At 41.9% G+C, this 126,959-nt stretch overlaps 2 protein-coding genes across 5 annotated transcripts; one reads left to right on the top strand and one right to left on the bottom strand.

Annotated features, from left to right (window-relative positions):
• Positions 1-53,676: 53,676 nt before the first annotated feature.
• Positions 53,677-118,484, bottom strand: LOC137439853 (runt-related transcription factor 3). Of its 4 annotated transcripts, none has more exons than XM_068136009.2 (8): positions 118,112-118,484; positions 89,026-89,273; positions 85,645-85,801; positions 85,452-85,556; positions 68,822-68,962; positions 67,412-67,501; positions 66,902-67,119; positions 53,677-54,996 (listed from the first exon to the last, which is right to left on the bottom strand). In XM_068136009.2, exons 1-8 carry the CDS (start codon positions 118,395-118,397, stop codon positions 54,535-54,537), a joined length of 1,707 nt encoding a protein of 568 aa, XP_067992110.2. In that variant the 5' UTR covers positions 118,398-118,484; the 3' UTR covers positions 53,677-54,534. The 4 variants fall into 4 exon arrangements, with proteins under 4 accessions (XP_067992110.2, XP_067992116.2, XP_067992111.2 ...); XM_068136015.2 differs by having other exon boundaries at positions 118,050-118,253; XM_068136010.2 differs by lacking the exon at positions 67,412-67,501.
• On the top strand, positions 107,014-118,034 carry LOC144888852 (uncharacterized; the record flags this gene model as incomplete). The annotated part of the gene is made up of 3 exons (XM_078768370.1): positions 107,014-107,504; positions 117,551-117,658; positions 118,013-118,034. Coding segments are annotated over 3 exons (621 nt in total), but the record flags the coding sequence as incomplete, so codon positions are not given.
• Positions 118,485-126,959: the final 8,475 nt, after the last annotated feature.

The following is a 126,959-nucleotide window of genomic DNA, read 5'->3' as shown; positions in this document are numbered from 1 at the left end:
CTGGGAAAACTGATCCTAAATAGCAAATTCCTCCCCAATTATCAGGTAAATACGGGTAAGCTTTATTCCCGCATACAAACATGGTCCCGTGCGGGGCCACTAAATGGGTGGTCATGCAAGTGAGAAGACCTGGGATAGTGTTTGTCCCGTTTTCCCCTTTCCATGCCAACTGGAGGTGTGTGAGGTTATGCAAGGGCGAGCTTGTAACGTTCACTAGGAGCGTGTGTTTCCCTTTTCTCGGGTCCGCGGGAAGGGTATCTCTACACACGGATTTGCCTACCATTACTTGGCCCTTTCCTTCTAAGCAGAGGGCCCCCCATGCCGGCTTGACCCAAACCGGCGCCGGACGTTCCTCAAAGTGTCGGGACAGGATGGGAGGGGAGTACTGGAAAACTCGTTTACACGCGGTTTCATCAGAACCTTGGCTTGTCAGAGTTGTACTAATGCATTTGGTATCTAGTGGCTTCGAGCACAAATCATTGAGTGATAGGGGTAACACTACCATTGGTATGCCTGCTGTGCTGGTGCGGGGAAGGTGCATACACATCCAACACTGTGTCCTATTCTGTACTGTGGCCATATGCCGTGCGACCTTCCAGTATGTGTTCTCCTCTGGCTTCCTTCTTACTTCCTGGGCAGGAGGGGGTTTAATGACGTAGGCGGCACAACTAGGCCGGAATTGGTGTTGGGTCTCTCCCCTCTTTTTGTTCCTTCTAATCAGCGTGCGCGGGGGCCATATTCCACATTCAAGTATTATCGTGGTGTGTGGGCCGACGAGGGCATGCGACAGTAGGAGAGTAGTATTGTCGATGCCCGTGCCCCATTGATATCCTGCGGCGGCGTGACTATTCACGGTCCCAGTAAACCTTCCATTTTCCACCTGTCTAACTTTAGTTAAGACTATGCGTGGGGTTGTCATGCGTGCCTGTGGTGTCCCATTGTGTACCACCATGGCTTCCATCCATCTTACAGATAACCACTTGAAATGTGTCTCCAACTCACAGCAATGTACTACTATCCCCTGTCCCCGGGGAGCCGTTATGTATTTGACGGAGTAAAGTTTAAATAACGTGTAGTTGTCGTGTCCTGGGTATTTGGGGAGATCCTCTCTCAGTGGGTTAAACTGCAGAAGCCTATCCTTGGCGGGGTTTGTTAGGCAGCTGCCCAGAATTCCCATCATCATGACCGTCATCGCCGCCCTTAGGAGACTGTGGTGCCCTAGACGGTGCATTGTCTTCAGCGGTGTGAGGTGTGGTGTCTGCAGCAATGTGAGGTGCGGTGTCTTGTGTGGCTTGTGGTGCGGGGAAGGACAACTTACAATGGGTGGCGTGGATCCACGAAGGTTTACCCTCGCAGAAGACTGCCGTCGGTGTGACCAGTAGCACCTGGAATGGTCCCTTCCACCGTGGCTCCAAAGCAGCCTTGCGGGTGAAGTGCTTCACGAGCACCCAGTCGCCGGCCTGAAAGTTGTGGATGGCGTGGCCTATTGGTTCAGGCAGCGCCTCTCGTACTCGAGCATGGATGCTGCGTGCCACATTCGACAAGCCTATGCAAAATCTCAAAAGCATGTCATCCATTACTGGCAAAGCAAGGGTGGACATGTCTGTTGGTGCTGAAACGGGCAAGCTCATAGGTCGTCCCATTAATATTTCGTGGGGGGAAAGGCCCGTAGTGCGACCCGGGGTGGAACGAATGCTCATCAATGCAAGCGGAAGAGCCTCTGGCCACCTCAAGCCTGTGTCTGCGCAAAGTTTCGCTAGTTTATTCTTTAAAGTCTTGTTCGTTCGTTCCACAAGTCCTGAGGACTGTGGGTGGTAGACGCAATGGAAGGATTGTTTAACGCCCAACGCCTTCAGGATGCCCTTAACCACCTGCGCCGTGAAATGGCCTCCTTGATCTGACGAAATTATCTGGGGAATGCCAAATCTGCACATAAAATCCCGCACGAGGCGCTTCACTACTGTCGGAGCATCGGATTTGACGCATGGGTATGCTTCGACCCATTTGGTGAACGTATCTACGATTACCAACACATAGCGAAACGACAAGCTTGGTTCCAATTCTGTAAAATCGAACTCAATAGTTGCGAACGGCCCACTAGGCGGGGGTCGTCCCCCATCATGTGCATGTCTCGGCGGCGCCCCTCTATTGTGTTGCTGGCAGACCACACACGATCGGCACACTTCGGATACAATCCGTGACAGTCCTGGCGCTGCCCAAGTGTAGTCTATCTGTCCCATCACCCCCCTCTGGCACACATGACCATTCTGATGAGCCATGCGTGCCAGCCAAGGCAATAAAGCCTGGGGTGCTATAGGTTTTTCATCAAGGGTCCACATTTCCCCTGGCCCAGGGCGTATCGCTCCTCGTTTGAGCCAGACCTCGTGTTCGGCCGTCGGTGCAGCATTTTGCAAATTTATGATATCGTCCTTAGTTGGTGTGGCGGGTGGTCCCGCAGTCGGTATGTCAGCAATCTGTGCGGCTGTCTTCTGTGCTCGTGTCACCATCGGCATGTTGCGTTCTATCTGTTGGTTGGCGGCCTTTCCTGCCGCCTCGTCCGCCCTTGCGTTGCCCCGGGCAACGTCAGTGTCCGCCCTTTGGTGGCCACGACACTTAATTACCGCGATAGCGCGGGGAAGTAAAATGCTTCGGAGGAGCCCTTCTACCAGCGCGCCGTTCTTTATCACTGAACCGGCAGATGTGAGAAAACCTCTCATCTTCCAGATGGCTCCTTTATCGTGGACTACGCCGTGAGCGTAGGCCGAATCTGTGTAAATGTTGACGGCAAGGCCTTCCGCCAAGCTGCACGCTCTGGTCAAGGCGCACAGCTCCGCCTGCTGTGCAGAAAATGTAGGTGGAAGACGCCCGCTCTCTACCGTTTCGCTATCCGAGCACACGGCGTACCCGGACAACAGAGACCCGTCCCATGCGCGCCTAGCTGATCCATCGACATAATATATACAGTCGGGGTATTCTAAGGGATTGTCCTTTAAATCCGATCGCACCGTGGAGACTAGCTGCACAACGTCGGAGCACACATGAGGTTCGCCCTCCTCAGGAGTGGGCATCAGTGAGGCTGGGTTGAGCGTCGTGCAACGTTCGATCGTGATGTTGGCTGCAGTGATCAGTGCGGATTCGTATTGCATTAATCTAGTGTTAGACAAATGCTGTGTGCTTCGCTGTAACAACAGCGAAGTGACGCAATGCGGTACTCGTAGCGTTACTGGGTGTCCCATAACAATGTCCGCTGTTCTTTCTACTGCGTACCTGGCCGCTGCCACGGCTTGCAAGCACACCGGAAACCCTTGTTCGACCGGGTCTAACTTTTTACTAAAGTAGGCCACCGGCCGCTCCTTATCCCCATGGGTCTGTGTCAAAACTGACTGGGCGAAACCTCCCACGGCGTGAGTGTAAAGGGTAAATGGTTTCGCATAATCCGGGAGTCCTAATGACGGTGCCGTAACCAGCGCCTGTTTCAGCCCGTCAAAACATCGCCTCAATTCATCCGTCCATATCAATAGGTCCGGGGCATTTGATTTGGTCGCCTCGTACAATGGTTTAGCCAGCAGCGCAAAATCAAGTATCCAAGTGCGGCAATATCCCGTCATACCTAGGAAGCGCAGCATTTGTCGTTGCCAGCGAGGGCGAGGCAGCTCCATGATAGCGGTCACCCGTCCAGCATCCAATTCTCGTTTTCCATGCGAAATGGCGTGTCCCAAGTAAGTTACAACCTGCCGCACAAACTGAAGTTTTGGTCTGCCTACTTTGTGGCCTTTGGCCGCCAAGGCCTTTAATAGGGCCAAAGAATCCATTTCGCACGCCTCCTTTGAAGGGGAGCAAATCAACAAATCGTCAACGTATTGCAGCAACACTGACCCTCCCTTCAATTCCACATCCGCCAGGTCGCGGTGCAGCGCCCGGGAAAACAGAGTGGGGCTATCTGAAAACCCCTGAGGTAGTACTGTCCAAGTATACTGGCGCCCCCTATGGGTGAAAGCGAATAAGTATTGTGACTCAGGCGCGATGGGCACAGAGAAAAACGCAGAACAAAGGTCGATGACCGTGAAGTATGTTGCGTCCGGTGGAATTGACATCATGAGGGTTTCTCCGTTTGGAACTAGTGGGTGTATGCCCTGTATCACCTTGTTCACCTCCCTTAAATCCTGTACAAACCTCCATTTGTCCTTTGACGGCTTTTTAACTGGCAAAATTGGTGTATTACATGGGCTGTTAGTTTCCACGATAATCTTCTGTTCCACTAGGGATTGAATCACTGGTGCTATGCCTACGTCGGCCTCAGGTCGTAGCTTATACTGTTTTACATTTGGCAAGCGCATCCCCGGCTGCACTGCTATCACTAGAGGTTCGGCGTCTCGCATCCGTCCAACCTCACCGTCGCTTTTGGGCCATAAATTGTCTGGCACCTCCGCTAGGAGGTAATCTGACTCACCCGGGTCCGTCAGCACTGCCCTCATGGCATAGGTGCCCTTAGGAGGCAACTCTGTTGCTTCGAACGTTCCATCCCTCCGTTGTGTCTTGAAGTCAATTGAGAACCCTTCGCCATTTTGGAGCCGTTTCAAAGTCCAACGGCCCTTCTTACTCCGATAACCTTGTAGGGGAACTTCACGTAACCTCCCTACCATCCAACCTACACTTTCCGGCGGCCACCCCTTGGCAGTAGTGAGGGTAACATGGGCGGCCGCTCCTTCGGGGTATCGGGTCAATGCACGCTGACTCGAGGTTAGGACTGCCTCGATTCCTATTCCCTCGCGGCCGATCCACATCCGTGACAAGTGTAGAGGCGTGCGCTCGCCCAGCTTTTCCTTAACCTTTTCTCGATAATTCTCGTCGTCGCCCGTTGCATCATAGTACGCAGTGCAATGGGGTGGACTATCCTTTAAGGTTTTTATCGAAATTTCGTGCAGTTGTAGCCAATCTCGCAGAACTGCGTTGTCCAAACACACATTATCTATGATATGCGTCCAGGTAGCCAGAGCCCCTTCATCCATGCGCCACCAATACACGGTGGGGCCGGGCCGAGACAATGCCGTCATTACCAAGTCGCGTTTAGATTCCGCGACGTCTACGAAAACTCCCTCCTCGGTACATGAGATCTGACAGCCCAAACGGCACAATAAATCCCGTCCCAGCAAATTCGTCGGGGCGGTAGTGGTCATCAAAAAAGCATGTTTAGCCTCCAGCGGGCCGCATGTTACTCGCACTTCCTCCGAAATAGGAAGCGCTTGGGGTAAACCCGAAACACCCAGTATTTGAACGTTCCTGGCCGTAGGGCGCAAAGAGGGCAATTGCCCCTTGTTAATTGTGCTGCGAGTCGCGCCCGTATCTACGAGAAATTCTAATTGTCTTCCCTCCACGTCCAACATCATGGTTGGTTCCTCTGCCGGTGTCATGGTCAAGAGAGGACACTCCTTGGGCGACTCGCCAGCGTCCCGTCAATAGGCCCCTCTATTGTATTGGGGCTGAAACCCCTTACGAGCCTTTGGGCAATCACGTATCCAGTGTCCCATCTGCTTGCAATAATGGCACGGTTCCTGCGGAACCGGTGGTGCGGAGGGCATAGGTCGTCCCTCTACAGCGCCCCTTCCGCCCTGCCGGCGTTCTGGCGGCCCCCAATGTGATTGGTTCACTGGTTGCCACTGCGGCGGACCCCGAGGCGGGGCCCAGTTCCCCCTTGGTCCGTTCTGCATCCCACTATTGGGGGGTGGTCCGGGGTTTTGGAGAAGGGGTCTTGGTGGATACCAATTTTGGGGAGGGGGCCCTTGCACAGTCCAAGTTTGAGGGTTTTGAGGAGGAGGGGGAAGAGGGGGTGGTATTGTCCATTGTTGTTTCACCTCGTTCATATTAATTAGTCCAAAATCTTCCTCAGTACAACCGTCGCAGTTCTCATTTTCGTTGTGGATCCACTCTCCGTTGGGGAATTGGCCCTTATAGAAAAGAGGATAACAACTCCTCCTATGTTCCTCTGGACCTCGAACAGGTCCCCACTTCTGGCACTGTTCGTGTATGTAGTTCTGACTCTGATCCCCCTTTTTATTCTGATTAAATTGAGCCCGTTTCTCTTGGACAAACATTTGCAATATTTCCTCCTTAATATCCTTCTTCTCCTCTAGGGAGGAGCCCGGGCATTGTTCCAGTTTGTCACATAATTCGTTGGTTGTCATTCCCTTCCAGCCGAAGAGGACGGTCTGTACCTGTTTCTTTAACACCGGCCGAAGCCCCTCGATTAGATATTGATTTACCAATGGTTGGGGTAGCCCTCCCAACTGCATCGGACCCAGTCCTCCCCAGCGCGCAATGGCCTTTTCCAACCTTTCTCGGTACTCTCCAATTGGTTCTCCTGCCTTTTGTTTTATGGCCCCGATCTTTCCCCAATCCGGACCTCCTGCTGGCAACAGCGCCTGCTCAATAGAATCTAGCAGCAGGACCTTTAGAGCATCCCATTGCGCTTGTGTTAACAGGGGGTTTGCACCAGCCCTTGGGTCTGCCACCGGCCAGTGTGCTCTTTGTCTAGCCCTTTCCCATACCTTGGGTGGGAGCACGGACACTCCCATATGGGTTATGTCTCGATAGTCGCACTCGCCATCCAAAACCCAATTCGACATGGTCGGCACTATCTGCCGTGGATCCTCAATAAGCAAATGTTGAATCCTTGCCCGCATTACAGTTAAAGAGGATTCTTTCCATGGTACTCTTTCCCGAACCCCATGACCTGCTGCGTCAACCCCGATAACTTGTACAGGGCACAATGTTTTCCTTTCCTCTATTTCCTGACATTCCGAGGGGGTAGTTTGTGAGGTCCTTTTCCCCTTACAACCTACCAGTGAGGGGTATAACCCATCCGGTCCTATCGGTGGCGGGAACCCTGCGATGTCGGTCCCGTCATCTATTCCGTTAGCCCCGAGTTGTGCAAACGGCCTTCCCTGGCTCGGGTGGTTCTGGGGTATCTGGGGCGCGATGGTAGCGGGGTTATAGGGAGGTGGTAGCGGGGGCGCAGAAAGGATAGGTGGTGCCTGAAACCCCGGGACAGAGCTTAGGACTGGGGCTGGGGAGGGTAGATTGGTCACTGCCTCCCCTCTCGCGGGGTCTGGGTTTTCAACGAGCGGCATCAGTCGCGCGTTGGCCTGCCTCTCTATTTCCTTAAGCGCTTCATCCTGCTCTTTATTCGCCTGTTTCCTCAGACCCTTGAGTTTTGTTACCTCACCGGCCAAGCTGGCCTGTTTCGACTTTGCGTGTCGCTTCATCGCTTCTTCCTTCCACCAGCCAAAGACTTTCCAATAGTCAGGCGGAAAGTGTTTCGTGGCCTGTTCGAACTTTTCTAATGTCTCATACAATACGTCCAATTTTTCCAGCGCAAAAGACCCTCCTTCGGGCCACGGTTCTCCTAAATCCTTCGTCAATGCAACCCATGACTTCCCTGGTCTCACAGCAGCATAGCCATACCTCTTAAACATAAAAAATGCTGGGGTATGTCTAAGCGGTTCACCTGCCTTTACTGTCTTATTACCCATACTGTTACCCATCCTAGGAAAATTTAGTTTACCGACGTAGCCTTGTACTCGTGAGGATCGCCCGCCTCGCGTTTACAGCCGTCTACCTAACTCTGAGAGGCTCGCAGTCTTGTACTCGTGAGGTTCGCCCGCCTCGCGTGGTACGGCCGCGCTACCTACTCTCCTGAGAGGCTCGCCCGCCTACACAGCCGTCTATCCTACCCTTACTGCACTTTCCTGGCGTCCTACGCCCGTATAATAGTTCTGATCTTACTTAAAATCCCAACGTCTCCCGGGTAGGCCTCGGATCGGGACGCCGCCCTTATCCTTACCCTTACAACCCAGAGATCTATTACCCCTTAACCTCAGGCGCCCAACGTGGGGCACTTCTCCTTACGTAACGTTACCCTAACGAGTCCATAAACAATCAGTTGCTCCAGGACCCAAGCGGTCCGTAATTAAATTTAGGTTCGTGGAACAGGTATGAGCAGGGAACGGAACGTACGGCGACCGAGCAAGAGAGAGTGGGTTACAATTTGGACTGACCCCCGGGCTAAAAAGGAAAAAACAAAAGAAAACCACAGCTCACCTGACCCGGATCAATTGCCAGCTGGTCTCTCACCACTCCCTTGCCTGGGACCGCGTCCCGGACTGCCCAGACTGATCCCACCGCTGCCACCAGTTGTCGGATTGGGACTTAGGACTTGGGACTCAGAAGAACTCAGAAGAAAGGAGCAACGGATATATTTATTGGAACTCGAGTACTCAAGCTTGAGGACAGCAAAGTTGCATTGAAACTCACAAGGAATGACCAACAGTACAACAAGATGCTCTGAAATAATTCAATTAACATTGCTTTATATAAAGGAAAGTCAGGGGTGGAGTTAGCTCACAAGACACAGAGACAGAATGGGCTCATTGGGTCCCCCACCATAGTCCCATCCTGTTGTTCAGTTAATTAAAGGAAGTTCATCCAAGGCCAGTCATGGGTTAGCTTCTGATAAGGAGATGGTCAGCATTATGTGACAACATGTTTACAACTTTCTGTATAGCAGCTGGCTTGGGAAAGTACAAAGGGGAGTGGACACTCGTAAAACTGTCAACTTGCAAGATAATGGCAAAATCAGGAAAAAGGCAAGAGAGATAAGAGTTGCCTCCAAGGCTTGGAAAGGGGAACTAGAGATTGTGCCCACGCAGGCCAAAGCAAAAGGCAGAGAACTCCTTATTAGGATATTACACATCCTCAATGCAGTAGAAAGAACTCAGTATCATAAAAGAGTACAGTAGCAAGTCAAAACAAAACATATAATTGGTTATACTTGGTAATTGGTAAAGCAGCAAGGATATACAAAGGGGGAGGGGCATTACAGCTCCCTACATATATATATATATATATATATATATATATATATATTGTATATATATATATATATATATATATATTGTATATATATATATATTATACTGTATCTATATATATATACATATATATATACTGTATCTATATATATAAAACACAGTTTGTGTGTGTGTGTGTGTGTGTAATGTTACCGATAGACTCCTAAACAGAGAGGCTCACGTGCTTGATATTTGGCATAGACACGGCCATTGAGCCTTGGAAGAACATGGCTGACCTAAAAAAAAATATTTCATAATATTTTTTTTACCATATTTTTACCTCAGCGCATTTCAGCGAGGAATATTATGCACGGAATCGAACCGGTGGCAGAGCAGCGCGCTGATTCACTTAGAGCGATCACGTGATGTTCCTTGCTGCCATAACTCAGTTACGCGTTCGCACGTATTTCAGAGCGAAAAGCGATTGCGTTTTTTCACATTTCAGCGAGGAACATTGCCATTCACACCACATAGGTTTTTTTTTCTTTCATCTTTCGATCCATTTTTTTTTCTTTCATCTTTCGATCCATTTTTTTTTTCAGCGAGCAATATTATACACAGAATCTGAATCGGTGGCAGAGCAACGCGCTGATTCGCTCATTCGCGCTCGTTGATGACGATCACGTGATGACGTGATCACGAATGATGTTCGTGACGCGATCACGTGATGTTCCGTGCTGCCATAAACTCACAGCAAGTAGCATAGATTTTAGCATGATTAGCATTTAGCATGATTTAGCATGATTAGCATAGATAGTAGCATGTTTCACATATATTTTTTTTCAGCGAGGAATATTATACACGGATTCTGACCGGTGGCAGAGCAGCGCGCTGATTCGCTCAGACCGATCACGTGATGTTCCATCCCCACCGCCAGTTGGCTTCACTTTTCACAGAGTATGAGCGTTCTATATATTTTCAATTCAGTGCGCCCGACTCACTCACGTACTTGATTTGTGGCATAGACATGGCCATTGGGCCTTCACGGTGTAATTTGTGCGAGGCTTTTGTCCGAGTGAGCTTGAGTCGAGAGGGCGAATGTACGGGTTGGGAATGTACGGGTCTCCCTTCCCCCACCCGGCAACGCCGGTACTGGAGGGCGTCACAGGATCGGTGAGTCTCCAAAAGCCGCTTCGTGCTGTTGCGAAGATTCAGGACGATGTCGCGATTGTTGTGCTGCTCTCCGACCATGAGAACTGCAACATCATTGTTGACTAGCCCTCCCCTTCCCTCCCCCTTCCCCCTCCACCCTACCCCCCCCCCCCCTTCTCCCCTCCCCCCCCCCCCCCTTCTCCCCTCCCCCTCCATTTTCCCCCTCCCCCTCCACTCCTCCCCCTCCCCCTTCCCCTCCCCCCCTCCCCCCTCCCCCTCTTTCCCTCCCCCCTCCCCTCCCCCTCCCCTCCCCCCTCCCCCCTCTCCCCTCTCTCCCCCCTCCCCCCCTCTCCGGATGTAAAGGAAAGAAAGGCAAGGTAGGAAGAACAAATATAATTTATTACTCACGATTATTTACACAATCAAAAGAACCAAGGAGAAGGAAAGAAAAGAAAATAAAGACAGAAAGGATGGAAGGACCAGAAGACACAGTGCAATTTCTAGCTTACCTATTCAGTCTTACTTAACCCCAGGACAACATAAAAGACGGACGACAATCAGACTTACACGGGGGATGATGACAGGAATGGCAGGAAGGAGAGGAAGGTTCAGCTGGAGGTGGATGGCTGGATGGACGAGGAAGGTGGGATCACAAGGCGGGAAGGATGCGGGTGGTTGGTGTGATCCCGGCTCGAGTTGAGCAGCCGCCGACTCTCCTCAAAAGCAACGCTGCCGTCAACGCTCAAGCTGCGGTGGTCAAAGCTGCGGTGGTTCAAGCTGCGGGGGTTCAAAGTTCATCTCCCGTCTCTGCCGCATCTGACGCATCTCTCCTCGCAATCCTTTCCCACCCTCTTTTATAAGGCGCGTCGCGATCAAGCCGCGCCACGCCCGGGATCGTATCTCACCAGCCCTGATTGGCTGGTGGGGGCTCGCTGGCTCCACCTTCTCATGACGAGGGGCGGGCAACGCCCTTCTTCCCCGAGCTGACCATGCCGTAATGGCGGCAAATGCAGTTGGAAAGGAAGGCTGGCAATAATGCAGTTGGAAAGGAAGGCTGGCAATAATGCAGTTGGAAAGGAAGGCTGGCAATAATGCAGTTGGAAAGGAAGGCTGGCAATAATGCAGTTGGAAAGGAAGGCTGGCAATAATGCAGTTGGAAAGGAAGGCTGGCAATTGAAAGGGGAACTATCTTATTTCATTCGATGCAATGCAGAGTCAATTAATGGAAGACAGAGCCTTAAACTAAAACACATAATAAGGAGATAACTACTTAAAAGGGTATATGATTGGCTACGTGTATGCGATGGATTAACTAGGAGGACGACCTTTGACCTTTACACTACGGAGGGTGATATTTACAACAAGATTCATTACACTACAGAGGGTGATATTTACAACAAGATTCATTACACTTACAACAATAAAAAAAAACACAGGATTCTCAAATCTGCAACTATATATATATATATATATATATATATATATATATATATATATATATATATATATATATATATATATATATATATATATATAATCGTTAGATTAAATAAGACGCGGACGTAGCTTCAGGACGTCGATCTTTAATTGTCGACAAGCTTTCGACCAACAAAGGTCTTCTTCTGAGTCTACAAAAACAGCAGGCATGTATATCAGTCAAGTATGTATTGTGATATGTGTGTAAGATGTGTGATATGTGTAGAAAATGCATACAAAAGGAAGAGCCACGCCAAAGTTCACTCACCGGCCCCAAGTTCAACGGAAGTGAAGCGCACCTTCCAGTTACCGTTTGCGTTACAGTTCTGGTGCACGTGCATATACAAATGGCAATTCCTTTTGTATGCATTTTCTACACATATCACACATCTTACACACATATCACTATACATACTTGACTGATATAGATGCCTGCTGTTTTTGTAGACTCAGAAGAAGACCTTTGTTGGTCGAAAGCTTGTCGACAATTAAAGATCGACGTCCTGAAGCTACGTCCGCGTCTTATTTAATCTAACGATTATTTATTCAATGCAAATGAGACGCCCTGCTCGTACTGTGGAGTTTCTACTATTTCTTACAGTTATATATATATATATATATATATATATATATATATATATATATATATATATATATATATATATATATATATATATATATATATATAAATAAATAATCTCTTCCTCCCAGGACATTGTAACCACCATTTTCAATATTCAAGATTGCTTGAATCTTTTCAAGATTTCAAATCTCTTCAAGATTACTTGAAGAGGATTTTGAAATTGGAGACAATGATCCATTGTCCATTGTCTCAAATTTCAAAATCCTCTTCAAGCAATCTTTCAACATGGATGGCAGTGCACGCAGCGTTTAACCAGAATGAGGAGGTAGGAATTTTAGAGATTAACCAGGGTATCTGTCCGAATGTAATAATCACCTACAGGTCCTGGACATACTGTACATCAGTAATTGTTCTCACCATCAATTTCCCCAAGAGTTTCTGTTGAGGAGGCAGCCATGCCCTTATGATTGGTCGATTGTAAAAAGCACATGATGTAAACAAGTAAATGTCAGCCAATCAGGAATCACGAAGGAAAGATGGGGCTACCTCGACGAAAATTGCTGGAAACCTCACAGGGCTCATTGAATTGTTTCTTGTAAGGATGTAAAGTGAAAGTTTCAATCGTGCTCAGATCGAATAATTACCCTACGCCCGCGGAGCGAAAATCAGGGTTCGGCATTCGGATGCGTATGTACGGAGTGCGTGTCTGCATTTTTAAAATTCATTTTCTCGGCAACTGTTGGTCCGATTGACACGAAATTTACCATAGAAGCGACTCCTCCTGTATAATTTTTATTCATAATTATGACGTCATAGGTCACGTGGTACAGGCGCCATCTTGGAAAAACCGAAAAACGTTCGTTGCACCTCCATATCTCCAAAACCGCTCCATGGAAAAAATTGAAACGCGGCTCATTGTAAAAAAATTCACATGGGGAATAAGTGTTGTTTAGATGTGCCTTAATTATGGTGCCTTAATTATGATGTAATCATGACGTATGACGTCATTTGTTTACCTTAATGACGTCATTTGTGCCTTAATTATGATGTCATCATTCGAAAGGGAAATTGCTCAGGCTGATCAGTTTGAAATTTATTGAGCGTGATCTACACAACAATTATATTAGAGAATATAAATTTATGATGTCATCGCTCATATGGTCTGGCAGCCATATTGGATCAAAAAAAAAACTTCTAAAACAGAAGAGTTGGCTCGCACCAAGTTGACTGTGCAGGGTAAGTATCCTATGAATACCATCTAGTTCGTTTTGTTCCCGTTTACTTTTATGTCTTTATTCACTCCTTTGGTATAAAATATCGCTCAAGTTTCAAATTTCATGACTGAAAACAGGCAATTGGGAAAGCAGCAGAGGGAATCGCGTAAACCGTAATGTCCTGCAGCCCCATAGCATAGATCACGGTGTCATGTGTCCAATCATGGTATTGTGCATCCTATAGCGTAAACCGTGGTGGCCTGTCTCTCATAGCATAGATCGCGGTGCCATGTGTCCAATGATGGTGTCAAGCGTCCCATCATGGTGTTGTGCATCGCATAACATAAACCGTGGTGTCCTGTCTCTCATAGCATACTCCAAGGTGTCGTATGTCCAATCGTGATGGTGTGCATCCCATAACGTAAACCGTGGTGTCCTGTTTCTCGTAGCATAGACCTCGGTGCAGTGCCTCCTGATGCATGTGCAGTACACTTGTGCAAGCAAGTGTTTCGACGAGATAGAGGGGCAATTTATCAAAGTCGACACTAATGTGGTCGACTCAATTTATCGGAGTCGACTTTGTTTCCATTCGGGTTTAAAGCTGAATGTTACAGCAGCATCTACCTTGGCATTAAGGAAGAACTGCATTACAAAACGGAAAAGTACTTATTATTTAACACCTTTATCTGCATGCTCATCTGCGCATTCAATCAATTCCTCGTTTCAATGCAACACAAATCAGGTATCACTCACTTTTTTTTAATGGAAATGGCCCCAAACAAGGCATAAAGCCACTCTAGGTAAGGGGCTAAGGGAACATTAGAAAAATATAAGGATAAAGCAAAACAAAATAAAAATAGACAAACAAACAAGAAATATGTCGTGCATACCACGATACTTGCGAAATCCCTCAAATAAGTTGTTGGCCTATGATGACCTCAAAAATAATTGGTGGTTGAATTCAGTCACCTGGTATGCAAATCCTCTTCAAATTTCAAGTCAATCAGATGAAAATTGAGGATTTTAGAAACTTTGTGTGTGTTGACCGTTTGGCCTATGTTGACCTCAAAAATACTCGTGGTTCAATTCAGTGACCACATATGCAAATCCTCTTAAAATTTCAAGTCAATCAGATGAAAATTAAGGATTTTAGAAATCTGGCCTATGTTGACCTTTTGGCTTATGTTGACCGAACCTGTACTTGGTGATTGAATTCAGTGACCTGGTATGCAAATCCTCTTCAAATTTCAAGTCAATCGGATGAAAATTGAGCATTTAAAAAATTTGACAAAGTGACCTTTGGCCTATGTTGACCTATTGACCTTTTGACACGAAAAACTATTGTATTGGGGTCAAATGTCAATAGGCTTCTTGCTTATGGCCAACTCTATCGTTTGGTGAAATTTTGTGAAGATCGGTTGAAAATTGTGACCTGTGGGCGACTGACATACAGACAGACAGACAGACAGAACTAGTACGGCACTCAGTAGAGAGCATACCTCCGCCTGGTTGGCCATATCGCTCAATGGTGAAGAATTACTTTAAAAATTATACTAGCTGGATCCGGATCTTCACCAAAATCGAATCGATTCTTCCTTGTCACACACACAACCTGTCCAACAAGATTTGTCCAAATCCATCCATAACTTTTTGAGATATCCTGCTGTGTTTCGTTTTTGGCCCTATCTCCAAATGGTGAAGAATCACTTAGAAATTTAAGTAGCCGGACCGAATCCGGATCTTCACCAAAATCTAATCTTTTCGTCCATGTCACTTATCCTATCTCTCTGCCAAATTTCGTCCCAATCCGTCCACAACTTTTCGAGATATTTTGTTCACAAACAAACAAATGGACAGACAAACGGACAGGCAGGGGTGAAAACATTACCTCCAACCACCTTTGGTAGTGGAGGTAATAATGCACAAGAGCAACCAATATACTTGAAAAATCTTCGATCTTTGCAAGTAATAACTAGACCGCCACTCAGTAGAGCGCATACTCCCGCCGTGAGTCAAGTTGGAATAGTACGATTTCACAAAAGTTTGAGGGAGTAGTTCCCAAGACAACACAAGACAAGACAACACAAGACAGACACTGCACAGATATATATATATATATACATATAGAATATATAGAAGATAATGTTAAAAAAAAAACAAGGCAATTTCACTTACATTTTCGGATTCAGCGTTCAATTCTATATAAGTGAGTGTATTTTGAGGCATGTGTGACTTCAAATAAAATTGTAAGCCAGGAAAACGTTCGTTTCATTCCTTAGGGATACACCATGTAAAACTGGCCCAAACGTGAAAACAAAACTCGCTCATTTTAAGTCGTACAAGCTAATGCGATCACTCATTCTTCTGGGAAGAATCCCGTGCACATGCGTGGCACACTTATAGATCACCTAAGTCTTTAAGGTCATCAAATACTGACACCGCGATTGACATTCGCTGAGGTAAATGTTGATATCTCTTCTGAGGTAACAAAAAAAAAAAAAAAACTTTAAAAGCATTATACGTATCAAACGATACATTTTATGAAACGGGGAAACCTAATACACACTTTGGTGGTTTTAAAATGACAGAATATGTCTTTATTAGAAAAAAAAAAATTAACATTGAAGACGACGCTGCTAAAAAGAAAATACACCAATCTAACGCATAACCACGAGTTTAAACTACATTTACAACAAATATGAAAACTATTTTCATATCACAATGTTAAATATAGAATATATAGAAGATAATGTCAAAAAAAAAAAGAGCCCTGTCTTCCAATGGTAAAAAAAATCCTTCAAAAAATTCCTGGATCGGGAATAATATCCTGAGCTTCACCAAAAACGAATCAATTCTTCCTTATCCCAAGGGCAATCATCCCACCAACTTTCATCCAAATCCGTTCAGAACTTTTCCAGACATCTTGTTCACAAACACACACACACACACACGGACACACACGGACACGAGCGAATGCATTACTCCCTGGCGGGAGTAATAAGAAAACATCCAAGACCAAATCGCGAGATCTCGGAGACGGTGGGAGGGATTTTCGAAGCTCCACACGGTCTCCACGTTTTTCGAAGTTAAGTCTGTTCACAATTGTATTTTGTCGAAACTGTATTTATCTTTCGGTGTGTGAAGTTATTGTGTGCAACTTTGGTTGTTTCTCGGTGTTTATCTTTCATAAATTGATCGTCTGTTTGCCGTGTCGTGTCTTGAGGCCTTGTACAGTGTGCACTGTACAACCTTGAGGCTTTGTTTTTCTCTCAGCGGTCCGTCGTTTGTGATCCAATAACTTTCGTTCTCTGTATTCCCAGGCTTTTCACCCATAGCCTACTTCCTTGTGTAAATCTCAACTCAAAAAAAAAAAAAAAAAAAAAAAAAAAAAAAAACATTTCCTTCTCTGTTCTCATTCGTTTATTCATTCTTATTCGTTCGTTCGTTCTTCGACCACGTGTTTCTCCCCCATTTCCCCAGATAGTTTTCACTCATTAACCTTCAATGTTTACACTTTCCCCTCAAGTTATGTATTCCGTCATATTTTATAACACCTTTTTCTTCTTCTTTAAAAGGCTGCTTTCGACTTGCTCACCAAATCAATTCATCCCAAAAAAAATATCCATCTCCTATAGTGCCTTTTTTCTACATTCCCTAAACTCTCCTGCACTCCATCCTCCATCCAGCGTCCTTAAACGTATTTTTAACTCGAAGGTCACAAGAAACTCATTTTGCAATAAATGTTCGTTTCCCATAAATCGTACACTTTCAAAAATCCAATCTCACCCCTCCCCTCCAAATCTTCCCCATAACCCCTCCCCTCCAAATCTTCCCCATCACCCCTCCCCTCCAAATCTTCCCCATCACCCATCCCTTTCAAATCTCCCCCCTTGCCCCCTCCCTCCTAAACTACCCCCTCACCCCTCCCCGCCAAGACGCCCCCTCGCCCCTCCCCTCCTAGACTCCTGCCTCACCCCTCCCCTCCAAATCTCCCCCATATCCTATCCCTTTCAAATCCCTCCCCTTGTCCCTTCCCTCCCAAACTCCCCCCTCACCCCTCCCCTTCAAATCTCCCCACCCTCATTGCTTCTCAATTTCCCCCCTCTCACTCCCCCTCCTCAAAGCGTCCTCCCCGCTTCTTCCCCCTTCAAACTCTCACCTCCATCTCCCCCAACCTTCTGCCTCGCTCTTCCCCCTCCTCAAATAACACCTCATTGTGGCTCACCCAATCACCATCAAACCTTTTGTCCGCCCCATCCTTCCCTTTCTCCGAGCTATTCTGAAATCTCTGACACACCTTCAACAGCTCTCCCTATCTCTTCCACCTCTTCCACATCTTACCCTACCCCTCCTCCCCCCTGTTCTGTATCTGATGCTCCCCCTTCCTCTTCATTAACGGTATGGACCTCAAACATCCGGGGCCTTCGTTCAAACTTAACTGATCTCTCCATACAGGTTGCTTCTGTCAAACCAGACGTGATCTGCTTAACAGAAACTTTCCTCCTTTATGATGTCTCTGATTCCATAGTATCTCTCCCGGGCTACTCCCTCCTCCGGTATGATAGACCTGAGCCTCGTCCTGGAGGCGGGGTTGCTATCTTTATCAAAAACTCTCTTCCTCACTCGCCCTGCACTGCACTCTCTCCACCTCACCCCCAGGAATACCTCTGGCTACGGCTTCCCCTTCGCTCCCACCTCTTGTTCATATGTGTGTTGTACCGTCCACCAAACAGTGATGACTCCATCTACATCTCGCTGTCTGATGATATGGACCAACTTCTATCTACTCATCCCAACTCTCTCTTCCTCATATGTGGTGATTTCAATTGTCACCATGCCAGTTGGCTGGGTGTGGGTACCTCTCTCACCAGCCATGGCTCTTCAGCAAAGGACTTCTGCGACTCACTGGGACTGACACAATCTGTCAATTTCCCGACCCGGATCTCAGTCAACGGAACATCTTCTCTTCTGGACTTGGTTATGACTAACTTCCCTGAAAATGTCTGCTGCTCTTCTTCTGCTCCGATCGGATCATCTGATCATGTCCTTGTTAAAGTGGACATCTCTCTGACCATCCTCAGGGAGCCTGCTCAGCGTCGACGAGTCTGGCATTTCACTCAGGCCAACTGGCACGGTCTTCAAGCAGCCATCAATCATCTGGACTGGTCTCCCATCTCTACCACCTCTGACATCAACTCATCCTGGGAATTCTTCCAAAGTAAATTGCTCTCTCTCATGCACAGATTTATCCCATCTCGTCTTCAGTTGTCATACCCTTCCTCCCGTCCATGGTACACGGAATCTTGTGGTGAGGCTGTTGCCCAGAAACAACTTGCCTTCGTCTCCTGGAAAGCAAATCCAACGAAAGGAAATCTCATTTCCTTTCACAAAGCCCGAAACAAGTGTGTGTCCACCCTCAGGAGAGCCAGGAAACAATATCTCTCCGTTCTCAAGACCGAACTCTCTTATCTGTCTCCCTCTTCCAAATCCTGGTGGCGTCTGGTCAAATCCGTTTCTGGTGTTTGTTCCCCCTCCATCCCCTTCCTTACCTCAAACGGCTACACAGCTGACTCCGCACGTGAAAAAGCTGAATGCCTCAACTCTGTGTTTGCCTCTAAATCTTGTGTCCCAAACCCATCCCTCTCTGTACCCACCATACCCAGTCGTACCCTGCTGCTCCTGGACTCCGTGTCCTTTCCTCCTGACAAGGTGGAAAAGTTTCTGTCAACCCTCGACTCTGATTCTGCAACTGGACCCGACGGCATCAGCCCACGGGTCCTAAAATCCTGCTCTGCCGCTCTATCTCACCCTCTCTCTGTTCTCTTCACCCTCTCTTTTGCTCAAGGTCAACTGCCATCTGCTTGGAAATCAGCCAACATCACCGCTTTGCACAAAAAAGGTGCAAAAACAGATCCTAGCAACTACAGACCAATCAGCCTTCTCCCAATTATCAGCAAAGTCATGGAATCCATCATTGCTTCGGATATGAAATCTTTCCTCTTCTCCAATGGCTTGATCTCTGATCATCAATTTGGTTTCAGATCAGGTCACTCTACTCTGGACATGCTGCTTCTGCTGTCTCAACAATGGATGGAGGTCCTCAATGCCAAACAGGAAATTAGAGCTGTCTCCCTCGACATATCACGTGCCTTCGACACGGTCTGGCACCCCGCTCTGCTCACCAAACTCTCCTCCTTTGGTATCCATGGAAATCTCCACGCATGGCTGGCGGACTTCCTCTCTCGTCGTCGTCAACGTGTGGCCCTGAATGGGTTTCTCTCATCTCCTCTTCCTGTTCAGGCTGGAGTTCCCCAAGGCAGTGTTCTGGGCCCCGTGCTTTTTCTGGTCTTCATCAATGATCTCTCTGACTCTCTCGAAAATCCTCTCTATCTCTTTGCTGATGACTCCACTCTCTGCCGCTCCATTCCTCTTCCCTCAGATCGGCAGTCTGCTACCTCCTCACTCTCTGAAGACCTGGACAAAATCACAGACTGGTCAAACAAGTGGAACATGTCTTTCAATCCTGACAAATCTCACACTCTTACTATGTCTCTCCGAAAAGATCGACTGGACAACCCTCCCATCTACTTTCTCAACAATCCTCTCCAAGAAGTTCTGTCGCTCAAGATTTTGGGTCTCACTATCTGCCATGATCTTTCTTGGGAAAACCACATTTCCAAGCTGGCCTCCAAAGCCAGTCGCCGACTGGGCATCCTCCGTCGTGCGAAGTCCTTCCTCGGCACACCTGAGCTCCTCACCACATACAAGGCTTTCATCCGCAGCTCAATGGAATACTGTTCTCCCCTATGGGCCGGTGCTCCTGCCTCACACCTAGCTCGGCTTCACGCTGTTGAAACCAAAGCTTTCAGAATTATTGGAATCTCCCGCGATGAAGCTATCTCTGAGGGCCTTTCACTCACTCACCGCAGGCAGGTAGGTGGTCTTTCTGTCTTCTACCGACTCCTCTCCGGCCTTGCACCCCCAGCTCTCTCTGTGCTCTGTCCCCCAAATATTCCTACAGGTCGCACAAGATCTGCCAGCAACCCTCTGATGGTTAAACTGCCGAAATCTCGGCTCTCTGCTCACCTTCACTCTTTCATTCCTCTTTTCTCCCGCCTCTGGAACAAACTCCCTCACTCCCTTCAATCCCACTCCTCCCTCCAGGTCTTTAAAACAGCTGTTCACCACCATCTCTTATCTTCCCCCATCCAAAACCTTGATCTTTTCTACCCCCGCTAATTCACCCCAGATCCACCTTGTTTGAAATTCCAACTTCTTTCCTGGAAGTCCTGGCAGTGTCCATATGTTTTATACCTCTCCCACCGCCCCCTTCCCATGCCCCCCCCCCCCAAAGCCCTCGCCCTCTCTCAGATCTCTCGATGTCTCCATGTCTCTCGGTCCCTGCTCTCAAATGTTGTGTTTGTGTCCTTCCCCCTCTCTCCCCATCTTGTCTACCGCTCCCGATGTTATATGTTTTATGTGTCGGTTTGTCTTTCTGTGTGATTAATGTTCGCTCTTTCACGAGCCTCGATCTTGTATACAAAAAAAAAAAAAAAAATGACACACTGGACGTAACATGGAAGTCAGGTAAAATGTGATCAAACCTCAAAGATGTAGGAAGTAGGAATTGACATTCCTCTTGAAGCGGAGTGGATCGTAGGATAATGGGAAGCACGTTACAGGTAGTGAATTCAAGAGCGATACAGCACGACGGAGAAAACGATCTGCATAATTTTTCATTCTGCACTTTGGATCAGCTATAGTGTATGGATGAGCGGAGATGGCAAACCGAGTCTTACGTCCAAACACTCGTATGGGAGGAACAAAGTTAGAAAGTCCAACAGAACATTCGCCATGAAAATATCTGTAGAACAAACCAAGAGTGGCGCCTGACCTACGGTGAGAAAGTGGTTGAAGAGTTGACCCCATCTCCACACCAACCAGGTTGACAATGCGTTTCTGGAGCATATCAAGTAAAGATAAGTGGCAAGCTGGTGCTCCGTCCCAAAAGTGGAAACTACTACATGAGGGGATGTATAGTTGCCTTATACAGGTGCAAAACAGCCTCAGGAGGTAAATACCTCTGCGCTTGATAAAGATAACCAACTCGTTTGGAAACACTCTTATCAAAACCAGAAATGTACTTAACCCAACGGAGGTTAGAAGACATGTCCAGACCAAGAAGCTGAGGCTCCGATGATTCTGTTAAAGTTGAAGACCCCATGTGCACAGAAGGGAAAGACCTGTTTCTAGAACGACATATGGACAACCGTTTAGTTTTCGTTGCATTGAAGGTTACCAGCCAGTCGTTCCCCCACTTCAACACATTCTCCAAATCATTGTCCCGAGAAACTCCAACCTCATTACGAGTGGTGTTGAGTGAATCAGCAGATGGACAATAGAGTGAGGAATCATCAGCATACATGGCTAGCTGAGACAGAACAATATCAGGAAGATCATTGATATAAACAAGGAACAATGTGGGACCAAGGACAGAACTCTGTGGAACACCAGAATTGATGGAGCAAGTAGGAGAACATCGAACCTCAAGTACCACCTTCATCTTACGATTTGTAAGGAAAGCTGAGATTATTGAATGCATCACTCCAGATACACCATGTCACTGTAGCTTGTGGAGCAGACCCCTGTGCCAAACTTTATCAAAGGCTTTTGAGATATCCAAAGCAACTAATCGAGCTTCACCCTTGAGCTCCAATGCCCTGTTGAAATGATCCGTAATTAAGGATATCAGATCACCAGTAAAGCGAGAATAGCGAAGGCCGTACTGGCAGTCAGTGAGAAGTTCATTGTCCTCCAGATGGCAGAGACGTTGTTCATTGATGAAGCATTACTTACTACAGGAAGCAGGCTGATGGGGCGATACTTATTTGGCTCAGAATGCTCACCGGCACCCTTGAAAATAGGGACAACAGAAGCCACTTTCCATGATGAAGGAAACACTGAAGCAGACAAGCACAGGTTGAATGGCTTGGCAAGAATCGGTGACAGTTCAGGACAACACATCGTCAATACAATCACAGGGATTCTATCAGGACCAGTCGCTTTTGAGACATCTAAAGTATGAATAATTCTGGCAACCTTCTTAGGAGTGATAAATGTAACAAGAATATCAGAGTCTGTACGAGATGGAAAATCGGGAAGAGGGTGTCTCTGATCATTGAGAGTAGAATTAGAAACAAAGCGGTTTGAAAAGAGGTTAGCCTCATCCACTCATCCAGAGGTGAAGTGACAACCTCTGGTCCATGAAGCAGAAGATTTTTTGTGGTTGAGTACACTGTTGGCAATCCGCCAAAAGCCCCGAGGGCCAAGCCGCTGAGTTGCAATGGAATCGGCTACAGAAGCAGCATATTGCTGCTTGGCATCCTCAAGAACTCCTTTACAGTGGTTACTTGCTTTGCGGAAGAGACATTTGGACTCCAGAGACCCTTGCACATGGTATTGCTCGAAATAGTGGTTGCGATGAGCAATTGCTGATGCACAAGCCGGAGTGAACCATGGATGGGAATGTACCTTCACTTGATAGGTACGTGAGGGAATATAAATGTCCATACCAGTGCCAATCCATTGGGATATTTCCTCGGCAGCCATATCAGAACCAAGACTAAAAGCTGAGGTCCATGGCACATCAGCAAGTAATGAACAGGATCCATCCCAATGAGCTTTCCAAAACTAAAATACAGAGTGGGATGAACTGGAGTTGAGAATGAGGAGTGAGAGACACAAACAGAAACAGTGGAATGATCGGAGTTAGCGATTGGAGGCAGAACATCGGCAACACAATCACCGAGGTTACAACACAGAAAGGGATCAAGCAGGTATCTTCCATCAGAAGCACGGTCAGGAATATGAGTAGGAGAGGAAACAATTTGGGTGAGGTTTTGAGAGATCGAGAAATTATAGGCATTGATACCAGGAAGGTCAGTATTGCGAGAGTGTACCAACCACTCCTTGTGGTGAACGGTGAAGTCACAAAATACCATGATGTGTGCAGAAGGGTGGAGTAAAATAGACATGTCAATGCTGTCTGAGATTGCATCCAGCACAGCACAAGAGGGAAAGGAAGGTGAGCGATACAGAAAGAAGAGATATGTTGTTGAATGCAGGAGAGCAAGGCGGAAACACATGAACTCATGAGAGCGACTTTCAAGATAATTTTCATGAGCTAAAGGTAGAGAGTCCTTAACGTAGATACCAAGACCATGAGAAGAAGGGTGATCAAGTCGGTGAAAAATGTAACCAGGTATCTTGAAATAAACGGAGGAGATACCACTGTCCAACCGACACTCAGATAGAGCCAGCAGGTCAGGTGAGTTAATCTGAACAAAAGATTGTACAGAAGAAAAGTTGTAGCGAAAGCCTCTGACATTGGAAAAGCAAATATTAAAAAGATAATAGCGTAAGGACTCGACTTTGTTATCCCTTTTACGCCGCACCCAGTGACCCGATGCCCACGGCACTAATGGATTTACGATCTACGAACCGTGCTCTTTGTTTATCACGTACAGCCATACTCGAAAAATCTGAATTAGCCGACGTTGGGGCCCAAAAGCATCCGATTAACTGCCGATACGACGCCATCTTACGACGCCATCGTATTGGCGTCTGCTGGGCGAAGGCGAAGCAAGCCGTCCGCTGATTGGACAGGCGAAGGCGACAGCAAGCCGTCCACTGAGTGGACAATCCCAGAGTGGTGCTATGCCGATTCCTATTACGAATCCATTCCTTTTTCAAAAGTATATCGTAGCGTTGTCATTTAAGTAGATTGCAATAAATACGTTGTTCATATACGCACTCTTCATTCTCATCTTTCTTCCTAACTCTTACTCGGACAAGCAAATCCCCTATGCCATCCATAATGGTACACTCTATCCATACACCACATCCTCCCTTCCGTGGATGTTCCACGGGTTTCGGCTAGTTAAAAAGATTTGAGCATCGCTGCACACGGGCTGGTTGATTGGCATGTGCAGGTAGAAATCTGTTATTCTTAGATTGTAGAACCATATTCATAATGATTTTTAAAAAAACATAAAACATTGAAAGGTAGTGGACAGGTCGGACAACGAAGAAGAAAAAGAAGAAGAAGAATAAGTCATCTGTCAAAGTTGCCTAAACAAATTTACAAACTAGTCTAAGACGCTCAACAGGGTCCCACGAACTCATGTGAACACATTGTCTGGTGGCCTCAGGAACACAACCAAAAATGGCTGCACAGACCACCCCTATGCATGTCCATGGCAGTTCAACCATTTCGCCATTTTGTACCTGTTGATAGATCAGCCTCTCAAAGCATTAGCAAAGCGTTTGGGATCCTGTACTACCAGGCGGCCACGACCTGCGACATGTTTATTTCCGGGATCCTTCAGAAAGACAGAATTCATGAGATCCCACAGGGAGTTCCAGACAAGAACGATGCTAAATAACTGACACTAGAAGTGACAGAATGGAAGAAAAGAAAGGCGACTAGGACGAGAAAAAAAGACAAAGAAGAAGACAAGAATGAAGAAGACAAGGACAAAGAAGAAAACGAAGAAAAAGAGGACGAAGAAGAAGAAGAAGAGTATTACTGTAAGTATCACTCTCTGTCAAGGCTGGAGTATCCCAAAGCAGTGTTCTTGGCCCCCATCATATTCCTAATCTTCATCAATGATCCCTCTGAATCTCTGGAAAATGCTCTTTATCCATTTGATGATGACTCCACCCTCTGCCCTGACATCCGTCATCCTTCAGACAGGCAGGTTGCAGCCTTTTCACTCTCTTCAGACCTTGATAAAACCACAAACTGGTTAAACACTTGGAATATGTCTTTCAATCCTGACAAATCTCACACTCTCAATATCTCTCTCCGAAAGGACCGTCTGGCACAAACACCCCATTTCTTTTCTCAACAACCCTCTTGAAGAACTGCAGTCACTCAAGCTCTTGGGTTTCACTCTCAGCCATGATCTTTCTTTGGCATACCACATTTCAGAGTTGGCCTCCAAAGCCAGCCGCTGACTGGACATCCTTCATCATGCACAAGTCCTTTCTTGGTACACCTGAACTCATCCACCGACAAGGCCAGTCCACAGGTTGTTGGAACACTGCTATCCCCTCCGGGCTGGCTCCCCTGCCTCACACCGTGCTCAGCTTGACACCACGGAAACAAAGGCCTTCAATATCATTGGAATCTCCTGCGATTAAGCTGTCTATTACTTCCCCATCACAGCCGGGTCGGTGGTCTCTCTGTCTCCTTCCACCTAATTTCTGGTCTTGCACCCTCTGTCCTCTCTGTGCTTTGACCCCGTACCCCCTAGGTTTCTGCAGGGCACACATGGTCCACCAGCAACCTCCTTCAAGTGAAACTACCAAAATCCCGAATTATTGTCCACCTCCACTCATTTGTTCCTCTTTTTCTCACCTGTGGAACCAACTTTCACATTCTCTTCAATCTCATTCTTCCCTCCAGGTCTTTAAGACAGCTGTTCACCTCCATCTCAGATCATCCCCAATCCAAAAACATGATTTTTGTTCCAGCTCCATCCCCCCCCCCCCCACCCCCCACCCCAACCAAATTTCCAGTTTTTCCTTTCTGAGAGTTTGCTTCTGTATCCATCTTATCCACCCGTGCATTCTCCCCTAACTTTCACCATTACCTGCATCCCTTGTTGTCAGTCTCCGTCTATTTTGTCCCTCGGCCCTGCTTTTGGCATTTCCCCCTCCTCTCTCTGTTACTTTTGTTCTGTTGAGTCCTGATCCGTTCCGTGCTCTAGCTCTTCCACGAGCCTCGACTCTGTACACTAAAAGGTAAATGAAAACCGATTCCCGCAACAGTAAATCTAGCCCCATTTGACGTTTGTTCGATGAATGGTAAAGATGGAAAGATAAAAGAGAAGGATGGAGATGAAGAAGGGAAGAGGGATGGTTAGAATTGGGTAATGGAATAAGAGAGAGGGAGTGGTTAGGGGTTTGGAGGGGGGAGGGAGATTAAGGAGCAAAAGGCCACACTAAAAGCATTAACAAGCAGAGCGACAATGACTCGTTAAAATGCAAACATATTTGTAAATCCAAATTAAGATTTCCATTTTAACAATAAATATTGATAACGAAGATACCGAGTTGTTCTCTCGTAAAGGTTTCCCCATTTTTGGAGATCTTTATGGATGATCAATACCATAGAAGAGCAATCCAACAATGGCATATTAATTACACTGAGTACACTGCACAGCAGCCTGTTAATTGTAATTAGTGTTTCCATTCATTGGGATTCATTTACCATCATTGTTGCATGCCATAAACCTGGTGGAACATACAAGCAACAAGTCATCCAACCATACACATATATACGAATCTTTATCATGATCAGTTGTGGACGATACTGTAGTACCAGGTAGGTTTATTAGTAATCTTATAAAATGCGAGTTTAATTGTAACGAAGCGATGTGAAATGGTGAGTTTATAACACTCATTGAGATCCAATAAAACCGGTGATGACTTTGCAATCGGTGCACACATCACCTGAATCAGCAAAATATAAAGGTAGTGTTAATCGTGAAGGCATTAAAAAAAAAGAAGAAGAAGAAAAAGACAAAGAGTCATAGGCCCCACCGTGGTTTTAGTAAATTTGCTGTAGGAAGTTAAAGACTGTCAGTCTTGCCATCTTTCGTCAGATGAGAAAACAAAATCGTCTGCATATGCATGCTCTCATGTATTGTCTTTGTGTCAAGTTTGAAAAAAAATCGGTCCATGCATGTCCGAAAAATGGATGGGGACACTTTTAAGTAACAAAATGGCCGCCAGTCGGCCATCTTGGATCTCATCTTGAAATAAATGATGTGCATATGTACCTCATCATTCATTTATCTGTGTGCAAAGTTTGAACAACATCGGTAAATGCATGTCCGAGAAAAGGTTGAGGACGTGTTCAACATTGGGATTTTTACAACTAAAATGGCCGCCAGTCGGCCATCTTTGATCGCACTGTGAAACAAAATGATGTGCATATATACACCTTTACGTATGTCTTTGTGCCAAGGATGAAGAGAATCGGTCCCTCATCTCCGAGATTATGGTTGCGGACGCACGGACGAGACCAAATCCATAAGCCCCCATTTTGGACTATGTCCAATGGTGGCTAATTATCGATGGAATGAACAGAATGTCGATTGCTCTGATGAAGGGATAATGCCCGAAACGTCAGTTTCTCTTTGCTTCCCACAGAGGTTAGCAGACCTCGTCCTGTTCATTTCTTCCATTGTTCTACCAGAATAAGTATTTTGTTTAGTGTGATGTAACATTCATAACAACATGCAACTTGTGTTATACTCTCTAGAAACCTTTAACACATGATAGAGACAAACAGGATTATCACACATATGACTAACAGCATAATAAGCAACCGTCCAAAGAAATGAAGAAAACATAACGAGATTTGTAAATTTTTATCGATAATATTTAATTCAGAATCAATCATGTATCAAACATGTTTACAAGCATTTACATTTTAGAAAGATACATTTGTTTCAGTTTTTAGCAGCAGCATCCAAGACTCATTGCTTGTAACATATTAAGCAACTAGGAAGAGTACCCGGGAAAATATAGCAAAAGTATCTGTCCTGAATGACGGGATAAATTTAAGTTGAGTGATGGGATAAGTTGCAGTTTAAGTTAATCTATCAATTTAAATAATATTTAATGGACTTTAAAAAGGTCATTTGTGTTGCACTCTTGGATTGTTCAGAACTGGAACTCTGAGATACTTACACCGCCAACCGTAAAATGGTGGTGCAACATAGGGCTGCGGAGGTTGGATTTGTCTAAAAAGATGGCAAAATATCCTGGTTGCGAAACAAAATTTGGCATCAACATCATTTCAAAAGTGAATTTTGAGCTTTTCAAACGCAGCGCGGGAAATGACCGTCATAAACGGGAGACAGACAAACGCACGCACAGACATCGCAGTTCCTTCGCAATATATAATAGATGACCTCCCTTCCAAAGAACTTCAACACAGAAAGAGACCAGATGGTCAAGAATGTATTCACTTACATATTTGAGGATATGGGATTAGAGTTTGAGGCCGAAGAAGGACATTCTTTCCCATACTTAATTGAGCATGTATTAAGTAAATTACTCCAAATAAAAACATGAGGGATACAAAACATTGTCACAGGCAAACATTTATCAAGCACTGAATAAAATACACAGATGTAGATACAGCCACACATGGTTTATCTTACTTTAAAAAGGCAGTAAAACTGAGAACAGTACAGTAGGTTACTTATTAAGAACCCTCAGGTTTGTTTACAATCCCTAGCTAATCGCTACATTGTGATGTGATATATTTATTTTGTTTTTAAAATGATCAAGTTCTCTTTAAGCCTTTGTCAATGGAGGCATACATGATGTACACATACAAATTTAGGGTATATATATATTTTTATTTTTTATTTTTTTTGTATACAAGATCGAGGCTCGTGAAAGAGCTAAGTCTTTAGCTAATTCCTCAACTAAGCTCAAAAACTTGATCGTACAAAATCTGAAATTTGTTTCATCCATCAATTATCCATTTACAAAGTAAAAATCTCACCCGTGTCTGAAGGAAGTGGTTCAGTTTAGCATTTTAAATATGAAATAGACGAAGACTAGAAACGAATGAAACCCATTAGAATTACCCTTTAAAACCCCTTATAATTACCCTTTAAACCCATTAGAATTACCCTTTAGAACCCTTTAGAATTACCCTTTAGAACCCATAAGAACCCTCCAGAATTGCACTTTAGAAACCATTAGTATTAAACACGGTGGAATAGAAAGGTTCTTCTTCTTCATTTTTGACGGCCAGATGGAAGGACATAGCCAAATATTGAAGTGGCTTCACCGCTTAAAAACTGCGTGTTAACAACTAATATGCGACTCCGACCATTATATCACTTGTACATTTAACTCACCAATCCACACGTTAATTCATTAACTGTTCTGTAAATTATATCAGTCAATACTACAAATATAATCCACATCAACTGTGTTTGCGTGACATATAATAACCTATATATAATGGACCAAGTGTATGAATGTATCATCTACTCTTCCGAGAGGATTTCACCGAGGAAGGTGAAACTTTCAGGGATCAATGAGGGCACCCTAAAGTTGTGCATGTGCAAGTTTCGTTTGATTCGATCAAGTTTTGGAAATAAAAAAAATTCGGCCATCTTGTCAGAAGTGTCAGAAGGATGTGTCAGATGATGTCAGATGTCAGAAGGATGTCAGAAGAATCTTGTCGGGATGTGTCAGAGGAATGTGTTGCATGCTTGGAACAAGATCGCCCATAGGGTGAGTACTCTACGATGGTATTAGTAATAAAAATATAACTAGTATAAAAGCCTGTCAAAAATGATGGGTTGGAACAGTTTATTCGATGGTGCAGCCTCGTGAGCGTGCCAAAGTCTGAAGCCTCGGCCTAGTGTCAGGCGTGCTTCTATCTTCTTTATTTATTAGACATCATACAGAGGTAAATGAACACTCGTTTTGCTCTGCACACATTGCACATCATTTGCAGTAAATTGCACCTCCCTGGCCTTCTATTTACTGTTATTTTAAAAAAACGCTTCTGTACACCGCCGTTAAGTCTAGGTTTGCAAGCCACCGTCTATAATTCCAATAGGAGCCACATACTTACTCTTTTATGGAAAATGTTTTTGGAGTTTGTTTTATCCTAAAAAAAAATAATAACACGTTCATGTTAAAAGATTGGTCTTTAAACCTCGACTCAAATTGTCCTTATGAAGGTGGACAGACATCAGTACAAACACACAAACTGACATTGTGTTTTATATGGTAGCTAACATGACCTCTCTTGTGGCTCCTGTAGGGAGCAGGTGCTTCTGGTTATTTAAAGAGTGAGTATGTTTATATATCATTATAAATAAAGTGTATAAATTATCTATTATCGAGTGAAGAGGAGGACGGATGAATGCAGGTGGGCAAACAGCCTGAGTGTGCACCTGCATCCATCCCCTCGTAATCAGGTTTGGGAGGGGGGCGGGTGGGAGTGAGAGCTGCATGTGCTGAGAGGGCCATTTTATTTATTTATTTATATATATATATATATATATATATATATTATATATATACATATAAATATATACATATATGTTTGGTTCCACGGCCACAAGATAAATTATACTTGATGCTTGCATCTTTTGGTAAAAGGAGAAGCACTGCCACCGCTCGATAACTGTATTAACAGGAAAAGGTAGGAATTTGACGCCTCTCATCCACGGATATTTCTCGTACGTCCTATATTTCCGTGAGTCTGATTTGCCTTCAGGAATACAACAATTACGGTTAACCGCAACGAAATTGCCGCTTTCGTCTGAATGCTGTAACTTGTGTTTAGAAGACTATTTGAATTACAGATTTTGCGCTAGTAATGGCAGGTTAAAAGTGCCCGGTGAGCATAACCGAGTCATTATAAACACACACACACACACACACACACACACACACACACACACACTGCTTGCATTAAAGGCCTAGTTAGCATTCATACGTCATTTCAAAAGTCGCGTATTAAGCAAGTTACTTTTCTTCAACTTTCTTCGGTTGTATTCTTACTCTTCGGTGCATTCAACAACATCTTCCCATTGTATCTCCCTATAATAAATATAATTTGCCCTACTCCTCCACTTCAATGGCCTTCAATTCTTCTCCTCAATCTAAACATCTACACACATGTCCTCCAACTTAGTACCTTCGTCCTTCTCCTCTAATTTGGTCTCACTACGGTCCTGCACCTCAATGCCCTTACGCTTCTGATCACTCTCAACATCCACATAAATTCCCTTTGTTTTCACATCCTCGCCTTACTCCTCCAACTGCTGGTAATCTGCCTCACCCTGCATCTCCTGATCATCAACCTTCTCGTTACCCTTCAACTCTATCTCCCCGCCATCCTGCTCCAACTCCAAAGCCTCACCCTCGTGCTCAACCTCCACCTTTCCCACACCCTCCGGTTGAATTCCCTCATCTTTCTCCTCAAGCTTCTCAACAGTCCCCTTCCTTTCACCCTCATCCTTCCCGTCCAACCACTTATCCTCGTCCTCCTCCCCCACCCCATCGTGCTTCTCCAGACAGTCACCATTGTCCTCCTCCTTTTCCTTCCCGTTCTTGTCGCCATAGCCCTTCCCCTCCATCCTCTCAACCTTCTCCTCAATCCAGTCGCCTTTCTTCTCCTCTATCATCCACTCGCCCTTCTTCTCCATCACCTTTTCAACCACCTTCTCCTCCACCATCCCTTCACACTTCTCATCCTCCACCATCCCTTTACCCTTATTCTCCTCCATCATACTCTCGCCCATCTCCTCCTCCATCATCCACTCGCCCTTCTCCTCCTCCATAATCCCCTCGCCCTTCTCCTCCTCCATCATCCCCTCACCCTTCTCCTCCTCCATCATCATCCCCTCACTCTTCTCCTCCTCCATCATCCTCTCACACTTCTTCTCCTCCATCATCCCCTCATCCTTCTCCACCTCCATCATCCCCTCGCCCTTCTGCTCCTCCATCATCCCCTCACCCTTCTCCTTCTCCATCATCCCCTCACCCTTCTCCACCTCCATCATCCCCTCACCCTTCTCCTCCTCCATAATCCCCTCGCCCTTCTTCTCCTCCATCATCCCCTCGCCCTTCTTCTCCTCCATCATCCCCTCACCCTTCTCCTCCATCATCCCCTCACCCTTCCCCTCCTCCATCATCCGCTCACCCTTCTCCTCCTCCATCATCCGCTCACCCTTCTCCTCCTCCATAATCCCCTCGCCCTTCTTCTCCTCTATCACACCCTTGCGCTTCTCCTCCATCATCCCTTCACCCTTCTCATCCATCATCCCCTCCCCCTTCTCCTCCTCCTTCTCCTCCAGCAACCCCTCACCCTTCTCCTTCTCCTCCATCATCCCCTCACCCTTCTCCTCCATCATCCCTTCGCCCTTCTCTTCCATCATGCCTTCGCCCTTCTTCTCCTCTATCACACCCTTGCACTTCTCCTCCATCATCCCTTCACCCTTCTCATCCATCATCCCCTCCCCCTTATCCTTCTCCTTCTCCTCCAGCAACCCCTCGCCCTTCTCCTCCATCACCCCCTCGCCCTTCTCCTTCTCCTCCATCATCCCCTCGCCCTTCTCCTCCATCATCCCCTCACCCTTCTCCTCCATCATCCCCTCACCCTTCTCCTCCATCATCCCCTCACCCTTCTCCTCCATCATCCTTTCGCCCTTCTCCTCCATCATCCCCTCTCTCTTCTCCTCCATCATCCCTTCACCCTTTTCCTCCGTCACCCCCTCAGCCTTCTCCTCCATGATCCCTTTGCCTTTGTCCTTCATCTCCTTGCCATTATCCTCCATCTCTTCACCATTCTCTCCCATGATCCAGATCCCCTCATCATTCTCCTCCATGATCCCGTCATCCTCATCCACTATCCCGTCATCCTTCTCATCCACTATCCCGTCATCCTTCTCGTCCACTATCCCCTCATCCTTCTTCACAATCCCTACACCCTTTTCCTCATTAATCCCCTCGACCTTCTCCTCCATCTTGATACCCTCACTCTTCTCAATCTCAACTTCCTTGTACATTTCCTCCACTTTGACAATCTCTCCCTTTGCCTCCACCCCTTCACTTTCGCATCTCTCCTCCATCTCGATGACCTTGCTCATCTCCTCAATGTCAATGTCCTCACACATTTCCTCCATTCTGATGCCCTCACCTTTTTTCTCCACCTTCTCAGAATCAGTCTCCTCACCATCACCACTCTCTTCCACCTCTTCATCATTGATTTTTGCCTCTGCCCCATCATTGTCTTCATCCTTGTCCCTGACATCGTTGTCTTCTGCCTTTATATCCTCACCTTTCTCCTCCATCTGCTCTCCCCTACCCGTCGCATCTGCTTTTTCTCTCTTTGCCTTCACTTCCATTGCTTGCCCATCAGCTTTCTCATCCTCTTCTTTACCATCACTCTCCCCTGCCTCCTCCTCCTCCATCTCCATCTCTCCACCCTTCTCTTCCCCCACCTCTTCTCTCTTGCCCTTCCACTCCATCTCTTCAACCTCATCCTTCTTCCTCTCAACCTCAATGTGTTCACTCTTCTCCTCCACCTCTTCATCCTTATCCCTCTCCTCCTTGTCCTTATCCTTATCCTCAACCTCCTCTTCCTCACACTTCAACTCTTCTGCATCATTCTTTTCCTCCACCCCTTCTTCCTTGCCCTTCTCTTCCACCTCTTCTTCCTTTCCCTCATACTCCTCCACCTCTTCTTCTTTTGCCTTATCCTCTACCCTTTCTCCCTTGCTCTTCCCCTCATCCTCCACCTCTTCTCCCTCATTCTTCTCCACATCGTTATGCCTTCCTTTTTCATCCATCTCAACGACCTGGCTCATCATCTCCCCAATATCAATTTCCTTCTCAATATTAACATTCTCATATTTTTCCTCCATGTTCTTGGATTCAGTTTTCTCCTCCTCCTCTTCCTCCTCCTCCTCCTCACACATGTATTTCTCCACATCATCACCGACCCCATTCCCTTCTGCCTCAATGCCATCATATTCATCATTCTTTTCACCATTCTCAACCGTTTTTTCTGCCTCATTACCCATCCCTTTTGACTCCACCATTTCCTCATTACCCCCTTTTTTCTGCTCTCCCTCATCACACTCCTCCCTATTTACCTCTTTCCTTTTGGCCTCTGACTGCTTATCTTCCTCCTCTTCCTCATTCTCTTCTTTTCCCATTACTTCCGTATGCTCCATCTCCTCAACCTTATCTGCCACTTCTGCACTTGTTCTGTTATTTTTTGCCTCAATGTCCTCAACCTTCTCGTTTGCCTCCTTGACCTCACCCCTCGATGCTTCCTTCCCAGTATTGCCCTTCTCCTCTACCTCCTCACTATTACCTTCTTCCAGCACCTCCTCTTCTGCCTCATCTTTCTCCACTGCTTCCTCACACTCATCTCTAGCAACTACCTCTCTGCCTTCACCTTTCTTCAACTCCTCATGCTTTTCCCTGTCCTCAATCTCATCATTCCTTCCCCTTTTCTCCACCCTCTCATCCTCTCCCCTCTCCTCACCGTCATCCTCATCCTTCTCCTCTGCCGATATTCTCTTTTTTGCCTTATCACCCTCTTCCTTCTCCACTGAGTACTCAGCTTTGCCTCTCTCCTCCAACTCCTCATCTTCACCCTTTTCCTCAATCTTACCACTTTCTCCTCCAACCTTTCGATCTCCCTCATCTTCAACTGCATTCTCATTTATTTCTTCGATCACAACCTCCTCCTCATTTTCCTCCCCCGATTCAGCCATTTGTTCATTGGTGTCGATATCATTTGCTGCGACTGGCTCCCAAGTTCCACTACGTCGGGTGAAACCTGCTGTACTGTAATTTTGTTCTCCAGGCCCAGCACCAACAGCATCGGCATCATCGACAGGGAGTTGTGTTGATGGTGTTTTTTTGCTCCTTGTAGATGATGCATCGTTTCCAGCAATTGGGATGTTTTCTCTTGGATCAACCGTAGTCCTGGATGAGAGATACAATTAGTGCAATTTAAATGTTGGGTTTTGACCTGACCATTTTGTTTTTCTTCACACTTCCCTCAATAATGGAATATTTACATTGTGAAGCTGTTAAGACCAGAACGGCACTCTTTGACCTCGTGATGTCGACTGATATGACTCCGCCCACATTATTACATCATTATACATACTTGTACCAACTTTGATTTAAATACCTTCATCTGTCCTCAACTATCACATTTTTACCTGACATGACCTCTGACCTTTGACCTTTGATGCCCAAATAGAATCAGTTCATCTTTTCATCATAATATATACTTTTACCAAGTTTGGTTAAAATCCCATCAATGATTCACAAGTTAGTGCAGTAACAGAATCTTTCCCGACGGGACATCTGACCTTTGACCTATGGACCCCAACATCTAATCTGTTCGTCTTTACGTCAATACACATACCTGTACTACGTTTGGCTTAGATCCCTTCAGTCGTTCTCAAGTTATCACGGCAACAAAAGCCTATCATGGATGCACAGACGGTCGGATGGACATGATGCCTCCGCGACTTTGTTGGTGGAGGCATAAGTAACCAGGATGATAAGAAAATGGTGTTCCAGCACTGTTAACCAGATGCTGAAAAACGTTTGTTTTGCGAGTTGCTGCTACACCGCACATGGCCTTTCACTGCCGGTGTTACAACCCACACAGGTAACCACAAATTGTCTCCTGCCCTTTCTCACTTGTTGATGCTCATATAGTTATCAGTACCGGGCTCTCGTCTTATTGGCATTTAATGTCATTTCGAACACTGCAATATCACTTCCCCTGGTTGGTGTGGTCTTGCCTCGCCCTCACTCACAGTTTTGCGTTTTCCTTTTCTTCTTCCAAGTGAAGCAGCTCCCCCTGCAGGAAGCCATAAGCACAGGTCAACAGTCGCGATTCGGATCTGTGAGAAGGATCTAAGAGATTACAATGACGTTTCGTTATCCCAAACCCCCGGTGCACGATGTCAGTGTCACAATCAGTAACTGTGGCTCACATTTGGGAACCCTCTGGTATACTTACAGATAATGGGTGATCGTTATTAGGCCGAGGATGCAACCCCCGTGCTGAAGCTGCTGCCTCGTTTCTTTCCGTCTCTGCTACACACAAACAAAACAAAGCAGCTCAGCATTTCATCCACAGTTGAAGCCATAACCATCACCATTATTTGCTTCTCGTTCTTTAGATCACCGAGCAGTGATGTCAGACTGTGAAGGACATCACAAAACGTCTCCGGCACATGGATACAAAATGGCTGGGAATAAGTGCAAGTGAAACTAGAACGGCACTCGGTAGAGAACATACCTCCACCTAGCTGAATAGTTTACGGTTTGTAGCCACTGATAGGGCAGATGTGCATCTGGACCTGAACCAAAATCGAATCGGCTCATTCTCGTTACCGACACAACTCATCCACCATCGACAACTCAACTCATCAACTCATCAACTCAACTCAACTCATCGACACAATCTCAATTCTCTCCGAAAAGACCGACTGGACAACCCTCCCATCCACTTTCTGAATAATCCTCTCCAAGAAGTTCTGTCACTCAAGCTTTTGGGTCTCACTATCTGCCATGATCTTTCCTGGGAAAACCACATTTCAAATCTAGCCTCCAAAGCCAGTCGCCGACTGGACATCCTCCGTCGTGCGAAGTCCTTCCTTGGCACACCTGAGCTCCTCACCACATACAAGGCTTTTATCCGCAGCTCAATGGAATACTGCTCTCCCCTCTGGGCTGGTGCTCCTGACTCATACCTAGCTCGTCTTCACGCTGTTGAAACCAAAGCTTTCAGAATCATTGCAATCTCCTGCGATGAAGCTAACTCCAAGGGCCTCTCACTCACTCACCGCAGGCAGGTTGGTGGTCTTTCCGTCTTCTACCGACTCCTCTCTGGCCTTGCCCCCCCAGCTCTCTCTGGGCTCTGTCCCGCAAATATTCCTACAGGTCGCACAAGATCTGCCTGCAACCCTCTTATGGTCAAACTGCCAAAATCAAGACTCTCTGCTCACCTTCACTCCTTCATTCCTCTTTTCTCCCGCCTCTGGAACAAACTCCCTCACTCCCTGCAATCCCTCTCCCCCCTCCAGGTCTTTAAAACAGCTGTTTACCACCATCTCTTATCTTCCCCCATCCAAAACCTTGATCTTTTCTACCCCCGCTAATTTCACCCCAATTCCACTTTTTTGAAATACCAACTTCTGTCCTGCAAGTCCTTGGTGTCCTTGTGTTTTATACTTCTCCCTCCCCCCCCCCCCCCCCCCCTTCCCACGCTTCCTCCCCCCAAGCCCTCTCCCTTCCACACATCTCCCTGCTCTCAAATGTTGTGTTTGTGTGCTTCCCCTTCTCTCCCCATCTTGTCTTCCGCTCCCTCTTTTTGGGTATTTTGTTTGTCTGGTTGATTTGTTTGTGAAGTAAATGTCAGTTCTTTCACGAGCCTCGATTCAGTATACAAAAAAAACCAAAAAAAAAAAACCCGTTTTGTCCGAATACGTCCACAATTTTTTGAGATATCGTGCTGTATACACTTTTGGCTCCATCTCTCAATTCACCAATTCAATTTAAATTCACAATTCAATTCACATAAACATCTGTTCACCACCATCTCTTATCTTCTCCCATCCAAAACCTTGATCTTTTCTACCCCCGTTAAAACACCCCGAATCCGCCTCTTTAAATCCCCAAATTATTTCCTGAAATACCTAGAAGTGTTCATTTGCTTTATACCGTGTACCCCTCCCTCCTGCCCATCCCTCTCCCTTCCACAGATCTACCGACATCCCTGTTCCCTACTGTTGTTGTGCTTGTGTGCTTAGCTCTCTCTCTCTCTCTCCCCCCCTCTTGTCTCCCGCTCCCTTCATTGCATGTTTTGTGTGCCTGTGCATGTTTTCATGTTCAATGTGTTAGCTCTTACACGAGCCTCGATTCTGTACACAATAATAATAATAATAATAATTGGACAGTTTATCGTCAGGCCGAGAATCAAACTCATGCAAGGCTGGACAACACAGAGGTGACGGAAGATCTTTCGGACCCCAACACTTTCCTTCTTACAGATTAGATGGGGTATGTTTGTTAGTTAGAAAAGTGATCTGAACATTGAATGGCTGTCAAGTTTAAGTTAATTACAACAACACGGTTACTCCATAAACAAGAAAGACGTCGTGCAGAGCATGATACTTTCAAAATCCACCACTCCCCCCACCCCCCCCCCCCCCGCCCCGCCCCCCCCAAAAAAGGTTGCCATGGATACATCAAATTGTCCATTTCGTTAAGATTTAAATTGACGATCTTAATCAAAGCAGGTTCAATCGGATTAAAATTGTTTATTTTTCAGGTGAAAATGGATGATTTTAGAAGTTTGACCTTGAGTTGATCTTTGACCTTTTGACCTCAAAAATAGTTGTTTTCCCAATTCAGTGATGTACTATGCAATTGCTCTTTAACACTCAAGTTAATAGCATGAAAAGTGACGATTTTTCAGATGAAAATGGATGATTTTAGAAGTTTGACCTCGAGTTTGACTTCGGGTTTGACCTTTGACAAGTTTGACCTTTGACCTTTTGGCCTTAAAATAGTTTTCCCAATTCAGTGATGTACTATGCAATTGCTCTTTAACTTTCAAGTTAATAGCATGAAAAGTGACGATTTTTCAGATGAAAATGGATGATTTTAGAAGTTTGACCTCGAGCTTGACCTCGAGTTTGACCTTTGACAAGTTTGACCTTTGACCTTTTGGCCTTAAAATAGTTGGTTTCCCAATTTAGACTCGATATGCAAATATCGATATCCCTGCGCATCGTAGGAGCGTGACCAAGGGTTGGCGTCAGGAAGGGCATCCGGCCATAAAAACATTGCCTCAAACAGGGAACCATGATTGTCATGGGGCCCGCAAGGCTAACCCCCGCCCTTAAAACGATCATTCATTCATTCAAATGCTGTTCAACTTTCAAGTCAATTGGATGAAAAATGACAATTTTAGGAATTTGACCTCAAGATGACCTCTGCCCTATGACCTCAAAATCAATAGGATTGCTTCTTATGACCAACTCTACCAATTGGTGAAGTTTCGTGAAGATCAGTTTATAATTGTGGCCTGTAGGCGATTGACAGACAAACAGACAAATGGACAGACAGAATAACGCACAAGACCAACCGATATACTTGAGAAATCTTTGATTTTCTAAGTAATAATGTTCATGAAATGTGAATATGGTACAGGCACGATGGACCTAGTGTCCTCTCCAGTCTCACTTCCTTGTATGTTCTGAATGCGTTCACGATTACCAAGGGAAGACCATCTGCCCATTGGCTAAAAGCCTTGAAGACCAAGACATCCCGAGTGTTTGGGACTCACCGCGTCTTTTCTCCAGCAATCGCTCAAAGTGCTGTGCGGCGAATTGAGCGAGGTTCCTGGGCTGCTCCCTCAGCACCTGCGGCAGGTGTACCACACAACAGGTGCACCACACGTTTGATCCAACCGCGATCCGTCACACCTCCAAGTACCAATTACCGTTTCAACAGCAGGACGGCCGGCCTGGCTTCGAGCGAGCCTTTCATTTGTTGAGCGATCGATGGTTTATCCGTTATCGCATTTTAACAACCATTTGTGTGATCCAGGTCGGTCATCACACGAACCGACCTGGTAATTATCCTGTCATGGTCATGGTCATGGTCATGGTCATGGTCATGTCCAATGTACGACGGAGACATGGCAGACTAACTTGATTCGTCTACTGCTCCTTTAACTCTATTCTGGTGTCAGACTAGGTAGGTGAGGCCAAAATGACCCCCTGGTGGAGGCTTCACCTCCGAACTGCCAAATACTGTTTCCTGACTTTTTTATTTTAAGTCCTGCACATCTTTTTATCTCAAAATCAATATCAATAAAAACAACTTGTGGGAGAATATGCATAACACCAGTGTACTTGCTATTAATTAATAATATATACAACTATAGCCACCAGCAGGTGTTGTAGGTGTTGTTTTGACATTTAATTTAACGCCAGCAAGGGTACCATGTGTTGGCACGTGCTGTCCTAATCTTGTTGGTACTTTAAATAAATTAATTTACTTTTTAATTTTTGGAGCCAAAAACACTCCCCAACACCCACAAAGGAATGGGGTTGGTGATCACTTAAAGGGGAACCCAAACACTCAGACCACCTTGACGCTAATCAGTCCCTTTACCCGACAAAATAGATATCATGGGTAATTTTGTGATTAAAAGTGTAAATCTTCTTCTTCATGACAAGCCGTGACTGGTTGGTGCTGCCACTTCCGTACAGTCTACGTCTTACATCGAAGTATAATTCAAGAACCCAAAAGTTTATTCAAAATCCCACTGATATTAAGTTTCAACATTCTGAGAACCTTCAAAACTGCTAATGACGGTGGAATCGGTATCGGAATCCGAAACAGGCAAACAGACAGACATACAGTGAAACCACCAGGCAAACAGACAGACATACAGAGAAACAGACATGCAAACAGACAGACATACAGTGAAACCACCAGGCAAACAGACAGACATACAGAGAAACAGACATGCAAACAGACAGACATACAGTGAAACCACCAGGCAAACAGACAGACATACAGAGAAACAGACAGGCAAACAGACAGACATACAGAGAAACAGACAGGCAAACAGACAGACATACAGTGAAACAAACAGGCAAACAGACAGACATACAGATAGAGACAGGAAAGCAGACAGACATACAGAGAAACAGACAGGCAAACAGAGAAACAGACAGGCAAACAGACAGACATACAGAGAAACAGACAGGCAAACAGACAGACATACAGAGAAACAGACAGGCAAACAGACAGATATAAAGGGAAACAGAAAGGCAAACAGAGAAACAGATATACAGTGAAACAGACAGGCAAACAGACAGACATACAGAGAAACAGACAGGCAAACAGACAGATATAAAGGGAAACAGAAAGGCAAACAGAGAAACAGATATACAGTGAAACAGACAGGCAAACAGTGAAACAGACAGGCAAACAGAGAAACAGACAGGCAAACAGAGACCAGACACAGATACAGTGAAACAGACACACATACAGTGAAACAGACAAGCAAACAGACACACATACAGTGAAACAGACAAGCAAACAGACACACATACAGTGAAACAGACAAGCAAACAGACACATATACAGTGAAACAGACAAGCAAACAGACACACATACAGTGAAACAGACAAGCAAACAGACACACATACCGTGAAACAGACACACATACAGTGAAACAGACAAGCAAACAGTGAAACAGACAGGCAAACAGAGAAACAGACAGGCAAACAGTGAAACAGACACACATACAGTGAAACAGACAAGCAAACAGTGAAACAGACAGGCAAACAGAGAAACAGACAGGCAAACAGTGAAACAGACACACATACAGTGAAACAGACAAGCAAACAGTGAAACAGACAAGCAAACAGTGAAACAGACAGGCAAACAGAGAAACAGACAGGCAAACAGAGAAACAGACAGGCAAACAGAGAAACAGACAGGCAAACAGAGAAACAGACAGGCAAACAGTGAAACAGACAAGCAAACAGTGAAACAGACAAGCAAACAGTGAAACAGACAAGCAAACAGTGAAACAGACAGGCAAACAGAGAAACAGACAGGCAAACAGTGAAACAGACACACATACAGTGAAACAGACAAGCAAACAGTGAAACAGACAGGCAAACAGAGAAACAGACAGGCAAACAGTGAAACAGACACACATACAGTGAAACAGACAAGCAAACAGTGAAACAGACAGGCAAACAGAGAAACAGACAGGCAAACAGTGAAACAGACACACATACAGTGAAACAGACAAGCAAACAGTGAAACAGACAGGCAAACAGAGAAACAGACAGGCAAACAGTGAAACAGACACACATACAGTGAAACAGACAAGCAAACAGTGAAACAGACAGGCAAACAGAGAAACAGACAGGCAAACAGAGAAACAGACAGGCAAACAGAGAAACAGACAGGCAAACAGTGAAACAGATACAGTGAAACAGACACACATACAGTGAAACAGACAAGCAAACAGAGAAACAGATACAGTGAAACAGACACACATACAGTGAAACAGACAAGCAAACAGAGAAACAGATACAGTGAAACAGACACACATACAGTGAAACAGACAGGCAAACAGTGAAACAGATACAGTGAAACAGACACACATACAGTGAAACAGACAGGCAAACAGAGAAACAGATACAGTGAAACAGACACACATACAGTGAAAGAGACAAGCAAACAGAGAAACAGATACAGTGAAACAGACACACATACAGTGAAACAGACACACATACAGTGAAACAGACAAGCAAACAGAGAAACAGATACAGTCAAACAGACACACATACAGTGAAACAGACAAGCAAACAGAGAAACAGATACAGTGAAACAGACACACATACAGTGAAACAGATACAGTGAAACAGACAAGCAAACAGAGAAACAGATACAGTGAAACAGACAAACAAACAGAGAAACAGATACAGTGAAACAGACAAACAAACAGAGAAACAGATACAGTGAAACAGACAAGCAAACAGAGAAACAGATACAGTGAAACAGACACACATACAGTGAAACAGACACACATACAGTGAAACAGACAAGCAAACAGAGAAACAGATACAGTGAAACAGACACACATACAGTGAAACAGACAAACAAACAGAGAAACAGATACAGTGAAACAGACAAGCAAACAGAGAAACAGATACAGTGAAACAGACACACATACAGTGAAACAGACAAGCAAACAGAGAAACAGATACAGTGAAACAGACACACATACAGTGAAACAGACAAGCAAACAGAGAAACAGATACAGTGAAACAGACACACATACAGTGAAACAGACACACATACAGTGAAACAGACACGCATACAGTGAAACAGATACAGTGAAACAGACACACATACAGTGAAACAGACAAGCAAACAGAGAAACAGATACAGTGAAACAGACACACATACAGTGAAACAGACAAACAAACAGAGAAACAGATACAGTGAAACAGACACACATACAGTGAAACAGACACACATACAGTGAAACAGACAAGCAAACAGGGAAACAGATACAGTGAAACAGACACACATACAGTGAAACAGACAAGCAAACAGAGAAACAGATACAGTGAAACAGACACACATACAGTGAAACAGACACACATACAGTGAAACAGACAAGCAAACAGGGAAACAGATACAGTGAAACAGACACACATACAGTGAAACAGACAAGCAAACAGAGAAACAGATACAGTGAAACAGACACACATACAGTGAAACAGACAAGCAAACAGAGAAACAGATACAGTGAAACAGACACACATACAGTGAAACAGACAAGCAAACAGAGAAACAGATACAGTGAAACAGACACACATACAGTGAAACAGACACACATACAGTGAAACAGACAAGCAAACAGAGAAACAGATACAGTGAAACAGACACACATACAGTGAAACAGACACACATACAGTGAAACAGACACACATACAGTGAAACAGACAGGCAAACAGACAGTCATTTATTTCCATCCGTACACAGTGAGCGGCGTGCTCCGGGGTGCAGCACTCCTTACTCGCTCTTCACCACGAGGAGTTTAAAAGTGAATGTTTGTCCGACCTGAGCACATTGGGTGTCGAACCCACACGACATGAGACACAGCCTCCTCGCAAAGCAATATAATATATCTTACATTCCAACGGTTTAGAAAATCTCTCCATTTACAAATGGTGATAGAACAAAAATAACCTTTAATAGAAACATGATTCTAGCTTGTTAAAAATAAAACAAAAAAATTATTTGTATTACTGTAAATGTAATGCTTGTAATGAAACAAGATAGTGGAGCAGATGCAAACCTCGACTGTTAGAGACTCCAAAAGGGCGGGGAACCCGGGGGGGACACGCAGCCTCGTGCTGGAGAAACGACGGTCCATTTCAAAACTGAAGATCTGCACTAGAAAGATCCAGGTTACAGGTTGTCAACAGGACAAAGAGAACGCGGACGAATTGAAACACTGTTTGATGCCTCGATCGGTTACCAGGCCGCGTTGCTAAGCAGAGCTAAGCAACAGCGTCGTCCTTTAAAAAAGAAACACACGTGAGAGACGTTCCTCTTCTTCCTCTTCCAGGTGTAAGGATCTGCTTTTCGATGTTGACGAATGAAAAAATTCTCAACTGAGGTTGTAGTCGAACATTGTGGGTGTCGGTGCGAGTTGTCCTACATATTTTTTCTCAGATCTACCAAGTTCATTATGCGTATAGATCATCGATGTGCACAATATATTTATACAAGGAAATTAAACGAACGACACACGTATCCGTGAGCAGTTTTTAACATCTCTTGATTTTTGATCATCATTAGTTTTCATGGAAATATGGACCGAAGTGGGCTGTTTGCCATTGCCTTCTTCCGGTCAGTGTCGATACGAGACGGGCAATCCGAGCCATTGTTCCTCATAAAATAATCATCTGTGTACCATCAAGGTCATGCAGCCATTACTGGAGATATGTGCCAGCTTCCTCATGGCTCAAGGTATTAAAGCCCGATTGGGAGGCTAAAATAGCCGATTACACCTAAAATGGCATGACCTCAACAACAAAATTGGGTTCACAATGTGTGGCATGACTTCAACAACAAAATTGGGTTCACAATGTGTGGCATGACCTCAACAACAAAATTGGGTTCACAATGCATGGCATGACCTCAACAACAAAATTGGGTTCATAATGCGTGGCATGACTTCAACAACAAAATTGGGTTCACAATGTGTGGCATGACCTCAACAACAAAATTGGGTTCACAATGCGTGGCATGACCTCAACAACAAAATTGGGTTCACAATGTGTGGCATGACCTCAATAACAAAATTGGATTCACAATGCGTGGCATGACTTCAACAACAAAATTGGGTTCACAATGTGTGGCATGACCAAATTAACAAAATTCGGTTCGCAATGTGTGGTATGACCTCAATAACAAAATTGGATTCAGAATGCGTGGCATGACTTCAACAACAAAATTGGGTTCACAATGTGTGGCATGACCAAATTAACAAAAGTCGGTTCACAATGTGTGGTATGACTTCAACAACAAAATTGGGTTCACAATGCGTGGCATGACCAAATTAAAAATTTGGGTTCACAATGCGTGGCATGACCTCAATAACAAAATTGGGTTCACAATGCGTAGCATGACCTCAATAACAAAATTGGATTCACAATGCGTGGCATGACCTCAATAACAAAATTGGATTCACAATGCGTGGCATGACTTCAACAACAAAATTCGGTTCACAATGTGTGGCATGACCACAATAACAAAATTGGGTTCACAATGCATGGCATGACTTCAACAACAAAATTCGGTTCACAATGTGTGGCATGACCACAATAACAAAATTCGGTTCGCAATGTGTGGCATGACTTCAACAAAATTGGGTTCACAATGTGTGGCATGACCTCAACAACAAGATTGGCTTCACAATGTGTGGCATGACCTCAATAACAAAATTGGGTTCACAATGTGTGGCATGACCTCAATAACAAAATTGGGTTCACAATGTGTGGCATGCCCTCAATAACAAAATTCGGTTCGCAATGTGTGGCATGACCGCAATAACAAAATTCGGTTCGCAATGTGTGACATGACCGCAATAACAAAATTTGGGTTCACAATGTGTGGCATGACCGCAATATCAAAATTTGGGTTCACAATGTGTGGCATGACCACAATAACAAAATTCGGTTCACAATGTGTGGCATGACCTCAATAACAAAATTCGGTTCACAATGTGTGGCATGACCTCAATAACAAAATTCGGTTCACAATGTGTGGCATGACCTCAACAACAAAATTCGGTTCGCAATGTGTGGCATGACCACAATAACAAAATTGGGTTCACAATGTGTGGCATGACCTCAATAACAAAATTCGGTTCGCAATGTGTGGCATGACCGCAATATCAAAATTTGGGTTGACAATGTGTGGCATGACCACAATAACAAAATTCGGTTCACAATGTGTAGCATGACCTCAATAACAAAATTCGGTTCACCATGCGTGGCATGACCACAATAACAAAATTGGGTTCACAATGTGTGGCATGACCTCAATAACAAAATTCGGTTCGCAATGTGTGGCATGACCGCAATATCAAAATTTGGGTTCACAATGTGTGGCATGACCTCAATAACAAAATTCGGTTCACAATGTGTGGCATGACCTCAATAACAAAATTCGGTTCACAATGCGTGGCATGACCACAATAACAAAATTGGGTTCACAATGTGTGGCATGACTTCAACAACAAAATTGGATTCACAATGTGTGGCATGACCTCAATAACAAATTTGGGTTCACAATGTGTGGCATGACCACTAACAAAATTGGGTTCACAATGCGTGGCATGACCACAATAACAAAATTGGGTTCACAATGCGTGGCATGGCCTCAAAAACAAATTTGGGTTCACAATGTGTGGCATGACCTCGATAACAAAATTGGGTTCACAATGTGTGGCATGACCTCGATAACAAAATTGGGTTCACAATGTGTGGCATGACCTCAATAACAAATTTGGGTTCACAATGCATGGCATGACCTCAATAACAAATTTGGGTTCACAATGTGTGGCATGACCTCAATAACAAAATTGGGTTCACAATGTGTGGCATGACCTCAATAACAAAATTGGGTTCACAATGTGTGGCATGACCTCAATAACAAATTTGGGTTCACAATGTGTGGCATGACCTCAACAACAAAATTGGGTTCACAATGTGTGGCATGACCCCAATAACAAATTTGGGTTTACAATGTGTGGCATGACCTCAATAACAAAATTCGGTTCGCAATGTGTGGCATGACCGCAATAACAAAATTCGGTTCGCAATGTGTGACATGACAGCAATAACAAAATTTGGGTTCACAATGTGTGGCATGACCGCAATATCAAAATTTGGGTTCACAATGTGTGGCATGACCACAATAACAAAATTCGGTTCACAATGTGTGGCATGACCTCAATAACAAAATTCGGTTCACAATGTGTGGCATGACCTCAATAACAAAATTCGGTTCACAATGTGTGGCAAGACCTCAACAACAAAATTCGGTTCGCAATGTGTGGCATGACCACAATAACAAAATTCGGTTCACAATGTGTGGCATGACCTCAATAACAAAATTCGGTTCGCAATGTGTGGCATGACCGCAATATCAAAATTTGGGTTCACAATGTGTGGCATGACCACAATAACAAAATTCGGTTCACAATGTGTAGCATGACCTCAATAACAAAATTCGGTTCACAATGCATGGCATGACCACAATAACAAAATTGGGTTCACAATGTGTGGCATGACCTCAATAACAAAATTCGGTTCGCAATGTGTGGCATGACCGCAATATCAAAATTTGGGTTCACAATGTGTGGCATGACCTCAATAACAAAATTCGGTTCACAATGTGTGGCATGACCTCAATAACAAAATTCGGTTCACAATGCGTGGCATGACCACAATAACAAAATTGGGTTCACAATGTGTGGCATGACTTCAACAACAAAATTGGATTCACAATGTGTGGCATGACCTCAATAACAAATTTGGGTTCACAATGTGTGGCATGACCACTAACAAAATTGGGTTCACAATGTGTGGCATGACCACAATAACAAAATTGGGTTCACAATGCGTGGCATGGCCTCAAAAACAAATTTGGGTTCACAATGTGTGGCATGACCTCGATAACAAAATTGGGTTCACAATGTGTGGCATGACCTCGATAACAAAATTGGGTTCACAATGTGTGGCATGACCTCAATAACAAATTTGGGTTCACAATGCATGGCATGACCTCAATAACAAAATTGGGTTCACAATGTGTGGCATGAACTCAATAACAAAATTGGGTTCACAATGTGTGGCATGACCTCAATAACAAATTTGGGTTCACATTGCGTGGCAAGACCTCAATAACAAAATTCGGTTCACAATGTGTGGCATCACCTCAATAACAAATTTGGGTTCACAATGTGTGGCATGACCTCAACAACAAAATTGGGTTCACAATGTGTGGCATGACCCCAATAACAAATTTGGGTTTACAATGTGTGGCATGACCTCAATAACAAAATTGGGTTCACAATGTGTGGCATGACTTCAACAACAAAATTGGGTTCACAATGCGTGGCATGACCTCAATAACAAAATTGGGTTCACAATGTGTGGCATCACTTTCACAACAAAATTGGGTTCACAATGTGTGGCATGACCTCAATAACAAAATTGGGTTCACAATGTGTGGCATGACCAATAACAAAATTGGGTTCACAATGTGTGGCATGACCTCAATAACAAAATTGGGTTCACAATGTGTGGCATGACCAATAACAAAATTGGGTTCACAATGTGTGGCATGACCTCAATAACAAATTTGCGTGGCAAGACCTCAATAACAAAATTCGGTTCACAATGTGTGGCATCACCTCAATAACAAAATTCGGTTCACAATGTGTGGCATGACCTCAACAACAAAATTGGGTTCACAATGTGTGGCATGACCTCAATAACAAAATTGGGTTCACAATGTGTGGCATGACCTGAATAACAAAATTGGGTTCACAATGTGTGGCATGACCTCAATAACAAAATTGGTTCACAATGTGTGGCATGACCTCAATAACAAAATTGGGTTCACAATGTGTGGCATGACCTCAATAACAAATTTGGGTTCACAATGTGTGGCATGACCTCAACAACAAAATTCGGTTCACAATGTGTGGCATGACCTCAATAACAAATTTGGGTTCACAATGTGTGGCATGACTTCAATAACAAAATTGGGTTCACAATGTGTGGCATGACCTCAATAACAAAATTGGGTTCACAATGTGTGGCATGACCTGAATAACAAAATTGGGTTCACAATGTGTGGCATGACCTCAATAACAAAATTGGTTCACAATGTGTGGCATGACCTCAATAACAAAATTGGGTTCACAATGTGTGGCATGACCTCAACAACAAAATTGGGTTCACAATGCGTGGCATGCCTCAATAACAAAATTGGGTTCACAATGTGTGGCATGACTTCAACAACAAAATTGGGTTCACAATGTGTGGCATGACCTCAACAACAAAATTGGGTTCACAATGCGTGGCATGCCTCAATAACAAAATTGGGTTCACAATGCGTGGCACGACCACAATAACAAAATTGGGTCACAATGTGTGGCATGACCTCAATAACAAAATTGGGTTCACAATGTGTGGCATGACTTCAACAACAAAATTGGGTTCACAATGTGTGGCATGACTTCAACAACAAAATTGGGTTCACAATGCGTGGCATGCCTCAATAACAAAATTGGGTTCACAATGTGTGGCATGACTTCAACAACAAAATTGGGTTCACAATGTGTGGCATGACCTCAACAACAAAATTGGGTTCACAATGCGTGGCATGACCTCAACAACAAAATTGGGTTCACAATGTGTGGCATGACCACAATAACAAAATTCGGTTCACAATGTGTGGCATGACCTCAATAACAAAATTCGGTTCACAATGTGTGGCATGACCTCAATAACAAAATTCGGTTCACAATGTGTGGCAAGACCTCAACAACAAAATTCGGTTCGCAATGTGTGGCATGACCACAATAACAAAATTCGGTTCACAATGTGTGGCATGACCTCAATAACAAAATTCGGTTCGCAATGTGTGGCATGACCGCAATATCAAAATTTGGGTTCACAATGTGTGGCATGACCACAATAACAAAATTCGGTTCACAATGTGTAGCATGACCTCAATAACAAAATTCGGTTCACAATGCATGGCATGACCACAATAACAAAATTGGGTTCACAATGTGTGGCATGACCTCAATAACAAAATTCGGTTCGCAATGTGTGGCATGACCGCAATATCAAAATTTGGGTTCACAATGTGTGGCATGACCTCAATAACAAAATTCGGTTCACAATGTGTGGCATGACCTCAATAACAAAATTCGGTTCACAATGCGTGGCATGACCACAATAACAAAATTGGGTTCACAATGTGTGGCATGACTTCAACAACAAAATTGGATTCACAATGTGTGGCATGACCTCAATAACAAATTTGGGTTCACAATGTGTGGCATGACCACTAACAAAATTGGGTTCACAATGTGTGGCATGACCACAATAACAAAATTGGGTTCACAATGCGTGGCATGGCCTCAAAAACAAATTTGGGTTCACAATGTGTGGCATGACCTCGATAACAAAATTGGGTTCACAATGTGTGGCATGACCTCGATAACAAAATTGGGTTCACAATGTGTGGCATGACCTCAATAACAAATTTGGGTTCACAATGCATGGCATGACCTCAATAACAAAATTGGGTTCACAATGTGTGGCATGAACTCAATAACAAAATTGGGTTCACAATGTGTGGCATGACCTCAATAACAAATTTGGGTTCACATTGCGTGGCAAGACCTCAATAACAAAATTCGGTTCACAATGTGTGGCATCACCTCAATAACAAATTTGGGTTCACAATGTGTGGCATGACCTCAACAACAAAATTGGGTTCACAATGTGTGGCATGACCCCAATAACAAATTTGGGTTTACAATGTGTGGCATGACCTCAATAACAAAATTGGGTTCACAATGTGTGGCATGACTTCAACAACAAAATTGGGTTCACAATGCGTGGCATGACCTCAATAACAAAATTGGGTTCACAATGTGTGGCATCACTTTCACAACAAAATTGGGTTCACAATGTGTGGCATGACCTCAATAACAAAATTGGGTTCACAATGTGTGGCATGACCAATAACAAAATTGGGTTCACAATGTGTGGCATGACCTCAATAACAAAATTGGGTTCACAATGTGTGGCATGACCAATAACAAAATTGGGTTCACAATGTGTGGCATGACCTCAATAACAAATTTGCGTGGCAAGACCTCAATAACAAAATTCGGTTCACAATGTGTGGCATCACCTCAATAACAAAATTCGGTTCACAATGTGTGGCATGACCTCAACAACAAAATTGGGTTCACAATGTGTGGCATGACCTCAATAACAAAATTGGGTTCACAATGTGTGGCATGACCTGAATAACAAAATTGGGTTCACAATGTGTGGCATGACCTCAATAACAAAATTGGTTCACAATGTGTGGCATGACCTCAATAACAAAATTGGGTTCACAATGTGTGGCATGACCTCAATAACAAATTTGGGTTCACAATGTGTGGCATGACCTCAACAACAAAATTCGGTTCACAATGTGTGGCATGACCTCAATAACAAATTTGGGTTCACAATGTGTGGCATGACTTCAATAACAAAATTGGGTTCACAATGTGTGGCATGACCTCAATAACAAAATTGGGTTCACAATGTGTGGCATGACCTGAATAACAAAATTGGGTTCACAATGTGTGGCATGACCTCAATAACAAAATTGGTTCACAATGTGTGGCATGACCTCAATAACAAAATTGGGTTCACAATGTGTGGCATGACCTCAACAACAAAATTGGGTTCACAATGCGTGGCATGCCTCAATAACAAAATTGGGTTCACAATGTGTGGCATGACTTCAACAACAAAATTGGGTTCACAATGTGTGGCATGACCTCAACAACAAAATTGGGTTCACAATGCGTGGCATGCCTCAATAACAAAATTGGGTTCACAATGCGTGGCACGACCACAATAACAAAATTGGGTCACAATGTGTGGCATGACCTCAATAACAAAATTGGGTTCACAATGTGTGGCATGACTTCAACAACAAAATTGGGTTCACAATGTGTGGCATGACTTCAACAACAAAATTGGGTTCACAATGCGTGGCATGCCTCAATAACAAAATTGGGTTCACAATGTGTGGCATGACTTCAACAACAAAATTGGGTTCACAATGTGTGGCATGACCTCAACAACAAAATTGGGTTCACAATGCGTGGCATGACTTCAATAACAAAATTGGGTTCACAATGTGTGGCATGACCTCAATAACAAAATTGGGTTCACAATGTGTGGCATGACCTCAATAACAAAATTGGGTTCACAATGTGTGGCATGACCTCAATAACAAAATTGGTTCACAATGTGTGGCATGACCTCAATAACAAAATTGGGTTCACAATGTGTGGCATGACCTCAACAACAAAATTGGGTTCACAATGCGTGGCATGCCTCAATAACAAAATTGGGTTCACAATGTGTGGCATGACTTCAACAACAAAATTGGTTCACAATGTGTGGCATGACCTCAACAACAAAATTGGGTTCACAATGCGTGGCATGCCTCAATAACAAAATTGGGTTCACAATGCGTGGCATGACTTCAATAACAAAATTGGGTTCACAATGTGTGGCATCACCTTCACAACAAAATTGGGTTCACAATGTGTGGCATGACCTCAATAACAAAATTGGGTTCACAATGTGTGGCATGACCTCAACAACAAAATTCGGTTCACAATGTGTGGCATGACCTCAATAACAAATTTGGGTTCACAATGTGTGGCATGACTTCAATAACAAAATTGGTTCACAATGTGTGGCATGACCTCAATAACAAAATTGGGTTCACAATGTGTGGCATGACCTCAATAACAAAATTGGGTTCACAATGTGTGGCATGACCTCAACAACAAAATTCGGTTCACAATGTGTGGCATGACCTCAAAAACAAAATTGGGTTCACAATGTGTGGCATGACCTCAATAACAAAATTGGGTTCACAATGTGTGGCATGACCTCAATAACAAATTTGGGTTCACAATGTGTGGCATGACTTCAATAACAAAATTGGTTCACAATGTGTGGCATGACCTCAATAACAAAATTGGGTTCACAATGTGTGGCATGACCTCAATAACAAAATTGGGTTCACAATGTGTGGCATGACCTCAACAACAAAATTCGGTTCACAATGTGTGGCATGACCTCAATAACAAATTTGGGTTCACAATGTGTGGCATGACTTCAATAACAAAATTGGTTCACAATGTGTGGCATGACCTCAATAACAAAATTGGGTTCACAATGTGTGGCATGACCTCAATAACAAAATTGGGTTCACAATGTGTGGCATGACCTCAACAACAAAATTCGGTTCACAATGTGTGGCATGACCTCAATAACAAATTTGGGTTCACAATGTGTGGCATGACTTAAATAACAAAATTGGGTTCACAATGTGTGGCATGACCTCAAAAACAAAATTGGGTTCACAATGTGTGGCATGACCTCAATAACAAATTTGGGTTCACAATGTGTGGCATGACCTCAATAACAAAATTCGGTTCACAATGTGTGGCATGACCTCAATAACAAATTTGGGTTCACAATGTGTGGCATGACCTCAATAACAAAATTCGGTTCACAATGTGTGGCATGACCAGATAAACATGAAAACGAACTAACGGATCAACTCTTTCACGAGCCTCGATTCAGTATACAAAAAAACAAACAAACAAAAAAAAACAGAAGCGATTTAATATCAAGAGATGTCATCTACATACAAGACACCGATTAATTGGATTACATTACTTTATAAATCCATGACGTCATGAACCCCTCTCCTGCCCCTCGTCCCCACTCTCTATGACGTCATGTGTACGCCCCCAATCCTTGTGGTACACTCGTAATTATCACATAGTGATAATCATGAAGTAATTTTAAAGAAACTTTGACGTGTGTGGTGCATGTTTAAAAAGTAATAAGAATCCTCTCCTTTATTGGACTCGTGAAAGTGAAATACATGGGAGGAAAACAAAAATGGCTTCCACTTTGTCTCCTTACACGCTGGACAAAGTTCGGGACAAACACTGACTATACATGGTTCGGGGTCCTGAGTGTGCTGTTGACCTTTATTGTGGACCCTGTAGAGCTTATCTTGCTCACGAAGACCCACCCAACATTCCCATTCATGTGAAGCCAAAAGCAGACATGAAAACAAGTCCAAAAAGTAAAACGTGTGTGTGTGTGTGTGTGTGTGTGTGTGTGTGTGTGTGTGTGTGTGTGTGTGTGTGTGTGTGTGTGTGTGTGTGTCATCCCACCAACTTTCATCCAAATCCGTTCAGAACTTTTCCAGATATCTTGTTCACAAACACCCGAACACACACACACACACACACACACACACACACACACACACACACACACACACACACACACACACACACACACACACACACACACACACACACACACACCCGAACACACACACACACACACACACACGTCCCACGACAGTGACAAACCACATTGTGGTTGCTTGTGGTTAAGGCATGAATCCATCAGGAGCATTTTGAGGTGGAAATTCCGTCATGCTGATGAATTCCCGTTTCCACATTAAACATGTAATAGCAACACTACAAACAGACCAATTCAAGTTTAAGGATGTGATGGCATCTGCAGACTGACGTGATTGTCACATGGTGCTGAAGGACCCATTCAAGACCACAGTGTACAATTCAACGTGATCCGCATAATTGGCTGCCCCCCCCCGCCCCCTGCCCCCGAGGACCGCATCAGATGAAACGGACTAATAACGTCCGTTGGGGAGCACACTCGCGTCAGTATGGCCGCCAGACGGTCTCGTGATCTAGCCTGGCTTGGTGGGGCTCGACCAGGTCAGAACTTGGTGAGTTTTCATTACTGCCATCTCCCTCAACACCACCGTCACCATCAGAGCTAGAGAGGCCGGGAGTCAGAAGCACGGAGCTGCTGCCCGCTACCCCTGGCACAACTAAGCGTGGGGCGCCCATTGTGGGGAAGGTCTGATGGTGGTGCACTGGTGGTCGATCCTCTCCTTCTATTATGGATAGTTGATAACTGGCGCTGTGACTGTAATACAATGGGTACGGTGCGGGTCCAGCTTGAAAGGAAGACGAGCCCGAGCCAAAAGGCGCGGAGCATTGGAAGAAGGGACCATGGTTAATGAAGGGGGTTGGGCTGGCTGAGAAATGGGCGGGACTCGCTTGGAAAGGTGTGGAGGTGGATGAAAAGGAGGCAGAGGCAGCTTGGTATGGCGAACCCTGAATTGGACAACACACATAGGTCGTTGATTAATTTTTAAAAAAACTCGAAGGTAAACTTCCATGAGCAAACACATCGGAGGAAAAACCGATAAATCCAGTCCAGCTAGGGCATGAATTGTGATGATCTTGATTATAATCATGATCATATGGATGATCATACCGATGATATCCATTTTGGTGATGAAAATTGTGATATTTATTACTGTATTGAAGTTGATTCTTGGGATATTGATGATAATCAGATTGGTGATTATCTTTTTGGTGATGTTTATGATAAAGGTGTTGCTGCTGATAACCATGGTGATGATTGTGATGATAATGTTTATTATAAAGGTGTGGCTGTTGATAACCATGGCGATGATTGTGATGATAATGTTTATTATAAAGGTGTGGCTGTTGATAACCATGGCGATGATTGTGATGATAATGTTTATTATAAAGGTGTGGCTGTTGATAACCATGGTGATGATTGTGATGATAATGTTTATTATAAAGGTGTGGCTGTTGATAACCATGGCGATGATTGTGATGATAATGTTTATTATAAAGGTGTGGCTGTTGATAACCATGGTGATGATTGTGATGATAATGTTCATTACAAAGGTGTTGCTGCTGATAACCATGGTGATGATTGTGATGATAATGTTTATGATAAAGGTGTTGCTGCTGATAACCATGGTGATGATTGTGATGATAATGTTCATTATTAAGGTGTTGCTGCTGATAACCATGGTGATGATTGTGATGATAATGTTGATTATAAAGGTGTTGCTGTTGATAACCATGGTGATGATTGTGATGATAATGTTCATTATTAAGGTGTTGCTGCTGATAACCACGATGATGATTGTGATGGTAATGTTTATTATAAAGGTGTTGCTGCTGATAACCATGGCGATGATTGTGATGATAATGTTGATTATAAAGGTGTTGCTGCTGATAACCATGGTGATGATTGTGATGATAATGTTTATGATAAAGGTGTTGCTGCTGATAACCATGGTGATGATTGTGATGATAATGTTTATTATAAAGGTGTTGCTGCTGATAACCATGGTGATGATTGTGATGATAATGTTTATGATAAAGGTGTTGCTGCTGATAACCATGGTGATGATTGTGATGATAATGTTTATTATAAAGGTGTTGCTGCTGATAACCATGGTGATGATTGTGATGATAATGTTGATTATAAAGGTGTTGCTGCTGATAACCATGGTGATGATTGTGATGATAATGCTTATTATAAAGGTGTTGCTGTTGATAACCATGGTGATGATTGTGATGATAATGTTTATGATAAAGGTGTTGCTGCTGATAACCATGGTGATGATTGTGATGATAATGTTTATTATAAAGGTGTTGCTGCTGATAACCATGGTGATGATTGTGATGATAATGTTGATTATAAAGGTGTTGCTGCTGATAACCATGGTGATGATTGTGATGATAATGCTTATTATAAAGGTGTTGCTGTTGATAACCATGGTGATGATTGTGATGATAATGTTTATGATAAAGGTGTTGCTGCTGATAACCATGGTGATGATTGTGATGATAATGTTTATTATAAAGGTGTTGCTGCTGATAACCATGGTGATGATTGTGATGATAATGTTTATTATAAAGGTGTTGCTGTTGATAACCATGGTGATGATTGTGATGATAATGTTTATGATAAAGGTGTGGCTGTTGATAACCATGGCGATGATTGTGATGATAATGTTCATTACAAAGGTGTTGCTGCTGATAACCATGGTGATGATTGTGATGATAATGTTTATGATAAAGGTGTTGCTGCTGATAACCATGGTGATGATTGTGATGATAATGTTGATTATAAAGGTGTTGCTGTTGTTACGGGGTCCCCTCAGTGCATACCAGGTCTCGGTGACCCCCGGACCGTGAGAGGACCTTCGCCAGCAAATAGTATTATATAGGCGCATTCGCCACGCAATCCATAGGAATTTCACCCAGGCGACAACGGATGTGCAAGTATATATTTCCAATGGTAATGATACCAAACACTTTCAAAGACACAACCACGGAGATTTTCCCCGAGCAATCAACAATACACAACCAGGCACAATCAATATTACAACCATGTGAACTCATCTACACAAACTCTAAGATGGCCATCTTAATCTTATACATTCCTCACGTGAGCCCCACTCCTGACTCCCTCCGTGGTCAATGTCTCTCCTCTCCGCACACGGGCGGTTGAACGAGCCCCGGGCGGACGTGCTCTAAACGTGCCGTCTCGGACTGGGGCCGCGGCTGCAGCGCACCTCCTTGCCAAGCCACGGGGCAAACCCAGCGCGGCGTCCAACGTGCGCGAGGCCCCAAGTGCGGACCCGTACGCGTCTTTGTAGCCGGGGCAAAACCCAGCGCGGCTTCCGACGCGAGCGAGGCCCAACGTGCGGACCCGTACGCGTCTTTGTAGACAGGGCAAACTGTCCCGGACGCTTGGTTTCGTGCACGAACTCACGGTGACTGGACGTGTCAAAAGGTATTTACCGCCCAGGTAACTCCTCTCGCCAGACGTTTCGCAACGGCGCGTTTTCCGCGCAGCGTAAGGTCGATTCCACCTTCTCGTCGTCGCGGGGCGAGGAAGAAGAAAAACCTTCCTTTCCTTTCCCTCGTGTCTTTTTCCTCCCTTTCCGTCACTTCCGCTTCCGGCCACTTCCGTTTCCTGCCACTCTTTCAGAAGGGCTCCTGACCCTCCAACCACAACAACTACACAACAACTTAATATACTACACACGGAAGCAAAGACCTGCATGGTAATTTACATACATTCACCTAAATATGTAACACTCCCCCCCTTCAAGAAAGAAAGTTTGAACCCAGCGAAAACTTTCTTTGCCGGCCAATTTGGAGAAACAACCAGATAACTCAACCCCCCCACATTATCAGTTCCCCCCGGGCACAGTTATCACTTAAAAATAAAGCCAGTTAAGCCACTCGATAGCACTTTTCCGGGAGGCCAAGCCGAGTATTCACTACATGGATGCCTTTAGGAACGCGGAGTTCACGGTTAGTCCGTGCAGGAAAGTTCTCTACATGGGCGCCTTGAGGAACGTGGAGTTCACGGTTAATTCGTGTAGGAATCTTGGCTCGGCGGCTCCGCCGCCTTCAGTGCTTCAACTTCTCAGAACGTCCCTAATAATTAGGGTGGGACCACTGGTCCCTGTAGTCCCCTGAATACCGGTCTTCTTCTCGGCCACTACTTTGCCAATTCTTCCTTCGGGAGCGGCCGTAACTCAGGGAGCCTCCATAATAATATTGACTGCGGCCACCACCAAAACTACCGCCCAGTTGTCCTCTCCTGTAGACCTCTCGACGCCTACGAAATGCCTTCCCTACTGTTATGGTCCGACCCTCCAAATCCTTGCCATTCCAATTCTTCTCTGCCTCTCTGGCGTCTTTTGTGCTGGCAAACGTGACAAAGCCGAACCCTCTTGACTGTTGCGTTTCCCAGTCTCTTACCAACCGCACTTCCACCAGCGGCCCATATCTGTTGAAGACAGAGGTCAGAACTTCTTCCTCTGTTTTGAAGTTCAGTCCCCCTACAAATAACTTGGCACTTTTGTCACCATCCCGAGCTGGTGTGGTGTTATTTTCCCTGCTGGGCTCTTTATCAACCCTCAGGTTACCATAAACTTGACCCCCGGCCAAATCATTCCCGAGAACCACAGATACACCCTCTACAGGAAACGTGGCTTGTAAACCGACGGTGACCGGTCCTGACACCAAATCGGACTCCAACTGGATGACCTGAAGGGGAGCACTAACACCGCCCCCGATCCCCTGTAAACGAACACTATCCCTCGTTGCCGTCTCCTCGGACCATGGCAAAATGCCTTCAAGCATTAAAGATTGATGGGCCCCTGTGTCTCTCAATATCCTAACCGGTCTCCGGTTAGTCGAGGCTCCATCCAGTGACACAAACCCCTCGGAAATAAATGGTTGGTAACCCTCTTGATGGCGATTTCTTACGCTAGCCATCGCATTCGGAGTTGTAATAGTCGGACTCCGCTCTGGGTTGTCCCTTTTCATGAGGTAACAACTGGACATCAAGTGTCCAGGTTTTTTGCAAAACGCGCAAGTAGGCCCGGAGGAAAAACTCGGGGTCTGCCTCGGGCCCCCCGAACTATAAGTTTGTCTTGGGCCCGCATCCCTCTGATTTCGAACCGGTGGGGTATCATAGTTGTCCCCATAATCATCTCGAGGCCGCCGCCATGTATGGTCGTTCTCCGCACCTGCTGTTCCCCACCTCCCCTGCGGAGATCTAGGCGAGGAGTTAGGTTCGTGGACCCCTATTCGGTGGGTTAAGGCATAATCATCTGCCATGGTGGCTGCGTCCCACAACTTTGGTACCTTCTTTTCCTGCAGGTACACTTTGATGTCCTCGTGGACACACTGCTGGAATTCCTCCACCAGGATCAAGTCCCGCAATGTCTCGAAGTCTTTCCCGACTCCTTTTGACTCACACCACCGATCAAACATGTTTTCTTTCACTCTGGCAAACTCCACATGGGTCTCACTCTCCCTCTTCCTGGCATTCCTGAATTTTTGCCTGTAAGCTTCCGGAACCAACTCATAGGCTTTGAGGATGTGCTTCTTCAGTACCTCATAATCTGCACATTGGTCCATTGGTAGCGCCGAATAAATTTCCTGAGCTTTCCCCACCAGCACACTTTGCACGAGTATGGTCCATGCCTCCTCCGGCCAGTTTAATTGTCGAGCCACTTTCTCAAAGTGTGGAAAAAATTTCGCGACTTCTTTTTCACTGAACGGTGGAACCAGCCTCACATGTCTGCCCACATCCCAGGTTTTCTGGTTAGGTGTCGACCCCGTCAGCAAGGGTGGTGCCTCTCCCCGTTCTCTCATTAACTCCAGCTCCTTGAATTTGATCTCTTGCTGAAGCTGCATGTCACGTTCCTTTAATTCCCTTTCCGCTTTTCTCTCCTCGGCTTCGAGGTCCCTTGCAGCTCTCCTTTCCTCTGCTTGTTCCTTTTCTCTTCTTTCCTGGAGTTCTCTTTCCACTCTCCTTTCCTCTGCTTGTTTCTCTTCTCTCCTCTCTTCTGCTTTCCTTTCCTCTTCTGCTCTTTCCTTTTCTGCTTTCCTTTCTTCTTCTGCTAACCTTTCCTGGAGTTCTCGTTCCACTCTCCTTTCTTGTGCTTGTTTCTCTTCTCTTCTCTCTTCTGCTTTCCTTTCTTCTTCTGCTCTTTCCTTTTCTGCTTTCCTTTCCTCTTCTTTTATCCGTTCCTGGCTCCGTAATTGCAACTCCAGTTTCCGGAGCTCAACGTCTTCTGGTTCTTCGGGTAGCCACTCCCAGGCTAACTCGTCCCATGTTCCTAATCCCACCATAGATTGTATCACCGTGGCCTGCAACTCTGCCTTCCTCAAATTAGTTCGGACCTCCAAGTTAAAATGTTTGGCCAATTTCAAGAGATCCGACTTTAGCAACGCTCGGAACTGTGCCTCACTCGGGGTTACCCCAAAGTTCTGTGCCACAAACGCCATGGTGCCTATCGTTAACACCTGTTAACCTTCACCCCAAGACTTTCCCCAATTTCTCAAAAAAAAATATTACCAATTAATAATTAATTAATAAATTTTAATTACCAAAAATATTATTATTTTATTATTTTATACACTTTTAGATCCCGGACGTAGACCCAATTGCGAAACCGCAAATCGTAATTTGGACGAGCCCCCAATTCTGTTACGGGGTCCCCTCAGTGCATACCAGGTCTCGGTGACCCCCGGACCGTGAGAGGACCTTCGCCAGCAAATAGTATTATATAGGCGCATTCGCCACGCAATCCATAGGAATTTCACCCAGGCGACAACGGATGTGCAAGTATATATTTCCAATGGTAATGATACCAAACACTTTCAAAGACACAACCACGGAGATTTTCCCCGAGCAATCAACAATACACAACCAGGCACAATCAATATTACAACCATGTGAACTCATCTACACAAACTCTAAGATGGCCATCTTAATCTTATACATTCCTCACGTGAGCCCCACTCCTGACTCCCTCCGTGGTCAATGTCTCTCCTCTCCGCACACGGGCGGTTGAACGAGCCCCGGGCGGACGTGCTCTAAACGTGCCGTCTCGGACTGGGGCCGCGGCTGCAGCGCACCTCCTTGCCAAGCCACGGGGCAAACCCAGCGCGGCGTCCAACGTGCGCGAGGCCCCAAGTGCGGACCCGTACGCGTCTTTGTAGCCGGGGCAAAACCCAGCGCGGCTTCCGACGCGAGCGAGGCCCAACGTGCGGACCCGTACGCGTCTTTGTAGACGGGGCAAACTGTCCCGGACGCTTGGTTTCGTGCACGAACTCACGGTGACTGGACGTGTCAAAAGGTATTTACCGCCCAGGTAACTCCTCTCGCCAGACGTTTCGCAACGGCGCGTTTTCCGCGCAGCGTAAGGTCGATTCCACCTTCTCGTCGTCGCGGGGCGAGGAAGAAGAAAAACCTTCCTTTCCTTTCCCTCGTGTCTTTTTCCTCCCTTTCCGTCACTTCCGCTTCCGGCCACTTCCGTTTCCTGCCACTCTTTCAGAAGGGCTCCTGACCCTCCAACCACAACAACTACACAACAACTTAATATACTACACACGGAAGCAAAGACCTGCATGGTAATTTACATACATTCACCTAAATATGTAACACTGTTGATAACCATGGTGATGATTGTGATGATAATGTTCATTATAAAGGTGTTGCTGCTGATAACGACGATGATGATTGTGATGGTAATGTTTATTATAAAGGTGTTGCTGCTGATAACCATGGCGATGATTGTGATGATAATGTTCATTACAAAGGTGTTGCTGCTGATAACCATGGTGATGATTGTGATGATAATGTTTATGATAAAGGTGTTGCTGCTGATAACCATGGTGATGATTGTGATGATAATGTTGATTATAAAGGTGTTGCTGCTGATAACCATGGTGATGATTGTGATGATAATGTTGATTATAAAGGTGTGGCTGTTGATAACCATGGCGATGATTGTGATGATAATGTTCATTACAAAGGTGTTGCTGCTGATAACCATGGTGATGATTGTGATGATAATGTTTATGATGAAGGTGTTGCTGCTGATAACCATGGTGATGATTGTGATGATAATGTTGATTATAAAGGTGTTGCTGTTGATAACCATGGTGATGATTGTGATGATAATGTTCATTATAAAGGTGTTGCTGCTGATAACCACGATGATGATTGTGATGGTAATGTTTTTTATAAAGGTGTTGCTGCTGATAACCATGGCGATGATTGTGATGATAATGTTCATTATAAAGGTGTTGCTGCTGATAACCACGATGATGATTGTGATGATAATGTTCATTATAAAGGTGTTGCTGCTGATAACCATGGCGATGATTGTGATGATAATGTTCATTACAAAGGTGTTGCTGCTGATAACCATGGTGATGATTGTGATGATAATGTTTATGATAAAGGTGTTGCTGCTGATAACCGTGGTGATGATTGTGATGATAATGTTGATTATAAAGGTGTTGCTGTTGATAACCATGGTGATGATTGTGATGATAATGTTGATTATAAAGGTGTTGCTGCTGATAACCATGGTGATGATTGTGATGATAATGTTGATTATAAAGGTGTTGCTGCTGATAACCATGGTGATGATTGTGATGATAATGTTCATTATAAAGGTGTTGCTGTTGATAACCATGGTGATGATTGTGATGATAATGTTGATTATAAAGGTGTTGCTGTTGATAACCATGGTGATGATTGTGATGATAATGTTGATCATAAAGATGTTGCTGCTGATAACCATGGTGATGATTGTGATGATAATGTTGATTATAAAGGTGTTGCTGTTGATAACCATGGTGATGATTGTGATGATAATGTTCATTATAAAGGTGTTGCTGTTGATAACCACGGTGATGTTTGTGATGATAATGTTTATGATAAAGGTGTTGCTGCTGATAACCATGGTGATGATTGTGATGATAATGTTGATTATAAAGGTGTTGCTGTTGATAACCATGGTGATGATTGTGATGATAATGTTGATTATAAAGATGTTGCTGCTGATAACCATGGTGATGATTGTGATGATAATGTTGATTATAAAGGTGTTGCTGCTGATAACCATGGTGATGATTGTGATGATAATGTTTATTATAAAGGTGTTGCTGTTGATAACCATGGTGATGATTGTGATGATAATGTTGATTATAAAGGTGTTGCTGCTGATAACCACGATGATGATTGTGATGATAATGTTTATGATAAAGGTGTTGCTGCTGATAACCATGGTGATGATTGTGATGACAATGTTTATTATAAAGGTGTCGCTGCTGATAATGTTTATTCTAAAGGTGTTGCTGCTGATAACCATGGTGATGATTGTGATGATAATGTTGATTATAAAGGTGTTGCTGTTGATAACCATGGTGATGATTGTGATGATAATGTTGATTATAAAGATGTTGCTGCTGATAACCATGGTGATGATTGTGATGATAATGTTGATTATAAAGGTGTTGCTGCTGATAACCACGATGATGATTGTGATGATAATGTTTATGATAAAGGTGTTGCTGCTGATAACCATGGTGATGATTGTGATGACAATGTTTATTATAAAGGTGTCGCTGCTGATAATGTTTATTCTAAAGGTGTTGCTGCTGATAAACATGGTGATGATTGTGATGACAATGTTTATTATAAAGGTGTTGCTGCTGATAACCATGGTGATGATTGTGATGATAATTTTGATTATAAAGGTGTTGCTGCTGATAATGTTTATTATAAAGGTGTTGCTGCTGATAACCATGGTGATGATTGTGATGATAATGTTGATTATAAAGGTGTTGCTGCTGATAATGTTTATGATAAAGGTGTTGCTGCTGATAACCATGGTGATGATTGTGATGATAATGTTGATTATAAAGGTGTCGCTGCTGATAACCATGGTGATGATTGTGATGATAATATTGATTATAAAGGTGTTGCTGCTGATAACCATGGTGATGATTGTGATGATAATGTTTATTATAAAGGTGTTGCTGCTGATAACCATGGTGATGATTGTGATGATAATGTTTATTATAAAGGTGTGGCTGCTGATAACCATGGTGATGATTGTGATGATAATGTTGATTATAAAGGTGTTGCTGCTGATAAACATGGTGATGATTGTGATGATAATGTTTATTATAAAGGTGTGGCTGCTGATAACCATGGTGATGATTGTGATGATAATGTTGATTATAAAGGTGTTGCTGCTGATAACCATGGTGATGATTGTGATGATAATGTTGATTATAAAGGTGTGGCTGCTGATAACCATGGTGATGATTGTGATGATAATGTTGATTAAAAGGTGTTGCTGCTGATAACCATGGTGATGATTGTGATGATAATGTTGATTATAAAGATGTTGCTGCTGATAACCATGGTGATGATTGTGATGATAATGTTGATTATAAAGGTGTTGCTGCTGATAACCATGGTGATGATTGTGATGATAATGTTTATTATAAAGGTGTGGCTGTTGATAACCATGGTGATGATTGTGATGATAATGTTTATTATAAAGGTGTTGCTGCTGATAGCCATGGTGATGATTGTGATGATAATGTTTATTATAAAGGTGTTGCTGCTGATAACCATGGTGATGATTGTGATGATTGTGATGATAATGTTTATTATAAAGGTGTTGCTGCTGATAACCATGGTGATGATTGTGATGATAATGTTTATTATAAAGGTGTTGCTGCTGATAACCATGGTGATGATTGTGATGATAATGTTTATTATAAAGGTGTTGCTGCTGATAACCATGGTGATGATTGTGATGATAATGTTTATTATAAAGGTGTTGCTGCTGATAACAATGGTGATGATTGTGATGATAATGTTTATTATAAAGGTGTTGTTGGTGTTTCCTGGTGTCCCTGGTGTTGGGCTAGCGGCTAGGGTGCCGGCTTTAGGATCCTAGGATCCTGGGTTTGAATCCCGGTCGATCGCTGAATTAACGCCAGGGGGGTTGACTCAGCCTGTCATCCTTCCGAGGTCGGCAAATTGAGTACCAGTTCACTGGTAATTCCCTGCTTGTCGTAAAAGGCGACAAAAAGGGTTGGTGGCAGGAAGGGCATCCGGCCGTAAAACATTGCTTCAAAAAGGGGACCGAAAAACAACAACAACCACGGTCCCCGAAAAAGGCCAACCCCCGCTTTGCGGGGAAAAATGGCCTCCAAAGGTGTTTTTTTTATTATAAAGGTGTTGCTGCTGATAACCATGGTGATGATTGTGATGATAATGTTTATTATAAAGGTGTTGCTGCTGATAACCATGGTGATGATTGTGATGATAATGTTGATTATAAAGGTGTTGCTGTTGATAACCATGGTGATGATTGTGATGATAATGTTGATTATAAAGGTGTTGCTGTTGATAACCATGGTGATGATTATGATGATAATGTTGATTATAAAGGTGTTGCTGCTGATAACCATGGTGATGATTGTGATGATAATGTTGATTATAAAGGTCTTGCTGTTGATAACCATGGTGATGATTGTGATGATAATGTTGATTATAAAGGTGTTGCTGCTAATAACCATGGTGATGATTGTGATGATAATGTTTATTATAAAGATGTTGCTGCTGATAACCATGGTGATGATTGTGATGATAATGTTGATTATAAAGGTGTTGCTGCTGATAACCATGGTGATGATTGTGATGATAATGTTGATTATAAAGGTGTTGCTGTTGATAACCATGGTGATGATTATGATGACAATGTTGATTATAAAGGTGTTGCTGCTGATAACCATGGTGATGATTGTGATGATAATGTTGATTGTAAAGGTGTTGCTGTTGATAACCATGGTGATGATTGTGATGATAATGTTGATTATAAAGGTGCTGCTGCTGATAACCATGGTGATGATTGTGATGATAATGTTGATTATAAAGGTGCTGCTGCTGATAACCATGGTGATGATTGTGATGATAATGTTTATTATAAAGGTGTTGCTGCTGATAACCATGGTGATGATAATGTTTATGATAAAGGTGTTGCTGCTGATAACCATGGTGATGATTGTGATGATAATGTTTATGATAAAGGTGTTGCTGCTGATAACCATGGTGATGATTGTGATGATAATGTTTATTATAAAGGTGTTGCTGCTGATAACCATGGTGATGATTGTGATGATAATGTTGATTATAAAGGTGTTGCTGCTGATAACCATGGTGATGATTGTGATGATAATGTTGATTATAAAGGTGTTGCTGCTGATAACCATGGTGATGATTGTGATGATAATGTTGATTATAAAGGTGTTGCTGCTGATAACCATGGTGATGATTGTGATGATAATGTTGATTATAAAGGTGTTGCTGTTGATAACCATGGTGATGATTGTGATGATAATGTTTATTATAAAGATGTTGCGGCTGATAACCATGGTGATGATTGTGATGATAATGTTGATTATAAAGGTGTTGCTGCTGATAACCATGGTGATGATTGTGATGATAATGTTGATTATAAAGGTGTCGCTGCTGATAATGTTTATGATAAAGGTGTTGCTGTTGATAACCATGGTGATGATTGTGATGATAATGTTGATTATAAAGGTGTTGCTGTTGATAACCATGGTGATGATTGTGATAATAATGTCGATAATCATGCTGAACATAATGATAAAGGTGGTGTGGATAATGCTCGTAATGGTGATGATGAATGAGGTTGTGCTCACCCATCAATATCACCAGTATGCTCTTATGTTGATGGTTGTTCATAGTGGGGATCACATCATGATGACGTTAACACGTTCAACGCATGCCAGTAACCGATCTTAAGTCGTCATGTACCTGGTGATTTTGAGGCTGAGCGTTTGTCGGATACGGTGGAGGCAGGTATGTGTAGCGAGGTATGTCCAATGAACCTGCTCCTGGTGGGCCAGGTGCCGGGTACAAGGGAAGTGTTGGGCCAGGACAATGCAACCGTGAATCGCCATAGTGTGATGGATCGGGTAGGGATGGGATAGCCGAGAGATGCCGAGACTCCCCACACGTACCTGGCTCAGTTCCTGGCCAGACACACACAGAGAAGTATATGTGAAGAGTTTTCCATGAGTGATCTCTCAGAGCAATTACGATCAACATGCTGTGCCTCAATCAATTGGTCTAAAGAGATCAATGAGACCCACTCAGACTGGAGTGAAATTAGGATTTTTGATTTGAAAATTAGGATTTTTAGGCACACCTGTGTAAGAGGTGACATTTTGAATGTCAAATGGCAAGGGAGAGGTGAGGACAAAGCGTGCATTGGGGTGACGTGTGGAGGATGCAGGTATGTCCGGTGACTGATGTGGGAATTACCTGTTGTTCGATGGCCGATGATGTGACAGCTGGCGGGACGATACGTTTGGTCAAGAGACCAGGGTGGGGACGGTTGTAGGAAGTGCGTGTCTGGGGGCAAGTGAAGTTGGTTTTGAGAAAGGGAATCATGGATGTAAGGAGAGAAGAGGGGGTGATACCGGTGGGGGGGTGGGGGGGGGTAGGTTAAGAGGTGTCAGAGATGCAGTTAAGACATATGAATGTGATAAGAGGTGTAATTAATTGGATGAATAATGTAAGTTTAAAAAGTGTGGAATGATTTCAGTATGGAATGGTTTGTGGTGTAACATGTGCACAGAGAATATGTCAGCAAATAAATGATTGAGTGGAGTGCCGAGGGATGGAGGAGCAGCAGCAAATGTAGACAGACCAAGCATGGGCAGGTAGTGGGAATGAACAAGTGTGAAAGTCAGGGTAAATGGAGGAAGACGGCAGGAAGAGACAATATGAGCTTCACGTGGTAAACAAAACACATCGTTTGAATAATCAGTCAATGGTGAATGAAATCATTTAAAGGAAGGGAAGCGCGTGATTATTACTCGCGAAAATCGAAGACTTTAGCGTATGGTATATTGGTTGGTCTTGTGTGCTATTCTGTCCGTCTGTTTGTCTGTCTGTCTGTTTGTCTGTCTCTTTGTTTGTCTGTCTGTTTGTTTGTCTGTCTGTTTGTTTGTCTGTCTGTTTGTTTGTCTCTTTGTTTGTCTGTCTCTTTGTTTGTCTGTCTGTCTGGTTGTCTGTCTCTTTGTTTGTCTGTCTGTTTGTTTGTCTGTCTGTTTGTCTGTCAATCTCCTACAGATCACAATTTTAAACTGATCTTCATAGTAAGAAGCCTATTGATTTTGAGGTCAAAAGGTAAACATGGGCCAACTTTACCAAATAGTAGAGTTGGTCATAAGAAAGAAGCCTATTGATTTTGAGGTCAAAAGGTCAACATATGCCAAAAGGTCACACAGGCCAGATTTATCAAATCCTCAATTTTCATCTGATTTACTTGAAATTTGAAGAGGATTTGCATATCTGGACACTAAATTCAACCACCAATTATTTTTGAGGTCAACATCAGCCAAAAGGTCAACATAGGCCAAGGGTCAACAACTTATTTTAGGAATTTCGCAAGCATCGTGCTTTGCACTATTTTTTGTTTTGATTATTTTCACGAGTAGTTTTCTATTTTATCATCAATACTACTCCATTTTGTTTTATCTCAATGGAACTTAACTTTTTTCGTCCTTGGACTACTTCTGTCTGGTGTGGAAGTAAACCCAAATTTGATTTGATTTGAAAACATAAAACCTTTTCTATCTAAACCCAGCTTTAGGTTATTTCTGTACCACAAAACCGAATCGGGATGATTGTCAAAAAGAGGGATAACAGGGAGGGAGATTGGTGTACCAGTTGGGATGGTGTAGTGTGAAGAGGGATTCAGTGGGGTTTGGTGCCCAGAGGTTGGAGTTCCGTGTCGGATTGAGGACCGGCAGTAGTGCTCCAAGTCGGTGAAGGGGAGAGGGTGCTCCTCCGGCCGCTGCCTGTGTCCTGGCGAGAGCAGATGAGGAATATCAAGAACAGAACAAGGGTACGATTAAAACACCCTGCCCCCCCCCCCCCCCACCCTATCCAGCCAGTCGTTTCCATCTCTGGAACCCGATACCAAATTGTAAAATCTGTGTTTATTCACAACAATGAATTCACTACGTGTGATTGATTCATCAACACAGGTGTACCTTTAGGGTCCAATTTTATGATGACCCAGAGAAGTGAATAGGAACCTTCCGGTCACAAACTCAAAATGAATGTGAAACAGGTTCCTCCAAAAACAAAGGGAATTCTCTCAACATGGATGTAGTCGCTCAACAATGAAGATGATAAGGCAAAGCAAGTGAGCAGACATAGCGAGTGTGAGACTGTGACAGGTGAGTGGAAATGTTGATGTAGCCGTTTGGTGACGTGCTCATCACGTGTGGAAACGAGCACGAGGATGGCCTAACCAGAATAGGGGCACAAACAGGGCTGAAGCAGTAGGATTAAATAGGGGCACAAAGATGGCCTGTGCCTGACCAGGAGAATTCATAGGGGCACAAAGATGGCCTGTGCCTGACCAGGAGAATTCATAGGGGCACAAAGATGGCCTGTGCCTGACCAGGAGAATTCATAGAGGCACAAAGATGGCCTGTGCCTGACCAGGAGAATTCATAGGGGGCACAAAGATGGCCTGTGCCTGACCAGGAGAATTCATAGGGGCACAAAGATGGCCTGTGCCTGACCAGGAGAATTCATAGGGGCACAAAGATGGCCTGTGCCTGACCAGGAGGATTTAATAGGGGGCACAAACACTGCCTGACCAGGAGGATTTAATGGGGGCATAAAGAGGGCTCAACCAGGAGGATTTAATAGGGGCACAAAGACGGCCTGTGCCTGACCAGGAGGATTTAATAGGGGGCACAAACACTGCCTGACCAGGAGCATTTAATGGGGGCATAAAGAGGGCTCAACCAGGAGGATTTAATAGGGGCACAAAGACGGCCTGTGCCTGACCAGGAGGATTTAATAGGGGGCACAAACATTGCCTGACCAGGAGAATTTAATGGGGGCATAAAGAGGGCTCAATCAGGAGGATTTAAAAGGGGCACAAAGACTGCCCGACCAGGATTTAATAGGGGCACAAACACTGCCTGACCAGGAGAATTTAATGGGAGCATAAAGAGGGCTCAACCAGGAGGATTTAATCGGGGCACAAAGACAGCCTGACCAGGATTTAATGGGGGCACAAAGACAGCCTGACCAGGAGGATTTAATAGGGGCACAAGCACTGCCTGACCAGGAGAATGTAATGGGGGCATAAAGAGGGCTCAATCAGGAGGATTTAATCGGGGCACAAAGACAGCCTGACCAGGATTTAATGGGGGCATAAAGAGGACTGAACCAGGAGGATTTAATAGGGGCACAAAGATGGCTGAACCAGGAGAATTTAAAAGGGGCACAAAGAGGGCTGAACCAGGAGGATTTAATAGGGGCACAAAGAGGGCTCAACCAGGAGGATTTAATAGGGGCATAAAGATTGTCTGCCCAGGAGGATTTAATAGGGGCACAATCACTGCCTGAGCAGGAGAATTTAATGGGGGCATAAAGAGGGCTCAACCAGGAGGATTTAATAGGGGCACAAAGAGGGCTGAACCAGGAGGATTTAATAGGGGCACAAAGAGGGCTCAACCAGGAGGATTTAATAGGGGCATAAAGATTGTCTGCCCAGGAGGATTTAATAGGGGCACAATCACTGCCTGAGCAGGAGAATTTAATGGGGGCATAAAGAGGGCTCAACCAGGAGGATTTAATAGGGGCACAAAGACAGCCTGACCAGGAGGATTTAATGGGGGCATAATGAGGGCTGAACCAGGATTTAATAGGGGCACAAAGAGGGCTGAACCAGGAGGATTTAATAGGGGCACAAAGAGGACTCAACCAGGAAGATTTAATAGGGGCACAAAGAGGGCTCAACCAGGAGGATTTAATAGGGGCATAAAGATTGTCTGCCCAGGAGGATTTCATAGGGGGACAATCACTGCCTGAGCAGGAGAATTTAATGGTGGCATAAAGAGGGCTCAACCAGGAGGATTTAATAGGGGCACAAAGACAGCCTGACCAGGAGGATTCAATGGGGGCATAATGAGGGCTGAACCATGAGGATTTAATAGGGGGCACAATGACTGCCTGACCAGGAGGATTTAATAGGGGCACAAAGACTGCCTGCCCAGGAGGATTTAATAGGGGGCACAATGACTGCCTGCCCAGGAGGATTTAATAGGGGGCACAATGACTGCCTGACCAGGAGGATTTAATTGGGGCACAAAGACAGCCTGACCAGGAGGATTTAATTGAGGCACATAGACAGCCTGACCAGGAGGATTTAATAGGGGGCACAAAGACTGCCTGACCAGGAGGATTTAATTGGGGCACAAAGACAGCCTGACCAGGAGGATTTAATAGGGGGCACAAAGACAGCCTGACTAGGAGGATTTAATAGCGGCACAAAGACTGCCTGTCGAGGAGGATTTAATAGGGGGCACAATGACTGCCTCACCAGGAGGATTTACTAGGGGGCACAAAGACTGCCTGACCAGGACGATTTAATTGGGGCACAAAGACAGCCTGACTAGGAGGATTTAATAGGGGCACAAAGACTGCCTGACCAGGAGGATTTAATCGGGGCACAAAGACTGTCTGACCAGGAGGATTTAATAGGGGCACAAAGACTGCCTGCCCAGGAGGCTTTAGTAGGGGCACAAAGACTGCCTGAGCAGGAGGATTTAATAGGGGCACAAAGACTGCCTGACCAGGAGGATTTAATAGGGTCACAAAGACTGCCTGACCAGGAGGATTTAATGGGGGCATAAAGACTGCCTGACCAGGAGGATTTAATAGGGTCACAAAGACTGCCTGACCAGGAGGATTTAATGGTGGCATAAAGACTGCTTGAGCAGGAGGATTTAATAGGGGGCACAAAGACAGCCTGACCAGGAGGATTTAATAGGGGGCACAAAGACAGCCTGACTAGGAGGATTTAATAGCGGCACAAAGACTGCCTGACCAGGAGGATTTAATTGGGGCACAAAGCCAGCCTGACCAGGAGGATTTAATAGGGGGCACAAAGACAGCCTGACTAGGAGGATTTAATAGCGGCACAAAGACTGCCTGTCTAGGAGGATTTAATAGGGGGCACAATGACTGCCTGACCAGGACGATTTCATTGGGGCACAAAGACAGCCTGACTAGGAGGATTTAATAGGGGCACAAAGACTGCCTGACCAGGAGGATTTAATAGGGGCACAAAGACTGCCTGCCCAGGAGGCTTTAGTAGGGGCACAAAGACTGCCTGAGCAGGAGGATTTAATAGGGGCACAAAGACTGCCTGCCCAGGAGGCTTTAGTAGGGGCACAAAGACTGCCTGAGCAGGAGGATTTAATAGGGGCACAAAGACTGCCTGACCAGGAGGATTTAATAGGGTCACAAAGACTGCCTGACCAGGAGGATTTAATGGGGGCATAAAGAGGGCTCAATCAGGAGGATTTAATCGGGGCACAAAGACAGCCTGACCAGGATTTAATGGGGGCATAAAGAGGACTGAACCAGGAGGATTTAATAGGGGCACAAAGATGGCTGAACCAGGAGAATTTAAAAGGGGCACAAAGAGGGCTGAACCAGGAGGATTTAATAGGGGCACAAAGAGGGCTCAACCAGGAGGATTTAATAGGGGGCACAAAGCCAGCCTGACCAGGAGGATTTAATAGGGGGCACAAAGACAGCCTGACTAGGAGGATTTAATAGCGTCACAAAGACTGCCTGTCTAGGAGGATTTAATAGGGGGCACAATGACTGCCTGACCAGGAGGATTTAATAGGGGGCACAAAGACTGCCTGACCAGGACGATTTAATTGGGGCACAAAGACAGCCTGACTAGGAGGATTTAATAGGGGCACAAAGACTGCCTGACCAGGAGGATTTAATCGGGGCACAAAGACTGTCTGACCAGGAGGATTTAATAGGGGCACAAAGACTGCCTGCCCAGGAGGCTTTAGTAGGGGCACAAAGACTGCCTGAGCAGGAGGATTTAATAGGGGCACAAAGACTGCCTGACCAGGAGGATTTAATAGGGTCACAAAGACTGCCTGACCAGGAGGATTTAATGGGGGCATAAAGACTGCCTGACCAGGAGGATTTAATAGGGTCACAAAGACTGCCTGACCAGGAGGATTTAATGGTGGCATAAAGACTGCTTGACCAGGAGGATTTAATAGGGGCACAAAGACTGCCTGACCAGGAGGATTTAATCGGGGCACAAAGACGGTCTGACCAGGAGGATTTAATAGGGGCACAAAGACTGTCTGACCAGGAGGATTTAATAGGGGCACAAAGACTGCCTGCCCAGGAGGCTTTAGAAGGGGCACAAAGACTGCCTGAGCAGGAGGATTTAATAGGGGCACAAAGACTGCCTGGCCAGGAGGATTTAATAGGGTCACAAAGACTGCCTGACCAGGAGGATTTAATAGGGGCACAAAGACTGCCTGGCCAGGAGGATTTAATAGGGTCACAAAGACTGCCTGACCAGGAGGATTTAATGGGGGCATAAAGACTGCCTGACCAGGAGGATTTAATAGGGTCACAAAGACTGCCTGACCAGGAGGATTTAATGGGGGCATAAAGACTGCTTGACCAGGAGGATTTAATAGGGGCATAAAGACTGCCTGACCAGGAGGATTTAATGGGGGCATAAAGACTGCCTGACTAGGAGGATTTAATAGCGGCACAAAGACTGCCTGTCGAGGAGGATTTAATAGGGGGCACAAAGACTGCCTGACCAGGAGGATTTAATAGGGGGCACAAAGACTGCCTGACCAGGACGATTTAATTGGGGCACAAAGACAGCCTGACTAGGAGGATTTAATAGGGGGCACAAAGACTGCCTGACCAGGAGGATTTAATCAGGGCACAAAGGCTGTCTGACCAGGAGGATTTAATAGGGGCACAAAGACTGCCTGCCCAGGAGGCTTTAGTAGGGGCACAAAGACTGCCTGAGCAGGAGGATTTAATAGGGGCACAAAGACTGCCTGACCAGGAGGATTTAATAGGGTCACAAAGACTGCCTGACCAGGAGGATTTAATGGGGGCATAAAGACTGCCTGACCAGGAGGATTTAATAGGGTCACAAAGACTGCCTGACCAGGAGGATTTAATGGTGGCATAAAGACTGCTTGACCAGGAGGATTTAATAGGGGGCACAAAGACTGCCTGACCAGGAGGATTTAATAGAGGCACAAAGACTGCGTGACCAGGAGGATTTAATAGGGGCACAAAGACTGCCTGACCAGGAGGATTTAATCGGGGCACAAAGACGGTCTGACCAGGAGGATTTAATAGGAGCACAAAGACTGTCTGACCAGGAGGATTTAATAGGGGCACAAAGACTGCCTGCCCAGGAGGCTTTAGTAGGGGCACAAAGACTGCCTGAGCAGGAGGATTTAATAGGGGCACAAAGACTGCCTGGCCAGGAGGATTTAATAGGGTCACAAAGACTGCCTGACCAGGAGGATTTAATAGGGGCACAAAGACTGCCTGGCCAGGAGGATTTAATAGGGTCACAAAGACTGCCTGACCAGGAGGATTTAATGGGGGCACAAAGACTGCCTGACCAGGAGGATTTAATGGGGGCATAAAGACTGCTTGACCAGGAGGATTTAATAGGGGCATAAAGACTGCCTGACCAGGAGGATTTAATGGGGGCATAAAGACTGCCTGACCAGGAGGATTTAATAGGGTCACAAAGACTGCCTGACCAGGAGGATTTAATAGGGTCACAAAGACTGCCTGACCAGGAGGATTTAATAGGGTCACAAAGACTGCCTGACCAGGAGGATTTAATGGGGGCATAAAGACTGCTTGACCAGGAGGATTTAATAGGGACATAAAGACTGCCTGACCTGGAGGATTTAATAGGGGGCACAAAGACTGTCTAACCAGGAGGATCTAATGGGGGCATACAGACTGCCTGACCAGGAGGATTTAATAGAGGCACAAAGACTGCGTGACCAGGAGGATTTAATGGGGGCATAAAGACTGCCTGACCAGGAGGATTCAATAGGGGGCACAAAGACTGTCTAACCAGGAGGATCTAATGGGGGCATAAAGACTGCCTGACCAGGAGGATTTAATAGGGGGCACAAAGACTGTCTAACCAGGAGGATCTAATGGGGGCATACAGACTGCCTGACCAGGAGGATTTAATAGAGGCACAAAGACTGCGTGACCAGGAGGATTTAATGGGGGCATAAAGACTGCGTGACCAGGAGGATTTAATAGAGGCACAAAGACTGCCTGTCCAGGAGGATTTAATAGGGTCACAAAGACTGCCTGACCAGGAGGATTTAATGGGGGCATAAAGACTGCTTGACCAGGAGGATTTAATGGGGGCATAAAGACTGTGTCCCTATTAAATCCTCCTGGTCAGGCAAAGACTGCCTGATCAGGAGGATTTAATACTAAAGGACTACAAAGAGGGTCCCACCCGGTAAGATTTAATAGGAGCACAAAGTGGGTTCAAATGTACCACATTACATACTTGCCGTTGTACCACCTTGGGACTGATACCAAATGTACTCTACTGTACTATACGATACACTTATGAGTATTATCACACACTTGATGTTGGATATAAAGGTACGAGGCTGCAACTAATATATTTGGAGACAGACAGACAGAGTTGTGGGTAGTAATAGGACTTGGAAGCTCGAAGATACATGCCAGGAGAAATACAAAGAAAACTTTTGGCAAGCAGCAGTTAGGAAGGTGGGTGGTTGGAAAAGAATGCCAATACAGCCGCACCCACAAAAGCAAAAATGTACACTACCAAGAATCTTCAAACGCATGAGTCAGCTCCTTGTGTAAGTCTGCACGTGGAACCATCTAAATTGGGTCATCGTGTCGAGACAAAGTGGGAACCCATGCAAACCATTTTCACATTTTTATGAGGAAACCTGTTTGGGCCTAGAAGAGGACTATTCGCAATGCATCAAAATGTCTAGCCCTATGTTTGTCTGCCTCACTCTGTTTTATTGCTCTTTGAACATGTCCTCATAGTCTGCCTTATAAAACTCATATACTACCTTTACCTTATAACCCTCATTTCTACCTAATAACACTAATACAAAACCTTTACCTTATAATACACATTTACTACCTTATAACACTCATATACTACCTTTACATGATAACACACACATATATATATATATATATATATATATATATATATATATATATATATATATATATATATATATATATATATATATATATATATATATATATATATATACACATATATACTACCTTATAACACTCATATACTACCTTATAACACCAATACATAACCTTTACCTTATAACACACATTTACTACCTTATAACACTCATATGCTATGTTTAACCCTCATTTACTTCCCTATAACACTCATATACTACCTTCACATGATAACATTTATATATTACCTTATAACACTCATATACGACCTTATAACCCTCATTTACTACATTATAATACTCATATACTACCTTATAACAGTCAGATCCTACATTTTACACTCATATACTATCTTTACCTTATACCACCAATATACTAGCTTTACCTTATAACCCTCATATACTACCTTTACCTTATAACCCTCATATACTATGTTATAACACTCATATAATACCTTTACCTTATAACACTCATTTACCACCTGAAAACACTCAATCTGGATTACAAGTTAATAACACTCATATACTTGACTTTAACAGTGACTTTCGATCATCTCGACCTTCTCAATCCTGACCACGACAGTCACGATCTTGACTTCGTTGACCTCGATGATGAAAACAATCTCCTGCAAAAGGTTGCTGTTCACCGACGTGTGTGGGGCATACCAGAACGGATCCCCACAGAGCAGAACACGATCAGTGAGGTCGGCGTGCAGACCCCAGTGGTGAAGCACGGTATCAGCTCCAGCAGCGTGGGGACACCATGGAGAAATGAGAATCGGGTCATCTCTGGTGGCGCGCGGAGGTGTGGGTCTTTCTGGAGAGACGAGCAATGAGCTCTAACAGCGTGTGGTCGGCGGAACCTTGTGGAGAAGTGATTGGCTCCAATGGTGTGTGGAAGGCATACCCTTGTGGAAAGGCCCTAGAGGCCTAGCAAGTTGAGACCTTTCTTTCTCAACAATGCCATAAGCCCTCCTTTCTCATGCTCTCTCACCACTTTATCCACGCAAATCGTACCTTGGCTGGATCAGGGTTTAGGGGCGAGGCACTGTGACTTTAGGTAGGTTTTGAGGAAGGACACCCTGGGCGCTGAGTGTGCACTGGTCCAGAGAAAGCCATGGGCATTGAGGGGTGAGCCAGATTTTTTGTTGAGGTAGGTATAAGGATATGCGGAGAGTGGACCAGAGGAATTATGTGCCAGGATGGGCATTTGGGGAAGCAAGAGGGGCTCACCAGAATTCGGCCAGAGCAGGGAAGCTCGGAGGTGACCCCAGCGGCCAAGGTTGTCATATTTAGAAGGTAGAGACCTGCATAGGGAGCCACACCAACCAGCCACGATATTGTGCAAAATCATCGAATGAAAATTTGAGGGCTGGGCCCGCACTTTATATGGGAGCAGCACCTCGGATGGCGGGTATATTAGTTATACTAGCAACGGTACTCGCCCTACGGGCGGGGCTTCAATTGGGAGGCCCAAATTAAAAGGCTAAATATCAGAAATTGAAGGCTTTTTTTCTTTTAAACGATTTATATAAACATCCGTTGAATCTCGATCGGTGCAGCTGTTTGTGCGGCACTCGGGAAAATAACATCATGCGGGAGCAAGTATCAGCAGGATGTGGCAGTGTGGGAGTCCACGTTTCTGATCCTCCTTCATGCCGAAGTTGCCCACCACTTCTCCAAGCATTCCGCTCTTCAGATCCGCCATGACAGATTTAAGCTTGATACTGAAGACGTGTGCAGTTAGTACTCCTGATGTCGTATGTACTCCCGTGTCCTCTAACAACCCATGTCCTTATAAAAGGTCTTTGTCCGGGGTCACCGAGTTCGATCGGTGCAGCGATCGGTGCAGCCATTTGTGCGGCACCCGGGAAAACAACATTGTCACAATGAGAACAATGAACGTTATGTGAACGCGAATGTTATGCGTGAGTCCAAACCTGAGAATGCTGGAGACTAAAGCTGAAATTGGGAAAACTAAATAGCCTATTAATTTTACTCCTGGAGATCCCAGGATTATCCACCCAAAATATCGTTGAGATCGGTTCAGCAGTTTTTATGGTACCTTTGAACAGACAGACAGACAGACAGACAGACATTTGGTGAATTATAGTAAGATAAAACCTCAGTATAGGGCAGGGGGTTAAAGTTAAAGGAGAAAAAGGGTTTTTGAAATGCTCGGTCAGAGAGAGATGCTTCCCCCTTCACACCGGTTTTGATGTCTGTAGCTTCTGGAGATAAACGGAGTAGGGTAATTGGTTTACACAGGACCCATTAAGTCTCAAATTGTTAGAGTCGGTGTAGGTGTAGGCACGCCCTCATTGGGCTACTCTGCCGGTGAGTCATGTGAGGCCACACCACCTCATTGTTGTAGTCAATGTGTGTGCCATAGCTTCCTCCCGGGAGATAGATTAGTTTTAATGGGATTAGCAGCCCAGGAGGTACAGATTAGATCAGAGGGATTTTGAGGGGCTGGAGTTAGACGTAGCATAGATGGATTAGCAGGACAGTCAGGGTAGAGTTAGGTTAGGGCAAAAGCCAGCCATCTCACATGCTTCTGCCACACAGATCTGCTGCCAGCTCACACGACATCTGCCGGCCACTCATCTACCAGTCAGCCATGCCACCCACCTGGCAGTCTTGCCATCACGCCATGACACTTGTCACCTGCTGTGCCATTGGTTTGTGGGCCATAAAGGCTAAAGACGCACCTTTTGTCAATGCCATATGGGCCAAGTTTCATTCGTTGATTGCTTACTGGGCCATTTGCTTGAGCATTGAAGGCCACATGTGCTCACCATTTGTTGAGAGGCTAGGTGGGTGCTTTTGTGCCATTTTACAAACTCCAGTTGTGGTGAGGTCGTTGGGCCAAGGGCAAGCACCGGGTGCTAGGAAGGCCTGTGCTCACCGAGGACACCTGTAGTGCCGGGAGCCAGGGCCCTGAGAGACATCATTGGGGGAGCAGTCTGATACCGACTGGGTAGGGGGAACCAGAAACTTCAAGTCTCAGGGAGCAAGAAGAAGAAGAGACCCTTCAAGTACATCCATGAGGTAATTAATCCTGATACAAGATATACGTCGCTTATATATAATAGATAGACAATGGTGTTGCCTGGTGTTGGCTTAGTGGTTAGGGTGCCGGCTTGGGATCCTAGGATCCTGGGTTCGAATCCCGGCCGATCGCTGAATTAACGCCAGGGGGGTTGACTCAGCCTGTCATCCTTCCGAGGTCGGCAAATTGAGTACCAGATTGCTGGGATGAATGATCCTGGTGTGTACCCCGGTTTAGAATAGGTACACCGTATCCCTGCGCATCGTAAGAGGCGACTAAGGGTTGGCGCCAGGAAGGGCATCCGGCCATAAAAACATTGCCTCAAACAGGGAACCATGATTGTCATGGGGCCCGCAAGGCTAACCCCTGCTCTAGCGGGGAAAATGGCCTTAAAACGATCATTCATAGACAATGACTCCCCCTCCTAATGTCTGTTTAAAAACCACCAAACCGTTTGAACCTTTTCTTTCATGTTATACCTTTTGGAATCTGTCCATTATGTCTCTTTTAGGTATCCTCACAGGCCTTGAAGCTGTACTTTAGGCGGGAAAGCTTGAAGCTGTAGGCCGGCTCAAGGAGGGGGGGGGGGGGGGGGAATGAGGGGGACCGCACTAGTAACAAGTAGGAGATGGGTGGTCCTCCACTCATTAAATGGTCCTCTGAGCCAATGGTGAGAAAGAGGGGAGGGATGTGGGATGTCATGGTGTGAAGTGGGGGCCAGAGGCAATAAAAACGCATGCAGCATGGGGGGAGGGGACTATGGCAATTAGCAGCTGCCTGGGACTGATCTGTGGAGAGGTTGTGGGAGATATGTGCAAGCTACTGTGCGACACCACACCCCCACCCAGCCAACCATGCCTCACCTCTCCTCCCACCTCAAGTCAGGTTCCTGGCTGGAGCAGGCCGTTATTGATGCCTGCTTCGCCACGCTGCACTATTCCAGCTCTGTCCCACTGGAGACAGCTCACAGTATTTCAGTCTTGTGACTCTATCTGGTCTATCTCCTGTGGTGTGTCTGTGGGCCCGGATAAGGCATAATTATTTAACGATCCTTTATTGTTCATCGTTTTGTGGGTACATATGTTCGGTAGTGGGTAAGAGGTTTATGAAAGGTTTTACTGTTATTGCTTCCTTCTGTATCCATCCTCGTGACCATTATCAGTGCATTTTAAATATACCTGGTCTTGGAGTGAATTCAGGTCGTCATGGTCCTTATTTCGGTGATTAACGAAAGCCCATCGAGGAGATATAAAGTGGATACAAATGGGTGTCAGGCCTGCCTTAATTCCTTGGATATGTAGTTTCTCAGATACAATATCTCAATGCGTTAGATACAAGGGTACATCGTCTGTAAATCGAACCCTCAGTGGAGGGGTACTACAGGGTACCAAATTAGGCCCTCTCTGTTTTTTTGGCTCAAATCAATGATACAATGACTCAGCTCGATGACGATGGTCATATCCTAGGCACAAAGCAAGGCTGTGTCCTAGCTCCCCTATTGTTTAGCATTGCGTTTTCCTCTATGCTTCATGATGCCCTTGACGATTGCACCTGGGGAGTGATGATCCTGTTTCGCACCGACTGTGGCGTCTTTAATTTGCAACATCTGCAGACCAAGTCCAGAATCACGGAAATGTTGCTCCATGATCTACTTTTCGCCGATGATTGCGCACTCTTCAGTCATAATCTTGAAGATATGAAATTTATCGTCAACTCCTTTGAGCAATCTGCTCGTCGCTTTGGCCTTACCATTAGCCTCAAGAAGGCCGAGGCTCTGCTTCAGCCGAGCCAGAAGGTGCGTATAACGTCCCATCCATTACCATCGATGACTCGCCACTCAAAGTTGTGGATAAGTTCTGCTACCTTGGAGGTGTCCTCTCTCTCAAAATGCAATGATTGACGACAAAGTAACATCAAGACTCGGAAAAGCATGTGTGTCCTTTGGAAGAATGACACATCGCATTTGGCATGAATGTGGCATTCACCTGAACACCAACATCAGTGTCTATCGTGTCATTGTCTTATCGACACTTCTGTACGGACGCGAATGTTGGACACCCATTCGTCTCCATATCAAACGCCTTCATCAATTCCATATGCAATGCCTTAGCAAGATTCTTGGCATCATCTGGTGAGACAGAATACCTAACACCTCAATCCTAGACCACTGTCATATCCAAGGAATTGAGTATTTCTTGATGCAAGCCCAGCTTCACTGGTCAGGACACTTCACACACATGGAAGACCATAGAATCCCAAGAGCGCTTTTCTATGGACAACTTAAATTTGGTAAACGGTCACATGGTGGACAAAGAAAGCATTTTAAGGATTTCCTCAAGTTTACACTCAGGTCTTGTGCCATTCCAGTTGTCACCTGGGAACATCAGGCCACAAACAGGTCGGATTGGCATAACATTTGCCGCAAATGCCTGGACCACTTTGAATGCGAGAGACTAGTTATCGAGAGACAGTGGAGGCAAGAAAGGAAAACCTGCCAACGTCCATCTCTGCAAGGACTAGTCTATACCTGCGATGTTTGGGCTTCTCAGATTGGCCTGTGCTTGGCTCAGACAAATTGCTAATATCTAACGACTTTTAAACATCGTCTTCCAGACGTCAAGCAGGATAGGACACAATACTCTCTCAAATTCATCTCAACTTCCACAAATCATGTGTGGAACCCAAAGGTACAAAAAGAGTGCCACACCACACATGTATAATGTGGATGCTTTGGCCTTTGAGGCTTGCAGTAATGAAGCCAATTTGTGAATTTGTCTGTCTTTTGTTAGAATACCCTTTTTCTGTATGTTAATTAGTATGCAATTTAATTGCATTACAATGTACTCCTTTACAGACTTCATTCAAATCCGAATTACAGACAGTGACATGCATCTTAGGCTCGCTCGGCCTAATTAGATACAAAACGGTGGTGCTAATTTGCATAACGCTCAGCAGAATCGGTGACCCGGATGTGCATGGTATCTTGGTATTTGGACACGTGAGGAGGTTGTTCAAAACGGTTGCATTGAGGAAACTCGCTGGAATCAAACCAGGAAACTGGAACGGATCGGACGGCTAAGACAATATACACAAGGAACAATGACATACGCAATAACTTTCACAACGAACCAGGATACAGACAAAGACATACTCAAAGAACAATGATATACACAAGGAACTAGAACGGCACTCGGTAGAGCGCACGCTTCCGCCAGGCTGAACAGTTTATGTTTTGTATCCACTGATAGGCCAGATCTGGATTCGGACCTGAACCAAAAATCTAATCGGCTTGTTCTTGTCACCACACCAACTCATCCACCAAGTTTAGTCATAACTCGTCCATAACATTTTAAGATATCATCTTATACAGTCATGGCCAAAAATAATGCCACCCTTGCACTTTTTTCAAGTAACTCAATTTTCTCGAAAAACAAGTTGAAATTGACAAAAGTATTTGGTCTCCACAATTCTTTATTTCACTGTTATATTACAGAACCTTTGTTTTTGATTCAGAACTTAATATGTCCTTTTAAATCAGAAAATAAAAAGAAATGGCATTGACAAAATTATTGACACCCGAGACTTAATATTTGGTAGTACATCCTTTGGACAAAATAACTGCAGTCAAGCGCTTCCTACAGCCATGAATGAACTTCCTACACCTCTCTACTGGCAGCTTCACCCACTCTTCTTGTGCAAACTGCTCCAGTTCTCCCAGATTTGAATGGTGCCTTCTCCCAACTGCTGTTTTCAGATCTTCCCACAGCTGTTCAATGGGATTTCGATCTGGACTCATTGCTGGCCACGTCAGAACAGTCCAGCGTTTTGTCTTGAACCATTCCTGGGTGCTTTTTGAAGTGTGTTTGGGGTCATTGTCCTGCTGCAAGACCCATGGCCTTCGACGGAGACCCAGCTTTCTGACACTGGGTTGAACATTGCGCTCCAAAATGCCCTGGTAATCTCCTGATTTCATGATGCCATGCACACATTCAAGTCACCCAGTGCCAGAGGCAGCACAGCAACCCCAAAACATCACTGAACCTCCTCCATGTTTAACTGTAGAGAAGGTGTTCTTTTCCTGAAGGCTTCATTTTGTTTTATGTAAACATAGAGATGATGTGCTTTACCAAAAAGCTCTAATTTGGTCTCATCTGTCCACAGGATATTCTCCAAGAAGGATTTTGGCTTGATCAGGTGTGTTTTGGAAAACTCCAGTTGGGCTTTCTTAGCAGTGGGCTCCTCCTGGGTCTCCTACCATAGAACCCCCTTTCATTGAGTTGGCGACGGATGGTGTGAGTTGAAACTGTTGTACCTTGTGTCTGAAGGTCTGCTTGAATCTGTTTGGCAGTTTATCAAGATGCTTTCTCCAGCATTTGAACAATCCTTTGCTGCAATCTTCGATCAAGTTTCTCTTGCGGCCCTGTCCAGGGAGGTTGGCTACAGTGCCATGGGCCTTAAACTTCCTGATAACATTGTGTACGGTGGGCACAGGAACATCAAGGTCTCTGGAGATGGACATGTAGGCTTGACATTGTCCATCCTTGGCTACAATCTTGTGTCTGACCTCCTGAGACAATTCGCTGGTTTTCTTTCTTTTCTCCATGCTCATTGCGGTACACACAGTGACACAAAACAGCAGAATGACTCCTTTTCTCTATTCAAAATGGTTGAAAGAGTGATTTTTATATCGCAGCCATCTGCAACTCACCACAGGTGAGTTCAATTCCAAAGTAAAGGAGAATCACCTGCTTGAAATCTAATTATTCATAACAACTTCTAAAAGGTGCCAATAATATTGTCCGGGCCATTTTCGGTTTCTGTGTGGAATAAGCTAAGATTTAGTAATTTTTTTCAGCTTTTTTTGTTTTGTTCCACTGCAAACCACAGACATAGTTATGTGGATACCAAAATATTTTTTAATTTCAACAATTTTCTGGAAGAAATGGTGCATTATTTGATAAAAGTGCAAGGGTGTGGGAGAAGTATAAAACACATGGACACTGCAAGGACTTCCAGGAAAGAAGTTGGTATTTCAAAAACGTGGATCTGGGGTGAAATTGGTGGGGGTATAAAAGATCAAGGTTTTCGATGGGGGAAGATAAGAAATGGTGGTGAACAGCTGTTTTAAAGACCTGGAGGGAGGAGTGGGATTGAAGGGAGTGGGGGAGTTTGTTCCAGAGGCAGAAGAAAAGAGGAATGAAAGAGTGAAGGTGAGCAGAGAGCCTAGATTTTGACAATTTCACCAGAAGAGGGTTGCTGGCAGATCTTGTGCGACCTATAGGAATATTTGGGGGACAGAGCACAGAGAGAGTTGGGGGAGCAAGGCCGGAGAGGAGTCGGTAGAAGATAGAAACCATATGCACAAGGAATTGACACAATAATACTCTCCTCCAGTCTGTCCATCCGTCTGACGCCTGTTAAGGGTATCTCAACTCTAATTCACCATCTGATTTTATTTTCCATAGTAGCTAAGATGGTTTAAGACTTGGTTGCAACAAAAGGTGAGAAAATCGCACAAATATTGCCACTTTATTGGCAAAAATGCATTCTAATTGCCGTTTTGAATGTATCTGGTCAGATGTGATGTGGGTACGGGGAGATAGGGGGGAGAGGGGTGAGGGAGAGTAGAGTGAGGAGTGAGGAGAGTGAGAGGGAGAGGAGTGAGTGGGAGAGATGAAAGTGAGGGGTGGAGAGGAGTGAGTGGGAGAGATGAAAGTGAGGGGTGGAGAGGAGTAATTGGGAGAGATGAAAGTGAGGGGTGGAGAGAAGTGAGTGGGAGAGATGAAAGTGAGGGGTGGAGAGGAGTGAGTGGGAGAGATGAAAGTGAGGGGTGGAGAGAAGTGAGTGGGAGAGATGAAAGTGAGGGGTGGAGAGGAGTGAGTGGGAGAGATGAAAGTGAGGGGTGGAGAGAAGTGAGTGGGAGAGATGAAAGTGAGGGGTGGAGAGCAGTGAGTGGGAGAGATGAAAGTGAGGGGTGGAGAGAAGTGAGTGGGAGAGATGAAAGTGAGGGGTGGAGAGGAGAGTGAGGAGGAGAGGAGAGTGAGGAGGAGAGGAGAGAGGAAAGTGAGGGGATGTAGAGAAGACGGGGTGGAGAGGAGAAAGGGGGGTTGAGAGGAGAGTGAGGCACAGGTATTCACATATTATGTGAAGTAAATAAATGTCAAGCTGAACGCGGTCCACTTACGTCTGGGCTCCCGTGGACCGTCAACAGTGACTTTGATGGCGCGTTGGTACGTTGCCACTTGGGGCGGCCTGGTGAACACCGTGATGGTGAGCGTTAAGCTTTTACCTGGTGAGGAATACAAGTACATTTAATGATGTTCACCTTGTACTTTTTGGACCGTCCGACAGTCGAGTGATGCCCAAGGCTCGATTACCGCGGCCACTGCGTCCCACGAAGCGGAGATCGTTGAAGCGGGCCACGCGCTCTTTGGTCACTGCCCTGGTGTTGCGTAGCTCGGCGGTGCAGTTTTCATCATTTCCAGCCAGAACGCCCACCTCGGTACCGTCGGGCACGTCCACGAGGCACAGCACCTGCACACGCATTGCACCAGACCCCACGACAGGTATCATACACGTGCCCATTTACCGGGACCTTGTGCAAGTAACGATGGTTTGCTCATGCACCGAGTGCGCTTCGACACCTTACCTGTTCGACCGGTGAATGCCGTTGCAATGTGGAGCGAGTAAAAGGCAGAGTTATTGGGTAACAAAAGGCAAAAGGAATGTACTATCACGTGCTGCCGGGTTAAAGTTCAACCAATATTAAAGAATGAATAACACCCCAGTGCTGTACATGTTAATATCGCACCTCGTCATCTTGCTGCATGGGCATTGGTTGAAACACCAGCTCCCAGGTTGGATGTCAGGAAGTTGGAATCTTGGAGGGGAGAGCCCAGTTATCAAGCGATGGTCTTATCCAGGACGACAATACCATGGTGTGGTAATCCAGTGGTTTTCATTCATTTATTTGATAAAAGATTCCTCTGGCACCTTTACATTCCCCATCAGTTATACCTGACATTCCCGCAGACCAAGCAATCCCAGAGAACATTCCCAACATGGCTGACTGAATTGGACATTTCCAGTAAAGGATAAAGCAAGTCCTTTTCTGAAGATAAAAGATGTGTGGATCATTTAATCCGAAGAAACGGCGATTCGAATGGAAACTCCATGTCGGGCCTTGATCATATCTCAAGATTGCTTAGTTGAGGGGGTTTCCATCTTTAAGTGACTGAATGTGACCGGATGGGGTTTTTGGTCATTTTCAAAACGAAAAAAGAAGAATCTAATTACGGTACCTCCACCACAAAGGGTGGACGTAGGTTATGTTCTCACACTTGTCTGTTTGGCCGTCTGTCTGTGAGCAGGATATCTCAAAATGTTGGGGATGGATTTGAACAAAACTTGGTGGACAAGTTGGGTAAGCAACAAGAACAAGCAGATTAGATTTGGTTCGGGTCCAGATCCATATCCAGATCTGACCCGTCAGTGGGACACAAAACGTAAACTGTTCAGCCTGGCGGAGGTACAGTGCTTTCACAAAGTATTCACACCTCTTCATTCTTTTCACATTTTGTTGCGTTTCAGCCTGAATTTAAAATGGATTAAATTCAGATTTTTTCTCACTGATCTACACATAATACCCCATAATGTCAAAGTAGGAAAAAAAAATTTAAGCATTTTTTAGAACTTCATCAAAAATGGAAAGCTGAAATGTCTTGAGTCAATAAGTATTCAACCCCTTTGCTATGATACTCCAATTTGAGCTCAGGTGCATCCAATTTCCTTTGATCATCCTTGAGATGTCTCTACAACTTGGTTTGAATCCACCTGCGACCAATTCAAAGCATTGGACATGATTTAGAAAGGAACACACCTTTCTATGTCAGTGCATGTCAGAGCAGAAACTCTACCATCAAGTCCAATAAACTGTCCGTAAAACTTCCACATAGAATTGCATTATTTCATACACGTGGTGTCTGATGGTGTGATGTTTCATACACGTGGTGTAAAAAAGCGTGTTGTTTCGTACATGCGGCGATGTCTAACCGAGCATGTATGAGGAGGCATTGATCTAGGGAAGGGTATAAAACAATTTCTAGAATGTTGAAAGTTTCCAAGAGCACAGTGAGGTCCATCATTAGGAAATGGAAAGAATATAGAACAACCCAGATTCTTCCTGGAGCTGGCCGTCCCACTTAACTGAGCAACCTGGCATGAAGGACCTTGGTCCGGGAGGTGATCAAGAACCCAATGACCACTCTGACAGAACTACAGAGTTCCTTTGACGATATGGGAGAACATGGAGGAACAACAGTCTCTGCAGCACTTCACAAATCTCGGCTTTATGGAAGAGTGGCCAGACGGAAGCCACTCCTGAGGAACAGACACATTACAGCACGCCTGGAGTTTGCCAAAAGGCACATGAAAGACTCTGAGAGCATGAGGCAAAATATTCTGTGGTCTGACGAGACGAAAATTTAATGAACTCTTTGGCTTGAATACAAGGCGTTATGTCAGGCATCTAATACCATTGCTACTGGAAAGCATGGTGGAGGCAGCATCATGCTATGGGGATGCTTTTCAGCGGCAGGGACTGGGAGACTTGTAAGGGTAGAGGGAACAGTGATTGGATCCAAATATAGGCAAATCCTTGAGGAGAACCTGCTTCAGAGTGCAGAAGACCCTAGACTGCGGCAAAGATTTACTTTCCAACAGGACAATGACCCCAAGCATACAGCCAAAGCAACACTGGAATGGCTACAGTACAAGAACGTGAAAGTCCTTGAGTGGCCCATTCAAAGCCCAGACTTGAATCCCATTGAGAATCTGTTGAAAGACTTGAAGATTGCTGTTCACCGACGCTCCCCATCCAACTTGACAGAGCTTGAGCAAATCTGCAAGGAAGAACAGGAGAAACTCCCCAAATCCAGATGTGCAAAGCTGATAGACATACCCAAGAAGAATCAAAGCTGTATAATCACTGCCAATGGTGCTTCTATGAAGTATTTACTCAGGGGGTTGAATACTTATGTAAATTAGATAGTTCGTTATTTCATCTTAAATAGTTTCGTAAAACTTTCCAAAAAAAAAATTCCACTGACATTATGCTTCATTGTACAGATTTGTTCCGTTGTGACAAAGTGACAAAAAAATCTCAATTTAATCCGTTTTAAATTCAAGCTGTAACAACAAAATGTGAAAAAAGTCAAGGGGTGTGAATACTTTTTAACGGCACTGTATGCGCTCGGACCGAATGCCGTTTTAGTTTCTCATTCAAAAAATTCTACACAGGAACATGTGCCAAAAAGGAGTAATCCAACCAATCCATACACCAGCACACCACATTTTATTCTGAACCTACACTCATGTACACATCGTACATGTGTACATGAGTGTAGGTCCATGATGGCCAATTTAACAGGTGACCACAAGGTGAACAAACGTTTTTTTGGAAAGTGTGTCGAATATTGACCTGGCAGGTTCAGCTACGTTTGGTCATTTTGCACCAAATCTGATATGATGAGAGACCCTCGGCCAGAATGTTTGGAGCAGTTAGTTCATGATCTCGGATCCCAGGTTTAGATCCTTCCTGTAGTACCAGGTCAATTTCACCACCGTCTCCGAGTGTCCTCGTCATGCATGCAAAAGTATACAATGATGTCTCCCGATGTCCTCGTGCTGTGCGTGATTCATATACAAATTTCTGCATGAGTATCGGAAATAATAAGTGTGGGGAAGGACCAGGCGAGTACCTTGAAAGGGACGGGGAGGGTCTTGTTGCAGCGCCAGTGTGAGGGCAGCACAGAGCACAGTATTCCAGGGCTGTCCGTGCGTACAAGCTCCGCAGCGTGCTCTGCCAGGATATCGATCGGGACACATTCCACGGAGCCGAGTCTTCGACCCCTTGATTTAGACGCTTCCTCTCCAGCTTTACCTCCGCCGGGACCCGGTGTGGTCACCGAGCCCCCCTGAGTAGAGTGGTGATGCCTCCCCGGCGTGTCTGGGGGAATGAGGGAAATGGGCATGATGGGATTGAGCAAAACAGAAGATTCTGGGGTCTAAAACCACAACACATTGTGTACATCACGAATCTGTACAACTACTGTGTGTATATCGCTAATATGTACAACTACTGTGTGTATATCGCTAATATGTACAACTACTGTGTGTATATCGCTAATATGTACAACTACTGTGTGTATATCGCTAATATGTACAACTACTGTGTGTATATCGCTAATCTGTACAACTGTGTGTACATTGTGGAGGACTAATCTGTACAACTGCTGTGTGTACATTGTGGATAACTAATTTGTACAACTACTGTGTGTACATCACTAATCTGTACAACTATTGTGTGTATATCGCTAATCTGTACAACTGTGTGTACATTGTGGAGGACTAATCTGTACAACTGCTGTGTGTACATCACCACTCTGTACAACTATTGTGTGTACATTGTGGAGGACTAATCTGTACAACTGTGTGTACATTGTGGAGGACTAACCTGTACAACTGCTGTGTGTACATCACTAATCTGTACAACTATTGTGTGTACATTGTGGAGGACTAATCTGTACAACTGTGTGTACATTGTGGAGGACTAATCTGTACAACTGCTGTGTGTACATCACTAATCTGTACAACTATTGTGTGTATATCGCTAATCTGTACAACTGTGTGTACATTGTGGATAACTAATCTGTACAACTACTGTGTGTACATCACCACTCTGTACAACTATTGTGTGTACATTGTGGAGGACTAATCTGTACAACTACTGTGTGTACATCACCACTCTGTACAACCACTGTGTGTATATTGTGGATGACTAATCTGTAAAACTACTGTGTGTCCATTACTAATACTAGGGCATGCCCGTACTATATCTATATCTAAAATTATATCCCCCCCCTCTATTTACATGAAATGGTTTGGTCCAAAGCGAACGGCTTGCGAGTGGTGACAATCCCCCCCCTCTATTTACATGCAATGGTTTGGTCCAAAGCGAACGGCTTCCGGAGTTTGGTAAAGAAATCGCCATCGCGTGCACAAACGCGCAGGAAAGCGAATGAATCGCAAATTCGTTTTTATTAGTTGTAAAACATAGTTTAACGCCAACATAGTTTGCAAACGTGAAATAAATGAATACGCTGTCAAATGTGCCATCCGAGGCAGAGTGTGCCCGCCACGTTCGGCACACGCGATCGTTCGCTGCTCTCTGATTGGTTGAATCGTTTTTTGGACATAGCTCGGTAAGTAATTGTCCGATTAATATGAAACCTTGAAAAGGCACATCCTCGGGTCCCCAGCAATATACCTGGCAAGTTAAAAGTATATCGGACCCGTGGTTGCCGAGAAACAGCGGTCACAGACAAACAAACGTACAGACAGACAGACAGAGATTACTGGAATTATAGATAGACTAGGGCATGCCCGTACTATATATATGCCCGTACTATATATCTATCTAAAATTATATCCCCCCCCTCTATTTACATGAAATGGTTTGGTCCATTCGCAACGCCAAAGCGAACGGCGAACGGCTTGCGAGTACAGTGACAATCCCCCCCCCCCCCTCTATTTACATGAAATGGTTTCGTCCATTCGCAACGACCACAGAACCCCCCCTCTATTTACATGGAATGGTTTGGTCCATTCGCAACGCCGGCACACGCGATCGTTCGCTGCTCTCTGATTGGTTGAATCGTTTTTTGGACATAGCTCGGTAAGTAATTGTCCGATTAATATGAAACCTTGAAAAGGCACATCCTCGGGTCCCCAGCAATATACCTGGCAAGTTAAAAGTATATTGGACCCGTGGTTGTCGAGAAACAGCGGTCACAGACAGACAAACGTACAAACGTACAAACGTACAGAGATTACTGGAATTATAGATAGCTGCACAACTACCGTGTTTACATCGTGCATCGCCAATCTGTACAACCACTGTGTGTCTATCGCTAATATGTACAACAACTGTGTGTACATTGCTAAATTGTACAACCACTGTGTGTATATCGCTAATATGTACAACAACTGTGTGTATATCGCTAATATGTACAACCATTGTGTGTATATCGCTAATATGTACAACCACTGTGTGTATATCGCTAATATGTACAACAACTGTGCGTATATCGCTAATATGTACAACAACTGTGCGTATATCGCTAATATGTACAACAACTGTGTGTATATCGCTAATATTTACAACCACTGTGTGTATATCGCTAATATGTACAACCACTGTGTGTATATCGCTAATATGTACAACCACTGTGTGTATATCGCTAATATGTACAACAACTGTGCGTATATCGCTAATATGTACAACCACTGTGTGTATATCGCTAATATGTACAACCACTGTGTGTATATCGCTAATATGTACAACCACTGTGTGTATATCGCTAATATGTACAACAACTGTGCGTATATCGCTAATATGTACAACCACTGTGTGTATATCGCTAATATGTACAACAACTGTGTGTATATCGCTAATATGTACAACAACTGTGTGTATATCGCTAATATGTACAACAACTGTGTGTATATCGCTAATATGTACAACAACTGTGTGTATATCGCTAATATGTACAACCACTGTGTGTATATCGCTAATATGTACAACAACTGTGTGTATATCGCTAATATGTACAACCACTGTGTGTATATCGCTAATATGTACAACAACTGTGCGTATATCGCTAATATGTACAACCACTGTGTGTATATCGCTAATATGTACAACCACTGTGTGTATATCGCTAATATGTACAACTACTGTGTTTACATCGTGCATCGCCAATCTGTACAACCACTGTGCGTATATCGCTAATATGTACAACCACTGTGTATATCTCGCTAATATGTACAACTACTGTGTGTATATCGCTAATATGTACAACAACTGTGTGTATATCGCTAATATGTACAACAACTGTGTGTATATCGCTAATATGTACAACAACTGTGTGTATATCGCTAATATGTACAACCACTGTGTGTATATCGCTAATATGTACAACAACTGTGTGTATATCGCTAATATGTACAACCACTGTGTGTATATCGCTAATATGTACAACAACTGTGCGTATATCGCTAATATGTACAACCACTGTGTGTATATCGCTAATATGTACAACCACTGTGTGTATATCGCTAATATGTACAACTACTGTGTTTACATCGTGCATCGCCAATCTGTACAACCACTGTGCGTATATCGCTAATATGTACAACCACTGTGTATATCTCGCTAATATGTACAACTACTGTGTGTATATCGCTAATATGTACAACTACTGTGTGTATATCGCTAATATGTACAACCACTGTGCGTATATCGCTAATATGTACAACCACTGTGTGTATATCGCTAATATGTACAACCACTGTGTATATATCGCTAATAGTAATATGTACAACCACTGTGCGTATATCGCTAATATGTACAACCACTGTGTGTATATCGCTAATCTGTACAACTACTGTGTTTACATCGTGCATCGCCAATCTGTACAACCACTGTGCGTATATCGCTAATCTGTACAACTACTGTGTTTACATCGTGCATCGCCAATCTGTACAACCACTGTGTGTATATCGCTAATATGTACAACAACTGTGTGTACATTGCTAAATTGTACAACCACTGTGTGTATATCGCTAATATGTACAACTACTGTGTGTACATTGCTAAATTGTACAACCACTGTGTGTATATCGCTAATATGTACAACAACTGTGCGTATATCGCTAATATGTACAACTACTGTGAGTACATCGCTAATCTGTACAACTACCGTGTGTATATCGCTAATCTGTACAACTAGTGTACACATCGCTAATCTGTCCAACTACTGTGTACACATCGCTAATCTGTACAACCAATGTGTGTATATCGCTAAACTGTACAACTACTGTGTGTATATCGCTAATCTGTACAACCAATGTGTGTATATCGCTAATCTGTACAACTACCGTGTGTGTATATCGCTAGTCTGTACAACTACCGTGTGTGTGTCGCTAATCTGTACAACTACTGTGATTCACGGTTTGAAGTTTGTCCTCAATATAAATTATGTTTTTTTAACTTTGAGTCTTTCACCATTCATCGAACCAGGGAATGACTCCCATGTCCCACACAATCCGTGCGTCGTTCCGAACAATATTTCACAAATGACCATCAGGCACCACCAACCACTGTCATCTCATGTTATTGCTTGGACTTCCATTGTCGTTGCAATAACGACTTATGCTTATAGTTATACGCACGGTGTCTAACGATGCATCGTTTCATACACACGGTGTCTGACGATGCATCATTTCATACACACGGTGTCTAACGATGCATCATTTCATACACACGGTGTCTAACGATGCATCGTTTCATACACACGGCGTCTAACGAGTTTCATACACACGGTGTCTAACGATGCATCGTTTCATACACACGGTGTCTAACGATGCATCATTTCATACACACGGTGTCTAACGATGCATCATTTCATACACACGGTGTCTAATGATGCATTTTTTCATCCACGCGGTGTCTAACGACGCATTGTTTCGTACACGCAGTGTCTAACAGCGTGTTGTTTCATACACACGGTGTCTATCCAATTGGCTTTTATCTCCATTTGCAGTTTCAGAAGTTGGAACGCAGCCCGACCAGGTCTCAAAGTATCCGTGTGTGTGTGTGTGTGTGTGTGTGTGTGTGTGTGTGTGTGTGTGTGTGTGTGTGTGTGTGTGTGTGTGTGTGTGTGTGTGTGTGTGTGTGTCACAGTGTAGTTCTGCCCATGTGCATGGAACTTAAAGTGTCGTTCAATCCATGACCACGGTGTCATAAAAGCGGAGTTTTGCCCGTGTACATGGTGTCTATGGTGTCTATCCAACAATGTATTTCTGCCCGTGAAGACTGTGTGAGTGAATATCAAAAGACTGGATCAAATGAGAATCCTTTTGCAGAGACCGCGAGTGTTCTGATAAATATGGGTGTGACAAGGAGATCATCAATAAAAGTTGATCTGTTAGAAACAACACGAACAACTTGGTCCCCGGGGAGATAAAAGAATACATTTCCAAACGGACCATCTCGTTCCGTTTCGTGAATGGTTGTACTTGTAGACCAGTGGATATAAAAAAAAAATACACAAACGTCAACACGTGTTCGACACCGCCATTGTCCTCAAGCAGGAGCGCTCAATGATTAGAACAATATCCATTGAAACAATCCGCAAATCGCGACAACGAATCGCGTGGTAACCAATCTGTGACCGAGTCCGTCGGGAAGTAAGTGACATGTCACACAGAAAATGAAATAAATATAAAACGAGCTACATGTCACACAGAAAAATAAATAAACACAATACTAGATACATGTCACACAGAAAAATAAATAATTACAAAACTAGCTACATGTCACAGAAAAAGAAACAAGAAGACGTCATGCGGAGCACGATACTTGCAAAATATGCCCCCCCCCCCACGAAAAAAAATTCCATTGATACAGAAAATTGTCCATTTCATCAAGATTAAAATTGACAATCTTGATTAAAGCTCGGGTCAATAGGAAGAAAAGTGACAATTTTTCCGATGAAAAATGATGATTTTGGAAGGTTGACCTTGAGTTGACCTTTTGACCTCAAAAAAAGATGACGTCCCTATTTAGTGACTCAATGTGCAAATGCTGTTCAATTTTCAAGTCAATCGGATGAAAATTGATGGTTTTTCAGATAAAAAGTGATGATTTTGGAAGTTTGACTTTGAGTTGACCTTTGACCTTAAAAATAGTATGTTTCCCAATTTAGTGACTCGATATGCAAATGCTGTTCAATTTTGAAGTCAATCGGTTGAGAATTGATGGCTTTTTAGATGAAAACTGATGATTTAAAAAATTTGACCTTAAGTTGCCCTTTGACCTTTCGACCTCAAAAATAGTATGTTTCCCAATTTAGTGACTTGATATACAAATGCTATTCAATTTTCAAGTCAATCGGATTTAAAATGACGATTTTAGAAATTTTACCTCCAGATGACCTTTGACCTCAAAATCAAAAGGCTTCTCAATTGGGACGACATAAACAACGTGGTGAAGTTTCGTGACGATCGGTATAGAATTGTGACCTGTAGGCCGGTGACAAACAGACAAACATACAGACCCACAAACGGAACCGACCAATACACTTGAAAAATCTTTGATTTTGCAAGTAATAATTACAAAACTAGCTACATGTCACACAGAAAAAGAAACAAATACAAAACTAGCTACATGTCACACAGAAAAAGAAATAATTACAAAACGAGCTACATGTCACACAGAAAAAGAAATAAATACAAAACTAGCTACATGTCACACAGAAAAAGAAACAAATACAAAACTAGCTACATGTCACACAGAAAAAGAAATAATTACAAAACGAGCTACATGTCACACAGAAAAAGAAATAATTACAAAACTAGCTACATGTCACACAGAAAAAGAAATAATTACAAAACGAGCACACAGAAAAATAAATAACGACAAAACTAGCTACACGTCACACAGAAAAATAATTACAAAATTAGCTACATGTCACAGAAAAATAATTACAAAACAAGCTACATGTCACACAGAAAAAGAAATAAATACAAAACTAGCGACATGTCACACAGAAAAATAAATAAATATAAAACTAGCTACATGTCACACAGAAAAAGAAATAACGACAAAACTAGCTACACGTCACACAGAAAAATAATTACAAAATTAGCTACATGTCAGAAAAATAATTACAAAACTAGCTACATGTCACACAGAAAAAGAAATAAATACAAAACTAGCGAAATGTCACACAGTAAAATAAATAAATATAAAACTAGCTCCATGTCACACAGAAAAAGAAATAAATACAAAACTAGCAACATGTCACACAGAAAAATAAATAAATATAAAACAAGCTATGTCACACAGAAAAAGAAATAAATACAAAACTAGCGACATGTCACACAGAAAAATAAATAAATATAAAACAAGCTACATGTCATGCAGAAAAAGAAATAATTACAAAACCAGCTACATTTCACACAGAAAAAGAAATAATTACAAAACTAGCTACATGTCACACAGAAAAAGAAATAATTACAAAACTAGCTACATGTCACACAGAAAAAGAAATAATTACAAAACTAGCTACACGTCACAGAAAAATAATTACAAAATTAGCAACATGTCACAGAAAAATAATTACAAAATTAGCTACATGTCACACAGAAAAATAAATAAATACAAAACTAGCGACATGTCACACAGAAAAAGAAATAAATATAAAACAATACATGTCACACAGAAAAAGAAATAAATACAAAACGAGCTACATGCCACGCAGAAAAAGAAATAAATATAAAACGAGCTACATGTCACACAGAAAAAGAAATAAATATAAAACTAGCTACATGTCACACAGAAAAATAAATAATTACAAAACTAGCGACATGTCACACAGAAAAAGAAATAAATACAAAACTAGCTGCATGTCACACATAAAAAGAAATAAATATAAAACTAGCTACATGTCACACAGAAAAAGAAATAAATACAAAACGACCTACATGTCACGCAGAAAAAGAAATAAATACAAAACTAGCTACATGTCACACAGAAAAAGAAATAAATACAAAACGAGCTACATGTAACAGAAAAAGAAATAAATATAAAACTAGCTACATGTCACACAGAAAAAGAAATAAATACAAAACTAGCTACATGTCACACAGAAAAGTAAATAAATACAAAATTAGCTACATGTCACAGAAAAAGAAATAAATATAAAACTAGCTACATGTCACAGAAAAAGAAATAAATATAAAACTAGCTACATGTCACAGAAAAAGAAATAAATATAAAACTAGCTAGCTACATGTCACAGAAAAAGAAATAAATATAGAACTAGCTACATGTCACACAGAAAAAGAAATAAATATAAAACTAGCTACATGTCACACAGCAAAAGAAATAAATATAAAACTAGCTACATGTCACAGAAAAATAAATAAATATAAAACTAGCTACATGTCACAGAAAAAGAAATAAATATAAAACTAGCTACATGTCACAGAAAATGAAATAAATATAAAACTAGCTACATGTCACAGAAAAAGAAATAAATATAAAACTAGCTACATGTCAGAAAAAGAAATAAACATAAAACTAGCTCCATGTCACAGAAAAAGAAATAAACATAAAACTAGATACATGTCACACAGAAAAAGAAATAAATATAAAACTAGCTACATGTCACAGCAAAAGAAATAAATACAAAACTAGCTACTTGTCACAGAAAAAGAAATAAATACAAAACAAGCTACATGTCACACAGAAAAAGAAATAAATACAAAACTAGCTACGTCACACAGAAAAAATATATATATAAAACTAGCTACATGTCACACAGAAAAATAAATAAATATAAAACTCGCTACATATAACAGAAAAATAAATAAATATAAAACTAGCTACATGTCACATAAAAAGAAATAAATATAAAACTAGCTGCATGTCACAGAAAAATAAATAAATATAAAACTAGCTACATGTCACACAGAAAAATAAGTAAATATAAAACTAGCTACATGTCACAGAAAAAGAAATAAATACAAAACTAGCTACATGTCACACAGAAAAATAAATAAATATAAAACGAGCTACATGTCACAGAAAAAGAAATAAATACAAAACTAGCTACATGTCACACAGAAAAAGAAATAAATATAAAACTAGCTACATGTCACAGAAAAAGAAATAAATAGAAAACTAGCTAGCTACATGTCACAGAAAAAGAAAGAAATACAAAACTAGCTACATGTCACACAGAAAAATAAATAAATATAAAACTAGCTAGCTACATGTTACAGAAAAAGAAATAAATACAAAACTAGCTACATGTCACACAGAAAAATAAATAAATATAAAACTAGCTAGCTACATGTCACAGAAAAAGAAATAAATATAAAACTAGCTACATGTCAGAAAAAGAAATAAACATAAAACTAGCTCCATGTCACAGAAAAATTAATAAATATAAAACTAGCTACATGTCACACAGAAAAATAAATAAATATAAAACAAGCTACATGTCACAGAAAAAGAAATAAATACAAAACTAGCTACATGTCACACAGAAAAATAAGTAAATATAAAACTAGCTACATGTCACAGAAAAAGAAATAAATATAAAACTAGCTACATGTCACACAGAAAAAGAAAAAAATATAAAACTAGCTCCATGTCACAGAAAAAGAAATAAATATAAAACTAGCTACATGTCACACAGAAAAAAGAAATAAATATAAAACTAGCTCCATGTCACAGAAAAAGAAATAAATATAAAACTGGTTACATGTCACAGAAAAAGAAATAAATATAAAACTAGCTACATGTCACAGAAAAAGAAATAAATATAAAACTAGCAAGCTACATGTCACAGAAAAAGAAATAAATATAAAACTAGCTACATGTCACAGAAAAAGAAATAAACATAAAACTAGCTACGTGTCACAGAAAAATTAATAAATATAAAACTACCGACATGTCACACAGAAAAAGAAATAAATATAAAACTAGCTACATGTCACAGAAAAAGAAATAAATACAAAACTAGCTACATGTCACAGAAAAAGAAATAAATATAAAACTAGCTACATGTCACAGAAAAAGAAATAAATACAAAACTAGCTACATGTCACACAGAAAAAGAAATAAATACAAAACGAGCACACAGAAAAAAGAAATAAATACAAAACTAGCTACATGTCACAGAAAAAGAAATAAATATAAAACTAGCTACATGTCACAGAAAAAGAAATAAATATAAAACTAGCTACATGTCACAGAAAAAGAAATAAATATAAAACTTGCTACATGTCAGAAAAAGAAATAAATATAAAACTAGCAACATGTCACAGAAAAAGAAATAAATACAAAACTAGCTACATGTCACAGAAAAAGAAATAAATATAAAACCAGCTACATGTCACAGAAAAAGAAATAAATACAAAACTAGCTACATGTCACACAGAAAAAGAAATAAATACAAAACTAGCTACGTCACACAGAAAAATAAATAAATATAAAACTAGCTACATGTCACAGAAAAAGAAATAAATATAAAACTAGCTACATGTCACAGAAAAAGAAATAAATACAAAACTAGCTACATGTCACAGAAAAAGAAATAAATACAAAACTAGCTACATGTCACACAGAAAAATAAATACAAAACTAGCTATGTCACACAGAAAAAGAAATAAATACAAAACTAGCTACATGTCACAGAAAAATAAATAAATATAAAACTAGCTACATGTCACAGAAAAAGAAATAAATATAAAACTAGCTACATGTCACAGAAAAAGAAATAAATATAAAACTAGCTACATGTCACAGAAAAAGAAATAAATACAAAACTAGCTATGTCACACAGAAAAAGAAATAAATACAAAACTAGCTACATGTCACAGAAAAAGAAATAAATACAAAACTAGCTACATGTCACAGAAAAAGAAATAAATACAAAACTAGCTACATGTCACAGAAAAAGAAATAAATACAAAACCAGCTACATGTCACAGAAAAAGAAATAAATACAAAACTAGCTACATGTCACAGAAAAAGAAATAAATACAAAACTAGCTACATGTCACAGAAAAAGAAATAAATACAAAACTAGCTACATGTCACAGAAAAAGAAATAAATATAAAACTAGCTACATGTCACAGAAAAAGAAATAAATATAAAACTAGCTACATGTCACAGAAAAAGAAATAAATACAAAACTAGCTACATGTCACAGAAAAAGAAATAAATATAAAACTAGCTACATGTCACAGAAAAAGAAATAAATACAAAACTAGCTATGTCACACAGAAAAAGAAATAAATACAAAACTAGCTACATGTCACAGAAAAAGAAATAAATACAAAACTAGCTACATGTCACAGAAAAAGAAATAAATACAAAACTAGCTACATGTCACAGAAAAAGAAATAAATACAAAACCAGCTACATGTCACAGAAAAAGAAATAAATACAAAACTAGCTACATGTCACAGAAAAAGAAATAAATACAAAACTAGCTACATGTCACAGAAAAAGAAATAAATACAAAACTAGCTACATGTCACAGAAAAAGAAATAAATATAAAACTAGCTACATGTCACAGAAAAAGAAATAAATATAAAACTAGCTACATGTCACAGAAAAAGAAATAAATACAAAACTAGCTACATGACACAGAAAATAAATAAATATAAAACTAGCTACATGTCAGAAAAATAAATAAATACAAAACTAGCTACATGTCACAGAAAAAGAAATAAATACAAAACTAGCTACATGTCACAGAAAAAGAAATAAATACAAAACTAGCTACATGTCACAGAAAAATAAATAAATACAAAACTAGCTACATGTCACAGAAAAATAAATAAATATAAAACTAGATACATGTCACACAGAAAAAGAAATAAATATAAAACTAGCTACATGTCACAGCAAAAGAAATAAATATAAAACTAGCTACATGTCACAGAAAAAGAAATAAATATAAAACTAGGTACATGTCACAGAAAAAGAAATAAATACAAAACTAGCTGCATGTCACACAGAAAAATAAATAAATATAAAACTAGCTACATATAACAGAAAAATAAATAAATACAAAACGAACTACATGTCACAGAAAAAGAAATAAATATAAAACTAGCTACATGTCACAGAAAAAGAAATAAATACAAAACTAGCTACATGTCACACAGAAAAAGAAATAAATACAAAACTAGCTACATGTCACATAAAAATAAATAAATATAAAACTAGCTACATGTCACACAGAAAAAGAAATAAATACAAAACTAGGTACATGTCACACAGAAAAAGAAATAAATATAAAACGAGCTACATGTCACAGAAAAAGAAATAAATACAAAACTAGCTACATGTCACACAGAAAAACAAATAAATATAAAACTAGCTACATGTCACAGAAAAATAAATAAATATAAAACTAGCTAGCTACATGTCACAGAAAAATAAATAAATACAAAACTAGCTACATGTCACACAGAAAATAAATAAATATAAAACTAGCTACATGTCACACAGAAAAATAAATAAATATAAAACTAGCTACATGTCACACAGAAAAAGAAATAAATACAAAACTAGCTACGTCACACAGAAAAAATATATATATAAAACTAGCTACATGTCACACAGAAAAATAAATAAATATAAAACTAGCTACATGTCACAGAAAAAGAAATAAATATAAAACTAGCTACATGTCACAGAAAAAGAAAGAAATACAAAACTAGCTACATGTCACACAGAAAAAGAAATAAATACAAAACTAGCTACATGTCACAGAAAAATAAATAAATATAAAACTAGCCACATGTCACACAGAAAAATAAATAAATATAAAACTAGCTACATATAACAGAAAAATAAATAAATACAAAACTAGCTACATGTCACACAGAAAAAGAAATAAATACAAAACTAGGTACATGTCACAGAAAAATAAATAAATATAAAACTAGCTAGCTACATGTCACAGAAAAAGAAAGAAATACAAAACTAGCTACATGTCACACAGAAAAAGAAAGAAATACAAAACTAGCTACATGTCACACAGAAAAACAAATAAATATAAAACTAGCTACATGTCACAGAAAAATAAATAAATATAAAACTAGCTAGCTACATGTCACAGAAAAATAAATAAATACAAAACTAGCTACATGTCACACAGAAAATAAATAAATATAAAACTAGCTACATGTCACACAGAAAAATAAATAAATATAAAACTAGCTACATGTCACACAGAAAAAGAAATAAATATAAAACTAGCTACATGTCACAGAAAAATAAATAAATATAAAACTAGCTAGCTACATGTCACAGAAAAATAAATAAATACAAAACTAGCTACATGTCACACAGAAAATAAATAAATATAAAACTAGCTACATGTCACACAGAAAAATAAATAAATATAAAACTAGCTACATGTCACACAGAAAAAGAAATAAATACAAAACTAGCTACGTCACACAGAAAAAATATATATATAAAACTAGCTACATGTCACACAGAAAAATAAATAAATATAAAACTAGCTACATGTCACAGAAAAAGAAATAAATATAAAACTAGCTACATGTCACAGAAAAAGAAAGAAATACAAAACTAGCTACATGTCACACAAAAAAAGAAATAAATACAAAACTAGCTACATGTCACAGAAAAATAAATAAATATAAAACTAGCCACATGTCACACAGAAAAATAAATAAATATAAAACTAGCTACATATAACAGAAAAATAAATAAATACAAAACTAGCTACATGTCACACAGAAAAAGAAATAAATACAAAACTAGGTACATGTCACAGAAAAATAAATAAATATAAAACTAGCTAGCTACATGTCACAGAAAAAGAAAGAAATACAAAACTAGCTACATGTCACACAGAAAAAGAAAGAAATACAAAACTAGCTACATGTCACACAGAAAAAGAAATAAATATAAAACGAGCTACATGTCACAGAAAAAGAAATAAATACAAAACTAGCTACATGTCACACAGAAAAACAAATAAATATAAAACTAGCTACATGTCACAGAAAAATAAATAAATATAAAACTAGCTAGCTACATGTCACAGAAAAATAAATAAATACAAAACTAGCTACATGTCACACAGAAAAATAAATAAATATAAAACTAGCTACATGTCACACAGAAAAATAAATAAATATAAAACTAGCTACATGTCACACAGAAAAAGAAATAAATACAAAACTAGCTACGTCACACAGAAAAAATATATATATAAAACTAGCTACATGTCACACAGAAAAATAAATAAATATAAAACTAGCTACATGTCACAGAAAAAGAAATAAATATAAAACTAGCTACATGTCACAGAAAAAGAAAGAAATACAAAACTAGCTACATGTCACACAGAAAAAGAAATAAATACAAAACTAGCTACATGTCACAGAAAAATAAATAAATATAAAACTAGCTACATGTCACACAGAAAAATAAATAAATATAAAACTAGCTACATATAACAGAAAAATAAATAAATACAAAACTAACTACATGTCACAGAAAAAGAAATAAATATAAAACTAGCTACATGTCACAGAAAAATAAATAAATACAAAACTAGCTACATGTCACACAGAAAAAGAAATAAATACAAAACTAGCTACATGTCACAGAAAAATAAATAAATATAAAACTAGCTACATGTCACACAGAAAAATAAATAAATATAAAACTAGCTACATGTCACACAGAAAAAGAAATAAATACAAAACTAGCTACGTCACACAGAAAAAAAATATATAGAAAACTAGCTACATGTCACACAGAAAAATAAATAAATATAAAACTAGCTACATGTCACACAGAAAAAGAAATAAATACAAAACTAGCTACATGTCACAGAAAAATAAATAAATATAAAACTAGCTACATGTCACACAGAAAAATAAATAAATATAAAACTAGCTACATATAACAGAAAAATAAATAAATACAAAACTAACTACATGTCACAGAAAAATAAATAAATACAAAACTAACTACATGTCACAGAAAAAGAAATAAATATAAAACCAGCGACATGTCACAGAAAAAGAAAGAAATACAAAACTAGCTACATGTCACACAGAAAAATAAATAAATATAAAACTAGCTACATGTCACAGAAAAAGAAATAAATACAAAACTAGCTACATGTCACACAGAAAAATAAATAAATACAAAACTAGCTACATGTCACAGAAAAATTAATAAATATAAAACTAGCTACATGTCACACAGAAAAAGAAATAAATACAAAACTAGGTACATGTCACAGAAAAATAAATAAATATAAAACTAGCTACATGTCACAAAAAAAGAAATAAATACAAAACTAGCTACATGTAACAGAAAAAGAAATAAATACAAAACTAGCTACATGTCACAGAAAAAGAAAGAAATACAAAACTAGCTACATGTCACACAGAAAAAGAAATAAATATAAAACGAGCTACATGTCACAGAAAAAGAAATAAATACAAAACTAGCTACATGTCACACAGAAAAACAAATAAATATAAAACTAGCTACATGTCACAGAAAAATAAATAAATATAAAACTAGCTAGCTACATGTCACAGAAAAAGAAAGAAATACAAAACTAGCTACATGTCACACAGAAAAATAAATAAATATAAAACTAGCTAGCTACATGTTACAGAAAAAGAAATAAATACAAAACTAGCGACATGTCACACAGAAAAAGAAATAAATACAAAACTAGCTACGTCACACAGAAAAAAAAAATATATAAAACTAGCTACATGTCACACAGAAAATAAATAAATATAAAACTAGCTACATGTCACAGAAAAAGAAATAAATATAAAACTAGCTACATGTCACATAAAAAGAAAGAAATACAAAACTAGCTACATGTCACACAGAAAAAGAAATAAATACAAAACTAGCTACATGTCACAGAAAAATAAATAAATATAAAACTAGCTACATGTCACACAGAAAAATAAATAAATATAAAACTAGCTACATATAACAGAAAAATAAATAAATACAAAACTAACTACATGTCACAGAAAAAGAAATAAATATAAAACTAGCTACATGTCACAGAAAAAGAAATAAATACAAAACTAGCTACATGTCACACAGAAAAAGAAATAAATACAAAACTAGCTACATGTCACAGAAAAATAAATAAATATAAAACTAGCTACATGTCACAGAAAAAGAAAGAAATACAAAACTAGCTACATGTCACACAGAAAAATAAATAAATATAAAACTAGCTACATGTCACAGAAAAAGAAATAAATATAAAACTAGCTACATGTCACACAGAAAAATAAATAAATATAAAACTAGCTACATGTTACAGAAAAAGAAATAAATACAAAACTAGCTACATGTCACACAGAAAAATAAATAAATATAAAACTAGCTAGCTACATGTCACAGAAAAAGAAATAAATACAAAACTTGCTACATGTCATACAGAAAAATAAACAAGTGAATCCACTTGGATTCCGCCCAGGTTGGCACATGGAAATTATGATGTAGCATAATTATCATCTCGGGTCAAGATTTGAAATTATGCCATGGTTTTTGTAAAATTGCTACTAGTATTCACATTATGTACTTTCACCAAAACATACATCATCATAGAAACATACATAGAATTTGGGTCCTCTGGGTCATTTGGGTCATTTGGGTCCTCTGGGTCATTTGGGTCCTCTGGGTCATTTGGGTCCTCTGGGTCATTTGGGTCCTCTGGGTCATTTGGGTCCTCTGGGTCATTTGGGTCCTCTGGGTCATTTGGGTCATTTGGGTCATTTGGGTCATTTGGGTCCTCTGGGTCATTTGGGTGCTCTGGGTCATTTGGGTCCTCTGGGTCATTTGGGTCCTCTGGGTCATTTGGGTCATTTGGGTCCTCTGGGTCATTTGGGTCCTCTGGGTCCTCTGGGTCATTTGGGTCCTCTGGGTCCTCTGGGTCATTTGGGTCCTCTGGGTCCTCTGGGTCCTCTGGGTCATTTGGGTCCTCTGGGTCCTTTGGGTCCTCTGGGTCATTTGGGTCCTCTGGGTCATTTGGGTCCTCTGGGTCATTTGGGTCCTCTGGGTCATTTGGGTCCTCTGGGTCATTTGGGTCCTCTGGGTCATTTGGGTCATTTGGGTCCTCTGGGTCATTTGGGTCCTCTGGGTCATTTGGGTCCTCTGGGTCATTTGGGTCCTCTGGGTCATTTGGGTCCTCTGGGTCATTTGGGTCCTCTGGGTCATTTGGGTCCTCTGGGTCATTTGGGTCCTCTGGGTCATTTGGGTCCTCTGGGTCATTTGGGTCCTCTGGGTCATTTGGGTCCTCTGGGTCATTTGGGTCCTCTGGGTCATTTGGGTCCTCTGGGTCCTCTGGGTCCTCTGGGTCATTTGGGTCATTTGGGTCCTCTGGGTCCTCTGGGTCATTTGGGTCCTCTGGGTCCTCTGGGTCCTCTGGGTCATTTGGGTCCTCTGGGTCATTTGGGTCCTCTGGGTCATTTGGGTCCTCTGGGTCATTTGGGTCCTCTGGGTCATTTGGGTCCTCTGGGTCATTTGGGTCCTCTGGGTCATTTGGGTCCTCTGGGTCATTTGGGTCCTCTGGGTCATTTGGGTCCTCTGGGTCATTTGGGTCCTCTGGGTCATTTGGGTCCTCTGGGTCATTTGGGTCATTTGGGTCCTCTGGGTCCTCTGGGTCATTTGGGTCCTCTGGGTCATTTGGGTCCTCTGGGTCATTTGGGTCCTCTGGGTCATTTGGGTCCTCTGGGTCATTTGGGTCCTCTGGGTCATTTGGGTCCTCTGGGTCATTTGGGTCCTCTGGGTCATTTGGGTCCTCTGGGTCATTTGGGTCATTTGGGTCCTCTGGGTCATTTGGGTCCTCTGGGTCATTTGGGTCCTCTGGGTCATTTGGGTCCTCTGGGTCATTTGGGTCCTCTGGGTCATTTGGGTCCTCTGGGTCATTTGGGTCCTCTGGGTCATTTGGGTCCTCTGGGTCATTTGGGTCCTCTGGGTCATTTGGGTCCTCTGGGTCATTTGGGTCCTCTGGGTCATTTGGGTCCTCTGGGTCATTTGGGTCCTCTGGGTCATTTGGGTCCTCTGGGTCATTTGGGTCCTCTGGGTCATTTGGGTCCTCTGGGTCATTTGGGTCCTCTGGGTCATTTGGGTCCTCTGGGTCCTCTGGGTCATTTGGGTCCTCTGGGTCATTTGGGTCCTCTGGGTCATTTGGGTCCTCTGGGTCATTTGGGTCCTCTGGGTCATTTGGGTCCTCTGGGTCATTTGGGTCCTCTGGGTCATTTGGGTCCTCTGGGTCATTTGGGTCCTCTGGGTCATTTGGGTCATTTGGGTCCTCTGGGTCATTTGGGTCCTCTGGGTCATTTGGGTCCTCTGGGTCATTTGGGTCCTCTGGGTCATTTGGGTCCTCTGGGTCATTTGGGTCCTCTGGGTCATTTGGGTCCTCTGGGTCATTTGGGTCCTCTGGGTCATTTGGGTCCTCTGGGTCATTTGGGTCCTCTGGGTCATTTGGGTCCTCTGGGTCATTTGGGTCCTCTGGGTCATTTGGGTCCTCTGGGTCATTTGGGTCCTCTGGGTCATTTGGGTCCTCTGGGTCATTTGGGTCCTCTGGGTCCTCTGGGTCATTTGGGTCCTCTGGGTCATTTGGGTCCTCTGGGTCATTTGGGTCATTTGGGTCCTCTGGGTCATTTGGGTCCTCTGGGTCATTTGGGTCCTCTGGGTCATTTGGGTCATTTGGGTCATTTGGGTCCTCTGGGTCATTTGGGTCCTCTGGGTCATTTGGGTCCTCTGGGTCATTTGGGTCCTCTGGGTCATTTGGGTCCTCTGGGTCCTCTGGGTCCTCTGGGTCATTTGGGTCCTCTGGGTCATTTGGGTCCTCTGGGTCATTTGGGTCCTCTGGGTCATTTGGGTCCTATATTCCTATCCTATAACATATATATCTCCTATAACCTATCCTATAAATATAGATTTGATGACGTCATGTTTACACATCTGAGCGACAGAAATGAGCGACAGAAATGAGCGACAGAAATGGGTGACAGAAACTAGCTTCACTTTTGAGCGCCCGAAATTCCCAGGCAAACGCTATAACGCACCAGGTTTACAACCTGTGCGTTAATAAATATAAAACTAGCTACATGTCACAGAAAAATACATAAATATAAAACAAGCTACATGTCACAGAAAAAGAAATAAATATAAAACTAGCTACATGTCACAGAAAAAGAAATAAATATAAAACTAGCTACATGTCACACAGAAAAATAAATAAATATAAAACAAGCTACATGTTAAAGAAAAAGAAATAAATATAAAACTAGCTACATGTCACAGAAAAAGAAATAAATATAAAACTAGCTACATGTCACACAGAAAAATAAATAAATATAAAACTAGCTACATGTTACAGAAAAAGAAATAAATACAAAACTAGCTACATGTCACACAGAAAAATAAATAAATATAAAACTAGCTAGCTACATGTCACAGAAAAAGAAATAAATACAAAACTTGCTACATGTCATACAGAAAAATAAATAAATATAAAACTAGCTACATGTCACAGAAAAAGAAATAAATACAAAACTAGCTACATGTCACACAGAAAAATAAATAAATATAAAACTAGCTAGCTACATGTCACAGAAAAAGAAATAAATACAAAACTTGCTACATGTCATACAGAAAAATAAATAAATATAAAACTAGCTACATGTCACAGAAAAAGAAATAAATATAAAACTAGCTACATGTCACACAGAAAAATAAATAAATATAAAACTAGCTACATGTTACAGAAAAAGAAATAAATACAAAACTAGCTACATGTCACACAGAAAAATAAATAAATATAAAACTAGCTAGCTACATGTCACAGAAAAAGAAATAAATACAAAACTTGCTACATGTCATACAGAAAAATAAATAAATATAAAACTAGCTACATGTCACAGAAAAATACATAAATATAAAACTAGCTAGCTACATGTCACAGAAAAATTAATAAATATAAAACTAGCTACATGTCACACAGAAAAATAAATAAATATAAAACAAGCTACATGTCACAGAAAAAGAAATAAATACAAAACTAGCTACATGTCACACAGAAAAATAAGTAAATATAAAACTAGCTACATGTCACAGAAAAAGAAATAAATATAAAACTAGCTACATGTCACACAGAAAATAAATAAATATAAAACTAGCTCCATGTCACAGAAAAAGAAATAAATATAAAACTAGCTACATGTCACACAGAAAAAAAGAAATAAATATAAAACTAGCTCCATGTCACAGATAAAGAAATAAATATAAAACTAGCTCCATGTCACAGAAAAAGACATAAATATAAAACTAGCTACATGTAACAGAAAAAGAAATAAATACAAAACTAGCAAGCTACATGTCACAGAAAAAGAAATAAATATAAAACTAGCTACATGTCACAGAAAAATTAATAAATATAAAACTAGCTACATGTCACACAGAAAAAGAAATAAATATAAAACTAGCTACATGTCACAGAAAAATTAATAAATATAAAACTAGCTACATGTCACACAGAAAAAGAAATAAATATAAAACTAGCAACATGTCACACAGAAAAAGAAATAAATATAAAACTAGCTACATGTCACAGAAAAAGAAATAAATATAAAACTAGCTACATGTCACAGAAAAAGAAATAAATATAAAACTAGCTACATGTCACAGAAAAATTAATAAATATAAAACTAGCTACATGTCACAGAAAAAGAAATAAATACAAAACTAGCTACATGTCACAGAAAAATTAATAAATATAAAACTAGCTACATGTCACACAGAAAAAGAAATAAATATAAAACTAGCAACATGTCACACAGAAAAAGAAATAAATATAAAACTAGCTACATGTCACACAGAAAAAGAAATAAATATAAAACTAGCTACATGTCACAGAAAAAGAAATAAATACAAAACGAGCTACATGTCACACAGAAAAATAAATAAATATAAAACTAGCTCCATGTCACAGATAAAGAAATAAATATAAAACTAGCTACATGTCACACAGAAAAATAAATAAATATAAAACAAGCTACATGTCACAGAAAAAGAAATAAATATAAAACTAGCTACATGTCACAGAAAAAGAAATAAATACAAAACTAGCTACATGTCACACAGAAAAAGAAATAAATACAAAACTAGCTACGTCACACAGAAAAAGAAATAAATATAAAACTAGCTACATGTCACAGAAAAATTAATAAATATAAAACTAGCTACATGTCACACAGAAAAAGAAATAAATATAAAACTAGCTACATGTCACACAGAAAAAGAAATAAATATAAAACTAGCTACATGTCACACAGAAAAAGAAATAAATATAAAACTAGCTACATGTCACAGAAAAAGAAATAAATACAAAACTAGCTACATGTCACACAGAAAAATAAATAAATATAAAACTAGCTCCATGTCACAGAAAAAGAAATAAATATAAAACCAGCTACATGTCACACAGAAAAATAAATAAATATAAAACAAGCTACATGTCACAGAAAAAGAAATAAATATAAAACTAGCTACATGTCACAGAAAAAGAAATAAATACAAAACTAGCTACATGTCACAGAAAAAGAAATAAATATAAAACTAGCTACATGTCACAGAAAAAGAAATAAATATAAAACAAGCTACATGTCACAGAAAAAGAAATAAATACAAAACTAGCTACATGTCACAGAAAAAGAAATAAATATAAAACTAGCTACATGTCACAGAAAAAGAAATAAATACAAAACTAGCTACATGTCACAGAAAAAGAAATAAATATAAAACTAGCTACATGTCACAGAAAAAGAAATAAATATAAAACTAGCTACATGTCACAGAAAAAGAAATAAATACAAAACTAGCTACATGTCACAGAAAAAGAAATAAATATAAAACTAGCTACATGTCACAGAAAAAGAAATAAATACAAAACTAGCTACATGTCACAGAAGAGAAATAAATATAAAACTAGCCACATGTCACAGAAAAAGAAATAAATATAAAACTAGCCACATGTCACAGAAAAAGAAATAAATATAAAACTAGCTACATGTCACAGAAAAAGAAATAAATATAAAACTAGCCACATGTCACAGAAAAATAAATAAATATAAAACAAGCTACATGTCACAGAAAAATAAATAAATAGAAAACTAGCTACATGTCACACAGAAAAATAAGTAAATATAAAACTAGCTACATGTCACAGAAAAAGAAATAAATATAAAACTAGCTACATGTCACACATAAAAATAAATAAATATAAAACTAGCTCCATGTCACAGAAAAAGAAATAAATATAAAACTAGCTACATGTCACAGAAAAAGAAATAAATACAAAACTAGCAAGCTACATGTCACAGAAAAAGAAATAAATATAAAACTAGCTACATGTCACACAGAAAAAGAAAGAAATACAAAACTAGCTACATGTCACACAGAAAAAGAAATAAATACAAAACTAGCAAGCTACATGTCACAGAAAAAGAAATAAATATAAAACTAGCTACATGTCACAGAAAAAGGAATAAATACAAAACTAGCAAGCTACATGTCACAGAAAAAGAAATAAATATAAAACTAGCTACATGTCACACAGAAAAAGAAAGAAATACAAAACTAGCTACATGTCACACAGAAAAAGAAATAAATACAAAACTAGCAAGCTACATGTCACAGAAAAAGAAATAAATATAAAACTAGCTACATGTCACACAGAAAAAGAAAGAAATACAAAACTAGCTACATGTCACACAGAAAAAGAAATAAATACAAAACTAGCAAGCTACATGTCACAGAAAAAGAAATAAATATAAAACTAGCTACATGTCACAGAAAAAGAAATCTATCTATAATTCCAGTAATCTCTGTGTGTATGTGTGTGTGTCTGTGTGTGTGTGTGTGTGTGTGTGTGTGTGTGTGTGTGTGTGTGTGTGTGTGTGTTTGTCTGTGACCGCTGTTTCTCGACAACCACGGGTCCGATATACTTGAAACTTGCCAGGTATATTGCTGGGGACCCGAGGATGTGCCTTTTCAAGGTTTGAAATTAATCGGACAAGTGGTTCCCAAGGTATGGTCACCGTACTCGCAAGCCGTTCGCTTTGGCTTTGCGAATGGACCAAACCATTTCATGTAAATAGAGGGGGGGGGTTCTGTGGTCGTTACTGCCACGTGGTTTCAAAGTTTTTTTTTGTTGTTGTTGTTTGCACGCATGTTTTTTTGCACCCACGTACGGGCACGCCCTAGTAAATACAAAACTAGCTACATGTCACACAGAAAAATAAATAAATATTAAACTAGCTACATGTCACAGAAAAAGAAATAAATACAAAACTAGCTACGTCACAGAAAAAGAAATAAATACAAAACTAGCTACATGTCACACAGAAAAAGAAATAAATACAAAACTAGCTACATGTAACAGAAAAAGAAATAAATAGAAAACTAGCTCCATGTCACAGAAAAAGAAATAAATACAAAACTAGCTGCATGTAACAGAAAAAGAAATAAATACAAAACTAGCTACATGTCACAGAAAAATAAATAAATATAAAACTAGCTCCACGTCACACAGAAAAAGAAATAAATACAAAACTAGCTACATGTCACACAGAAAAATAAATAAATATAAAACTAGCTACATGTCACACAGAAAAAGAAATAAATACAAATCTAGCTACATGTCACACAGAAAAATAAATAAATATAAAACTAGCAACATGTCACACAGAAAAAGAAATAAATATAAAACTAGCTACATGTCACAGAAAAAGAAATAAATACAAAACTAGCTATGTCACACAGAAAAAGAAATAAATATAAAACTAGCTACATGTCACACAGAAAAATAAATAAATATAAAACTAGCTACATGTCACACAGAAAAAGAAATAAATATAAAACTAGCTACATGTCACAGAAAAATAAATAAATACAAAACTAGCTACGTCACACAGAAAAAGAAATAAATATAAAACTAGCTACATGTCACACAGAAAAAGAAATAAATATAAAACTAGCTAGCTACATGTCACAGAAAAATTAATAAATATAAAACTAGCTACGTCACACAGAAAAAGAAATAAATATAAAACTAGCTACATGTCACACAGAAAAAGAAATAAATATAAAACTAGCTAGCTACATGTCACAGAAAAATTAATAAATATAAAACTAGCTACATGTCACAGAAAAAGAAATAAATATAAAACTAGCTACATGTCACACAGAAAAATAAATAAATACAAAACTAGCTACATGTCACAGAAAAATAAATAAATATAAAACTAGCTACATGTCACAGAAAAAGAAATAAATACAAAACTAGCTACATGTCACACAGAAAAAGAAATAAATACAAAACTAGCTACATGTAACAGAAAAAGAAATAAATAGAAAACTAGCTCCATGTCACAGAAAAAGAAATAAATACAAAACTAGCTGCATGTAACAGAAAAAGAAATAAATACAAAACTAGCTACATGTCACAGAAAAATAAATAAATATAAAACTAGCTCCACGTCACACAGAAAAAGAAATAAATACAAAACTAGCTACATGTCACACAGAAAAATAAATAAATATAAAACTAGCTACATGTCACACAGAAAAAGAAATAAATACAAATCTAGCTACATGTCACACAGAAAAATAAATAAATATAAAACTAGCAACATGTCACACAGAAAAAGAAATAAATATAAAACTAGCTACATGTCACAGAAAAAGAAATAAATACAAAACTAGCTATGTCACACAGAAAAAGAAATAAATATAAAACTAGCTACATGTCACACAGAAAAATAAATAAATATAAAACTAGCTACATGTCACACAGAAAAAGAAATAAATATAAAACTAGCTACATGTCACAGAAAAATAAATAAATACAAAACTAGCTACGTCACACAGAAAAAGAAATAAATATAAAACTAGCTACATGTCACACAGAAAAAGAAATAAATATAAAACTAGCTAGCTACATGTCACAGAAAAATTAATAAATATAAAACTAGCTACGTCACACAGAAAAAGAAATAAATATAAAACTAGCTACATGTCACACAGAAAAAGAAATAAATATAAAACTAGCTAGCTACATGTCACAGAAAAATTAATAAATATAAAACTAGCTACATGTCACAGAAAAAGAAATAAATATAAAACTAGCTACATGTCACACAGAAAAATAAATAAATACAAAACTAGCTACATGTCACAGAAAAATAAATAAATATAAAACTAGCTACATGTCACAGAAAAAGAAATAAATACAAAACTAGCTACATGTCACACAGAAAAAGAAATAAATATAAAACTAGCTACATGTCACAGAAAAAGAAATAAATATAAAACTAGCTACATGTCACACAGAAAAATAAATAAATATAAAACTAGCTACATGTCACAGAAAAAAGAAATAAATACAAAACTAGCTACATGTCACAGAAAAAGAAATAAATACAAAACTAGCTACATGTCACACAGAAAAATAAATACAAAACTAGCTATGTCACACAGAAAAAGAAATAAATACAAAACTAGCTACATGTCACAGAAAAATAAATAAATATAAAACTAGCTACATGTCACAGAAAAAGAAATAAATATAAAACTAGCTACATGTCACAGAAAAAGAAATAAATATAAAACTAGCTACATGTCACAGAAAAAGAAATAAATACAAAACTAGCTACGTCACACAGAAAAAGAAATAAATACAAAACTAGCTACATGTCACAGAAAAAGAAATAAATACAAAACTAGCTACATGTCACAGAAAAAGAAATAAATACAAAACCAGCTACATGTCACAGAAAAAGAAATAAATACAAAACTAGCTACATGTCACAGAAAAAGAAATAAATACAAAACTAGCTACATGTCACAGAAAAAGAAATAAATACAAAACTAGCTACATGTCACAGAAAAAGAAATAAATATAAAACTAGCTACATGTCACAGAAAAATAAATAAATATAAAACTAGCTACATGTCACAGAAAAAGAAATAAATACAAAACTAGCTACATGTCACACAGAAAAATAAATACAAAACTAGCTATGTCACACAGAAAAAGAAATAAATACAAAACTAGCTACATGTCACAGAAAAATAAATAAATATAAAACTAGCTACATGTCACAGAAAAAGAAATAAATATAAAACTAGCTACATGTCACAGAAAAAGAAATAAATATAAAACTAGCTACATGTCACAGAAAAAGAAATAAATACAAAACTAGCTATGTCACACAGAAAAAGAAATAAATACAAAACTAGCTACATGTCACAGAAAAAGAAATAAATACAAAACTAGCTACATGTCACAGAAAAAGAAATAAATACAAAACCAGCTACATGTCACAGAAAAAGAAATAAATACAAAACTAGCTACATGTCACAGAAAAAGAAATAAATACAAAACTAGCTACATGTCACAGAAAAAGAAATAAATACAAAACTAGCTACATGTCACAGAAAAAGAAATAAATATAAAACTAGCTACATGTCACAGAAAAATAAATAAATATAAAACTAGCTACATGTCACAGAAAAAGAAATAAATACAAAACTAGCTACATGTCACAGAAAAATAAATAAATATAAAACTAGCTACATGTCAGAAAAATAAATAAATACAAAACTAGCTACATGTCACAGAAAAAGAAATAAATACAAAACTAGCTACATGTCACAGAAAAAGAAATAAATACAAAACTAGCTACATGTCACAGAAAAAGAAATAAATATAAAACTAGCTACATGTCACAGAAAAAGAAATAAATACAAAACTAGCTACATGTCACAGAAAAATAAATAAATATAAAACTAGCTACATGTCAGAAAAATAAATAAATACAAAACTAGCTACATGTCACAGAAAAAGAAATAAATACAAAACTAGCTACATGTCACAGAAAAATAAATAAATACAAAACTAGCTACATGTCACAGAAAAATAAATAAATATAAAACTAGCTACATGTCACAGAAAAATAAATAAATACAAAACTAGCTACATGTCACAGAAAAATAAATAAATATAAAACTAGCTACATGTCACAGAAAAATTAATAAATATAAAACAAGCTACATGTCAGAAAAATAAATAAATACAAAACTAGCTACATGTCACAGAAAAAGAAATAAATACAAAACTAGCGACATGTCACAGAAAAATAAATAAATATAAAACTAGCTACATGTCACAGAAAAATAAATAAATATAAAACAAGCTACATGTCAGAAAAATAAATAAATACAAAACTAGCTACATGTCACAGAAAAAGAAATAAATACAAAACTAGCTACATGTCACAGAAAAATAAATAAATATAAAACTAGCTACATGTCACAGAAAAATAAATAAATATAAAACAAGCTACATGTCAGAAAAATAAATAAATACAAAACTAGCTACATGTCACAGAAAAAGAAATAAATACAAAACTAGCTACATGTCACAGAAAAAGAAATAAATATAAAACTAGCTACATGTCACAGAAAAAGAAATAAATATAAAACTAGCTACATGTCACAGAAAAAGAAATAAATACAAAACTAGCTACATGTCACAGAAAAATAAATAAATACAAAACTAGCTACATGTCACAGAAAAATAAATAAATATAAAACTAGCTACATGTCAGAAAAATAAATAAATACATGTTCACTGTGCACTCGTGGCCTATCTGGGGCTGGGGTAACATTGAGGTGGGACACCACAGACCATCGAGGTGGGGGGGGGGGGAGAGTTGAGGGGGGTTCCCCCAGTCAACTCCCCTCTGCTCACCGATCTTGTATACAAAAAAAACAAAAACAATTCCTCAGGACAAGCTCCCCATTTCTCACTTTTGTCCCCTCCCCTCCCCCTCCCCCCCAATTGGGGGTGGCAGAGGCCATGGGGATACGTAGGGTGGCACAATGATTTCTTATTGTTTTGTCATTTAATTAATTTTGATCTACTGATTCTTGTTTCTGATTTCTCATTTTTGTTTGATTTCGGATTTTTTTTGGCTCCTTCGTTGAATTTTGTTCGATTTTCTTACCTCCACCACCCAAGGTGGACGGAGGTTATGTTTTCACCCCTGTCTGTTTGTCTGTGAACAAGATATCTCAAAAAGTTGTGGACAGATTCATACGAAATTTGGCAGAGATGTAGCGTATGTGACAAGGACGAAATGATTACATTTTGGTGAAGATCCGGATCTGGCTTGTAGAATTTTTAAAGTGATTCTTCACCATTGGGAGATCGGGCCAAAAACGATACATAGCAGGACATCTCAAAAAGTTATGGACGGATTTGGACGAAACTTGGTGAACAGATTGGGTGTGTGACAAGGACGATTCCATTCGGTTTTGGTGAAGATCTGAATATGGATTCGGATGTGAGTTATTTAATTTTTAAGTGATTCTTCACCATTGGGAGATCAGGAGAAAAGCGATATATAACATGATGTTTGAAAAAGTTATGGACGAGTTATGACTAAACTTGGGGGATAAGTTGGTTGGGTGACAAGAACAAGTCGATTAGATGTTGGTTCAGGTCTGAATCCAGATCCGGCCTATCAGTGGAATACTGACTGATCGTCGTAAGCAGGGCACTCTCACTCTGACCCGTCGAGGAGTTGTCGACTCTGACTCACACATGTTACGATGTGTATTATGTGCAAGCATATTGTACGTATATATTTATATGTACTACATATTATTTTATATATTATTATGTTATTGTTCGTATATTATTATATACATATTATAAGCTATATACACAAATACACATCATACACACATCGTATTGTATACACATATGATGCATGATATATTACACATTTTACACACACACACACACACACACACACACACACACACACACACACACACACACACACACACACACACACACACACACACACACACACACATACACACACACACACACATACACACACGTATATTGACAGGCCAGACTGTGTAGTACAGTATATATTTGGTTGGAATGCTGCTTCGAATTTCTGTTGTTTCCGTAATCAGATTGCGGTATATTTGCGGTTAGCCCGTGGTTTCCTACCACTGATCCACATGGTGGACCCAAAGCTCGGGGAGCTCGGGGTCTGCCGCTCCTGCAGATACCTCGGTTCCCCTCCCGGTTCACCCTCCTCCGACACTCGCCGAGGTTCGAGTCTTCTCGAGTGTACCTCAAACGCTCTCGCTCTTCCTGCCGTTTCTTACACGCACCACGTGTTCCGCACGTACCACGTGTACCACACATATGAACGACGTGCAACAGCTCGAACAGCTGTAGCGTCACTCGGTTGCTTAGAAACAGGCACGTGAGACCGGGGTCCTCCAGATTCGCAGCTCTTCTTCGGATGCGGTTCTTCCGAGGGATCGACTCCCCTCCGAGCTTTCCCCACATTCGACACGCACTGGACCCAAGACCCTCCCGCACTCCGCGTTCTGTGACACCCGACAGCGGACGTTGCTTTACTCCGAAGAGCGAGGACTTTATACTTTGGGCGGAGGAAGAAGGTGGTACTGGTAGATGGGCGGGGGTGTAATGAATTGATGGGATGAGAGGAAGAAGAAGACGTTGAGAGAGGGAGGGACTGACAGAGGGAGAAATGGGGCGGGGCATCGGGAAGGTTGAGTGTTGGGGTTTATGTGAGGATTCCGTTCCACCTTGTATAAATCCGCAAACCGAGGTACCACCAACCGAAGGTGCTGTTCGACTGACAGAATGTGGGAGTAACCCACACGAACAGGTGGAGCACCACTTGGAGGTACTGCGCCGCCAACATGAGCGCTACAGGTGAAGGTGCCATGCCTTAAGTAGTGTACGTACAGGTGCTGCACTGTAATAAATGCACGTACAGGTGTTACACAGCGAGTCGTGCATCGTATAGGTGTTACACAGCGAGTAGTGCACGTACAGGTGTTACACAGCGAGTAGTACGCAGGGCAGGGAGCTATTTGACCTGCGAGACAAACCGTTGGAGGCTGCAAAAAAATGAAGAATAAATTTGTAGAGAACGTTAAAAACCTCACATTGTTAGATTTGTGGGAGGTACAGGTTTCAGCAGGATCAACACCTACATGATGAACCATCAGCAGGATCAACACCTACATGATGAACCATCAGCAGGATCAACACCCACATGATGAACCATCAGCAGGATCAACACCTGTAATACTGAACCATCAGCAGGATCAACACCTGTAATGCTGAACCATCAGCAGGATCAACACCTGGAATGCTGAATCATCAATAGGATCAACACCTGTAATGCTGAACCATCAGCAGGATCAACACCTGGAATGCTGAATCATCAATAGGATGAATGCCTGGAATACTGAATCGTCAATAGGATCAACACCTGGAATGGTGAATCAACAATAGGATCAACACCTGGAATGGTGAATCAACAATAGGATCAACAACCTGCAAGGCTTAACCATCAATAGGATGAACGCCTGCATGGCTTAACCATAAATAGGATGAACGCCTGGAATGCTGAATCATCAATCGGATCAACACCTGGAATGCTGAATCAATAGGATGAACACCTGGATGGCTTAACCATCAATAGGATCAACACCTGGAAATCTTAACCATCAATAGGATGAACGCCTGGAATGCTGAATCATCAATCGGATCAACACCTGGAATGCTGAATCATCAATCGGATAAACACTTGGAATGCTGAATCATCAATAGGATGAACACCTGGATGGCTTAACCATCAGCAGGATCAACACTTGTAATGCTGATTCATCAATAGGATGAATGCCTGGAATGCTGAATCATCAATCGGATCAACACCTGGAATGGTGAATCAACAATAGGATGAACGCCTGGAATGCTGAATCATCAATCGGATCAACACCTGGAATGCTGAATCATCAATAGGATCAACACCTGGAATTCTGAACCATTAATAGGACGAACCACCGGGAACACCGAACCATCAGTGTGATCATGATCCAAATCATCATCAAACAACTATCATCATTCAAGATAATTATATCCGATTCATCCTAAGTCAGGAATACAAATCATTTTGAACATGCGATGTTCCAGATCCATGTGGTGTGTTCAAATTCGGTGCGGTTGGCGATGTGGTGTGATCCAGGTTGGTGCGGTTACCATTTGGTGTGAACCAGGTCGGTGTGGTTGAACCTGTGGCGACTTGTAAAAATGGGAGACTTGTTTGAGATGATGACAGAAAGGAAAATGTCTAAGAAAGGTTAAAAACACACATCAGGGTTCCAGGCACGTTCCCGTACACGGTCATGTGCTTTCTGGTAACCTCTCCAGCCAGCAGCTGGATCAGGTCCGACTAGACCCGGCGAGTGAAAATTCCTTCCTTCATAAGTACACTGAACGGGAATGTTTGAGACAAAATGTCCATAACCAGAAAATCAGATCTCCTGATAACCAGATATCCAGATGATCATACAATCAGCTAACCAAATAATCAGATAATCATATGATCAGATAACCAGATAATCAGATAACCAAATAATCATATAATCAGCTAACCAAATGACCAGCTAATCATACCAGATATCAAAATAACTGTATAATCATAATCAGATAACCAACTAACCAGATAATCATACAATCAGCTAACCAAATAATCAGATAATCATATGATCAGATAACCAGATAATCAGATAACCAAATAACTAGATAATCATATATACAGATAACCAGATATCCAGATAATCATATAATCAGCTAACCAAATAATCAGATAACCAAATAACTGGATAATCATATATACAGATAACCAGATATCCAGATACTCATACAATCAGCTAACCAAATAATCAGATAATCATATGATCAGATAACCAGATAATCAGACAACCAAATAACTAGATAATCATATATACAGATAACCAGATATCCAGATAATCATATAATCAGCTAACCAAATAATCAGATAACCAAATAACTGGATAATCATATATACAGACAACCAGATATCCAGATAATCATATAATCAGCTAACCAAATAACTGGATAATCATATATACAGATAACCAGATATCCAGATAATCATATAATCAGCTAACCAAGTAATCAGATAATCATACAATCAGCTAACCAAATGATCAGATAATCATATGATTAGATAACCAGATAATCAGATAACCAAATAACCAGATAATCATATATACAGATAACCAGATATCCAGATAATCATATAATCAGCTAACCAAATAATCAGATAATCATCCAATCAACTAACCAAATGATCAGATAATCATATGATCAGATAACCAGATAATCAGATAACCAAATAACCAGATAATCATATATACAGATAACCAGATATCCAGATAATCATATAATCAGCTAACCAAATAATCAGATAATCATATGATCAGATAACCAGATAACCAGATAATCATATGATCAGATAACCAAATAACCAGATAAGCATACAATCAGATATCCAGATAATCATATCAGATAACCTGATAATCATATCAGATAACCAAATAACTGGATAATCATACAATCAGACAACCAAATAACCAGATAATCATATCAGATAACCAGATAATCATATAATCAACTAACCAAATGACCAGCTAATCATATCAGATATCAAAATAACTGTATAATCATAATCAGATAAACAACTAACCAGATAATCATATCAGATAACCAGATAATCAGATAACCAGATACATATCAGATAATCATATAACCAAATAATCAGGAAACCAAATAATCAGATAACCAAACAACCAGATCATATAATCAGATAACCACATAATTCGATAATCAGATAACCAGATAATCAGATAATCACATAACCAGATAACGAGACAAACAGATAATCACATAACCAGATAATCAGATAACCAGAAAATCAGATAACCAGGTGTGCACATAACCAGACAATCAGGTAACCAGATAGTCAAATAATCATATAATCAGACAACCAGATAATCATACAATCATATAATCATATAACCAAATAATCATATAATCAGATAATCATATAATCAGACAATCAGATAATCATATCATCAGATAACCAGATACGTGAAGGTGCCGCATGGCAGAGCACAGCAATCAGCCCGACATTGTCCTTCCTCTGTGATCAATAATACCGCACGCTACCTTTCAAAGGTGAGATGAAAGACCAGGTCCTTGGTACCACATTTATAAAAAGACAAAGGAATCGAAGTTTGTGTGAAATCTGTCACACAAGACCTCGATCCCCAACACCTATGAGTGTAGGTGTATTATGGGTGTGGGATTTTGGGAAAGGTAGAAGGGGGGGGGGGGGGGGGCCTGTAGTTCACGACAAGATACACCCTTTCAGAGATAGATACACAATTGTAGAGAGTGGGAGAATAATCCTATAATTTATAACCGATAGTAACGAACAAAGCTGATACTCCAGGTCAGTGTAGCCTGGGTTCGAATCCCGACCCAGCTCTGAACTTCCATCATGGTGTTTCACAGGCAGGTGATTCATCAATGTGCATGCCGGACCTTGGATGGACCTTAAGCCGGACGTCCCGTCTAAGAGCATCAGATGGTGGACGTTCAAAATACCACGGTGTCCTTCCGGAAGAGTAGGCGAGCTATCGCCGGCATCCTGAGCAAATTACAAATTGCTGCTCTAATCTACAAGGTCCACTGCATCAACCTCAGCCCATGGTTCTACATCCTCGTGTTGCCTGGATACGAAAGGAGAGGAACACGACCCCAATGGTGATGGAGCCACCAATAAAACGATTACGGAGAAACTTTCATTGATCCAATTACATGATAATCCCTGGTAGTTCTACCAATATCAAGTGGCCACATAACACACACAGGTACGTGAATGAGGGCTCGTTTAGGTAGTTGTGTTTAATTAGTCATTTTCACATGTACCTATGGTACCAGGTCGACCTATGGAATTGGAGAGATTTTAAAACTTCCTGATGACGTTGAGTATTTATGGGTTTTTTTTTGGCGAAGTATTTTTTTTGTCTTTATTATTTATTTATTAACTTTTTATTTATTTATTCTTTATTTATGTCTTTATTTTTCTGTCTTTATTATTTATTAAGAATGCGAAATATTTATGGCGAAGACTAAAGAATATTCATGCTGTTCGTGGTTTCTCGTAAACAGGAACAGTAAAGGATTCCAATATGGATTCCATGTCCAGTATGTGATTCACATGGGTAACAAGTCAAGATCCGTGTTTAAACTCCATGGAGGTCACAGATTCTCCAGGACTACTCCGATATAAGTTATAGTTAGACTAATCAGGATTACCGGTGGAGTAAACGGCGAGTGGGGCAGGTGACTGAGGGTGCTGGTTGGGGGATGGGGAGGTAGGGATGAGGATGGGGAGGAATAGGGATGAGGGTGGGGGAGGGATAGGGATGAGGGTGGGGAAGGGATAGGGATGAGGGTGGGGGAGGGATAGGGATGAGGCTGGGGAGGTAGGGATGAGGGTGGGGAGGGATAGGGATGAGGATGGGGGAGGGATAGGGATGAGGGTCGGTGGGTGGTAGGGATAAAGGTGGGGAAGGTATGGATGAGGGTGGGGGAGGTAGGGATGAGGATGGGGGGTAGGGATGCGGGTGGGGGAGGTAGGGATGAGGGTGGGGGTAGGATAGGGATGAGGGTGGGTGGAAGGGATCGGGGAGGTAGAGATGAGGGTGGGGGAAGTAGGGATGAGGGTGGGGGCGGTAGGAATGAGGGTGGGTGGAAGGGATCGGGGAGGTAGAGATGAGGGTGGGGGAGGTAGGGATGAAGGTGGGGGAGGTAGGGATGAAGGTGGGGGAGGTAGGGATGAGGGTGGGGGCGGTAGGGATGAGGGTGGGTGGAAGGGATCTGGGAGGTAGAGATGAGGGTGGGGGAGGTAGGGATGAGGATGGGGGAGGGGTAGGGATGAGGGTGGGGGAGGTAGGGATGAGGGTGGGGGAGGTAGGGATGCGGGTAGGGGAGGGGTAGGGATAAGGGTGGGGGAGGTAGGGATGAGGGTAGGTGGAAGGGATCGGGGAGGTAGAGATGAGGTTGGGGGAAGTAAGGATGAGGGTGGGGGAAGTAAGGATGAGGGTGGGGGCGGTAGGGATGAGGGTGGGTGGAAGGGATCGGGGAGGTAGAGATGAGGGTGGGGGAGGTAGGAGTGACGGTGGGGGAGGTAGGGGTGTGGATCGGGGAGTGGGGGCCGGGGTGGTAGGGATGAGGGAGGGAGAAGTAGTGATGAGGGAGGGGGCGGAGATCGGGGAGGCAGGAATGACGGTGGGGAGGTATGGATGAGGGTGGAGAGGGTAGGGATGAGGCCATGAGGATGGAGAGAGGGATGAAACCGCCCATGAAAGGGAGCCGCGTGCATGGTTGGAGCCAGAGGACCCGCCATACACTCAGACGGTCCATGACTCATCCCCGTCTGCCGGGCCGTCTGCCCCACGCAGGGCAGGTGGTTGGGCCATTCATTGCGTCCTCCATTAGCAATGGAGGACAAGGGACTGCGTGTCCGCGTCAAGAGCGTTTCATCCATCCGACCTGAGGGTATGTCTGGGGTCATGAATATGAACTTGGGAAACACCAAATGGACCACGTGTTCACGATAATCAAATGACGATGTCATTACCTCCACAGACCTAAGGTGGAAGAAGGTTATTATGTTCCACGTCTGTCTGTCTGTTTGTGAACAAAATATCTCAAAACATTGTGGACGAATTCGGACGAAACTTGGTGGACAGGTTGGGTGTGTGAGATGGACAGATTGATGAGATTTTGGTTCAGGTCCGAATCCAGATCCGACATCTCACTATCAGTGCCAGTGGGACACAAAGCGTAAACTGGTCACCTGGTGGAGGTGTGCTCTCGACCGAGTGCCATCCAGGTTGTGGTTGTGATGATGATAATTGTGATCATTTGAATTGTAGTTACGATAACAATGACATTTTATGAGATGTACCGGAAAGTAATGTCGTTTTTTAAGCTGTGTATTCCTCTTTGAAAAACTTTACATCTATATCTCCCAAACCACTAAATGGAAAAAGTTGAAACAAGGCTCGTTGTCAAGTGCTCCCCATGAGGAATAAAATACGTTGATGATGAAGTCATCAGTGCCTTTATTATGACGTCATAACTCGACAAGTACAACGCTTGATCTGATCAGTATGAAAAAAAAAATCCTCTGCAACTGTTAGTCGGATGGATACGAAATTTGTACCATAGGAGCAACTCCTGTAGATTGTTTTAATGACTAGTATGACGTCATAGGTCACGTGGTAAGGCGTCATCTTGGAAAAATTGAAAAACGTTGCACCTCCATATCTCCGAAACCAGTCCATGCAAAAAATTTAAACATTTCTCATAGTCAAGTGCTCCGCATGTGGAATAAGATGTGTTAATGATGACGTCATAGGTGCCTTCGTTATGACGTCATAACTCGACAAGTACAACGCTTGATCTGATCAGTATGAAAAAAAAATTCCTCTGCAACTGTTAGTCCGGAGACACGAAATTTGTACCATAGGAGCAACTCCTCCTGAACATTTTTTAATGATAATTATGACGTCATAGGTCACGCGGTAAGGCCCCATCTTGGAAAATCGAAAAACGTTGCACCTCCATATCTCCGAAACTGCTCCATACAAAAAATTGAAACATGGCTCAGTCAAGTGCTCCGCATGGGGAATAGGTGTTGTTAATGATGACGTCATTGGTGCCGTAATTATGACATCATAATTCGACAGGTACAATGCTTAGTCTGATTAGTTTGAAATTTATTGAGCTTGATTTACGCAACAATTATATTAGAGAATATAAATTTATGATGTAATCGCCCACGTGGTCTGGCAGCCATATTGGATCAAAACAAAAAACAACCTTCAAAACCTTCAATACCTTCAAAAACAGAAGAGTTGGCTCGCTCCAACCCAGCCAGCACCACCGCTGTGGCACAGCTGGGAAATAGGTGGTTTGGATGGGCTATGGTGGGCTTGGGATCTGGGTGTGTTTTTTAACTGGGTTGCTAATGTCATTCTACAACTAGAATGACACTGACGTCATATCCCAACTTACAAAGCTGGCTGGGGCCCACAAGGGTTTTTGTCGGTTAGCTGGGCTGAACTGGACTTTGAGTGGGCTTTGAACTGGGGCCTATGTGGGTCCCAGGTGGGCCAAGACAATGTTAGTTTCAGAAGTTTTTTTTTAAAATTGCAGCCAGCAGCTGGCAGCCAACGTGTTGTCGAGATAAGTTCAACAACAGTTTTGTGAGTTTGTTGTTGTCTGAAGTGAATCGTTCCGTTTGAAGAAATAGTCAGGTTCACTATGTTAACGAATATAATTTCGTTCAAAATTTTGGGATTAGCAAACCTGTACATTTTTGGAATCATCAGAGCATGGAGAATCCGAAAATCAATGTTGGCATTTGCACAGACACCTGCATGGCCGCCATTTTTGATTTTCAAAATGGCCACCATAAAATACATATTTTGCGCTATCTCGGCTTCCAGTCAACCTAGAGACTTAATTAAATATACTAATCCTATGTTTTCTGGGTCAAGGAATCCAATAAAGGCCTCAAAATAGTGCTCAGGATTATAGAAAAGCAACAAACAAAGGTAATTGAAAACCATTGTCTTTATATTTGTGATATAACTGTATTACATAATACATGATATTGCAAGTCCTTTGAAGTTATCGGTATCGGTTTATAAAGCAAGAAAGCAGCCTTGTTAGTATCAGATTGAACTATAAGTCCTATATACAGGATCTACGAGGTCTATACCGTTCAGGAATATGCTTTTACAGATCTTCATCACTATCCTGAGTGTCATTTTCGCAAAGGTGTCTCCGCAAATGCCAACATTAATTTTTGGATTCCTCATGCTCTGGATATTCCAAAAATGTATAGTTTTGCTAATCTCCAAAAAAATTGAACGAAAAAACATAGTGAACCTGACTAAAACATTGTAGTTTCCAATCAGCAGCCAT

Source organism: Myxine glutinosa, chromosome 14, assembly GCF_964187855.1.
Source record: "Myxine glutinosa chromosome 14, kmMyxGlut1.1, whole genome shotgun sequence".
In the NCBI taxonomy this organism is placed as follows: Eukaryota; Metazoa; Chordata; class Myxini; order Myxiniformes; family Myxinidae; genus Myxine; species Myxine glutinosa.
This window is presented reverse-complemented; position numbering and strand designations above follow the sequence as displayed.

What these genes read in the sequence shown, in the direction of transcription:
- LOC137439853 (XM_068136009.2), bottom strand. Translation starts at nt 118,397, where the DNA reads ATGTGGGGAAAGCTCGGAGGGGAGTCGATCCCTCGGAAGAACCGCATC. An exon ending in CCCTCCCCGTCCCTTTCAAG is followed by an intron (nt 85,802 to 89,025) that starts GTACTCGCCTGG and finishes ATGCGTGTGCAG; the next exon opens with GTGCTGTGCCTCGTGGACGT. An exon ending in CTCAGCCTCAAAATCACCAG is followed by an intron (nt 54,997 to 66,901) that starts GTACATGACGAC and finishes TGTCCAATTCAG; the next exon opens with GGTTCGCCATACCAAGCTGC.